Here is a 111,101-nt window from a genome sequence, read left to right as displayed (position 1 = left end):
AATAAAGAATGAAAAATAGAACTGGGGATGTAGCTCAGAGGTAGAATGCCCCTGAGTTCAATCCCCAGTTCCATAACAAAATTAAAAAATTTAATTCTATATAAGAAAACCCCTAGGAGACTTACAAATACCATTTAGGTCAAATGCTGGTCTCAGATATATCTTTAATTTCTGATAGATATTGTTTCTATTAATTTTTTAAATTGAGATAAAGTTTACATACAGTGAGGTGCATAGATCTTAAATGTGAGATTCAATGGGTTTAGCAAACATAAACCTGTGTAAATAATATCCTAATTGAAAGTAGACCAACTTAGTTAATTCCAGAAAGATCCTAAGTTAATCCCAACTCATATAGGTAACTTCTATTCAAATTTCTATCTCTGTAGCCAGGCGTGGTGGCGCACACCTGTAATCCCTGTACTTGGGAGGCGAAGACAGGAGGATCGCACAGGTTCGAAGTCAGCTTCGCTGGCTTAAGAGACCCTGTTTCCAAATAAAAATAATATAAAATAGGTCTAGGACTTTAGCCCGGAGGTAGAAGGGTTTCCAGGAACCCCAGTATCAACAAAAAGAAAAAAAAATTCTTACTCTGTAGATAATATATATATATATATATATATATATATATATATATATATATATATATATATATTTTTTTTTTTTTTTTGCGGTACTAAGGATAGAATCCAGTGGCATTCTATTTCCACGCTCTACCTCAAGCCCTAGTTTTTGCTCTTTATATTAGAAAAGGGTCTGACTAAGTTTCAGGGAGCCTCACTTAGTACTGGCCATGGCTGGCCACCACCTTAAGATCCTCCAGTCTCAGCCTACCAAGTACTGGTACTACAAACCTGTGTCACCAGGCTGGCTTCACCAGAACTTATTTTTTTCTTTTGACACTATGTTGCCCAGGCTGGCCTTGAACCTACTATCTTTCTGTCTCAACCTCTCTACTAGCTGGGATTGCAGGCATGTGCCACCACAGCTTTTGTGTGAGGAGGGCCTCGCTAACTTGTCAAGGCTGGCTTTGAAACTGCAGTCCTTCTGTTTCTTTCTCCCAAATGCTGGTATTTGGGAGACTGAAACAGGAGGATTGTGTTTCATGGCCAGCCTCTGTTAGTGAGAGGCCCTTTGAAATTCAGTGAGAGAGCCCACACCCAGGAAGGCCTGGTCTCCACTCTTGGAAGGGAGAAAAAATTTATTGCTGCTGAGTGCCTAATCCCACAACCTCTTCAAACCACACATACCGTCTTCTCTAATTTAAAAAAAAAGAAAAAGAAAAGAAAAAAGAATAAATATTGGAGAGGGTTCAAGATGGCCACGGCAGCAGCCAGGATTCTGGAGATGCAGACAAAACATATCCAACTGATCTGGAACTTTCGGAAAAATTCCCACAAAGGGGGACTGCTTCTTCCTTACATGCTTAAGAATTCTGGACATCATCTGTAAGGAGGACATCATCTGTAAGGAGGGAGCTCAGAGGAGAACTAGGAGGAAGGCAGTGGCGGCAGTGGCAGCTGTGGTGGCGGTGGAGGCTAGTATTTGGGAGAGGCAGAGATCTAATCCAACCCACCCTGATCTTCTGAAGAAATTGTCCCAAAGGTGGAATGCTACCGTCGCACATGCTCAGGAATAGTGGACAACATGCAGTGTGGGAAAAGAGTTTGGGAAAGAAATGAGATGGTGGAGGCAGCGGCAATGGCAGCGGCCAGTATTCAGGAGAGGCAGAGATCTGATGCAACACACCTGGATCTTTTGAAGAAATAACCCCAGAGGTAGAATGCTACCACCACACACGCTCAGGGACTTGGAACAACATGCTGTGTGAAGAGGGTGCTTGGAAGAGAAAGCAGCATTGGCGGTTAGCATTTGGTAGAGGCAGAGATTCAATCCAATCCACATTATAATTTTAAAGAAATATCCTCAAAGGTATACGGCTAATGCCGCACATGCTCTGTAATTCTGGAAAACAAACTGTGTGGGAAGGGTGTTCAGAAGAGAACCAAGATGGCAGTAGCATCAGCAGCGGTGGTGGTGACCAGAGTTTGGAGGGGCAGTCAGATCCAGTCCAGTCCACCATGAACTTCTGAGGAAATCTCCCCAAAAGTAGACTGCTCCTCCCACACATGAACAGGATTTCTGGACAACATGCTAAGTGGTAAAAGGGTTTGGGGGTTTCAGAGGGAGCCCCGCATGGTCGGAGTGGGCTGCCACACTGCGGGTTCTGGGAGTCATCAGCCCTCATGGCTACCACGCTCCTTGCGCAGAGTGGGAGGCCAGGGTATGTATGGAGCAGCAGAGCCTGCTCTCCAGAGTGAAGCTGTGGACCTCTGCCTTTGGAGGGAGGACAAAATTTTATTGTCAATGGGTATCTGGGGTCCCAGCTTCCACAAAAAACATGTACTGCTCCCTCATATTTAAAAAATAAATAAAAAAACGCCGGACGTGGTGGCACATGCTTGTAATCTCTGTGCTTGGGAAGCGGAGACAAGAGGATTGTGCAGGCTCGAGGCCAGCCTTGCTGTCTTGAGAGACCCTGTTTCCAAATATATATATATATATATATATATATATATATATATATTTTTTTTTTTTTTTTTTTTTTAAAGTGGGTCCCCGAGAGTAAAGCCCGGGTTTCCAGGAACCCCAGTACCACCCAAAAATCAGGGGGGTAGAACAACTGTAGACAACCCGCTCATAGTGGCAGAGCCCAATGCACAGCCAGACAGCAATGCTGGAGGTGGGGCCTCCGAGGCCAGAATTGGTATCTGCCAAGGGGTAAGGCCGGTGCCGGGGCCAGCAGGGCCAGGATCAGAGCCTGCCTTGAGGCAAGGCCAGTGCTGGGGCCTCCGAGGCTGGGATTGGAACCTGCCGAGGGGTGAGGCCGGTGCTGGGGCCAGCGAGGCCAGGATCAGGGCCTGCCATGAGGTAAGGCCGATGCTGAGGCCTCCAAGGCCGGAATCAGAGCCTGCCAAGGGGTGAGGCCGGGGCTGGGGCCAGCGAGGCTGGGATCAGGGCCTACCATGAGGCAAGGCCAGTGCTGCGCCTCCAAGGCCTGGATCGGAGCCTGCCAAGGGGTGAGGCCAGTGTTGGGGCCAGTGAGGCCGGGAACAGAGCCTGCCACGAGACAGGACCATTGCTGGGCCCTCGGAGGCAGAGATCGGAGCCTGCAGAGAGGTGAGGCTGGTGTTGGGGCCAGCAAGGCCGGGATCAGAGCCTGCCATGAGGCAGGACCATTGCTGGGGCCTCACAGGCAGAGATCGGAGCCTGCCAAGGGGTGAGGTTGGTGCTGGGGCCAGTAGCCGGGATCGGAAACTGCTGTGAGGCAAGGCCAGTGCCGGGGCCTTGGAGGCTGGGATCAGAGCCTGCCGAAAAGGGAGGCCGGTGCTGGGGTCAGCAAGGCCGGAATCGGTGCCTGCCATTTGGTGAGGCTGTAGCTGGAGCCAGCGAGGCCAAGATAGGACCTAGCCTAAAGACAAGGCCGGTGCTGGGGCCCCCAAGGCTGGGATCGGAGACTGCCACGAGACAAGGCTGGTACTGGAGCCAGTGAGGCCGTGAGCAGAGTCTACCGGGTGGCAGGCCGGTGCTGGGGCCTTCAAGAATGGGATTGGAACTTGCAAAGTGTTATAGACAAAGAAATATCACGTAAAATAAATAAAAAATTGGATGCTCTCCCTAATATGTAAAACTAGGAAGAAATGGGTAATAGGAAATCTAATGGAAGAAGGGGCCCTATGAAGGAACAATTAAGATGACCAATCAGAGGGGATGGGATGGGGGAAGATGGAATCTCCTTAAAGCACATGATGTACGTAAATAAATATACCAATTTTAAACCCTAAATCAAGCATGGGATTGAGGGAGGGGGAGAGGGTGGGAGTGGGATGGGGATTAGATAAAGGTTGATTGGACGATGTGTACTTGGATATCCTAACAAGTCTTATATTCCATTGTGATGTTTGACTACAATGCACCAAAAGGTCTGGAGGTAGAAAGCTTCTGGGTTCCACCCCAAGTACCACCCAAAAAAAAAAAAAAAAAAGCTCACCAGTCTAGATTTAAAAATTTAACAGATCAGTCAAAGCCTTCTAATACCAATTTCTCTTTTATTCTGCCTCAAGCCACTCTACTAGATACTGGTACCTATAGGTGCATTAAAATTCAAAAGCAGTACCCTAATGATATAACATATAAAGAATCATCTGAATTCTTTATTCAAATTACCCCAAAGACTATTTCAGGTCTCCACAGTACTAATTTCTGAATTGACATGGTGAAAACTATACTAAATACATCCCACTTTTGTATGTTTAAGCCTAAGTCAGCAAAACAGGTTTTAACTTCTCATTTAATTGGTTTAGGCCTAACATTTAGGATATCAAAAGACAAACAAACCTTAATCTAATGTCCTTTTTAAGTTTTAATGGTTATAATTCTCACAAAAATCTCAAACAGTTGGAGACCCCATTCCAACCTCAATAATTGTCCTGAGAGACTGTTTGCACGTGGGACCCATGCTGTGTAATCTTGAATGCAATTATACTACAGACAGTCTAGTTCCAGTGTCGGACTTACATCTCCCCCTAGGCTGGTCAGTTTTCTGTTTTAATTTTTCTTATTCCATCATCACTGAAGGCTTCCAAGAGGTAGGGCATTCATTTGAACCCCCCCCCATGCCATTCTGGCATGAGGCTGTAACTATCTTCTGTATTTCTATCTTTTTAATAAACTTCTTTAAATTTTCAGCAAGAGTCCAGGCTAATATGTATTTACCCTTAGCTCAGGACAAAAATCCATGCTTTTTTCTCTTTTTCTGTTTTTCTGGTTTTTTTTTTTTTTTTTTCAGGTTTGGGGATGGAACCCAGAGGCATTTGACCTCCGAGCTACACCCCCTGCCCAATTTTTTATGCTTTATTTTTGAAACAGGGTCTCACTGAGTTGAAGAAGGCAACTAGCTTTAGGGAAGGGGCTACTAGCTTTAAGTAATGCAGGAAACTTCATCCAGACAGAGAAGGGCCACGCAGCTCAATCGGACAGGGGAATATGGAGCAAGGGGAAAGGGTGGCAAAGCCCCTTCCCATTAATACCCTCCTGGTGGGCAGCAAACTGGTGGGAAATGAGGCCACCCTCAAGGCCCACACAGACACAGGGTGCAGGGACAGGAGGATGATCTTCTGAGCACAAAATACCTCCATCTTAAGATGAGATTCCAGCAATATCCTAAATGCTAGGGTAATTGGTTTTAGATTGGGAAACTCTGGGAAGGGGGGGGGGGTGACCTTGCCCAGACAGGCCACTAAAACCCCTCTCTCTCTCTCTCTCTCTCTCAGATGGGATCCCAGCAATCCAAAGTGAAAGCTGGATCTCCACTCGCATGTGTTCTCCAAAACTGGGAAAAGTTTGATCCCAAAATGCTAAAGAAAGCTCTCATTTTAGTCTGCACCCAACTATGGCCACAGTATGCGCTGAGGTATGGAGACACATGGCCCTCTCAGGGAGGTTTAAATTATAACACTATCTGGCAACTAGATCTATTTTGTAAAAAGGAGGGAAGATAGATGGAAGAAGCTTATCTTCAGCTGTTCTTTAACCTTCGAGACCACCCAGATTTCTTTAACGATTACAGGGTTGAGACAATTGTGGCAGCCTTGGTATGGGGAGGGAGAGTTTAGAATTCAATCTGTCCATATGCAGTTCTTTCTTAAGGGCTGAGTGTAAGGCTACATCACCAACTCAAACAATAGGTGCTGGCAGTCTTAGTCAATTTTTTATCCAGTAGAAGGGGAGACCATCCTCAAACAAAGTCTTCTACTGCAGGCTGCCAATTTGGTTTAACAGGAACTTGAAAAGGGAAAGAAAGAGGGGCAAAAGCCATGAAAGAATTCTGGCTGAGCACAGAAGCCTAAGCTCAAGTCTATTTTAGGGGTGGAGAGCAAGGGCATCTCAGGCATAAATGCCCTCAACCATGAAGCCAAAAAGGGCCTTCTGAGGCCTGGCTCACAGGGCAAGGGGGACCATTAAACGGCTGAGCGCCCCCAGTTCTGGAGGGAACTGGTGTCTCCAGACCTAGGTTCCCAGTGATTCCTCCCAACTCCCACCACCTGAGTTAAGACTAAAGAGCCTTGGGCGATCACAGTGAGATCTCGGAGGCCAGATCTAAGGTATTACCCTCCTTTCCCAGCCCAAAGTCCAAAAGCTTAGCTAGGGTGAAAGGCAGATCAGGCTAGCCCCCAAACTATTTTTTTTACCCAATACTCTGCCTGCAGCATCCAGGATGACCTCCAATTCTCCCATTCTCAGTTAAACTAGAGATTTCAGCTCCTCTTAGGAAACCAATTTTGTCTTTTTGCTGGCATCACTAAAGTTATTGTTCAAAGTTTTAATTTCAACCAGTCTTAGCTAAACTGTAAGCTCCTAAAAAGAAATGTGATTAAATACAATATACATTGCTTTTAAAGTTCTTTTTCTTTTGACAAAAAATTAATGTTTTAGACACTAGTGATGTTTATCTGATGTCCTGATTTTCTGTAGTAATTTATAATACAGTTTTTAAGGTATATAATCAAATGTGATATGCATCTTTTAAAATTTTATGCCTTTTGCAAAATTAAGGCTTTAGGTGCTACTGATATTTACCTAATGTCTTAACTTTCCATGGTAATCTATAATTCACTAAAATGCTCTTAGCTTCATAAGGTTTAAAGTAACACTTAAGTCTTTTAAATGGGTTTTTTAATTGCTGGTATCTAAACAACATTATTAAATGGTATGGTTTTTTGGTTTGCGTGTATGTAACAACAAAAGACAGATGTAGAGAGTCTATAGATGTATTTCTTTATATTTTGGTAAATACAGAGAAAGGAAATTTTTTGAGATTAAGAAATTTTTTGAGATTAAGAAAGCATATTACCCTAAGATTGTCCCAAATGGGAAAGAAAGGACCGGGATTAAAAAAAAATCAAGGTTAAAGCAAATTGTAAAGTGTTTTTGGTACGTTTGTTTGCATATGGGAAGATGGTTTTAATAGTTAAGAGGAAATAGGCTTCTAGTAAGTCTACCTCTCTTTAGACCTCTGGAGGCCATTTTATTTAAATTTATGTTTGGCCCATAGTTTCCAAATTATGTGGTTAAGTTTGTTTTCATTGAAGTTAAAACCATTAAGTTCCAGGATTATACAGGCACACAAATTTGTGCCTTTTCACTTTTCCTAATTATACTCATTTTTCTGGATTAATTGAACAATGAGGCAGTTCATTTTTGGTCTTTTTCCAATTGTTACATGTTCAATTGCTAAAGGATGCTATCTTACAGCCTCTAGCTACAGCAGTGACACAGTGGCAATAGAAAATTCCTTAATATTACAGTGCTGGGCAAATCATAGTTCTCCCATAGGACTGGTAATATAGGTAAAAGATACAAAAACAATATTTTTCATATAGATCAACAGTCAAGATTAAAAAAAATTAACGGATCAGTCAAAGCCTTCTAAGACCAATTTTTCTATTATTCAGCCTCAAGCCACTCTATTACATCCTGGCATCTACAGGTGTATTAAACTTCAAAAACAGTACCCTAGTGATATAACATATAAGAAATCATCTAAAACCTTTATTCAAATTACCTCAAAGCCTATTTCAGGTCTCCACAGTACTAATTTCTGGATTCACATGGCACAAAATAAACTAAATACATCCCACTTTTGTGTGTTTCAGCCTAAGTCAGCAAAACAGGTTTTAACTTCTCATTTAAGTGTTATGTTTAGGTTTTCATGGTTAACCTGTATTGTGAGTGTCGTCTCATAGGGTTGAAGCTTTCAGACATCAGATGGTGGTATGCACACCCAAGAAGAACATCTATTGAAGCCCTTTGAATGTTCATAGACGCACATGGCACAGACCCATCTGATTCCCTCATGCCAACCAGACGCATGAATGTTACCCTATGCTCGGGACCCCAGCTTCATCCCTGTTCATCTAGAAGCAGTTTATGATCGACTTGATGTCCTTATTCCTTTGCTAAGGGGTACATTCATCTGATAGAAATGAGGGAAAAATTAATGGAAATTGAGCTCATGTTAAATGTTTGTAAAATTGTAAAAAATTAAATAAATAAAATAAAATAAAGGCTTCCAAGGCTGCTGTTATGTCAGCAAACTCAGGATGATTTTACCTACTCCATTATTATCCCCCTATTTACGAGTCACTCATTCCCTTCTTTCTTTACCTTCTGATTGTAATAATTTACATCTTTGGTCCTCAGGCTTTGTTGCAGGGTTATCTCACTTTAGTAGCCATCCCTGGATTAATGTTAGGTGCCTATATGCAAATTAATCAACTCGCCTGTTTATTCACTAAGACAGTTAAGGACACAGCCTTAGCTTTGGCAGCTATCAATACTGAACTTGACGAAGTATGCCAAGCCACTATTGAAAATAGAGCAACAATTGATTATTTGTTCTTGCTCTATCATCTAAGGTTCTAAGAAAAGTAAAGAGAACCTAAGAAAACCAAATAATAGGAAGGTATCTGATTTAAATTTCTAGCATATTTTGCCAAGGGCCTTGGAAATTACATGTGTTTAAAGTACCAGGCTTGTATTCTTCTTTTTCAGATTCTATGACCCAATAGTATATAAACCAAAAAAGGCCCAAAGAAGAAGCTAGAAAATTTAATTTATATAGAAGTATGTAACCCAGGTTTCTACCATACTTCAGTAAGTGGTGTGTGTGTGTGTGTGTGTGTGTGTGTGTGTGTGTGTGTGTTACTGAGGCTGGCAGAGAACCTGTGATCCTCCTATCTCATGCCATATTTTTGTAACTGCCTTCAGAATTGCATTTGTAACTGGTTTGATTTGTGACTCCCAATATTCTTTAGAAATAAATAGAAGCAGTTAAAAGAAAATCTAAAAGAGAAGCTAGGAAATTTAAGTTATATGAAAGTGCTTAGCCTGGGTTTGTACTATATTTTTGTAAAGGGCCTTGAAAATTGTGTTTGTCAGATCAAAGTCAATCACCAAGCTAAACATGAGAAGGAGAGAGGGAGAGGGAATGGGATGGGAACTGGGGAAGGGCTAAATGAGCAATATATGCATGTATGCCTCTACCATCTTGTACCCCATTAAGGCCAGGCGTGGTGGTGCACGCTTGTAATCCCCGCACTTGGGAGGCAGAGACAGGAGGATCGCGCAGGTTCAAAGCCAGCCATGCTGGCTTAAGAGACCCTGTTTCCAAATTTAAAAAAATATAAAAATAGGTCTGGGAGTGTAGCCTGGAGGTAGAAGGGTTTCATCCCCAGTACCACCAAAATAAATAAATAAATAAATAATAAAATAATAAAATTATGCTATGTTTAATGTGCCAGGCTTGCATTCTTTATTTGTAGTTTCTGAATGCAAATATTTGATATACTATCCTATATGTGCAACTCTATAAAAATGGACAATAACATCAAAAGATGGGAATGATGAATACAACTTCTGTACTCAAAACAAAGACATTTTTCAATGTCTGTTTGCAAAATTTATTACAAACATGGGTTTGAAACCTTCTTATAAAATAAGTTTTACATCTGATATTTTAGATCTTTTTGTAATTTTGTATATTGGGTGATATAGAACTATTAGCATGAGCTGGGTGTGGTGGTGCATACTTGTAATTCCAGTACTTGGGAGGCTGAGACAAGAGGATCACAGGTTTGAAGACAGTCTCAGCAGGTAGTGAGATTCTCATCAACCTAGTGAGACCCTGTTTCTAAATAAAATTTTAAAAAACAAATAAAATAGGAATGGGGGTGTAGCTTACAGGTAGAATCCCTGGGTTCAATCCCGAGCACCACTAAATTAATTAATTAACTGTTACCATGAGAAGCTTAAAATGATGAATTCAAGCCTTGGACTTCAAACCAAAACATTTTTAATGTCCACTTGCAGAATTTATTCCAAATCTAAGTTAGATAACTTCTTATAATGTAGGTTGCTTGCAGCATTGATGTTTTAGGTTTTCTTGCAATTTTCTATGTAGGACATAGAATATTTTGCACTAGAAGACAAATTTTAATCTAAGCTTAGTACTTAAACAAATGTAATTCTTCATGTTCCTTAATCATATTCAATAAAATGTAGGGTTAACCCCTTCTCATAATTTGGGTTTAAAGCTCCTGTTTTAAGTTTTCCTAAATTTGTACATATAGAACAATCAACACCTAAAGCTTGAATTGATGAATGCAGGCTTTATACTTCAGACTAATGTATTTGTAATGTCTACATACGTAAATCATTTCAAATCTGGTCTAGAAAATTTCCTATAATGTAGATTTAATAGCTGCTGTTTAACATTTCCTTACAATCGCACATATTTGGCAAACACATACACACACACACACACACACACACACAGCACCAGAAACTTGAAATGATGAACTCCAGTCTTGCACTTCTAATGAACTCATTCCCTAAAGTTCATTTATAATTTTCTTGTAATTGCATACATTGGCAATAGAGAACAGTTGAAAGTGATGAATCCAAGCCTTACACTTAAAGACATATCCCAATTTCCATTTGCTGAATTCATTAAAACCTGAGTTAGGAATTTTCTCTAATTTCAGTTTCATAGCTATTTGTTTGTTTTTGTTGTTGTGTATGTGTGTTTACAATTGTGCATATTTGGCCATATAGACTGCTAGGCCCCAGAAATAGAAATAGAATAATTGAAGCCTGCAACTTTAAGAAAAGACTACTCCCAAAGTGCTTCCACAGAATTTAGTGTAGATTTATTTTAATTTATTTTAAGATACTTCCTATTTTTTTTTTGTGTGTGTGTGTGTGTGGTACTGGGGTTCTTGGAAACCCATCTACCTCCGGGCTACACTCCCAGACCTATTTTATAAATATATTTTTATTTGGAAACAGGGTCTCCTAAGCCAGCGCGGGAGGCTGGCTTCGAACCTGCGCAATCGTCATGTCTCTGCCTCCCAAGTGCGGGGATTACAAGCGTGCGCCACCACTCCCGGCATCCTATAACTTAGTTTAAATAGCTTCTATTCCAGATTTTCTTATAATTACACATAAAGGGCAATGTAGAAAAATTAGCACCAGAAGATAGAAATGATGAAGAAAGCCAAGTACTTAAAACTAAGACAGTTACTAATGTCAATTTTCAGAATTTGCTACAAATCTGGGTTAGAAACAGTTCTCCCGCTTATGTCTCTTAGCTAGTATTTTAGGCTTTCTCACAATTACATCCACTGAGCATGTGGAACATTTGGTATCAGTACAGAGAAATTAGGAATTCAAGCCTGGTATGTTAAAGTTTGGTACCAATATATAAAATTTGGTACCAGTATATAGAAATATTATGAATTCAAGCCTGGTATATTAAAGTAACACAAATTTCAGTGTACATTTACAGAATTTATTACAAACTAGGGTTAGAAGCTTTCCTGTTAACTAAGTGTTATAGCTGGTATTTTAGTGTTGCCTTGAATTGTACATGTTTGGTCATATGAAATAATGGGCTCCAGGAGATGAAAAAGAAGGATCCTAGCCTTGAACTTTAAACAAATGCAATTCGCAAAGCCCTTTCACAAATTCGGTAAAAATACAGAATCTTAACGTTACTATTATTTAGCATTTGTGGCTGTTGTTTCAGGTTTTCTGACAATTGTGCACATTGGCTAGAGAGAAATGATAAACCCCAAGCCTACTGCTTCAAATGAACACATCTCCCAATATTCATGTAGAGAATTCATCACAAACCTGGATTGGAAACCTAACTCTAACTTAGCTTTCACACCTGCTGTTTTAGGTTTTTGGATGCATATTAGGCAATATAGAACAGTTGGCACCAGAAGCTAAAATAATAAATCCAAGATTACTTGTATTTAAAGTAACACATTTCCCAATATCCATTTACAGAATTCATTACAAATTCAGGTTAGAAACCTTCCTATAAACCAGATTTCATAGCTGATGTTTTAGGTTTTCTTGTAGTTTTCCATGTTGGGTAATATAGAAAACTTTGCCTTGGGAAATGGACGCGATGAATCTGAGCCTGGAACTAAAAATAACTAAAAGTCTCTGTGTAGCTTTGCCAAATTCAATACAAAATGTGCTTAAAACCCTTTCTATAACTTAGGTTTTACATCTGATATTTTAGGGCTTCTTAAAAGTGCACATATTTGGTAATATAGAACAATTTGTACCAGAAGCTAGAAATGATAAACCCAGGTTTTGTGGTCAAAAACATATCTCGACGCCCATTTGTAGAATTCTTCTATGAACCCAGGTTAGAAACTGACCTGTAGCCAGGCGTGGTGGCGCACGCTTGTAATCCCCGTGCTTGGGAGGCGGAGACAGGAGGATCGCGCAGGTTCGAAGCCAGCCGTGCTGGCGTAAGAGACCCTGTTTCAAAAATGTAAAATAGGTCTGGGAGTGTAGCCCGGAGGAAGAAGGGCTTCCAGGAACCCCAGTACCACCAAAAAAAAAAAAAAAAAAAAAGAAAAGAAACTGACCTGTAATTGAAGTTTCACAGCTGGTGGTTTGTTGGTTTGTTTGTTGTGGTATTGGGTATTGAACCCAGGGCTTTTCTACCTCTGAACAGCCCTATTTTATTTTTTATTTTGAAACAGGATCTCGCTTAGTTGTGGAGGGCCTTGCTAAGTTGCTGAGGCTGTCCATGAACCTGCAATCCTTCTGTCTCAGCCTCCCAAGTACTAGGATTATAGGCATGCACCTTCACACCTGGTGTTTTAGGTTCTCTTACAATTGTGAATGTTTGGTTATATAGCTCACTGGACCCCAGAAACTGAAACAGAAGAATCCCTGCCTGCGCCTTTAAGCAAATGCCATTACCAAATACTTTCAACAGACACTGGAAATAATGAATCCAGACTTATACTTCCATGCAACACGTTTTCCAATGTCCATTTGTAGAATTCATTACAAATTGGGTTAGAAAAATTCCTACAATGTAGGGATCATAGATGATATTTTAAGTTTTTTGGCAATTTCCCATATTGAACAATATATAACACTTTGCACTAGAAGGTGGAAATGGTGAATCTCAGTTGGCATTTTAAAGAAACACAATTCTCTAGCTGGGCATAGTGGCACACACTTGTCATCCCAGCATTCGGGAGGCAGAGACCGGGAGATAGCGGTTCACAGACAGCCTCAGCTACTTAGCGAGGCCCTTTGCAACTCAGTGAGACCCTGTCTTAAAAAATAAAAGGATGAAAAAATAAAATAGGGTTGGGGTGTAACTTGGAAGTACAATGCCCCTGGATTCCATCCCTGGTACTGCAAAAAAAAAAGAAAGAAAGAAAGAAAGAAAGAAAGAAAGAAAGAAAGAAAGAAAGAAAGAAAGGAAGGAAGAAAGAAAGAAAGAAGGAAAGAAAGAAGGAAGGAAGGAGAAAAGAAAGGAGAGAAACACAATTCTCCATTTACTTTACCAAATTCTATACAAAGAGGTTCTAAGAACATTCTTATAACTTAGATTTTTCGAAGCTGCTATTTTAAGTTTTCTCACATTTTGTGCATATTTGGTAATGCAGAACAGTGGAATCAGATAGAAAGAATGAATACAAAACTTATACTTCTAACTCACACGTTTTCCTATGATTATTTACAGAATTCATTACAAATCCTGTCTAGAAATCTTCCTATTTTCAAATTCTTCTTTTTTTACATGCTTTTAAAAATAATAGTGCCTATTGTTTCATTAAGAGCACTGTATATCAAATGGCTATAAAAATAAAATGAATACCTGGGTATGGTGGCACACATTTTTATCCCGATACTTGGAAGACCGAGACAGGAGGATCACAGGTTCGAAGACAGCCTCAGCAATGTAGTGAGACCCTCCACAGTTTAGTGAGACCTTGTTTCCAAATAAAAACTAAAATAGAGCTGGGGGTGTAGCTTAGATAGAATGTCCCTGGTTCAATCCCCAGTACCACAATAAAGAAAAAAAAAGAATGAGATTATTTATATGATTCCCGTTTTAAATGTTCTCTTTATTAATGCAAGCAGGATTGATGCTGGGAGTTCTGTATGTGTGTGTATGTGGGGTTCTGAGAGTTCTTTATGAAGTGTGAATGAAAGAAATCTCAGCATTTCAATGGATAGGTTCACAATTTCCAGTGTTCTGCCTATAATGTAATTTAGGGAAATGCTAGGAGTCTCACAGAAGCCTTTTATAAGCTTTCATACAATAGCAGATATTGTCACCTTTTGATTATTTGATACAGAAAGAGGCTATTTTCATGAATCTGACATGACAGTTGAAAATGTCACCATTTTCACTGATCTTGTATGAATTCATGTGGAGAAATTCCAGGAGTCCTGGGTAGACCTTCAGTTCAGAACTAATAAAAATTATTTCACTGTCAGATGTTGTCATCTAATGATCTTACCTAAGTCTGCTGAGGTATAAATCTGAGCATGGAAGTAGAAGGAATCACCATTGTCAATGGTTTTTCTATGAATCCAATCTGGAGTATCTCTACCAGTCACAACTTTGTGATTTGACCCAGGGCACTATATTCCTTAGCTACTGGCTCAACCCTTTCAAACTGATAATGATCATTGCTATTTTCGCTTATTTAATTTTGAGGAGGGTACTTCTGGACTAAACCCATAACCATTCAACCTCTGAACTTCCAAATTACCTTTTAGAACATCATCATCATCATCATCATCATCATCATCATCATCATCACTGCTGTTAGTTTTAAAATCTTTCTCTTTTGGGAATAATGGGGGACAAAACCAGGGGACTCTGTCCCTGAGCTCTATTCTAAGCCTCGTTTTGGTCCCATTCCTTCTTTCTATGGTCCCTTCTACCTTTTGTGATACAAATGCATACCCTGTGCAATTGTACGTTTTATCCATATAACTTGCTTTTGATTTTTATTTTGATTTCCCTTTACAAGGGCTCATAGTCAGTAGTTTACCTTGAGTCTCATGAGGAGACTTTGGGATTTTGGGACTTTTGAGTGATGCCGGAACTGATAAGACAATGGAAATTCTTGGAGATGGATTAAATGTATTTTGCATTCTGAAATGGGCTCGAGGTCATGTCCCCTGAACTCATTTATTAGAGTTAATGTAATTGAGTCCTGAGAGCTGTAATTCCATCAATGCATGAAGCCTTTGTGATGGATTTGCCATGGCCTGAGTGGTAGATAACCTAGGCAGTGGGCTGTGGCTATTGAAGGTGGGTTCCCTAGGGTTCTGTGCCTATGTCTTTGAATCTGCTTGCTTGCTGCCTTTCTTGCTTCTGGCCTCCATGATGTGAGAAAAGAGATTCTCTCTCTCTCTCTCTCTCTCTCTCTCTCTCTCTCTCTCTCTCTCTCTCTTTCTCTCTGCTTCCCACCAACATGCTGGCCTCAGATGGACAGAACCTCAAATCTCCAAGAAACTGTGATAAAATTAATCTTCCTTTCTCTGTGTGGTCAGTTGTCTTGGGTTGTAGTGGTGAGAATGTTAGCCAAGACAGTTACAATGCACAGAAGAAGAAAAAAGAAGGAGGAGGAGGAAGCAAAGGAAAAGGAGGAAGAGGAAGAGGAGGAGAAAGAAGAAGAACAGGAGGAAGAGAGGAGAAAGGAAAGCTAAGATCATACTGAATGGATGAAACTTAAATTATTCCTTTGGAAATCAGAAACAAGATAAAGATGGCCATTATCACCATTCTTATTTGATATAGTATTTGAAATTCTAGGCATAGAAATAAGACAGAAAAATTTAAAAGATGAAAATAGGGAAAAAATACAATTATGTTTATTTGTAGATAGCATGATACTGTAATTAGGAGATTAAAAAAACCTCAACCAGCTTTCTATAGCTGATAAACCAAGCAAAGTAGCTGGAAACAAAATCAATGTTTAAAAAAATCAATAGCTTTTCTATACACCAACATCCACTGAAAAAGAAATCCAGAAAACAATTCTAGTCACAAAAATAAAATAAAATGCTTAGGGATAAATTTAATCAAGGAGTTAAAAGATCTGCACAATGAAAATTATGAAGACTAAAGAAAGAAATTGAAGATTTTAGAAAATGGAAATACCTCCCATATTCTTGGATAGGCAGAATAAATACTGACAAAATGTCTATACTACCAAAAGCAACCTATAGGTTTAATGCAATCTCTTTCAAAATACCAATGTCATTATTCACAGTTATATAAAAATAGTCCTAAACCGGGCATGGTGGCGCACACTTGTAATCCCCGAGACAGGAGGATTGCGCAGGTTCAAAGCCAGCTGCACTGGCTTAAGAAACCCTGTTTCCAAATAAAAAATGTATAAAAATAGGTCTGGGAGTGTAACCTGGAGGTAGAGGGTTTCCAGGAACCCCAGTACCACAAAAAAGTCCTAAAATACATATGGAAAAACAAAAGATCCAGAATATTCAGAGCAATTATAGCAGTAAGAACCATATTGGAGGCATCACAATTCCTGATTCCAAATTATACTATAGAGTTAGAGTAACCAAAACAAAATGGCATCGGCACACAGACACATAGACCAAGAGAATAGACGGAGATACAGAAATACTCAAACTTACAACCAGTTTAGTTCTGACCAAAAAAAATTCACTGAATAAAAGACAGCCTTTTAATCAAATGGTGCTCAGAAAACTGGATATCCATATGTAGAAGAATAAAAGTAGACCCCAATCTCTCACTCTACACAAATGCCAAGTCAAGATGCAGCAAAGATCCAGACATCAATGCAGAAACTTCTAGAAGAAAACATTGTACCAACTTTCCAACATATATGCACTAGTAGAATTCTTCAATAAGATCCCCAAAGATCAGGAAATAAAACTGAGAATCAACAAATGGGATGGCATCAAATTAAAAAGTTCCTGTGCAGCAAAGGAAATAATCAAGAGTGAAAAGAAAGCCTAAAAAATGTGAAAAAACTTGCTAGCTATTTCTCTGATAGAGGTTTAATATATAGGCTGCATAAAGCATTTTTAAAATAACACCGTGCTGGGTATGGTGGTACATGCCTGTAATCCCAGTATTTGGGAGGCTGAGACAGGAGGATCACAGGTGCAAGAACATCTTCAGCAAGTAGTGAGATTCTCATCAACCTAGCAAAACCCTGTTTCAAAATAAGAAATAAATCTGGTTGGGTGTATAACTCGAAGATAGAATGCCTCTGGGTTCAATCCCCAGTACCACCAAAATTAATAAATAAATAAATAAATAAATCATCAAAACCCCCACAAATAACTCAATTAAAAATGGGCAAATGACTGAATCAACCATTTTCAAAAATAGAAATAAAAGTGACCAATAAATACATTTTAAAATGCTAGGCCGGTCATGGTGGCACATGCTTGTAATCCCAGTACTTGGGAGGCTGAGACAGAAGGATCCAGGTTCTTGGACAGCCTCAGCTACTTAGTGAAGCCCTACACAACTTAGTGAGACCCTGTTAAAAATAAAGAATCAAAAATCGGGCTGGGGGTGTAGCTCAGAGGTAGAATACCCCTGGGTTTAATACCCAACACCACAAAATAAAAATTAAAAATAAAATAAAATGCTGAACATCATTAGCAATCATAGAAATGCAAATCAAACTACACTGAGGGGCCAGGTCACAGTGCTACTGAGTGCTTGATCCCACTACCTCCTCAAATCACACATACTGTCTTCTCTTATTGAGAAAAAAGAAAGAAAGAAAAGAAAAGAAAAAGAAAAATGAAAAATATCAGAGAGGTTTTAAGAAGGCTGTGGCGGATGCCAGGATACTGGAGATGCAGACAAAACTTATCCAAATGAACTGGAACTTATGGAAAAATTCCCCGTGAAGAAGGACTACTGTTTCTCTATATTGTTAAGAATCTTGGACATCACCTGTAAGGAGAGAGTTTAACAGAGACCAAGGAGAAAGGCGGTATTGAAAGCGGTCTCCGTGATGGCGGTGGAGACTTGTATTCAGGAGAAGTAGAAATCGTATCCTACCAACCTTATTTTTTTTGGAGAAATTACACCAAATGTTGAATGCTACCATCACGCATGCTTAGGAACACTGGACAACATTCAGAGTGGAAAAAGAGCTTTGGAAAGATTTGAAATGGTGGAGACAGTGGCAATGGCAGTGGCCAGTACTCAGGGGAGGCAGAGATCTGATGCATTACACCTGGAACCTTTGAAATAATAACCCCAGAGGCAGAATGCTACCACCACGCACCCTCAAGAACGTGGGACAATGCCACTACTGGGGCCTCTGAGGCCGAGATCGGAGCCTGCCGAGGAGTTAGGCCGGTGCCAGGGCCAGCGTGGCCGGGATTGGAGCCTGCTGTGAGGCAAGGCCGCTACTGAGGCCTCTGAGGCCGGGATTGGAGCCTGCCAAGGGGTTAGGCCAGTGCTGGGGCCAGTGAGGCCCGCATCGGAGTCTGCCGTGAGGCAAGGCCGATGCTGGAGCCTCCGAGGCCAGGATAAGAGCCTGCCAAGGGGTTAGGCCGGTGCCAGGGCCAATGGCCAGCATCGGAGCCTGCCGTGAGGCAAGGCTGCTACTGAGGCCTCTGAGGCCTGGATTGGAGCCTGCCGAGGGGTTAAGCCGGTGCTGGTGCCAGCGAGGCCGGCATCGGAGTCTGCCATGAGGCAAGGCCGGTGCTGGAGCCTCCGAGGCCAGGATAAGAGCCTGCTGAGGGGTTAGGCCGGTGACGGGGCCAATGGCCAGCATCAGAGCCTGCCATGAGGCAAGGCCGCTACTGGGGCCTCCGAGGCTGGGATTGGAGCCTGCCAAGAGGTTAGGCTGATGCCGGGGCCAGCGGCCAGCATCAGAGCCTACCGTGAGGCAAGGCCAGTGCTGGGGCCTCCGAGGCTTGGATAAGAGCCTGCTGAGGGGTTAGGCCGGTGCCGGGGCCAATGGCTGGCATCGGAGCCTTCTGTGAGGCAAGGCCGCTACTGAGACCTCCGAGGCCAGGATCGGATCCTGCCAAGGGGTTAGACCAGTGCTGGGGCCAGCAAGGCTGGCATTGGAGCCTGCTGCTAGGCAAGGCTGGTGCTGGGGCCTCCGAGGCCAGGATAAGAGCCTGCTGAGGGGTTAGGCCGGTGCCAGGGCTAATGGCCGGCATCAGAGCCTGCCATGAGGCAAGGCCACTACTGGGGCCTCCGAGGCTGGGATCGGAGCCTGCCAAGGGGTTAGGCCGATGCCAGGGCCAGCAGCCAGCAGCGGAGCCCGCCATGAGGCAAGGCCAGAGCTGGGGCCTCCAAGGCCAGGGTAAGAGCCTGCCGAGGGGTTAGGCCGGTGCCGGGGCCAATGGCCAGCATCGGAGCCTTCCGTGAGGCAAGGCCACTACTGAGGCCTCCGAGGCCAGGATCGGAACCTGCCGAGGGGTTAGACCAGTGCTGGGCCCAGCAAGGCACACATCAGTGCCTGCCGTGACGCCTCGAGGCCAGGATCGGAGCCTGCCGAGGGGTTAGGCCGATGCCGGGGCCAAGGGCTGGCATCGGAGCCTGCCATGAGGCAAGGCCGCTACTGGGGCCTCCGAGGCCGGGAATGGAGCCAGCTGAGGGGTTAGGCTGATGTCAGGGCCAGCGAGACCAGAATCGGGGCCTCCCATGAGGCAAGGCCACTGCTTGAGCCAGCAAGGTCTGGGTCAGTCCACCAGGTAGCCAGGCCACTACTGGGGCCGTCAAGAGGTGGATCGGTACTTGAAACGCACCATGCACAGAGAAATATCGCAGAAAATAAAAATCAGATGCTTCCCCCAATCAGCAAAAACTAGGAGGAAAGGGGCAACAGGAAGAGGTCCAGCTATAGAAAGGGCTCTATAGTGAAGCAACTAAGGTGACCAATCAGAGGGTATGGAATAGGGAAGGATGGAGCCTCTTTAAAACACAGGAGGTACATAAACAAATGTATCAAAGTTAATCACCAAAGAAGCATAGGATCGAGGGAGGGGGAGGGAATGGGATGGGGGCTGGAGGAGGGCTATTGGATGATGTGTGCTTGTATATCCTCTCAAGTCTTGTATTCCAATGTGATGTATGATTACAATGCACCAATTAAAAAATAAAAAATTTTTAAAAAATTAAAATTAAAAAAAACTACACTGTGATCCCATATAACTCCAGTTAGAAAGGCAGTCATCGAGATTATAAACAATGATAAATTCTGATGAGGATATGGGGAAATAGGAACATAGCTGGTAGGACTGAAAATTAGTACAACCAGTAAGGAGATTAGTATGGAGCCCTATCATCATCATCATCATCATCATCATCATCATCATCATAACAATGATAAAATAAATAATTTGGTGGAACTTGGGGATTGAACTCTGGGGTACTGTATCCCCTGAGATACTGATCCAACCCTTAAAGTAAGTTATTATTGTTGTTGCTATTAATTGTTGTAAATTTTATAAACAATTTTTTGGAGGAACTGTTTTTTAAAGTAATTATAACCATCATCATCATTTTTATTATTATTGTGTGTGTGTGTGTGTGTGTGTGTGTGTGTGTGTGTGTGTGTTACTAGGGATTGAGTTCAGGGGCAAAAAGTAAAAAATAAATATAGGGCTGGGGGTGTAGCTCAGAGGTAGAATGCCCCTGGGTTCAATACCCAGTGCCACAAAAAATTACTATTATACTATTACTATTATATAATTAAATATAAGTATATAATTACTATTAGTAACATTTACTATTAATTAAATATTATTAATTACATAATAATTAGAATATATATCTACATTATATAATTGAGTATGTATAAATATAATTGTTACTGTTATATATACCTATATATACTATATTTGTATTGTGGGTGTATTTGTTTATGTTACTGGGGATTGAACCTATGGGCATTCTGCCTCCAAGCTGTACCTCCAGCCCTATTCTATTTTTTATTTTGTTACAGGTATTAATTAAGTTTTGAAGGACCTCACTAAGTTGTAGAGCCTGGCTGCAAACCTGCAATTCTTCTGTCTCAGCCTGGAGTTCTATGTGCACTGACTGCACCTTCCCTTTTAAATTAATACGTATTGTTTTTGTTGGTGGTGGATTTTTTGGGGGGAAGGTTGGTACTGAGGATTGATCCCAGGCACATTCTACCTCTGAGCTATGCCCCTACCTGTTTTTTATTTTGAAACAAGGTTTAACTAAATTGTTGAGGCCAACCTCAAACCTGTAATCCTCCTGTCTCAGCCTTCCAAGTACTGGATTACAGGTGGACACCACCATGTCTAGCTGTTCTTTCTATCTTTTATATTTTCTTTTGGCAGTTGTCATAGTTTGATGTAGAATGCCTCCTGAAGGCCTCATTTATTAATGTTCAGAGTTGGTATAACTAATATCTGAGGGTTGTAACCTCATCAATGGATACATTCATTGTAACAGATTAACTGGGTGTCCATCTAGGCAGGTGGAGTCTGACTTGAGCATGTGGCCCCTGGAGTGTGGCCTTAGAGACTGTGTTTGTGTCTTTGAATCTCCTCTTTGTTTCCGGCTTCCCTGATATGAGAGCAGAGCCTTGCTCTCTCTTCCTCTCTCTGCTCCCCACCATCATGCCCTGAGCTCTGTGGACCTGGCCTGACATGGACCTTAAAAGTTTTTTTAAAATTTTTTGGTGGTATCAGGGTAGAACCAAGGGTGCCCAACCTTTAAACTATGGCCTCAGCCCTTTAAAACTTTTCATAATGATAATGAAAATAATAATGGTTGTTTTTAAATTTTAATGTTTTAAATTTAAAATTTTTAGTTTGTATTTTTAAAGCTCCACTCTTTAATTTTAATATTTAATTTAGTATATTTTAATCAAATAAAACATTTCCATTGAACCCAATGTCATGCCACCCTCAAGCTACTGCCCCATCCCTTTTATTACTAATAACTATAATATTGTTGTTTTGTTTTATTTTATTTTAAGACAATACTTGGGATTGAAGCCAAGGGCTTTCTATCCCTGAGTAACAGACTCAACTCTTTCAAATTAGTTATTATTTCATTGTTTTTATTTATCACAATCATTGTTCATTTGTAAATTTTCTTTGGTGGTACTATAGGACCAAATCCTGGTGTTTCTACACCCAAGCTACTGACTCAGTTCTTTTAGACTAATAATAATAGTTATTATAATTACTGTTTTTTAAAATTCTCTTGTGTTTTTAGGGGTAGGGGAAGTATTGAGGATTGGACTCCAAAAGCACTATATCCCTAAGCTTCTTTGAACTAATTATTATAAACTGGACATGAAGATACCTAGTACTTGGGAGTCCGAGACAGGAAGATAGCAGGTTCAAAGCCAGCCTCAGCAACTTAGCAAGGCTCTTAGCAACTTAACAAGATCTTGTTTCTATATACAAAATAAAATTGATCTCTTTGGGGGTATAGCTCAGTGGCAGAAGGCCCCTGAGTTCAATCCCCAGTAACACACACACAATTATTATTATTATTATTATTATTATTATTATTATTATTTTGTTGCCATTGTTTTTGCTATCTTTTAAATTTTTGGTCATAATGGAATATGAAAGCCAAGATATATTACATTTGAGTTACTAGCCCTTTTAAACTAATAACGATTATTACTTTTATTTTTAACTTTTCTAGATTTGAAAATTTTTTAATTTTAAATAATGCTTTTAATTCTATAATTTCATTAATTTTTTTCAATTTTCATAAATTTTTTTTACTGCTTCACTGAATTTTGTGAATGTGTGCTATTTGGAAATCCAATCTAGGGACCTCTACCCTAAGTTACTGCTGAGTCCTTTTAAACCAATTATTATTATCATCATTGTTTTTGTTGTTATTATTACTGTGTTGTTTTTACTTAAAAATTTTTTTGGCCATATGACAGGATCAAAGCAAGAATGCTCAGCCTCCAAACTATGGCCCCAGTTCTATAAGTTAAAGATAATTATAATTATTATTTGTTGGGCATGGTGGCACACGTCTGTAATCCTAGTACGTGGGGGTCCGAGACAGGAGGAGGTTCAGCTATGCAGTCAGCCCCAGAAACTTATCAAGACCCTCTGCAGCTCAGTGAGACCCCATTTCAAAATTAAAAAGTAAAATAGGGCTGGAGGTGTAGCTCAGAGGTAGAATGCCTATGGATTCAATTTCAATGCCACACACACAAATATTACTGTTGTTGTTCTGAATATTTTTAAAGTTTTCATTATTTAGTATTCAAAATAGTTTTTTGATATTTAATTTTAATATAGATATTTTAAATATTGTAATTGGTTTTTATATTTTTAAATAATTTTAATTTAAATAAATTTTCAGTTTTTCAAAATTAGAAAGTTCTCTTTTTAAAAAACATTTTTATGCTGGGGAGGTGGCGCACACTTGTAATCCTAGTACTTGGGAAGGCTGAGACAGGAAGATCGGGGTTCGGACAGCTACTTAGGGAGGCTCTCTGCAGTTTAGTGAGATCCTATTTCAAAATAAAGAATAAAAAATAGGGCTGGGAGTGTGGCTTGGAGATTGAATCACACACACACACACACACACACACACACACACACAGAGACATTTTTGCTAATGCATTGAATTGTCTTTTTTTTTTTAATTTTAGTTAGGTGTGGAACCCAGAGCGCTCTACCTAGGAGCTACCACCCCAGCCCTTTTAAATTAGTAATAATAATTAATAGTAGGATTGATGACTTTTGTTTCCATTTCTTAAAATTTGGGGAGGAATATTGGGGATCAAGCTATTGCCCCAGCACTTTTAAAGTAGCTATAACAATAATTATTATTACAATAATTATTTTATAGTTTTTATATTTTCATAGTTTTTATAGTTGATATTTTTATAATAGTTGTAGTTTTAATAAAATATAGATTTTTCCAGTTTTTATAATTTTTGAAAGTTATGCAGAATTAAACCCAGAAGCACTCTATTCTCGTTACCACCTCCAGCTCTTTCAAACTAATTATTGGTAGTAGTAGCAGTAGTAGTAGAGCTGCTATTGTTTTTATTATATTTACTTAAAAATACTTTTTTTCTGCAGTGATGAATTGAACCCAGGGCACTATATCTCTAAAGCAGGCCTCCGGTCTTTTAAATGAATAATAATTATAATAATTATCATTATTGGTTTTTGTTTTTATTGATTTATTTTTTATTTTTTTATTTTTTTAATTAATTTATTTTTTAAATTGGTGCATTGTAGTCATATATCAATCACATTGGAGTACAAGACTTGAGAGGATATACAAGCACACATCATCCAATTAGCCCTCCTCCAGCCCCCGTCCCATTCCCTCCCCCTCCCTCCATCCCACGCTTCTTTGGTGATTTACTTTGATACATTTGTTTGTGTACTTCCTGCGTTTTAAAGAGGCTCCGTCCTCCAGTATTGCATACCCTCTGATTGGTCACATTAGTTGCTTCACTATAGGGCCCTTTCTATAGCTCAACCTCTTCCTGTTGCCCTTTTCCTCCTAGTTATTGCTGATTAAGAGAAGCGTCTGATTTATATTTTCTGCGATATTTCTCTGTGCATGCTGCGTTGCAAGTACCAATCCCACTCTTGATGGTCCCAGTAGTGGCCTGGCTACTCAGTGGACTGATCCAGACCTCGCTGGCTCAAGCAGCGGCCTTGCCTCATGGGAGGACCCAGTTCTGGTCTCGCTGGCCCCTGAACCGGTCAAACCCCTAAGCTGGCTTTGGTCCCGACCTTGGAGGCCGCAGGAGTGAACTTGCCTCACGCCAGGCTCCGATGCTGGCCATTGGCCCCTGCACTGGTCTAACCCCTTGGCAGGATTCCAATCCCAGCCTCGGAGGCCCCAACACTGGTAATGCCTCACGGCAGGCTCCGATGCCAGCCTCACTGGCCCCAGCACCGGCCTAACCCCTTGACAGGCTCTTATCCTGGCCTCAGAGTCCCCAGTACCGGCCTTGCCTCAAGGCAGGCTCCAATGCCGGCCTCGCTGGCCCCAGCACCGGCCTAACCCCTCGGCAGGCTCCAATCCCGGCCTCGGAGGCCCCAGCACTGGTCATGCCTCAAGGCAGGCTCCGATGCCGGCCTCGCTGGCCCCAGCACCGGCCTAACCCCTCGGCAGGCTCTTATCCTGGCCTCGGAGGCCCCAGTACCGGCCTTGACTCACGGCAGGCTCCAATGCCGACCTCGCTGGCCCCAGCACCGGCCTAACCCCTCGGCATGCTCCGATCCCGGCCTCGGAGGCCCCAGCACTGGTCATGCCTCACGGCAGGCTCCGCTGCCGGCCTCGTTGGCCCCAGCACCGGCCTAACCCCTTGGCAAGCTCTTATCCTGGCCTTGGAGGCCCCAGTACCGGCCTTGCCTCACGGCAGGCTCCGCTGCCGGCCTCGCTGGCCCCAGCACCGGCCTAACCCCTCGGCAGGCTCTTATCCTGGCCTAGAGGCCCCAGTACCGGCCTTGCCTCAAGGCAGGCTCCGATGCCGGCCTTGATTTATTTTTTAAATTTAAATTTTAAGAGGTGTGTGCGTGTGTGTGTTGGTGGTACAGTGGATTGAACCCAACGGAATTCTACTTCCAAACTATACCCCAAGCCCTGTGTGTGTGTGTGTGTGTGTGTGTGTGTGTGTGTGTGTGGCACTGAAGGTGGAACCCAGGGGTATTCTACCTTCGAGCTACACCCCAGCCCTGTTTTGTATTCTTTATTTTGAAACAGGGTCTCACTGAGTTGTAAAAGGCCTCACTAAGGAGCTGAGGCTGTCGGCAAACTGCGATCCTCCTGTCTCAGCCTCCCAAATGCTGAGATTACAAGCCACCATACCCTGCTCACCCCAACCCCTTTTTAAATATTTTTGTTTTGAAACAGGGTCTCCATAGGTGCCTGAAAATATTGCTAAGTTGCTGAAGCTGTTTTCCAACCTGTGATCTTTCTTCTAGCCTACTACTGAGATTATAGACATGCACTGTCATGCCCAGCTTAAAATTTTTTAATTAAAAAAAAATATTTAGCTGGGATTCCTGCTGGCCTAATGGAAGCAAAGATCCTTGGAACGGCAACACCCAGAAAGCCCGTCTTATCTGTCAGTGCAAGAAAAATTAAGGATAATGCAGCTGACTGGCATGATTTAATCCAGAAATGGGAAGCCCTCGGAGATGCAGATTTTACCACTGCAAGCAGCATTGCCAATCTGAAAATCAGCTTGCTGAGTAAAGACAAGATAGAATTAGACAGCAGCAGCCCAGCTTCCAGTGGAGATGAAGAACGGATGCATCTGGAAGATGATAAGGAACTTGAGAATCTGTGTGTGAGGACCTGCAGGCCACCCTGGATGGTCTGACCAAAATACAGCTGGAGATGGAAAAGCCATCCTCCACTACCAAGGAAGTCTGTTAACTAGCAAATTACAGTTACAGGAAGAGAGCCAACGGCCTCTGTTGTTTCATACCTGGCCTACAACCAATTTTTATGAGGTTTCCCGCTGGCTGTCTGGCTTTTCCAGGAGGGACTGTTCCTGAAGCGCACGGTGAGTGCAGAGCTGGCCCACGACCTCGCTCTGACCTACCTGTCCTGGTGGCTGCACCAGCCCTTAAAAGCAAGCTGTACCTGGAGAGATGGCACCGAGCTCTGTGACCACTGGCTCCCTCCTGAGCCCGGGGCAGGCTCCTGGGCAGGACTGGCTGCCACCCCAGGACCAGGACCGTCCCTCCACTCCAGCACAGCCCGTAGCCCCGCTGGGGTCCTCCTGGATCACGCTACCAGTCTGTGTCCACTGCACGCCATTCCCAAGTGCCTCAGAGAAATAAATGAGTTCCCAAACAGAGGGCCTGAGGGATCTGGCTTTTTCAAATTACTTGTGCTTTATAGATTACCTTTGTGTAGAAAATCTCTCTCTCATGTTTTTACTTTATACCTTTCCATGTTCAAATTTTTATGAGGAAAATTTAGTAATAAAAGTAATGTTTAAATATCACGTGGTGGTGCACACTTGTAGTCTCAGCATTTGGGAGGTTGAGACAGGAGGGTCGCAGTTCGCCGACAGCCTCAGCTACTTAGTGAGGCCCTTCGCAACTCAGTGAGGCCCTGTTTCAAAATAAGTAATAAAAAAAAAATAGGGCTGGGGGCATTGCTCGGAGATAGAATGCCCCTGGGTTCCATCCTCAGTACTGAAAAAAAAAAAAAATCACATAGAGTTAACTGACTAAAGTTTGGAGTTATGAAAATGGAAACTGCTTACTAAGAAATTGCCATGGGGGACTTCCGGGAAGATGGCGACCGAGAAAAGCGGGGCTTAAGAGCCCCGCTAACAACCAATCTCCATTACCACAAAATCAGCGCCTTTCATAGCCAGAAAACACCATCACCAGAGAAACAAAAAAAATTACCAGGCTCCAGAGAGAAAGCGGACTGAGAACAGAGCCACAGAGGAGATAACCGACCTCACGCCCGAGGACGCGGCAGACACGGCAGCAGTGCCATACTGCTGGCGGCACCGGCGAATTCACGGGACGGCTACAGCAAGCCGAGGTGAGCCACTGCGGAACAGCCAGGCGGGATTTCTCCGCGCAGAGAGCATCTAAAGCTCCCAGTGGCCGAGCTCAGCACACGCTGCAGGGATTCAGAGTGGAAATCAAAACCAAGAAGAAAAACACCAGCCCCACAGCCGAGGGCGTAGCAGCGGCGCCATATTGCCACCGGCGGCAGCAGCACCGAATTCAGCGAGGCCAGTACAGATACATCTGTGTACTCAAGAACAGTGAGTCAAATTGCGGGCCACAGAGGAGAAATCCCAGTACTGTACTCCCTGGGACTTGACCCAGTGGGGGAGGGGCGGTGGCAGAGATATCACACCATAGGAGAACGTGCAACCTGGCACCCCCCACAGTCTAAAGCAGCCTCTATCGACTCTCTGGGTCGGAGACTCTGTGATACAACCCAGTAAAGGAGTAGTGGGGTCTGAGATACTACTGACTCGAGATAACCAGAACACCTTAAGTGAAGTCATACTGACCCAAGGGAAGAACCCAGAGAAGGCACAAACATCCGAAATCATGGGAAAGAGGAATAATACTGGAGCAATAAATGCCCACAACCCCACAACATCAGAACCCGATAAAACAGAAAATCAGAGATTTCTAGAAGATCAAATAAGGAAAATAACTGTAGAAATAATAGAGGTGCTTCGAAAAGAACTCAGAGAGAGCCAAAAAGAGATAAAGGATGCAATTAGTGAAGTAAAGGCCTCAATTCAAAGCACAAACAACCGATTAGAACACATGGAGAGCAGAATCTCGCTCTTAGAAGATGAGCAATCCAAAAATGAACGCATAGTTTCTAATCTAGAAAAAAATATCCGACAGCAGGAATCTGATATTGAAGAAATATGGGCCCATCTTAAGAGAGCTAACCTAAGAATCATTGGAATAGAGGAGGGAAAAGAAAGTGAAACCAAAGGGATCAACAATCTCTTCAAGGAAGTAATAGCAGAAAATTTTCCAGACATAGAGCAAGAGGTCGATACACAGGTCCAGGAAACTTATAGAACTCCCTTCAGACAGGATCGGAGAAGAGGATCCCCACGCCACATAATTGTCAAAATGACCAATGTGGAAGCCAAGCAGAGAATCTTAAAGGCAACAAAAGCAAAGGGCCAAGTGGCATTCAGAGGCAAACTAATTAGAATCACTCCAGACTTCCCAAACCAAGTCATGAGAGCCAGAAGGGCTTGGAGTAACATATTCCAAACTCTGAAAGAAAACAACTTCCAGCCAAAAATTTCCTACCCAGCAAAACTTTCTATCAAATTAGATGGAGAAATAAGAAGCTTCCATGACAAACAGAAACTGAAGGAATTTATGTCTTCAAAACCAGCACTAGAGAAAATACTCAAAGAGATTAATTACAAAGAAGAAATAGGTAACACACTCCAGAACTAGAGAAACAAGATTTTCCATCCAACAGACAACTAAGATTGGTTATCTGTGGAGATTCATTATTTATGTTAGTCTTTTACCTATCTCTAAAGGGTATTATTTGCCTTTATTGTTGTTAATTTTTAGGATTTCTAGTTGGAATATTAATATACCTTCAGATATAGCATTTGGAAATATTTTATCCCATTCTATTAGTAACTGTTAACTCTGTTTACATTGTCTTTGGATATACAATATGTTTTTTATTTTTTAGGGAGTTTGTATACTCTTCTGTTGCCTGTGCCATTGAAATCATAACCAAGAAATCACTGCCAATTTCAATGTTGTGAGGTTTAATGACCCAGATTTTCTCCTAAAAGTTTATAGTCTTAAGATTTATATTTAGGTCTATTATCTATTTTGAGTTAATATTTGTATATAGGATTAGGTAAGGGTCCAATTTTATTCTTTTCCATGTAATTATTATTTTTCAACAATATTTAGTTAAAAGATTAATATTTCCACCACCAAATGTTCGTGGAAACCTTGTCAAAAATAACTTGACAATATAGGGAAGAATTTAGCTCTAGGCTTGTATTTAACTCCAATGGTTTATATATCTGCCTTTAGAATAGTACTACACTGTTTCAATTATTGTAGCTTTATATAGTTTGAAATCAGAAAATATATATCTTCTAGCTTTGTTCTTTTTCAAGATCGTTGTGGGTACCTAGAGTCCATATTCCATATTAGGATAGATTTTTTTCTGAAAAATAAATATATAAATATATGATAGTTTCACCTAAAAAATAGAAAAAAATATTCTCTGTTAAGAAAGAAAGCAAAAAGAAATATTGAAATGTTATCTTTAAGTCATCAAAAGCTTAGTATCAGACAAATGAAACTGTTATGTGAGATTATCATTTTTAATTTTAGATAAATTGCCATAATACTAGATGTCAACTACTAAGCCAAGCATGGGAGAGAGGGATAGGGAGAGAATGGGGTGGGGATTGGGTAGGGGCTGACTGGGAAAAGTGTGCATGTATGTCTACAAAAATATGTATCCTACTATGATGTATGAATACAGTGCACCAATAAAAATAAATTAATTAATTAAAAATAAAAATAAAAGAAAAAAAAAGAAAATCAAATACAATTGATCAAACTAAAAAAAAAAAAAAAAGAAAGAAATTGCCATGGTTTGCTGGGCCTGGGGAAGCATGCCTGTAATCCCAGTCCTTGGGAGGCTGAGACAGAAAGATCACAGGTTCAAGCTAGCACATTGTAATTTAGTGAGACCCTGTCACAAGACAAAAAATAAAAAAGGCTGAAGCTGTATGGAGTTGTGCACCCCTGTAATCCCAGTACTTGTGAGGCTGAGACAAGAGCATTACAGGTAAGGTCAGCATCACAACTTAGTGAGACCCAGTTCAATATTAAAAATAAAAAGGGCTGAGGGTGTAACTTGGAGGTAGAATGCCCACCCTCCCTTGGTTCAACCCCCAGTACCAAAAAAAAATTCAAAGGGCCAGGGGTATATCTCAGAAGCAGAACACCCCTGGGTTCCCCAGTACTAAAAAAAAAAAAATAGGAAGGAAGAAAGGGAGGGAGGGAGAAAAAGAAATTATTACTGCTTGCATGCCAAGGATATGACAGGTCAGTTAAAAGTTCTCTGATCCCAAACCTTTTTTATTCCACAGGACCAGGTATATTGTGGTCTTAAATAAGTGTATTTTTAATTGTGAAAAAATTTAGAGCCAACATATTTTTATTTTATATTTTTATTGGTACACTAATTATACATCATAGTAGCACAGCAAAGGAAACAAAAGCCTGAAGAGAGAGTCTACAGAACTGAAGTGCTCCATTCTGGAGATAATATGTGGGAAGCCATTAAGGTTTTCCCCTAAAAGAATATTTCTGATTCAGCTGACTGTCCTTTGACCAGAGTCAACAAGGTTTGGGGTCATGGAAAGTTCAAAGTAAAAGGTCTGGGAGAAGATCAGGTGGTGATGGCACAAGGGCACTGGTTAACCTACCTGTAATGTATGTGCTTTGGATTGGTCTTTATTGTATTCTGGTGGTGATAGCACGAGGATATTGATTGACCTGTAACTGTATAAATACCTCTAGAAAAATAAATCCATAGTCGGCCCAATAGAGAATATTGACCCAGGAGCAGTTGTCGACAAGTAGAGATATTGACCCAGGAGCAGGGCTCGGCCAGTAGAGATAGTAGGCTGGCAGCTTCCCCATGTTAGAACTAAAAAATTCTTGGAATCAAATTCTTAATAGTTGAATTCTTCATCCTCACGCCTCTCTTTGGAACTCGTACTTTTGCCGGCTGGCTCTGGCAATAATAGATAGAAAATCTTTGCCAGCTATTCCTAAAAGGACTAATAACTAAAAATATATAAAGAACTTTAAAAAGTTAACACTAAAAATAATCCAATTGAACCAAATAGACACTGCTCTGTGAAAAGTGTTTTAAACTTTAAGAAAATTTTAATGTTTCTAAGTTTTTAAAGATTTCTTAAATCTTTAAAAATTTTTAAATTTATTTTTTATGTCTGAAAGTTTTATTGGTGCATTGAATTAATTTTTTGGCAGTACTGGAGATAGAACCTAAGTCACTCTACCCCAAAGCTTCCTCTCCAGCCCTTTCAAACTAATCATGATGATTATTATTATGTTTATTTTATTATTGCTGCTGTTGGGGGCTTGTGGGGTATGAAGGATCTTACTCAAGACTTAACATTCCCAAGTAACTGTGGTAGCCCCTATAATTCAATAATAAAAATTATTTTATTATTGTTGTCTTTGTTATATTATTGCTTTTTGGTGGTAGTGTGTAATCAAACCCAAGGTGTTCTATCCCCAAGCTATCACGTTGGCCCTTTTAAACTGATAATAATAATTACTATAATTGTTCCTACTTCTTAATTTGGGAGACAGTATTAGGGATTAAACCTAGGGGCCCTCTATCCCTGGGTTACTGCCCCAGACTTTTCAAATTATTTTTATAATTATTATTAATATTATTTCATGTGGGGAACCATTAAGGTTTTCCCCTAAAAGAATATTTCTGACCCAGCTGACTGTCCTTTGCCCAGAGTCAACAAGGTTTGAGGTCATAGAAGGTTCAAAGTAAAAGATCTGAGAGAAGGTCAGGTGGTGATGTTCAGATCAGGTGGTGATGGCACGAGGGTATTGATTGACCTACCTGTAATGTATGTGCTTTGGATTGGTCTTTTATTGTATTATGGTGGTGATAGCACGAGGATATTGATTGACCTGTAATGTATAAATACCTCAAGAGAACTAAACCCATTGTCAGCCAGTAGGAAATATTGACTCAGGAGCAGGGGTCGGCCAGTAGAGATATTGACTCAGGAGTAGGCTGGTGCTTCCCCCATGTTAGAATTAAGAAATTCTTGGAATCAAATTCTTAAGAGTTAAATTCTTTCATCCTCACTCCTCTTTTCGGAATCCGTACTTTTGCTGGCTGGCTCCAGCAATTTCAGCTGTTTGTTTTAATCAGCTTTTTTTTTTTTCTCACTGTAACCAACATTCCTGATAGGAAGAAAGGTTCATTTGAAACTCATGATTTCAGAGGTCAGTCTATGGTCAACTGGCTCCTGGACTGAAACCCTGGCAGCAGGGCTCTCAGCAGGGCTTGGCAGAAGAGGAAGAGCTGCTCTCCTCCCAGTGGCATTAGGAAACAGAGGGGAGGGGAGGAGCAGATAGCGACCCCAAGGCCACAGCCTGGGACCTCCTCATCCGTGCCCGCCTCTGACCTGGCTGCATGGCTTCTCACGGGAGCTTTGGGGAAACATCTTAAATCTAAATCATAACTTTCTTTGCGTTCTTAAAGTTTTTTTGGCAGTACTAGGGGATCAGAATCAGGGGGTCCACCCCCCAGACTATCACCACAGTCCTTTCACACTAATAATAGGTATATTATTGTTGTTAATTTTTTTGGCACTATTGTGGTATTGAACCAAGGATGCAAACCCCCCAAACTACTATCCAGTCCTTTCAAACACTATTATTATTATTATTAATTATTATTATATTGCTATTGCTGTTGTTGCTCTTTTTGGCATTAAAACTTTATTTTTGGCAGTAGCAGAAGATTGAACCTGAGTATTCTACCCCTCAGCTACTATGCATGCCCTTTTAAGTAATAATAATAATAATAAATGTTGTCATTATCTTATTGATTTATGTATTTTGGCAGTATTGGGGATTGGACCCAGGACTCTCTTCCCCCAAGCTACTAGAATTTGTGGAACTTGGGATTTAATAAAAATTTTGAAATTGTAACCATAGTACTTGCAGAAACTGATCACTAGAGGGCACCTGATTGCCTTGATACTGAAAATGCCCATCTACTTTTTGACATTTTGCACACATATATGTGGGATTTTTCAAGATATCAGAAAGATTATGCTAACGATGTCTTTTTTTAAAATTGTACACATAAAATCCGTAGAGATTTCTGATAAATTAAGAGAGATGATAAATTAAAAGGGGCTTGGGGGAAGGAAGTAGAGAGGAGTAGGAGGCTGATAAAGGAAATGGTTTAAATAATGCTACATGCATATATAAAGGCCTCACTATCAGTCTCAATAACATGTATGGGAAGTTGGGGGAGCGGGATCTGGGGGGGGGAACACAAAATGCTGTGCTTTTCTATCACTCTGAGCCTCATCATGATGTATAATTATACTAAAAGCATATTTTAAAAACTACATTTTCAAGTATTTCTTTTGGTACCTGGAATTAAACCTAGGCGCATTCTACCTCTGAGCTATACTCCCAGCCCTCGATTTTTATTCTTTATCTTGAAAGCTGGTCTCCCTAAGTTGTGGGGGGCCTCACTAAGCCGAGGCTGGCTGAGAACCTGTGATCCTCTTTTCTCAGCCTCCCAAAGTACTGGGATTACAAGCGTGCACCACCATGCCTGGTCACTTTCAAGTCTTTATAAACATTGACAACAATTTAATCTTGAAAGAATTGGGGGGAAAGGAGGTGCAAAAGGTGGTCTCCGATTTATAAATGAAAGCTGTGGCTGAAGAATACATTCAAGAATATGTAATGCTACAGAGTGCAACAAACCCTTTCCCACTAAAATGAATATAAGGATAGGCTAGTTCATTAGCCACGGTGAAATCATATGACCAGTTTATTGGAACCAGTTTTAGTTTTAGCCTGATTGAGTAAGTGTGACCAGAATCAAGACTGGTGTTAAGTCTTTAAAATTTTTATTTTAATCAATGCTGGCGATTAAATCTGGAGGTGTCAGAGGATGGGATCGTTGATGCTAGGCTTTTATCGGGGACATCTACAACTAGGAAAGGAGACAGAAAGTGTCAGGCTGGCTCTTGCAACAGAAAAGGCTAGTTTTATTGGCTGCTTGGGGGGGAGAATGTAAGTTGTCTTGATGCGCTGCAACCTCAGGGCACTTTCACTTAATCGTCTTGGCCCTGATGAGTTAAGTGAAACTATACTGGCTATATTCATGCACCTGTTAATTTTTGAGGGTAGATACATAAGGCACATTTGCTTCTATGAGTTAAGCTAATTTCCTTTGACAAATTATCCCAAATGAAGCTACAAGTTCGAAGCCATTGGACGAGCTTTTCAAGTGTCCTGAAACAGGTGATACAATGCATCTTGTCCAGCATTTAGTGATTTTAATGCTAACTTGGAAGTCATCATCATTTTTGTGATTTTTGTGATTGCCACCAGAAGCATATGAGGGTATAGATATGGATATATACCAGAATGGACTTTGTGAAATCTGTTATTTTGAAATCATAATTTTAATAGTTGAAAAATTGAACTCTAGGGGGCACTCCATTGCTTGATGTTGAATGCCTATGTAATTTTTTGCTGGTTTTGATCACATGTATTTAGCATTTCTTAATAGATCAGAAAAACTTTGTGAGTAGCCTGATTTTACAGAAGTTACACAGGCAAACTGAACTTCTGAGTGTTTTATAAAAAATATGAATTAAAAATCAAAGACAATTTAATTTTACAACTTGGGAAAGAGGAAAGGATAAGAATAAAAATGACTTAATTTATACACGAAAGCAATATAGCTGAGTAATAAAAATGTCATGCTACAGAGTACAATAAACTTCTACCTTTGGTTGAAAAGGCATCCTATGAAACATTTAAAATTTGCATTGGGAATTCAGGCTTACCCTTGCTTAATTTTTGTCATCAGTTTCTCTACTAAAATAGACTTAGTGTTGGGCTAGTCAGACTTCACTAGCCTCCTTGAAATCAAGTGATCCTTTTATTGGAAAAAATGAGTTTTAGGTCTTAACTAGCTTTTTACATATGTAAACATGACCAGAACCGTGATCGATTCTATCAGATTTTAAAATATTAAAGTAATTAATTAATTTATTTATTGGTACTGGGGATTGAACGCAGAGACATTTTACCTCTGAGCTACGTCCACAGCCCTATTTTATTTTTTAATTTTGAAACAGGGCCTCACCAAGTAACTAAGGCTGACCTTAAACCCGCAATCTCCCATCTCTATACTGGGATGGCAGACATGTGCCACCATGCCTGGGAAAATTTTTATTTTTAATTAATAAACCAATTAATTAATTTTTCTCATGCTGGAGCTAAAACATGATGATGCCAAACACTGGAAACATTAACTTAATGACAATAGAAATGAAATCAAGTCATGCAAGTAGGAGGATAAAACCTTCCTTGGGACATCCACCTGGGAAGAGAGACACAGGAAGGGTCAGGTTGGCTGGTGATTTTACAGAAGTTACAGTGTGCAAACTGAACTTTTGAGTGTTTTATAAAAACATGAATTAAAAATCAAAGACATCCGGGCGTGGTGGTGCTTGGGAGGCTGAGACAGGAGGGTCGCTCAGGTTCGAAGCCAGCCTCAGCTACTTAGTGAGACTCTAGACCCTGTTTCCAAATAAAATATAAAATGGGTCTGGGAGTATAGCCCAGAAGTAGAACGCCTCTGGGTTCCACCCCCAGTACCACCAAAAAAAAAAAAAAAAAAAAAAAAAAATCAAAGACAATTTAATTTTGAAAAAAAAAAAGAACCTAGTTTTATTGGCTGCTTGTGGGAGTGGATTTAGGAATGTTAGCTTCTGGTGCACTCTGGTGTGAAGGCACTTTAATTTAAGCATACCTGCTTAAGTTAGATGAGTTAAGTGACAGCAGTCTGGTTCTACTGATGCACCTGTAACTCTCTGCGGGTGGATAAATGAGATACATCTGATGCTGTGAGTTAAGATGATGGCATTTGGAAAGGCAACCCAAGGAAGGTGGAGACCTGAACACATAGGGTAAGCTCCTCCGGGGCCCTCAAATAGATGATACTGATACTCATGGTCCAGTGTGGAATGATATTAAAGCTAACTCCAGTGTCTTGGACATTTTTGTGATACAATTTTTCCACAGAGACATATGGATATGAGTATATACCCAAAATGAACTTTGGGGAACTTAGGATTTAATAGCAATTTTGAGATGCTGAACTTGGTATTTGCAGAAACTGAGCGTGTAGGGGCACCCCATTACCTTGATATTGGCAATAATAACAATTTTTAGCTCACATGCTCATAGTTGTGGTCAACAGGTATTATGGGTTAAAGCCATGAGAATGCTGACTTAAACAAGTGTTATTTTCAGAAATCATGAGCTACACTTTCTAGTCTTATAAACACAATGATGATTTAGTTTTGTAACAACTTGGAAATGGGAGATGGGGCGGTAGCTTAATGAAAAGATGGTGTCCAATTTATGAAAAGAGGCTGTAGGTAAAAAAATATTATACGGAAAATGTCATGCTGCAAAGCAAAGTATAATATGCCCTTACCTTTTTTTTTTTTTTTTTTTTTTGTGTGTGTGTGTGGTACTGGGGGTGGAACCCAGGGCTTTTCTACCTCCGGGCTATACTCCCAGACCTATTTTTTTCTATTTTATTTGGAAACAGTGTCTCACTAAGTTGCTGAGAGCCTCACTAAATAGCTGATGCAGGCTTTGAACCTGTGCGATCCTTCTGTCTCAGCCTCCCAAGCGCTGGGATTACAAGCGTGCACCACCACACCTGGCTGCCCTTACCTTTTGTTGAAGAAGCATTTTATGATGTGGACAGAAATTTTTTATTTTGCTCGTATTAAGAATTTAGTCTGACTCTACTTCACTTTTGCCATCAGCTCTTCTACTTAAAGAATCCTTGGGCTAAGATAGTTAGGTCTCACTAGCCACACTAGAAGAATGAATTTGGCCTGGATGTCTATTTGTAACAGCATGGCAAGAATCAGGACTTTGTGGAACTTAGGATTTAGTTCTACTCCATTCTACTTGGATGTCAAGGACATGCCTTTTTTGATCCTATTTTGGCACCAGAAACCTAGACAATAAACATGGACATAGATATATACCCAGAATGGACTTTGTGGAACCTGGGATTTGATAGTAATTTTGAAATTGTAACCTTAGTAGTTGCAGAAACTGAATATTTCTGGGCACCTGTATATAGTGACATTAGAAATGCTGACATAATTTTTGGTTGTTTTGATCATATGCGTTTGGTGACAGAGACAGAGAGAGAGAGAGAGAGAGAGAGAGAGAGAGAGAGAGAGAGACAGACAGACAGACAGACAGACAGACAGACAGACAGACAGACTAGAGACTGACCCCAGGAGCATTCTACCTCTTGAGCTACATCCCTAGACTTATTTCATTTTATTAAATTTTGAAACAGGATCTCACTAAGTTGTGAGATCACTAATTTGTTGCCTCACTGATTTGCTGAGGCTGGCCACAAACCTGGGATCCTCCTGTCTCAGCATCCCAAGTACTGGATTACAGTTGTGCACCACCATGCCTGGTTTCTATAGGTGTTTAAAAATTGTTTTTTGTACTAAGGACTGAACCCAGGGATAGTCTACCTCTGAGTTACAACCCAGCCCTTTTTATTTTTTTTTTTAATTTTGAAATAGAGTCTTGCTAAAGTGCTAACGTCTTGCTAAGTTGCTGAAGTTAGCCTCAAACCTGGGATCCTCCTGTCTCAGCCTCCGAAGTACTGGGATTACAAGCATGTGCCACCATTCTCAGTTTAAATTTTAAATTAATTTTTATAATTTAATTAGTTAATGTATTAATTAAGTGTTCTGTAGTGTTGGGGATCAAGCCTGGTGATTCCAGAAACTGGAAATTACCTCAATGACAACAGAATTGAAATTGCTTCACATAACTATGCATGCCTGTCATCCCACTACTTGAGAATTGAGTCAGGAGGATCACAGGTTCAAGGCCAGCTTTTGCAATATAGTGAGGCCTTCAGCAACTTTGTGAGACCCAAAATAACAAAAAAATAAAATAGGGCTAGGGGTATAGCTCAGATATATATATATATATAACACCCCTGGGTTCAACCTCCAGTATCCCCCAAAATTAAATAATAAAAAAATAAAGCAAACCCTTTCCTGGGCCTTCAGTTGGATTCAGGCTGGGTTGGTGTAACAAAAAAGAGGCTAGTTTTATTAACTGCTTTTGTGGATGGGTTTTAGGAATATTAACTGGTGTGTGTGTGTGTGTGTGTGTGTGTGTGTGTGTGTGTGTTTGTGTGTGCATTTCAACCTACATGGGCACTTGAAGTATCTTCGCCTGATGCAAAGTGAAAGTCCCTGGCTCTGACTCTGATGATACTGCTGGTACTCTCTGAGAGTGGATTGATGATACTGTGAGTTAAACCAATGGCCTTTAAAAAGTGTACCAGGTGAAACTGGAAATTGAAGGTCTAGGATGCCCTTTCCAAATGTTCTGAAGAGGTGATGCATACATATGGTTCGGTGTGTGTGTGTGTGTGTGTGAGACAATTATCATGCCAACTTGTATGTCATGGTCTTCAGTGGTGTTACCTTGCCGCCGGAAATATACAGATTTGGATATGAATAATGATATATACCCCAGATGGACTTTGTGGAATTGGGATTTAGTAACTATTTTGAAATTGTAACCTAAGTACTTGCAGAAGCTGCACGCTAGGTGGCACCAGTTATCTAGACATTAGAAATGCCAATACAAATTTGTGGTTTAAAAAAATCCAAGCCGGCCTTGGTGGCACACGCTTGTAATCCCAGCATTCGGGAGGCTGAGACCCGAGGATCGCAGTTCCCAAGCAGCCTCAGCTACTTAGTGAGGCCCTCCGTAACTTAGTGAGACCCTGTTTCAAAATAAAGAATAAAAAAAAGGGCAGGGGGTGTGGCTTGGAGGTCAAATGGGGTTCCATCCCCAAACTCGCAAAAATAAAATAATAAAATATCCAGTGGTGCATCATAATTGCACAAGTGAGGCTCATAGTGATACGTTTACAGGTGTGCAGAATATTCTTTAGTCTAGTTCCTTTCCCATAACTCCTTTTTACACCCCCTTTGGCCCCATTTTCCCTGCACTACTCCACTGGTCTCTCTCCTATTTTATCATGAGGGCTTTCTTCTTGCTAGCTTCCTTTCATATATGGCATTTGATTTTTATGAGTCTGGGTAATCTTTGTTTTGTAATAAATGTTGAATGCAAAGGTATTCTACCTTGGGCCCCAGCCCCATTTTATTTTATTATTTTAATTTATTTTTTGGTACTGGGAATTGAACCAGGAACATTCTACTTCTTAGCTACATCGCCAGTCCTTTTATTTTTTTGTTGTTGTTGTTTTGAAACAGGGTCTCACTAGGTTGCCGAGGCTGGTCTCAAACCTAGAACCTTATGTCTCATTATCCCAAGTATTGGACTTATATGCATATGCCACCATGCTCAGCTCTATTTTAATTAACTTATTTATTAATGTATTTATTTATTTTGTTACTGTGGGTTGGCCTCAGGACATGATACCTCTAAGATACACCCTAGCTCTGCTTTTATTTTTATTTTGAAACAGGGTATCACTAGATTGATAAGAGTATCACTACTTGCTGAAGCTGTCCTTAAACCTGTGATCCTCCTGCTTTAGCCTCCCAAGTACTAGAATTACAGGCACGAACCACCGCACCTGGCTTATTTTTTATTTTGAAACAGGGTCTTGCTATGTTCCTGAGGGTCTCAGTAAGTTTCTGAGCCTGGTCTCAAACCTGAAATCCTTCTGTCTCAGCCTCCCAAGTCATGAGCCTTCACAGCCAGCTAGATAATCTCATATAGCATGATACTCCCCAGTTCTATTTTCCTACAAATGACATAATTTAATTCTTTTTTTTTTTTTTTTTGCAGTATGGGAATGGAACCCAAGGGCATTGTACCTCCGAGCTACAGCCCCAGCCCTATTTTTTAGTCTTTTTATTTTTGAAACAAGGTCTCACTAAATTCCAAAGGGCCTCGCTAAATAGCTGAGGCTGTCTGCGAACCGGGATCCTCTGGTCTCCGCCTCCCAAATGCCGTAATTTCATTCTTTATGGCCGAGCACAATGTCATGCTGTACATACCATATTGTCTTTATCCATTGGCTACCAACAGTTCTCTGGGTTGGTTTTTGTAACATGTCAATTGTGAATTGTGCTGCTTTAAACATGGATATATATGTATCACTATAGTATTTTAACTTTAACCTCTTTGGAAGGAATAGATGAGTCATATGGTGATTCTATTCCAACCAGTCTCCGAACTGATTTCCATAGTGATTATGCTAATTTATAATCCCACCAACAGTGTGTACATGTTCCTTTCCTCCACATTCCCACCAGTATTTTTTACTTGTATACTTTTTTTCGGTACTGGGGATTGAACCCACGGGCATTCTACCTCTGAGCCCCAGGCCTATTTTATTCTTTATTTTAAAACAAGGTCTCGGAGGGCATGGTGGTGCACGCTTGTAATCCCTGAGTTTGGGAGGCGGAGCCAGGAGGATCGCGTAGGTTCCTCATCAGCCTCGTTGGCTTAAGAGATCCTGTTTCCAAATAAATAAAAAAATATAAAATAGGTAGCCCGGAGGTAGAGGGGTTTCCAGGAACCCCAGTACCACCAATTAATTAATTAATTAATTAATGTAAAACAAGGTCTCATAAATTGCCAAGGGCCTCACTAAGTAGCTGAGACTGGCCACAAACCTGTGACCCTCCTGTCTCAGCCTCCCAAGTATTGAGATTACAAGCATGCTTTTACTGGCTTTTACTTGTATTCTTGATTATTACTGTTCTAACTGGGGGGGGGGGATCTCAGTGTAGTTTTGATTTGCATTTCTCTGATTTCCAAAGTTGTTGAACATTTTTATAGAGATGTCTGCGCATATATGAATATGTAACTTTGAATCTCACTGCAATGTATAATTATACTGCACCAATAAAATTCTAAAAAGTAAAATACATCTTTACATCTGTGAATAATATATAATTTCATCCAAATAACTCATTCAAATTAACCTAGGAATCAAAAGATAGATGTGAAATGACAGCATTTGCATTTAAAAAGTAGCTGGGAGCCCGGCATGGTGACGCATGCTTGTAATCCCCACACTTGGGAGGCAGAGACAGGAAGATCGCACAGGTTCGAAGCCAGCCACACTGGCTTAAGAGACCCTGTTTCCAAATAAAAAAGAATAAAAATAGGTCTGGGAATGTAGCCCAGAAGTAGAAGGGTTTCCAGGAACCCAGTACCACCAAACAAACAAACAAAAAAAGGTAGTTGGGAGAGGTGGCAGACACCTGTTAATCCCAGTACTTGGGAAGCTGAGACAGGATAGGTTAGAGACCAACTTCAACATCTTAGCAAGACCTTCCAAAACTTAGTAAGACCCTCTTTCAAAAGAAAAATAAAATGGAAGTAGAGGGATAGCTTGGCAATAGAATGCCCCTGGGTTCAATTCCCAGCACCACAATAAATAAATAAATAAATAAATAAATAAATAAATAAATAAATAAAACTTTTGGTCAATAAACACATGTCTGGCTATTGTTTGAGTGCATCAAAAGAATTTATAATTGTATGTACTTTATCATTTAAATTTATCAACTCAGCGGGGTGTGGTGGTGCACACTTGTAATCTTAATACTTAGGAGGCTGAGACAGAAGTAGATAGGTTCATGGCTAGCTTCAACTACTTAGTGAGGCCCTCCACAACTTAGTGAGACCTTGTTTCAAAATAAAGACTAAGCCAGGTGTGGTGGCGCACTCTTGTAATCCCCACGCTTGGGAGGCAGAGACAGGAGTATCGCACAGGTTTGAAGCCAGCCGCGCTGGCTTAAGAGACCCTGTTTCCACATAAAAAAAGTATAAAAATAGGTCTGGGAGTATAGCCCGTGGGAGTGTAGCTGGAGGTAGAAGGGCTTCCAGGAACCCCAGTACCACCAAAAAATAAAAATAAAAATAAATAAAGACTAAAAATAGGTTTAAGAGTATAGGTTGAGGAGAATACCCCTGGACTCAATCCCCAGTACTGCAAAAAAAATTATTAAGCTTGTATATTCTTTAAAAAAGAACTGTATTTAGGTCAATCATTCATCCATTCATTGAGTTGTCTGGGGTTTTTTGTTTAGTTTTTATGGTGTTAAGTTTTTAGAATTTTTAATATATTTGGATATTATTCCTTCATCTAAAGAGTAGGGACAAAGATTTTCTCCCATTCTGTAGATTTTCTCCTCATACTGCTGGTTGTTTTTTTTTTTTTTTTTTGCTATGTAGAAGCTTTTTAATTTGATGCAATCACCTGTAAGTATTCTTGGTTTTGTTTTCTGAGCATTAGTGGTATTATTGAGAGTCACTGCTTAATAATGCTTATATATCAGAGAGTTGGTCCTATATATTTTTTTCTAGTAGTTGCAAAATTTCTATCCTAATTTCTAGGTATTTGATTCTTATTTCTAGGTATTTGATTGTGTGTGTGTGTGTGTGTGTGTGTGTGTGTGTGTGTTACTAGGGATGGAACCCTTCTACCTCCGGCCTACACTCCCAGACCTATTTTATATTTTATTTGGAAACAGGGTCTCTTAAGCCAGAGAGGCTGGCTTCAAACCTGCGCGATCCTCCTGTCTCTGCCTCCCAAGGGCGGGTATTACAAGCATGCGCCACCACGTCCGGGTATTTGATTCACTTTGAGTTTGCTTTTGTGCACAGTGAGAGATGGGAATCTAGTTTCATTTTTCTATATTTACATAACCAGTTTCCGCAATACCTTTTACTGAAGGCCATCTTTTCCCAAGGATCAGCTGGCTATAACTATGAATCTGTCTCTGTGTCTTCTATTCTATTCTGCTGGCTTATAGGTCTACTTTTATTACAATACCATGCAGTTTATGTTACCATAGCCCTGCAGTATAATTTGAAATCAGGTATCATGTTCTCTCTAGCTTTACTCTTATTGCTCAGAAATGCTTTGGCAATTGTGGGTATTTCGTTGTTTTATATGAATTTTAGAATTTTTTTTCTAATTCTTGAAAGAATGATATTGGTATTTGATATAGAAAACATTAAGTATGTAAATAGCTTTGGGTGATATGGTCATTTTGATGATATTTATTATTCCTATCAAAAATACCTGGGAGGTCTTTAAATCTTCTAATGTCTTATTTAATTTCTTTCTTTATTGTTCTATAATTTTCATGGTAGAGGTCTTTCACTTCCTTGGTTAGATTAATTCCTAGAGTTTTTGTTTGTTTACTTATGAGACTACTGTGAGTAGAATTATTCCTAATTTCTTTTTCAAAGAGTTCATTATTGTTATATAAAAAGCAACTACATTTTATACAATGATTTTGTAGCCTGATACTTTACTGAATTTGTTTAATTCAGTAAATCTCTAGAAATCTTCTGATGGGTTTTTGATTTGGGGGTCTTCTATGTATAGGAGGAGAAATAATTTTATTTCTTTCTTATACATGCCTTTTTTCTCTTGCTAATAGTTTAGCTAAAATTTCAAGTACTGTATTAAAGTGGAATGGGGAATTGGACATCCTTGTTTTATTCCTGATTTAGAGGAAATATTTCAGTTCTTTTTTTCCCATTCAGTATAATGTTGGCTCTGGGTTTGTTGTATATTGCCTTTATGTTGTTGAGGGAAGTTCTTTTATTCCTAATTTCTTCAGTGTTTTTTTTTAATATGAGTGAGTACTGAATTTTGACAAATATTTTCTGCAGTTATTGAGATGATTATGTAATTTTTGCTCTTAGTTTTATTTATGTGATGAATTACATTTGTTGATTTTGATATGTTGAATCAACCAAGCAACCCTGAAATAAAACCAATTTTTTCATTATGTATAGTCTTCTTAGTGTGATTTCTTAATGTGAATTGCTAATACTTTATTAAGTATTTTTACATTTATGTTTATTAGGGGTATTGGCCTATAGTTTTCTTTTCTTTTCTTTTTTTTTTTTTTTGATGTTGGGTATCACTGTCATTTTGGCTTCACAGAATGAATTTCACCCCTTTCTATCTCATGAATAATTTGAGGACAATGAACATTAGTTCTTTAAAAGTCTGGTAAAATTCAGCTGGGAACTTACTTGGCCCTGGATTATTTTTGTTGTTGTTGTTGTTGAAAAGCTTTTTATTATTACTTCAATCTCTTTTCTTGTGATTTGTTTGTTTAGGTTTTCAATACTCTAAACCAACTCTTTGTGGAAGTGATCCTTTGTATTTTTTGTATTTTATTAATTTTGGCCCTAATCTTAATACTTGCCTTCTACTGGCTTTGGAGTTTGTTCTTTTTATAGGACCTTGAGATACATCATTACATTGTTTATTTGAGATTTCGTTCTTTCTCCCTTTCTTTCTTTCTTTTTTTTTTTCCTTTCATAGTACTGAGGATTGAACCCAGGGAATTCTACCTCTGAGATACTCTCCTAGCCCAATTTTATTTTTATTTTTTAAGCAGGGTCTCACTAAGTTTCTGAGGCTGGCTGCAAATTTGTTTCATCCTCCAAAGTACTGAGATTGCAGGAGTGTACAACCACACCTGGCTTTTATTTCTTTATTTTTAATGTGGGCACTCAGTGCCATAAACTTTCCTCTTAAAATCAATGTAATAGTATTCTAGAGGTCTTGGTATGTTTTATCTCTATTTACAGTTGATTTTAAGAATTAAAAAATTATCCCCTCATTTCTTTTATGATCCAGCCTTCATTCAAAAGTGTATTTTTCAATCACCACATATTTATTCCTATTTATATTTTCTTGTACATAGAGAATATTGGTAGCTCCTGCCCATTAAGCCTACTTGAAGGAAGGTTGCATTTTGAATTGGAGTCATCATAACAGCAGGCTATGTCTAAATTGCAAAAACGAAATGGTTCAAACAATTTGGGGCCCTTATGACCTATTATCCAATATGATGTTGGAAGTATCTGCAACTTGTACTTCCACAAGCTGGAGCTGAGGGCACATACCCATAATTGCTGCCCAGTGGTGAAAATTTAGAGCCAGAACATTTGTGGCAATATGGTGCCATTTGAGAGACAGTTACTGGTTTGTATTATTAGAAAGCAGTCACTGCCCCTATGACTGAGGGTCCTAAAATGGTCTTGAAACCAGAAATATCTGTGACATCTTGAGCATTGGAAAAAGAACACACTAATGAGGAAGTCATTGCCCAGAAGAGCTAACTCTGTTATTAAATGGTTTTTACAAGAACATGCCCTGGAGGAATGTAAGGAGGTTCTCTACAAATTCCTGAACAGGTAGCATCTTCTTTAGGACCAACTTTGGAAGCCTCTGAGGAGCTACCATATTCTATCACTTCCTTGTGTTGACGCCTCTGACCAGTATTTGACTGACCATCAAAGATTCTTGGCTTATGAATAATTCTTCTGAAGTGGCTCCACAACCATTTATTTTTAAGGCTGCATCCTCTGACTTTAAACTTTAATTAAAGAAGCTGAGAACAAATCAGTTCAGTGGCTTGCATGCTTGTTTTCCTTATAGGGATGGAAGAATCGAATCACAGTTAGAGCCCAGAAACCTGGGTGCTTTCCAACTCATGAGCAGTGAACAATGGCTTTGCCACATAGTCAGATCAATGGGAAACACAAACTGAATTGTTAAAGGTATGTCTCTGTTGGGCCTGGCCCTGTGGAAATCACTGTGGTAACTTAAGGAATACATAAATAGGAAAAGCCTCTTGGCTGGATTGGAAGGCAACTGGAGCCCAAGTGGACACCTTGGTGCCTTCATGTGAAGTAGCCAACTGGGTTCATAAAATCAATGTGCATGGCAGAGCTGCAACAAGGGAGAGATGGGATGATTATGACACGTGCCCTCAGAGGCACAGAATGCCAATAAAACTTGTTCCATCTGAAAGCAAGAAAGACATAAGTGCAGATAATTATGGGGCAGATTTTCTAAGGTGGATGGGGAAGGCTCCAGTATATAACTTCCATATGGGCTTTATTGGGTCACTCAGTGCTGGTTGCCTTACAAGACTATAAATTTTCCCAGGCAGTAATAGCCACTCACCATGGACTGCACTTTGAACATCTAGAGGTAGACACAAATGTTCAAAACATGAGAAAACAAATAGCACTTTGGACCACTGAGTTATATATCTTCAAACCAAGGGAAACATTTGACAGCCCATGAGGTTCAATTGTGTACAAAGAGATATCACCTCATATGGATACACCATATTGCTTATAATCCTCAGACAAGAGAGTTGAAGAGAAGTGGCTGGGACACCAGGAACATTGTCTAAAGTATGGGGAGATGAGTCAGGCATGGTGGTCCATGCCTGTAATACCAGTACTTGGGAGGCGGAGATAGGAGGATTGCAGGCTCATGACCTGTCTCAGTAGTTTAGCAAGGCCCTCCACAACTTAGTGAGACCCTGTTTCAAAATAAAATATATCTGGGGGTGTAGCTTGGAGGCAGAATTCCCCTGGGTTCAATTCCAAATATCACACAAAAAATAATAAAATAAAATACAAAAAGATGAAGGCACAAGGGGCTTCACACACCTTTACAATTGTGTGCTCACATTCAACGTGCCTGGGGGGCCCAGCAAGGGTTTCCACTCACTAGATTCTTTTGATTATCTGGGGTATTTTATGGAAAGAGTGTGGAGAGAGTATACTGTAACTATACAATTATTCCCACATCACTTCAGTTTGTTTTTCTTAACAAATGTAATGGTCCTGGTACCAGGACTACAACTCTGGGTACCAGAAGTAGGCCAGAAACTGTAACTACATCTTTAAATCTCTCTCCCACAATTCCTGAAGGTCTAATGGGTTGGATGATACCTTCACTTTGGAAAAATCAGGATTGACACTGATATGGCTGTGTTTTGTGGAAGTTGAGACAACCCACCCATTTATATATTTGTAAACTTAATATATATATATATATATATATATATATATATATATGAATGGGAGTGAACTGAGAGGAGGGGAAACTTACTAGAATGGAATTTCTGCCTGTAATAAGGATGAGCAGAGAGGCTGGACCTAACATCTCTTTCATCAGTGGAAAAGTCTGGATAAAAATCAATGAAAGAAATAGTAGCTAATGATAAATAAATGAAAAAATAGATTACACAACAGGTGAAATCCAATGTGTCATTTGTACCTCTAAATTGGTGCCAGACAACAGTAGCATATCATCTCTTAGCACAATTATGCCAGATTCCTGAAAAGGTAAAGCCAAGACTACTTGTTCTCTTGGAATCTGTCAAGATCAAATGAAAGCCTGCAAATCTGAATGACATTGCTTTTAGAGATGTATTGGCTATCAAATAAAACGATCAAGTGAACCAATTGTTAATTCTGAACAAAACTCTAGTAATGCTCTCATATTGTTTACTCTTATTTTTCAGGTTGTATCTCCTATAAAAGATACCATTAATATGGAAATTTCCAGGAACTAATCCTTACTTGGCCATTGGAAATATTCTTCATGGATTTCCAATCTTAATGGTAGTTCTCTAGAAACATTAAATGAAGTTTCCCCTTGCTGCAAGAATACATCAGAGTGAGCCATATAGTCCTTTCTGTATAATATATTCAGGAAGGACTATGTACAGCTAGCCTACCTTCATAACTACTGGGAGACAATATCTTGGTCCTTAGAATATTCTTCCTTTATCAAGCTGAGGTTTGGGGTCATGTTGTAATCATTCAATCAGGTAAGCTGTGATAACAATGTGGTCATGGCAAATAACTATTTTTGCTTTGAGAGGAGCTGATATATTGAATATCCAAGGCCTATCATGGGTGCGACAGAACTGGTGCCCAGTAGAATCCCCAGACACAAAGGCCTGGGTGCTTGCCTGGTTGGCAATGCTTCCCACACATTGTTATATATTGTTTATGGTAGAATTGAAAACATCCCCGTGCAACACAATAAGAGGAAACACTGGGAAGTTTGTGGCTAGTGTTTCCTGGACTTTATCCCAAGTGCTTCTTCACCTTGCTATTTTTCAACTCTATCTTTCAATGTACTAAAGACTGATAAACTACAATCATGAGTAAAACAGATTTTTTTTCATCCTGTAAGTCTTTTAGTAAATCATTGAATGTGAAGGTGGTCTTGAAAACCCCACACACAGTCACATAACTAAAAGCATTTCTACCCTTAAGACAAACTGATATATGAGAAATGGGGTGGGAAGAGTCCCTGCTCTTGTGTCCCTGGAATCCCCTGAACATATTTGTCACTGCACAACAGTATCCTTAGTAGTTTCCTTCCCACCCAATGGGAGCACATCATTCCCTTTAAGAATGTGACTGTCTAGGTTGTTTTTGTTATTGTTGTTGTTTGGTTGGTTGGTTTGTTGGTTGGTTGGTTGGCTGAGGTTTTTTGTGGTACTAGGGATTTAACCCAGCAGCATTCTACCTCTGTGCTACACTCCCAGCCATTTGCTTATTTTTTAATTTGAAGCGGGTTTCACCAAGATGCTGAGGGCCTCACCAAGTTGCTAAAGCTAGCTTCAAATCTGTGATCCTCTTGTCTTAACTGCCCAAGAAATGGGATCACAAATGTGCACCACCACACCTGGCTGTCTCTCTGTTCTTTGTTTTTGTTTTTTGTAGTATCAAGCATTTTTGTAGTATCAACCCTGGGTTCACCAGGGTCACTCTACAACTGAGCTACATCTCCAACCCTATTTTATTTTTTATTTTGAAACAGAGTCTCATTATATTACCATGTACTGGCCTCAAACTTGTGATCTTCCTTTCTCAACCTCCCAAGTACTGGGATGACAGGCATGTGCCACTGTGCCTGGCTCTTGTCTGTGCATATAGTGTCTAGGGCAGTGATTGGCACATAGTAGATATTCTAAAAATGTTTGCAGAATTGATGCCTTACAAAAATAATTCTTTGTTCTAATATAAAGTAGTTTATTCTTTTTATGTATTTAAAATAAATGTTAATTGGGTGTGATGGCACACACCTGAAACCAGGGACTCAGTAGATTAGGTCAGGAGGACTGCCAGGCTGGAGGCAGCCTCAGTAACTGAGGGAGAGCTTGTCTCAAAATTTAAAAGAATGGCCGGGCGTGGTGGTGCATGCTTGGAATCAAGGCGGAGACAGGAGGATCTGCCAGGTTCAAGGCCAGCCGCACTGGCTTAAGAGGCCCTGTTTCCAAATAAAAAGTATAAAATAGGTGTCTGGGAGTGTATCCTGGAGGTAGAAGGGTTTCCAGGAACCCCAGTGCCATCAAAAAAAAAAAAAATTAAAAATTTTAAAAAAGGGCTGTGGATGTAGCTCAGTGGTAAAGTGGCCCTGGATTCAATCCCTAGTGCCACAAAAAAATAAAATAAAAGGTCAATCACAAAGATGTGGCTAAAACACAAATTTTCATACAAGTATTACAAACTAAGGTATATCTTACTGGCTTAAATTTTTTTTATGTGTGTGGTACTGGAGATGAAACCCAGGGACATTCTACCTCTGAGCTACACCTCCAGCCCTATTTTTTTATTCTTATTTTGAAACAGGGTCTCACTAAGTTGCAAAGGGCCTCACTAAGTAGCTGAGGCTGCTACTGCGAACCACAATCCTCCTGTCTCAGCCTCCCAAATGCTGGGATTATAAGCATGTACCACCATGTCCAGCCCTACTGGCTTTTTTAAAAATAAATCAAAGACATTGACATATAGCCAGACATGGTGGCACATGCTTGTAATCCCTGTACTTGGGAGGCTGAGACAGGAGAATCGCAGGTTTGAGGACAGCCTCAGCTAATTAGTAAGGTCTTCCGCAACTTAGTGAGACCCTGTTTCAAAATAAAAGAATAAAAAATTCTTTTATTTTGTAGCTCAGATGTAGAATGTCCCTGTATTCAATCCCCAGCATCACACACAAAAAAAGATATTAACATATAAATTCATAGGAATAAGGAAGGGAATATATGGGGAGAGAAGGGAAAGAAATATTTAATAAAGGAAACACTTCAAATGATGCTTTATACTTATAAAAAATCATCAATGCCAATCTCAATACTATGTACAGGGAAGGGGAAGGGGCATCTGAAGAGAGTTCACCAAGAGCTGTGTTCATGCATGCCACTATCACTCTGAACTTCGTTATGATGTATGATTATACTTCACCAATAAAAGCACATTAAAATTAAATTAAAAAGATAATAATTTTCCTAAAGAATGGTACCTGTCACAAGCCTGAAGTGAACTAAATGCAAGAAGGTGCATGGTGATAGAGGTTTCTTATCAACAGCCTGAAGATAGCTGTGTTCTATAATGCACAGTGACAAAAGTCACTCAAGTCAGTGATAATTAAAGGCATCTTTATTTAGTACTTTGAAGGCAACTTCAAAATAAAAATCCTAGTTTTAACTGGGAAAGTAGCCAAGAAAATGCACACTTCAAATTCACAAATCAGCATCCAATTAAACTTCCTATTGTCTTTTAGAGTCTTGAGCACAAAACATTCCTGTAAGTTCTAGGTCATGTTTGTGTGCAGTTTGATTTTCTGAGAGTCATAGTTGAATGTGAGAAGCCATGATGTTTCATGTAAATCAGAGAAGATTCCTTTCATAAAGTGCTCAGTGTCCTGAATTCAGTTCCAATTCCCAAAGCTCTCTCGTAGGCCAGGAGTTTGAAAGGTTCATCTTAAGTTAGGCTTTGGACTTATTTCAGACTCCAGTCAACCTTCATTCCCTAAGCTGTTGCCCACACTGCAAAGTTTTACTACCTAGTAAGGAGAAAAAAAAAAACCAAGCCATGAGGTAAAAAATGAAACACTGATGGTGCCCCAGGGAATCCTGGAGTAGTCATCTTACTCAAAAGACCTGTGAGTTTTCAAAGTCACTTAGCCATATGTCTAAGAGTAATAAAACACAACTAAATATCACAAATGCCAATTATGAGAGACACTAAGTCTTTCCAACAATAAATAATGAAGTCTTTGGTTTTAAATTATTTATTGTTACTTTCATCTATCTGGATCTACAGGCAGATAAATTGAGAAAATGTTCAGATTTGAAAATAAATGACATTTACATTTATTTTTAAAATAGATTTATCTCACTCTTTGATATATCTTGGTTCCCAATAACATCTTTTTTTTTTTTGGTCAAATACACTCACTGGGTATATTTTCTTTCAAGTGCCTTTCTCCACTAGCCTTCAAATAAATTATTTATCCCTCAAGATGTTTTAAACATGAATCCAGCCAAAGATGATGTAAGTAAACCCAGAGGAATATACAACACAAAAACAAAAGCAAGCTTTTTCCTTAAACAGAAAAATAATGAGGAAAATAATCAATAAAAAATAATTTTCATTTTCATTTTCCAGAAAGAGAAATGAGTGTAAAACAAACTGGGACATGGCCATACCCTCTTTTTCTATCTGGAAAAAAATAATTAGCATTTTCATTGCCTATTAAATGAACAAGCGGCTAACTTGAGAAAGTTTTGTTATGTAGAAGAATGTAATGGTACTTTGTAAAAAAAAAATTCAACAGGGTACAGTAAGTGTTTCATGTGGTTGAATAAAATGTATAGGATTTAGTTGAAGAACTTTAGAAAGCAAACATTATCCTCAAGTATACACTTCACATGATCTTTATTTTGTCTCTTTATCAAATTGTATTGTGATTTTCTCATGTTCACAAATGAAGAACAGAAATTTGTATACTTTAAATAAATGTAAAATGGATACAGCTCTGGACAAAAGGAGAATTATAAGTTTGGAAAAACTCCTGCTTGGATTTACAAAAATGCTTGCAGAGCATAAATAAACTTGTTAGACTGTCTCATTGTAATCATACGCAAAGGCGCAAAACAGTAGGAAATAGCAGAGACAAGAAAAACATGGCAGAACTTCATACAAGTGAGTGTGAGTGAATTAATGATCTGCAATCTATTCCTCCAAGAAATATTTATATTTTTATTGAATCAGAGAACCCAGCTGAAAAAAAATGTGTCTATAAAAATCAAGATTCTTGTTAATGCTTTCACTTGCAATAATGGGCCCCGGGTCCCTAGAAGGTGAAAAGGGGCTTTTAGGATTCATAAATTCTCTACCTAATTATTTTATCATTGTGAAATCTGAGGCCCAGGAAATTTTTTCTAAACTTTTAGTTTCCCCTATGTTGTCAGATTTTCGTTGCAATAACCAAAGTACCTGGCAAGAAAAAGTTAAAGAAAGGTGTATTTTGATTCAGTTTCAGAGGCTCAGTCCACAGTCAGCCAGCTTCAAGGCAAAAACATCATAGTGATAAGACATGGTGGAGAAAAGCTGATCAGATCATGGCAGCCTAGAAGCAGAGGGAGAGAGAGGGAGAGAGGGAGAGAGAGAGAGAGAGAGAGAGAGAGAGAGAGAGAGAGAGAGAGAGAATCCAAGAACAGATATAGTTCTCAAAATCATACCTCCTAGTGACCTGACTCCTCCAGCAATGTCCCACCTTTGAGTCTCACCGCAGTGGGGACCTTGCTTCATGGAAATTCACTTTATGGAATATGCTCCAGATTTAAACCATAACACTCCACTCCTGACCACTCAAAGCTCATCTCACAAATACAAAATTCAGTCCATCTCTAAGAGTCTTAAAGTTACAGCATTGCTCAAAAGTCCAAATCCAAAGTCTCCTCTGAGACTCAAGGCAAACTTTTAGCTGTGAGTTTCTATAATATCAAGTGGTACACTTCCAATATACAGTAGAACAGAGTGAACATTTCCATTGCAATAGGAGCATAGAAAGAAGAGATAGGACCAAAGCAAGACCAAACCCAGTTGTACAATATTAAGTCCTATAGGTCCACATCCAGCAGCTGGGGCAGATGATGGTGGATATGATTTACAAAGGGCTTGGGCAGCTCCTCCTCTGTGACTTTGCTGGTTGCACTATAGATAGTTTCTCTTTTTGGCTGGCTCTTTCCACAAACTATAGCTTTCTTCAGATATTCCATTTTCCTGGCATTTATTCATTCATTGCAGTTTTAGATTTACTCTCATAGCACCACTCATGGCTCACTCAGGGGCTGTCTTCAGGGATTTTGACCCTGGTACACATTGTCTGGCCTCTAGTGCCTTCTGTTGAGTTTTTTGTGGAAGCATCCATGACCTCTTAACTCCAACACCCTACATTCCTAGAGAACCAGCACCATGGTCTGCCACCAACTCAAGGAGTAACTAAGCCCCTTTAGACCAAGGCTGCAGATGCTTCTGTGTGCCTAGGCATCTAAGTACAGAGAAATGAATCCTGGAGAAATAACTTCATAGGCACCCCTGTGTGAACAGAGCACCCCTAAGGACTCTTCTCAAGCAACTTCTTTCAAACAATTTTCCATGGTTACATCTTTGAGTCAATGATAGATGGGGTCTTGCTGATTCCTGAGATATCCTTAAGACATCTTTCCTATTATCTCTGTGAACAGTGTTTAAATTCTTTTTAGTGATGGTAATTTCTTTAACATCACACCTTCCTTGGCCCCAATTTTACATGCACTTTTCTGGTCAAACTATAAATTTTTAGAATCATTCCTCTCTGCTTTATGTTAAAAGCAGCCAGAAATATCCATGCCACTGCCTGGATGCTGTTTCTTAGAAATTTTCTCTGCTATATTAATTTGTCCATCACCTTTAAGTTCAACCTCACAGGAAGTCCCAGGACATGAGGTGCTGCAAGCCGCTCAGTCGAGATTGGGGTGATCCCACTCGCGATCGAATCAATCTCAGAAAAGATGGGTGAGGATAGGGTGCCGTACTGTAGCCACTTATCTGCAGTGATTCTTTCCCTTCTAGGAAATAAATTTCTTTAAGTTCCTATTTACGGCGCTTCTGGAAAGAATCTGACATGAACAAGAGCTTCTTGAGCTAATGACACTTTATTACAAGAACCCAGAAAAATTTATACCCTTCACCAGTAAAGTTAATAATAAGAGAAAAAGAGGGGAATGCAATCACTGTAAAACAATAGTGAATAACATGTAAACAAAGGTAAAAAAACTAGTCCGGCTTTCGGCTTTCAAGGGATTAGCGCCGGATCTTCTCCCGGATCTTGCAGACAGGCAGTTCCAAAGGGCAACTTCCAGAAGAGACGGGCACGCCCAGGGCTTGGAGGCCTCTCAGGGAATCTTCTTTAACTTTTTTGGAACTTTCCATCTTTAGGGCTCAGTCCATATGGCAGGCATGGGGAGATGTGGCGATTCAGGTGGATGTGATAAAATTCTCCCAGGTCTCGCTCGCCTTGCCTTCTAAAATCTGAAAGCTTAAGCAAACTCACAACACAGTTTGGCAGACAAACACCAAAAATATCATGAAGTTTTTAGATTTAGTTATCAGATGTATTTCTTTAGCTGCTGAACACTTTTCCTCAAACGATAGGCTTATTAGAAACCTATTCACCTTATAAATAATCCATATTCCTGTCCCAGACCCTTTGCAATATCCTTTCCTTATCCACGTGGTGCCTCCCCCATCTTGGGCAGGGCTCATACTGGGTGTAAAGGTCAAGAATCTTCCTAGCCTTCAGCTCCATTGTATTGGGCAGTATTAGTTGCTCATAAACTAAGTTGCTTTGATGTCATACCCAACGTTTGTCTTCCTGTATCTGGGCAGGATCACAAGGAGAGGGGTAAATAGAGGCACCAGTTGCCTCCCCCTCTAGGGCTTTTGTTGTAAATTAGTGATTAGGTTGCAGGTCAGAGATTGAGGGGAAATCTGCATTTGTAAGTACTGACTGGAATGCTGCCACTGCATCTAAATTCTAACTAGATTTTATTACCATTTGAACAAAGCCGAGGACGTTTAGAGGCTTGGACAAATTACCAGAAACTTTATTTTCCACGGACTCAGTTTCTCTCACAGTCCTGATCTTACACCACCGGAGCAATTCGTGTGGAGAGTTAAAAGAATCATTACCAAAAGAATAATAGTTATGAAAGAATATCTAAAAGTGGAGGAGTTTTTGGCCAGAGACGACGCCCTCTCTCGGGGCTAATCGCCAATTTGACTACGTGGGGGATTGTCACACACACAGATGCCGAGAGGAAGTAGGCGGTCTCTAAGGCTTTCTTAGCTTGCCTCTCCAAACCTTTCCAAACTCCTCCCACAACCCAGTTCCAAAGACTTCTGAATCTCATGGTCAGGTTTGGTCACAGCAGTGGCCCCATTCCCAGTACCAAGTTCTGTGTCATCAGCTTTTTATCACTGTGATCAAAATACCTACCAAGAAAAACTTAAAGGAAGAGTTTATTTTGGCTCATGGTTTCAGAGGTTCAATCTATGACCAGCCAGCTCCAATGTAGAAACATCACAGTAACATGGCATGACTGAGAAAAGCTGCTCAACTCATGGTAGCTGGGAAAAAAAGAGAGGAAGGGACCATGAATAGATAAAGTCCTCAAGGCCACACAACAGTGACCACCTCCTCCAGCAATACTCCACTTCTGAAACTTGCCGTAGTGGGGACCAAACTTTAACACATACGCTTTTGAGGAGCATTCCAGATAAAAAGCATAACACTCAATGCCAAGTCCAGTCACTAGCTCAGTACCCTTTTCTGGCTATACTGCACTAAAGCCCTCCTAACTTTAATGTTTTCGGTCATCAGAATCCTTAAACAAAATTAAAGTATTTCTAAAAAGCTATCTGTTTTCTTTTACACATACACGTACTGTTATAGTTTAGATTTAGAATGTCCCCTGAAGGAGTTCATGTATTGATGATGATCAGAGTTGATATAATTAAATAATAAGAGTTATGATCTCATCAATGGATAAATTCATAGAAATGGACTTACTGGGTGGTAAGCTAGGCAGAAAAGGTGTAGCTGGAGAAGGTGGGTCATTAGAGTATGGCCTTAGGGACTCTGCATGTGTCCTTGACACCACACACACACACACACACACACACACACACACACACGAGAGTTTCACAGAACTCAAAACATCTACTGATTTTCAAATAACACCAAAATGTGTAATACCCCTCTTTATTCTTTAATTCTGTTCACCAACTTTAATTCTGTCCATAACACAAAGCATGCAAATTATTATGATGTTTAATTTGCAGAAAAGTAGTTTGTAATTAGTTCCAGGAGGTCAAGGTCAATAGCAATGTTATGTCTCACGGCATCACTTAATATTAATGAAGCTAGGGTCGATTCTTGATCATGAGAATCTTTAATGTACATAATCCCCAGAGGAGTGTTTCCTACAAATGCCTGTGATTACCTTGTGGTTTTGTCGCGTTTTCATCAGCCAATTGGCAAGCTGCAGGCAAGGATGCAGGGGCAAGGACATGTGGCTAGGCTGTCCATCCATTATTTGTTCTGCATTCCACCAGTTTATAAACATTTCTTCTTTGAGACACAGTGTTCTCTCTATATTCTTAATTTTCTATCTCAAAAGTAAGCCTTCAAACTTGCTATTATATTTCTTAAGAGAATCCCTCAAATTCAGTCTTACAATTTTTTTGTTTTGTTCTGGTTGTTTTATTTTGTCTAAAATACTTTGGACTCATAGTGACATCTTGTAGCCACATGATGTAATTACAATTTGAATCTTTACTCAAAAATTTAATGCCAGTAGCTCCTGGTCTTAGTCAAGTGGGAACAACTTTTCTAAATTATGTGAAGTCAAAATTCTAAAACTTTCCCTGGTCCTCCTTTTAGGAACACCAGCTGGCCTTAGGGATTGTGTATATACTATTTCTAAGAAATACAGAAGTAAATTGTATACATTTTATCAAAGTGTGTTTATGTTGCTAAGGTTGATTTTTTCATAGTGATCTGGCAAAATTATTCTTTTCATAATAATAGATATTTAAAATAAATATATAAGCTGGACGTGGTGGTGCATGCTTATAATCCCAGCATTCAGGAGGCTGAGACTGGAGGATTGGCAGTTCATGGACAGCCTCAGCTACTTTGGCCCTCTGCAACTTAGATCCTATTTCAAAATAAAGAATAAAAAAATAGGGCAGGGGGTATAGCTCAGAGGTAGAATGCCCATGGGTTCCATCCCCAGACCTGCAAAAAATAAAAATAAATAAATAAATATACGAAACAGTAAGAATAGAAAGTTTATTTCAACTGGTTGGCTAAAGTTAGTAGATTGTCTGCAAACACTAAGATTTTTTCCCTGCAAGATTATCTTTCTAAAACTGTCACTATGAGGGGGCTTGAGGAGGTCATTCCAGAGGCAGTGACCTCTATTCATACTTTCAAGGCTCCTGACTCATCACAAAAAAAATTAAGAATGTGACAGATTTTATCAAAGAGAAATAGTTTTATTAGAAAGTAAAAGGTGAAGATAAACATTCTCAGAGAAGATATGCTTTGGGGATCTCAACTTTCTCTTCTAAAAAAGACTTAGCTCATCTTGGTGGCTTATTCCTGTAACCCAAGTATTTGAGAAGCTGACAGGATTGTAGGTTCAAGGACAGACTCAGGAACTTAGCAAGACCCTGTTTCAAAATAAAAAGGGATGGGGTATATTTCTGAGATAGAATGCCCCAAGTTTAATCCTCAGTAAAAAATTAATTAATTAATAAGACATTATAAGAAGAGGGCATGAGAAGATATGTGGGAGTGACTTCAGTATGGAAGTCATATAATATTTATGGTGGTCTGGTCTATTTCTAGGACCTTTATGTTGATATTGTCTCCCACATCTGATTAATATGGGTACATTCCAAATGTACCCATATTATAGATTTTCTAGAATACATCTCTCATTGTGTTATCTAATTTAAAAATATATTATATAAGGTAACAGTACTCATAAGCATTGAAACAAGGCAATGTTCATAAGTTAGAGAATTTACAGTAACTTTAAGATTTCTAGGTTTTTCATAAATTTGGGAGTAACCCACCTGGAGGATAAAACAGGTCTTGAGAGTAAGTCTGATCATAGGGCTCTTAGATTTATAGCTCTAGGCTCTTTTTTCTTCCCTTTTGCCTATTTTATACCTATCATTTATTTCTCTATCCTAACTCAAAATGACTAAAATTTGCCATAAATTAAAACAGAAAAAAAGAGTTTTAGAAAGCTCTAAAGGGGCTTTCCTAAGTACTAATCCTCTTCCTTCCTGTAAACTGATTTATCCAACTTTCCCCTCTCCAGAATCATAATAGCAAAAGAGGACTACATAGCCAGACATGGTGGTGCACGCTTGTAATCCCAGCATTTGGGAGGCTGAAACTGCAGGATTGCGGTTCACAGACAACCTCAGCTATTTAGTGAGGCCCTCTGCAACCTAGTGAGACCCTATTTCAGAATAAAGAACAAAAAATAGTGCAGGGGGTGTAGCTCAGAGGCTGAATGCCCCTGAGTTCTATCCCCAGACCCGCAAAAAAAAGGGAGAGAAAGAGAACTATATAAAGTATTTATTTAAAAAGGTTGACCTCTCAGGTCAAGCAGGCTCAGATGTATGCTTTTTTTTTTTTTTTTGCCCTATTCATTAAGGGGCTGTGCTCTAAAGTTAGCAATTTAAGAAATAAGCTAAGGTTTTCTTTCTTTTGAGGTAGAGTTTTATTATGTTGCCAAGGGCTTAAACCCCTGAGTGCAAGTGCCTCCTGCCTCAGCTTTCTGAGTAGCTGAGACTATAGGTATATACCATCATGCCCAGTAACAAGCAACAACATAGTCTATAAACTAAATCAGTCTTGGTGGAAAGGCTGATTCCTCAATTCAGGATGGACAGGTCTTTGGCTTACATGAAAGAAAAGAATTTCAACACATACCAGTCAGAGATTTATTAGGAAAGTAGGAAATACACATTCAAGGGAGAATGTGGGCCACTCCCAAAGTAAGAAAGGCCATTCGGGACTGCAGGACTCTTCTCTTATAGCAGACTTTCATGAAGGGTGGGAGGAAGGAGGTAGGTATGGATGACCTCAGGTCATTAGTCACATTATTTAGGGTGTTTTAGTCATCTTTCAGGTTCTGACCTTAAGTGTCTTAATCTTGACTTTCACTGTTTTAACAGGTATACATTTTTTAAGCTGTTCAGAGACGCCAATAATGCCTGCAGAGGTTGCTCTCTTGCATAGTGTCCAAGAAGATTTCTATTTATGTCATATCTGTTGTCTGATCAACAGACACCTCCCTGAAGACAGTAAATAGAAACTTTTGTGTATAAGAAGCCTTTTCACAGGCTTCCAAAGTTAAGTATTTTTTGTTCTCCCTTTATGTCTCCTTTCTACCTATTTATTTTATTTTTTCTGTCTTACCTCATAACCTTTTTGATGTATTAAAATTTTTAATGGTGTATTATAATTATGCATGATACTAAGATGCATTTTGATATATTCATATATACACATAACATTATTTGGTCTGTTTTCTTCTATTTGGTCTGTTTTCTTCCCATACCTTTGTTCTCCCTTTTTCCCTTTCTCCACTGATGCCCCTCTTCCAGATTTTCATGATGTCCTTTTCATTGTCTAGTTTGCACATTGCCTCATTAAATTTCTAAAAGGATTTCAGAAATAACTGTTAAGAATGAGTAAATTAGACAAGTGTAAATAGGATAAAGATTTATAAAAGAATACTTCATAGTTTCAAATATTTTTTTCAGTAACTTGAAATTTTAGAGTCATTTTATATTATTTTAGGTAAGAGATATTATTTCTGGGTCCTTTTGTATCAGGGACTTCACGACTACTTTTCTAAAGGGCCTTCAGACGTCCAAAGCAGGGTAAAAGCTTGGCATCTCTGTCTTCATTTTATATCTGTCTCCTTTGCTACTATAAACCTTGAGAAAAACTGGTAATCCTCTCCCTTCAAAGCTGAAGGTGCCAAGACAAGAGTAACTATAGTATTTTTAAGTTTTGCGGGGCCATAATCAACAAATTACCAATTCCTAGTTTTTACAATGTTCTGTTTAGACCCCTAAAGCAGTCCCTAGAAGCCGCCAGTCATTGCCCTACACCTGAAGGAACTGCTGCCATTTTACCTAACTTTTCCTTTCTCTAAGTCCTTCTCTCTCTTCAGTCATAGACTCCAAGAACAAGAGCTCTGATGGATAAACATCTAGTGACAAAAATCTACCCTGCTGTCAGTAGTGACTTTCTTCTCAGCAGCAAGAGCCACTTGACCATCCTGAAATAATGATTAGCCAGACTATGCTTCTTGCCCCTCTCTGTTTTAGTTCCTTCCCCAATTTAAATCCAAGTTTCATGTCAGAACCCTCAAGATAGGGCTGAGGATGCTGGTCCCTTCTTGGTGTAGCTACACTGGATATTAAATTCCTTTTCTACTTCTCTATTGCTTTTTCCATTTGATATCTGGGGAGAGTGGGTAGGCCAGTTTTTGGGGACTCCCCAAAGGCAGGCATTCCTCTGGCCTAGGATTCTGGCAGCAATTTCTAAATAGATAGAATGCTAAAATCAATCATTAAGCATAAGCTTAAAGCTTACATACTTTATCATTTTCTTTTGCACATTGTTGTATTTTTGCTTTTTTCTTTTGCAGTACTGGGGATTGAACCTAGGGGCATTTTATCTCCAAGTTATATCCCCAGCCTTATTTTTTATTCTTCATATTTTTGAAACAGAGTCTCACTGAGTTGCAAAGGGCCTCACTAAGTAGTTGAGGTTTGTCCTTGAACCACAGTCCTCCTGTCTCAGCCTCCCAAATGCTGGGATTACAAGCGTGTGCCACCGTACTTGGCATAGTTTTGCTTTTATAGTTAAACACTTTGGGGTTTTTTGTGGCAGTTCTAGGGATTGAATCCAGGAATGCTTTACTACTGAGCTACATTCCCACCCTTTTAATTAATTTTTAAATTTTTTGGCAGTACTAGGGATGGAGCCCAAGGGCATTGTACCTCCGAGCTACACCCCTTCCCCTAATTTTTAGTGGGTTTTTTTTTTTTTTTGAAACAGGGTCTCACTGAGTTGCAAATGGCCTAAGTAGCTGAGGCTGTCCACATTCCTCCAGTCTCCGCTTCCCAAATTCTGGCATTACAAGCGTGGGCCACCACGCCTGGTGTTATTTTATGTTTATTTATTTTTTATTTTCGTTTTTGTGGTGCTGGGGATTGAACCCCGGGGCATTCTAGCTCCGAGCTATATCCCCAGCCCAATTTTTTATTTTTTTTTATTTTGAAACAGGGTCTTTCTAAATTGCAGAGGGCCTAAGTAGCTGAGGCTGGCTACAAACCACAATCCTTCTGTCTTGGCCTTCCAAGAACTGGTGTTACAAGCCTGTGCCACCATGCCCGGCTTCTTTTCATTTTTTTTTATTTGGAGACAGAGCCTCAGTAAATTCCTGAGGCTGGCTTAAAACGTGATTCATGAGGCATGATGATGCATACTTGTAATCCCAGTACCTGGAAGGCTGAGACAGTAAGATCACAGGTTTGAGACCAGCCTCAGCAACTTAGTGAGGCTCTCAGCAACTTATCAAGACCCTGCTTCCAGATGAAAAGGCTCGGGTTGTAGCTCAGAAGTAGAACACCTCTGCTTTCAATTCCAAGTACCACAATAAACACACAAAAATTTGTGATTCTTCAGAAAAGAATTCCAGAGAAGCTAGAATTATAGGCATGCACCACCATGTTTTAAAAGCAAAATGTATTTAAATCTATTAGTAAATAAGTTCTTTTTTCATATTTTAAAATTGTGTTATAAAAACACATATTTCTAAAAATTATAAAATGAATATTGTTCTACAGGAAACAGTTCACAATTGCTAAAGCTTAGCATAAGATAAATAAAACCAAAAGAAGGTAAACAAATCTTTGAGTAGAGAGAACTGTGTTTTATGAATGAAGTTATGAAATATGAGGATTTTTTTGTTCAAGTAAAAAAGAAAGTAATTTTTGCCCTAAAATAAAATAATTGGTTGTTTCAAGATAAGGAAGAGCAATATCAAACAGAACTCTGGTTTTAGGGTGTCATGAAAAATTTGAAATAGTTCCAAAAGGAGCATGCATTGTGGAAGGTTTTCTATGAGTTCAGTTGGAAAAAAATTATGTAAAGGTTTTTCCAGAGGTTGAACATTGATATTGAAGATACATACACTGGCATGAAATCAAGGAGTCATAATTGTAATGTTAAAATTGTTTTATGCTCCAGAAATAACCAAATTTTTCTTTCAATTATGACCATCCTCCAATCTTTAGCATGTCCATTTTATTTTTTTAATTTTTTTATTGGTGCATTATATTCATACAACTTATTGGGGTAAACAACTTGTGTGTACAAACATGTACTCGTCGCTGATTTAACCCCTATCCAAGCATGTCCATTTTAAGTCATACCCATAACTGTTTTATTTGGATGCCTTTCTGGCAGCTTTTGGCAAATAGCTACAATCATGTATCAAGTCTTTTTTTAATTTTTTATGTGGATCATATTGCTGGTACTGGGGTTCCTGGAAACCCTTCTACCTCCAGGTTACACTCCCAGACCTATTTTTTTTATACTTTTTTATTTGGAAACAGGGTCTCCTAAGCCAGCGTGGCTGGCTTTGAACCAGCACGATCCTCCTGTCTCCGCCTCCCAGGCTCGGGGATTAGAAGTGTGCGCCACCACGCCCAGCTTTTATGTGGGTTATATTGAGAATGGCATACATTCAGACTGTGCTTGGTGCCCTCTCCTCCCTCTACTTCCCCTTCCCCCCTCCCAACAATGAGTGTCCAGGTTAACCATGCTATATTCATACTTTTGAACTTACTTGAATGTAGCTCCTCCACTAATCAACCTCAGCCTTCTTCCTCTCCTACCCTTCTTTTCTAGCTCTGCTGAGGTTTCCCCTCCATTATCTGGAATCCCTCTGGTATTCCTAATACTCCCTAGTTTGGGCATATTAGAGAAAACATAAGTCCCTTCTCTTTCTGTGCTTGGCTGATCTCACTTAACAGAATGTTCCCCAGGTCTTTCCATCTTCTTGCAAATGACGTGATTTTCTTCTTTATAGCTGAGTAGAATTCCATTGTGTATATTTCCCATAATTTTGCAATCCATTCATCTGCTGATGGAGACCTAGGTTGGTTCCATATTTGAGCTATTACAAATTGTGCTGCTATGAACATGGGTATGCATATGTTACTGTAGTTCTCTGATTTCAACCCCTTTGGAAAGATACCCAGGAGTGGTATAGCCTTAGAAAGTATCATGTCTTTAAGTAGGTTCATGGAGAGAACAGAAAGAGCTCAGTGTAGTAGAGGTTTCATATAATTCTGGAGTGGGCTAGATTTTCCAAAATTCTAATGAAGAAATCTGGTTCATAAAACCTCTAACCCAAATTAGGCAAAAAAAAATTAATTACATAGGGCTGAATAGACTGATGAGAAAACACTATGGATTTTTCTGTCTTTTTTTGTTTCATCCTAAACCCATTGACTCTGAAATGTCTGTAAATCTAATCTGTAGGACTCTGACAAAGCAAAGAAGCTGTCTTTTACTTTCAAATTCCTTGGGGAAAACATTCATTTTATTTATTTATTTATTTATTTATTTATTTATTTATTTATTTATTTGAGGGTCTGGGGATAGAACCCAGGGTTGTTCGACCTCCGAGCTACACCCCAGCCCTATTTTTCTATTCTTTTATTTTGAAACAGGATCTCACTGGGCTAAGTAGTTCAGAGGGCTAAGTAGCTGAGGCTGTCTACAAACCGCCATCCTCCTGTCTCAGCTTCCCAAATGCTGAAATTACAAGCATGTGCCACCATACCCGGCAGAAACATTTATTTAAATTGGACCTGATGTATACCTCATTTTAATTGGTACCAGTGCCAACCTCTCTGCCTTAAATCCTACACAGATCCAGCATCCCATCTCTCAGAGTACTAAGTAATTAAAATCATAGGGATTAAAATTCTTCTCAGACATGATTTCTTTCCAAACCTTTCCATAATTTTTTGCCTTGGGACCATCGACCAAAACTTACTGCTTTCTGATCAGTATTTCCATTGCCTTGCCAATATTAGGACAAGATTTTTTTTTATAACATAAAGCCTTAATAAGTTTATCTTCTAAAGGAAAATATATTTAACATTGAGTTATACCTTCTCAAGTGAAATCAATATGAACATGATGAAGAAAACAATACCCTTATTCTTTCTCTTGAAATTAATTCAAAAGTATTTAGCTGATGAGCCCTCTTACTCAGAGTTTGAAGACATTCCCAAAACTTTATGGGCCTCTTCCAGCACTGATACTGAAAGAATTCATTGTGCCATCTCTTTTGGTAAACATAGGCTTTCCTCCTTTGAAATCATAACAGAAAGACCTATAAATATTTCCCATGGACCTGTAGAATTAATAATAGGAAGATTCTTAATATAGTCGAGAGCTCATTAAGACTGTTAATTAAAATGACTCCTTGAGCCGGGCGTGGTCATGCACACTTGTAATCTCAGCACTTGGGAGGCTGAGACAGGAGGATCGCACAAGTTTGAAGCCAGCCTCACTACTTAGTGAGGCTCTCAGCAACTTAGACCCTGTTTCCAAATAAATATAAAATAGGTCTGGGAGTATAGTTCCACAAAAAAAATTACTCCTTAATAAAACAATCTTCTAGTCAGGTATGGTGGTACATGCTTGTAATCCCAGCATTGGGAGGCTGAGACAGGAAAATCATGGTTTGTGGACAGCCTCGGCTACTTAGTGAGTTCCTTTGCAACTCAGTGAGACCCTATTTCAAAATAAAGAATAAAAAATAGGTCTGGGGGCGTAGTTTCAAGATAGAATGCCCCTGGGTTCAATCCCCAGTACTGTAAAAAAACAAAACAAAAACAATCTTTTTATAATGACAAGGAGAGTGACCTTCCATCTCATAAAAGTCTGGTGATTTCACGGAAAAGACATCTCCATAAAAATTTTTTACAGACCTACAGAAAGGTCCTTTCAAGATACTTCTTATGGACCCCCATACAGACAAATTTGAGGAACTGATTCCTGGATCCACATTTCCCATCTGAAAATAAAAAAACTAATCCATTTGAGTAGTCCAGCTCCCCCTTAACCACCTTAAAGCTTCATCTGTCTAAAAAGAGAGATTGCTGACAGCTCAAAGTTTATTACTTCCACCCAACAGCACAGACCAGGCCTGTATAAACTTCAAATTTGAATCTTACTATGCATAGTTCTTATGCTTATTTTATAATGGCTATAGTAATTTTGTTCATAGAAATACTGTTACTTTTGCTCATGCAAGACAATTTCCTTGTATTTTCGATGGTTTATTTTAGGATATATATGTTTGCCTAAGGCCCAGCAAGGATGGGCTCACAATGTTGAGACAGCAGACGAATAAGATAATTCCTTTTAAGACCTGCTATTATGTTTCTCTCTTTACAAAAAAAAAAAACTTAGACTCTACCAAATGGGAAAATAAGGGGGCTATGCTGGCAGGTTATGAAGATAAACTAGGTGAAAATATAATTAGATTTCTTTTCCCTAATTTTGGAGTTTACACAAACAGTGATATTATCAGAATACTTTCTGCTACCAATGGCCAAACAGCAGAAGACAATGCCAAAAGCAACACCACCCAAGAATTCACTAGACTTTCTCTCAACTTGTACCAGATAACAGAATTGTATTATATATTAACTTAAGAAAAAAAGAATGTGCACAGAAGCTAACAGTACTTGCTGCACTTGGATAAATATCCCAAGAGATATAGACATGTGCAGAAAGAGTTAGCCCAATTACCCATTGGCTGTGAGATGTAAGAAAACCCGCCCTCTATATTACTTGTTTAGCTGCTGTATTAGTCAGCTTTCCCCTGCTGTGGCAAAATATCTGAGAAACAAATTAGAGGAAGAAAGATTTACTTTGGCTCACAAGATCAATCCTTGTTAAGCTATCTCCATTGTTTTGGGGCTTAGTCTAGAAAGAACATCATGGCAGAGGGCATTACAAAGAAAAACCGCTCATCCCATGTCAGCTGGGAAGCAAAGAGAGGAAGGGGCCTGGGATAATAGTTAGTCACCAAAACATGCCCTCAAGAACCACTCCCTCCAACTGGGTCCTGAGGTTTCTATCACCTCCCAATAGTTCATTTGGCTATGAATCCTCCAATGGATTAATCCACTGATGAGATCAGATTCCTCACGACCCAGTCACTTCCCCAAATCCACACCTCTGAATATTGCTTCACTGGGCTCAAGCTCCAACACATGAGTTTTGTTTTTTTTTTTTAGGAATACTTCATATCGGAGACATAAAAGCTTATTCCTAACCAAAACAGAATTACTGTGCAAAAAATATATATAAGCTGGTTTAATGATTCAACTCTACTTCATATGAGTGTGTGTGTGTGTGTGTGTGTGTGTGTGTGTGTGTGTGTGTGTTTTGCTGGGGATTGAACCCAAAAGCATCCTACCTCCAAGCTACATCCCTACCCCTATTTTATTTTTCTTTTATTTTTATGCAACACTGGGGATGAAAACCAGGGGCATTCTACCCCCGAGCTACACTGCCAGCCCTAATTTTTATTCTTTATTTTGAAACAGAGTCTCACTGAGTTGCAAAGGGCCTCACTAAGTAGCTGAGGCTGGCAGAAAACTGCCATCCTCCTGTCTCTGCCTCCCAAATATTGGGATTACAAGAGTGCGCCACCCTGTCCAGCTGTCCAGCTCCTATTTTATTTGGATACAGGTCTCACTAAGTTGCTGAGAGCCTCTCTAGGTTGCTGAAGCTGCCCTGGAACTTGTATTTCTCCTGTCTCGGCCTCCCAAGTACTGGGTTTACAGGCATGTACCACCATGCTCCTGGGAGGCGGAGACAGGAGGATCGCGCTGGTTCAAAGCCAGCCTCACTGGCTTAAGAGACCCTGTTTCCAAATTCAAAAAATACATAAAATAGGTCTGGGTGTGTATCCCGGAGGTAGAAGTGTTTCCAGGAACCCCAGTACCATCACCACCAAAAAAAAAAAAAAAAAAAAAAAAAAAAAATGCTATTAACTAGATGTGATGGCCTATAGTCACAGTACTTGGGAGTCTGAAACAGGAGGATCACAGGTTCCAGGCCAGCCTCAGCAACATAGTAAGACTCTCAGCAACACAGTGAAATACTGTTTCAAAAGGAAAAAATAAAATAGGACCAGGGGTGTAGCTCAGAGATAGAATGACCTTGTATATTCAATTCCCAGTACCATACCACACACACACACACACACACACACACACACACACACAATCTTATCTGTTCTAGCAGACATTTTCAATTGCTACTTATCCCTGTTGCTGTTAGTTGTGGAAATTTGTCCGAGGACCTAATTCTTTTTTTCTGTCTATCATCTCTAATATGCCTTTTTCTTTCAATGATTTCTCAGTCTCAAGAGTTTGGCTTAAAAGCTTATATTTTTAAGAGCCCAGATAAATCAGATAACTAACTGAGAAATATAGGGGGAAAGGCATGACACCTCTCTTCTCTCAACATGAGGGTCAAGGCTGACACTCCAATAACAAAAGCAAGGTTGAGAAGAGAAAAGCAAAATGAACTTATTTTATCAATCTTTTACATGAAAACCTACAGACCTAGAAAGCTCTCTCTTTATGCTTGGGTTCAGCAGAGAAAAGAAAGCTGTCGACACGTGATTGGACAAAGGACTATGACTTAACAGTAGTAGACTAGGGGAAACCAGGGCACCTCTCTGTTCAGATTCATTGTGGCCTCCCTCTGAAAACCTGCTTCCCTGTTGTTGGACAGCACCCTCTGGAATAAGGGTATTAAAGGTATAAGAGAGGAAGGGGAGAGGGAACTTTTTACATTTTATGACTGGCTTTGTGTGGGGAGGAGTTTAGTTGAATCCATTTTTGTTATTGGAGATTGAAGGCATTCTACCTATGCCCCCAGCCCTATTTTTCTTTTTCTTTCTTTCTTTCTTTCTTTCTTTCTTTCTTTCTTTCTTTCTTTCTTTCTTTCTTTCGTGTGTGTGTGTGTGTTTTACTGGAGACTAAATCCAGAGTCAAGCTATATTGTTTTTTTTTGGGTTTTGTTTTGAAACAGGGACTTAACTAGGTTGCTGAGAATCTTTTTAAGTTGCTGAGGCTGGTGTTGAACCTGCAGTCCTCCTGTATCAGCCTCTAAGTGCTGGGATTATAGGTGTGCACCACCATGCCTGGCCCCAGTCATATTTTAATTTTATTTTTATTTTGAAACACTGTCTCTCTAAGTTGCTAAAGAACCTTGCTAAATTTATGAGACTAACCTCAAACCTGCCTTCCTCCTGTTTCATCTTCCCAAGTACAGGGATTACATGCATGCACCACCACCTCTGGCTATGACCAACCTTGAGGAAGAGAAATTCTGGTTTCTATGACTCACTTTAGGGGAAAAGGAAGGATGAGAGACAAAGGATGGGAGGTCAGACAAGCCTTGCTACTAAGGCTTTCCAATGCCTTTAAATTCACCGTCCTCTGAATACCAAGCTGCCATCTTTAGAGTTACTGCATTCTGAACTCTGAGAGAAGCTATTTATTACCTGAGTGATTGTCAGAGGACCCCTTCCAAAAATTAAAATTTATTTTATTTTGTCTCTAGATATCTATAATTTGGCTTTGTTTTGACTATAAATGATAATTCAGTGAGTTAATTACATTGTTATCTATAACTGATTTTGTCTTTATCAGTAGAAGAAATTTTTGGCCTTTTCTCTATCTTCATCTCTCATAAGTCCTGATTGTCTTGTCATTTTAGATTCTGCACCAAAAGGAGACCGCAGCTTATTAAAAATCAGCCTACCATCTTTAGATGAATACAAAAGCTCATTTTCTAAAATAAGAGAGCCAAAAGTAACTTACAAACCTGCTAAATTATTCCTTGGAACTGCAAATTTAAATGAAGATGCTGCTCAGAATTTCAGAATTGAAGAAGACAATTATGACTATCCCACGTTTCTATTAATAGAAAAGGAGTCTGGGGACTAGACTCTAGCCTTGTGCTAAGTAGTAAGGGCAGTTATAGTCACAGATCCTGGCTTTCAATTTGGACTTGCATCTTACCAACTGTGTGGTAAGCAGTCGAATCAACCCCTGCATAAAATGCAAATAGAAGAACTGCTTCTACGCTCTCTTTATGGGTTATTGCAAGAAGTAAGACCAAGTGAATTCGTAACTGTAGAACATTTACAAACAGGTGACCTGTCATCTTCCTAATGTGTGTCAAATGACAAAATAGCAACAAATTTAGTTTTCATTCTAATCAACTTTTATTTTCAGTATTAAAGTCAGACATTACAACTGATCATGGTGGTGCAAGCTTGCAATCCCAGTACTTGGGAGGCTAAAACAGCAGTATCGCAGGTTTTTGGACAGCTTCAGAAATTGAGATCCTGTTTCAAAGTAAAAAATAAAATAGTTCCAGGGGTATAGCTCAGAGGAAGAATGCCTGTGAGTTCAACCCCTAGAAACGCCTAGAAACACACAAACAAACACACACACCAGACATTACCTTTGACACCAGAGTTCTAGGCCAAAAGCCTAATTCCAGGAGTTCAAACAAATCAGAATCTGGCTACTTACCCCAAAAACTAAACAGAAAAAAGTAATAAAAAATAGAGAAAGGGGTATTGATTGCAATGGCTTTGTAGGCCACTTTTGGTAGTATGGCTATTTTGACAATATTTATTCCACCTATCCAAGAACACAGAAGGTTTTTTCATCCTCTAAGGTCTTCTTTAATTTTTTTCTTCAGTGTTTCATTATTTTCTTTGTAGAAGTCTTTTAAGTCCTTAGTTACATTTATTCCTAAGTATTTTTTAGGCTATTGTGAATGAAATTGTTTTCTGGATTTCTTTTTTCATAGTTGGTGTATAGAAAAGTTGTTGGCTCTTGTAAGTTGATTTTATATTCAACTGCTCTACTAAATTTATATTCTGTAGAATTCTTCTGGCTGGGTTTTTCAGATCTTCTAAGTATAGGATCATGTCATCTACAAACATATATAATTTCACTTTTTTATTTTTATTTTTTGGTACTGGGAATCGAACCCCGAGGCATTCGACCTCCAAGTTACATCCCAGCTCTTTTTTTGTTTATTTTTGAAACAGGGTTTTGCTAGGCTGTTGAGAGTCTCATTACATTGCGGAGGCTGTTCTCTAGCCTGCGATCCTCTTGTCTCAGATTCCCAAGGATTACAGGTACAATCATGCTGGGCTCAGTTTGTATCCTTTGATTTATTCGATTCCGTAATTGCTCTGGTGAGATTTTCAAGTACAATACTGAATAGGAGTGGTTATAGTGGACATCCTTGTCTTGTTCTTGATTTTAGAGGAATAGCTTTTCCCCATTCAGTATGATAGTCAAGGTCATCAGTATGTCTGACTTTCACCTCCATAGCTTGTCCCAGTAGAAGGTTTTCAGAGGTAAAAAAACACACATGGTACTATCTTCTCTTATGATGTTTTCTGGTATACTCTCTGAGGTAGGCCCTGAGTTTTACAGTTAACATTTTTAAAATATTATAGTTGTTTGCTATCATTGAAATGCTGCAAACTATACATAATTACATATATTATACTTTTATACGTGAATAATGCATTGTGCTATTATGGTATGACAGCTATGATGTCACTTGGTAATAGGATTTTTTTTTAGCTCCATGATAAACTTTGCGTGTGGTTGTATGTGTATGTGCATGTGTGTGGGGAGGGAGAGTACTGGGGACTAAATCCAGGGCCTCACACAAGCTAGGCACGTACTCTACCGCTGAGCTATATCCCCAGTACTTTCTATTTTATTTTTATTTTGGTGGTACTGGGGTTCTTGGAAACCCTTCTACCTCCAGGCTACACTTCCAGACCTATTTTTTATATTTTTATTTGGAAACAGGGTCTCTTAAGCCAGCGAGGCTGGCTTCGAACCTGTGCGATCCTCCTGTCTTTACCTCCCAAGCGCAGGGATTACAAGTGTGGACCATCACACCCGGCTCTATTTTATTTTTGAGACAGGGTCTCACTAAGTTACCCAGGCTGGCCTGAAACATGCTATCCTCCCAAGTAGCTGGGATTATAGGAATGTTCCCACTATGGTCAGCTCCATTATAATCTATTTCAAATTCTTACTTGTTATGTGACATCATTACATATGCTATCTTCTATTGACTGAAACATCATTATGTAGTGCATGACAGTATCTTAGAAAAAATACACTCTGGAGCTACCCATTTTTTAAAATCACCTTTCACTAAAACATCCCTTTCTAGGCTGTTAATCAAACACCTGGAATCATTCTCTGAATAGCTGTAAATGTATCTGCCATTCTCAGATGATACGCATGGCTATGAAGATGACAATGAAATCAATTGCAAAGTGAAAATGCAAGTCTCATAAGATGTAGTTCATAATGCCATGGGTGTGACATTGGGAAACTGTTTGAGTAACCCACAGAGCATGCCAGGCAGGAAGAAATAGTTAACAACATAGCAAGAGAGAAACTCAATAGGATTCTACTCAGCCATAAAGAAAGACAAAATTATGTCATCTGCAGGAAAATAGATGGAACTGGAGAATATTATTCTAAGTGAGATTAGTCAGTCCCAGAAAGTCAAGTTATATGATTTTTTCATATTGTGAAAGCTAGAGAAAAAATAGAAAACATAAGGAACTTTAATTCAGAGAGAGAAAGAGAGAGAGAAAGAGAGCGCGCCTTACCACTGCACCCCTTACACCACTAGTCCAGAGGCAAACACATTTGGTAGGTCTTTTCTTCCTCCTCCAATATTCTCCTTACATTTTTATGCGTAATTTTCTTAGCCCTGTATCTATTCATACACAATTGGGATTAAACACGCCTAACCCCCTTCAACTACTGTAGTGCATGACAGTATCTTAGAAAAAATATTCAATTGTAGAGTAGTTGAAGGGGGTTAGGTGAGAGAGTTAAAAAGGGGAAGAAGACTGAAGAAGGAAAGAGTATAATCATTTCCTGTCTTTCCTGAATTTTTCCATCTTGTCCAGAATAATTCTTTCTAAAAAAAAATAAATAAATCTGGTTATACACTCTCTAAACTTTAAGTAGACTCCTAAGTAACACAGGTTTATAAAACTTTCATTTTGTGCAAATTCCCAGCTGGTACACAACCCACATATGAAACTAATAGAATATAATTTCATTAATAAGGAAGCTGATTCAATGCAGATATATGGAAAGAATCATGAGAAATACTTAATGGACTATCTGGCACTTAAAAAAATAGTGGTGCCAGCAGTTCTGTAAAATGCATTCTCATGTACAGCATGAATGGGAAAGGTAGGTCAGAGATTAGAGATTTTTCAGAGGTGGTTTTGTGTGGTCACTAATATTTCAACAATTGTTTGTATATTACTCAATGTGTACTATTTGATCAATATTCATTCAAAGTATGCTTTTTTGATTTAAAATCTTACATGCCAAGTTAAAGAATTAGAAACTACTGCTCAAGAAAGCAGAAAATCCTCTTCTTTATATAGAATAGCTCCTGAGCCAGTTCTAAGTCATTTGTACTTCCACCACCCTGAATAGGAGCAAATGAGAGTGTCCAAACAAGGTTGATTTTCTATCTAGAAGTCACCTGACATCAGCTGCTCTCAGACCTGGCTCCATTCGCAAAGAAGTGGGCAATCTCTTCCAGGTTTTAATTAGTTCTACTCAAGTGCCCTATGGTGTGACACTTTAAGTTGAAAGAGATTCAAGTAGAAAACTAAAGCAACTCCAAGACCCTTGAATAAGAAAAGGCCCTTCTCTCTCTCTAGGAACTAGTGGCATCCTTAACTTGTTCCTAATCTTGAAATAAAAAAGGTATAATACTTCCAAACTCATTTGATGAAGCCAGTATTACCTTACTACTAAAACCAAATAAAGATACCTCTAGAAAATTACAGAACAATATCCTTGATTAAAAAAGATGCAAAACTTCTTAATAAAATAATAACAATTCACATTCAAAACCACATAAAAATAATACACCATGACTAAGTTGTTTCATTCCTGGGATGCGAAGCTGGTTCAACATATACAAGTCAATAAATGTAATTTATCATATAAATAGAACTAAGTACAAGAATCACGATTAGTTCTTTTACTGTGTCTATTGACACATTTGTCAAAATCCAACACCCTTTCATGATAAAATGAAAAACACTGAAGAAATTGGAAAAAAGAGAAACCTACCTCAATATCATAAAGGCAATACATGACACACCCAAAGCCAACATTAGACTTAATAGGGAAAAACTAAAACAAATGCCATATTCTTGCTAATTTGATTTTACTAAACACCAATAACAACTAAAGTGCTTAGTCCTCTGGCAAGCAAGACTTAGGCCTGATTTTTCTCCAGATCTTCCCTCTTGGATAATGCCTCTCCACACATTTGTTTTTAGATGTAGATGTTTGAAGGAAATATATCACTCAGTCCCATAAAGTGCCATTTTCCTTGGCAATTTACAGTGAGTTCAGGGTCCTGACATTGATCTTGGTAGATCAGAAACAGTTTTGTGAGGGGCCTGGATTTTATTGAAGGTTGACTAGGGAGTCTTGGTCTGCTTGGGCTATAATAACAGTGTCAATTACTGTCTTAAAAATGACGGAAATTGATTTATCACAGTTCTGGCATCTGGGAAGTGTAAGATTGATGTGTCTGTTACGTTCAGTGTCTGTTGAGGGCCTATCATAGATGATATCTTCTCCCTGTGTCCTCACATGATAGAAGGGACAAGGAAGATCTCTGGGGTATGTTTTATGAATGTACTAATCCCATTCATGATGGCACCATATCTAGAATCTAAGGAAATCTAATTAGTCCCAAAGACCCACCTCCAAATAGTATCACACTGAGGATTAAGGGATTTTTTTTGTTGTTTGTTTGTTTGTTTGTTTGTTTTGGTGGTCCTGGGGTTCCTGGAAGCCCTTCTACCTCCAGACTACACTCCCAGACCTATTTTTTATACTTTTTTTTATTTGGAAACAGGGTCTCTTAAGCCAGCGCGGCTGGCTTCAGACCTGCGCGATCCTCCTGTCTCCGCCTCCCAAGCGTGGGGATTAGAAGTGTGCGCCACCATGCCCGGTGTTGTTTATATTCTTGATGTTTGCCATTCTAACTGGGGTTTGATGAAATCTCCACGGAGTTTTTATTTGTATTTCCTGGATTGATAGTGATGTTGAACATTTTTTATATATTTATTGGTCATTTGTATTTCTTCCTTTGAGAAGTATCTATTCAGTTCAGTTGCCCGTTTTTAATTGGGTAATTTGTTTTGTTTTGGTTTGGTTTTGATGTTAAGCTTTTTGAATTCAATCTAAATATTAGTTCTTTATCACAGGAATAGCTGTCAAAGACTTTCTCCCATTTTGTAGACTCTTCATATTCCTGGTTGTAGCTTTTGCTGCACAGAAGCTTTTTAATTTGATGCTGTTTATTTATTTAGCTGGGGATTGAACCCAGGGTCATCCTGTCTCTGAGCTATACCCCCAGCCATATTTTATTTTTTATTTAGAAACAGGGTCTTACCAAATTGCTAAGGGCATCACTAAGTTTCTGAGACTGGCTTTAAACCTGTGATCCTTCTGTCTAAGCCTCCAAAATACTGAGATTACAGGCATGAACTACCATGCCCAGCTCCATCCCATTTATTATTTCTTGGTTTTCTTTTGGTAATCACAATATTTCTGGCTTAATTTTCAGGGTTTGGGTCCATCTTAAGTTGAGATGGGCTCTAATTTCATTCTTCTACATATGGATATCCAGTTTTCTCAACACCATTTATTGAAAAGGGTGTCTTTTCTCCATCGTATCTTTTTGGCACTTTTGCAAAATATCAACTGGCTATAAGTGTGAGGATTTGTCTCTGAATCTTCCATCCTATTCTACTGGTCTGTGTGTATTTTTGTGCCAATATCATAATATTTTTGTCACTAAACCTCTGTAGTATAATTTGTAATCAGATATTGTTATGCCTTTTTTTTTTTTTTTGCGGGTCTGGGGATGGAACCCAGGGGCATTTGACCTCTGAGTCACATCCTCTGCCCTATTTTTATTTTTTATTTTTGAAACAGGGTCTCACTATGTTGCAGAAGGTCTAAGTAGCTGAGGCTGTCCACAAACCACAATCCTCCGGTCTCAGCCTCCCAAATGCTGGGATTACAAGCGTGTGTCACCATGCCCAGCTTTGTTATGCCTTTTGCATGGTTCTTATTGCACAGAATTGCTTTAGCTATTTCAGATCTTTTGTTATCCCATATGAATGTGTGTTGCTGAGGATTAAGCCCAGAGGCATTTTACCTCTGAGCTACACTCCCAGTCCTATTTTGTTTTATTATTTATTGGGAAATAGGGTCTCACTAAGTTGCTGACAGCCTCATTAAGTTTCAGAGGGCTAGCTTTGAACCTCTCATCCTCCTGTCTCAACTTCCTAAGTACGGGGATTACAGATGTGCACCATCAAGACTGGCACCATATGAATTGTAAGACTATTTTTTCTAGCTCTATGAAGAATGACATTAATGTTTTAATAGGAATTGCATTGAATCTGTAGCTTATTTTTGGGAATGTGGCCATTTTGACAATTTTTATTATGTCTGTCCAAGAACATGGGAGATCTTCCCATTTTCTAAATTCTTCCATTTCTTTCTTCAGTGTTAACACAATTTTTATTGTAAATGCCTTTACCTCCTTGCTTAGATTTTTCCCTAAATTTTATTTTTAGGCTATTATGAATGAAATTGTTTCCTGGATTTCTGTTTCAGTGAATTCATGGTTGGTGTATCAAAACACTATTGATTTTTCTAACTTGATTTTGTATCCAGATACTGTGTTGAATTTGTTTAAAAGATCCACAAGGCTTCTTGCTGTGTTTTGGATCTTCTAAGTAAAGGAGAATTAATGCTGTATCAGACATAAAATATAACTCAAAATGACAAGAAATAAATATCATCTCTATATAGCAACAGTGAATATAAGTAGTATCAACTCCCCCAATTAAAAGACATAGACTTCAAAAGTGATCTACAGATTCAATGCAATGCCCATTAAATTACCAAGATGATTCTTCACAGACACAGAAAAATCAGTCCTTAAATTCATTTTGGAAGAACAAAAAACCCAGAATAGCCAAAGTAGTTCTCAGCAACAAAAATCATGCAGGAGGAATCACAATACCTGACTTTAAACTATGCTACAAAGCCGTAGTAATAAAAAAAACAACATGGTACTGGCACAAAAACAGATACATAGACCAATGGAGCAGAATAGAAGACTCAGAAACAAATCCCCACACTTATAGCCAATTGATTCTTGACAAAGGGGCCAAAAACATACACTGGAAAAAAGATGGCCTGTTAAGCTGAGCATGGTGGTGCACTCTTGTAATCCCCGCACTTGGGAGGCTGAGACAGGAGGATCACACAGGTTCAAAGCTAGCCTCAGCTACTTAGTGAGGCTCTCAGCAACTTAGTGAGACCCTGTTTCCAAATAAAATATAAAATAGGTCTGGGAGTATAATCCACACTCAGTACTACCAAAAAAAAAAAAAAGATAGCTAGTTCACCAAATGATGTTGGCAAAACTGATTAACCATATGCAGAAAAATGGAAATAAATTCCACTTCCTCACCCTGCACAAGAGTCAATTCAAGATGGATCAAAGACTTGGAAATTAGACCAGTGACCTTGAGGCTCCTTGAAGAGGGCATAGGTCCAACACTACAACACATAGGCACAGATATAAGCTTTCTCAACAAGATCCCAAAGGTACAACAAACTAAAAGGTGAATAAATACATGGGATTGCATGGGATTGCATGAAACTGAAGAGCTTCTATACAGCAAAGGAAAGTGTCAAGAACCTCAATTGAGAGCCAACAGAATGGGAGAAGATTTTTGCCACCTACTCCTTCAATAGAGTACTAATATCTAGAATATACAAAGAACTCAAGAAACTCAGCACTAAGAAAACAAATTACCCAATCAAAAAAATGGGTAAGTGAGTTAAATAGATACTTCACGAAAAAAGAAATTCAAATGGCCAATAAATGCTCAACATCACTGGCAATCAGAGAAATGCAAATCAAAAGTACCCTGAGATTTCACCTAACTCCAACTAGAATGACAATCATTCAGAATACAAACAACAACAAATACTAGCGAGGATGTGGAGAAGTGAGAACGCTAAAACATTGTTGGTGAGATTGCAACTTAGCGCAACCACTTTAGAAAACAGTATGGAGGATCCTCAGAAGAATGGGAATGAACTTACCATTTGATCCAGCAATACCACTGCTGTGTATCTACCCAAAAGAAAGGAAACCAAACTACTAAACTAATGCATGAATGTCTATGTTCATGGCTGCACAATTCACCATAGCCAAACTATGGAAACAGCCAAGATGTCCATCAACAGATGAATGGATTACAAAACTGTGGGATATGTACACAATGGAATTTTACTCAATCATAAAGAAAGACACAATTACATCATTTTCAGGGAAATGGATGGAACTGGAGGACATTATGCTAAGTGAGATTAGTCCGTCACAAAAAATAAGAAATCAAATTCTTTCCCTAATATGCAAAAGCTAGGAAGAAATGGGTAGCAGGAGGAACTCTAGATGAATAAGGAGATCCTATATAGGAGCAAATAAAGTGACCTAACTGAGGAGATAGGAAGGGGGAAGAGGGAAACTCTCTAAAGCACATGATGTACTTAAACAAATCAAAGTCAATCACTAAGCCAAGAACAGGAAAGAGGGATGGGGAGGGGATGGAGATTGAGTAAGGGCTAATTGGGTGATGTGTGCATGTATGTCTACACAAGTCTGTATCCCATTAAGATGTATGACTACAATGCACCAATAAAAAAATTTTTTTAAAGACATAGACTGGCAAAGTGGATTAAACATCAAAATACAACTATATGCTGCTTACAAGAAACTCATCTTATAGGCAAAGATATTCATAGGTTAAAGGTGAAAGGATGGAAAAATATATTAAATGCAAATGAAGACCAAAAACAAGAAAGTGTATCTACTCTCATGTCTGACAAAGCTGACTTCAGGCTGAAATTTATCAGAAGAGACAGAGGATCACATTCTCATTTATTAATTTTCAGTGAGAAATAGAACTGTTTAGTGGGTCAGATAGCAGTCCATTCTTTCCCCAAAATAGGAAAGCCAGTTTGGCTGGCAGTTCTCTAGTCAGCATGCTACAGAACAAGAGGCAGAAGTTCTATGTGTGGAGAGCTTGATCCCAGCAGATTCTGATGGCCTGTAGGCCTGTCTTAGCAATAACCATCCCTGTCTCACACCCTGGCTGGACACTCCTTTTGTGGATGGGATTTAAATGGTACCAGTAGCATTTGCTTCAGGAACTTTCTTTTCTAGTGTTCATGTGTGATCTACTTCCTCTTAGTGATTCTTTCTTTTCCTCACCACAGCTGGACTCTGTGCTTTCTCAGAATGGTTCTAGAGTTAAATATTATAAGATTGTATCCCTCCTTGCTGGGAGCCCCATTAGTAAGATAAGGGAGGTCCTCTGTGGACAAAGGCTTCTCAGGAAAACAACATTGGGAATAGTTTCTGTCCTCCAATATGTGAAGGAAACCTAGAAGCAAGTGAGTAAACCCAAGACAGGGTTTCTCTTCCAGCTAATGCTCATATTTAGTTGAAAACTCATATTTGTTCATTTATGGCCTTCAGCCTGGGATCCTCTGTTCATCACTGTAAGATTTTCTCATTCAAAAAACAAAGAAGATAGAATCTTCAAACATATTTTATTGTCTTAATTATGGGCTCTAGTTTGTAGTTTCCCAAGCCTGTGAGTAGGACATTCTGTTATTTCTTTGTTCTTTTTCCTTTTTGTCGTGCTGGGATTGAATCCAGGGCCTTTTATATGCTAGGCAAGCACACTATCACTGAGCTATGCCCCTGCCCACATTCCATGATCACTTGAAGGGAAAAAATAAAAAGTATAAAGAGAAAAATAACAGTAACTTACCACTCAGATTAAATCACAGCATCTGTTTTGTGTTATCATTTTGAAAGTCTCTATTTTATGTGTTTAGATTTCCGGAGTTTGTGCATTATGGCTTCGCTCTTCTGTGCCATTTGTCTGTATTCAAATCTGGGGAAAATGTTTCATTTATCTTCTTGTCTAAATTGCATTTCCAAATGTAGCAATTGTGTCTTCCACATGTGTCTTAGTTATTTCAGGTTTCTATAACTAAGCACCATATACTGGTGGCTCAGAAGCAACATAAATTAATTTCTTACAGTTCTGGAGGGTAGAAGTCCAAGATCAGAGTGCCAACATGGATAGATTCTGCTGTGGTCTGTCATCTTATTGTGCCCTCACATGATAAGAAGAGGATGAAAGCTCTCTGGGAACCTTTATATAAGAGCACTTTATTAGTACATTTTTTAATTTTTGTAGCAAAATACCTGAGGCAGGCTAACTTTATGAAGCAAATAGTTTTCTTTTGGATCATGGTTCTAAAGGTCCAAGGTCTAGAGGCTGCATCTGGTTCTGAATTTCTGGCTGGCAGAATCCGAAGGCAGTGTGGAGGAATACATGACAAGAAACAAGGAGTGTGTGTGTGTGTGTGTGTGTGTGTGTGTGTGTCTGTGTGTGTGTGTGTATGTGTTCTGCTCTTCTTTCCTTAGCTTATAAAGCTACCAAGATCCAATTATGCTAATCCTAATGACCTTGACTAAACCTAATCAGTTTTTAAGGCTTCACCCATAAGCATCATAGCAGAATTAAGTTTCCACACTCTTGATATCTAGCACATGAAGCTTTGGGGGACACTTAAACCATATCCAAACTATAGTAATAACTAATTCCATTCATAAGGGCTCTGCCCATATGTCCTAAACACTTTCCATAGGCCCTGCCTTATTGGGAGTTAAAATTTTTTATTATTTTTTTAAAGTTTCATGTGGATCATATTGAAAAAGACATACATTCAGACTGTGCTTGGTGCCCTCTCCAACCCTCCCAACAATGAGTGTCCAGGTTAACCATTCTACATTCATACTTTTACACATATTTTTTTTATTGGTGCACTGTATTCATACATCATAGTGGGATACAAACTTTTGTAGACATACAAGCACACATCGCCCAGTCAGCCTCCACCCAATCCCCACCCCATTCTCTCCCCATCCCTCCCTCCCATGCTTGGCTTAGTGGTTGACATCTAGTATTATAGCAATTTATCCAAAATTAAAAATGATAATCTCACATAAAAGTTTCATTTGTCTGATACCAAGCTTTTGATGACTTAAAGATAACATTTCAATATTTCTTTTTACTTTCTTTCTTACCAAAGAATAATTTTTTCTATTTTTTTAGGCGAAACATCATATATTTATATATTTATTTTTCAGGAAAAAAAATCTATCCTAATATGGAATATGGACTCTAGATACACAAAACGATCTTGAAAAAGAACAAAGCTAGAAGATATATATTTTCTGATTTCAAACCATATCAAGCTACAATAATTGAAACAGTGTAGTACTATTCTAAAGGCAGATATATAAACCATTGGAGTTAAATAAAAGCCTAGAGCTAAATTCTTCCCTATATTGTCAAGTTATTTTTGACAAGGTTTCCACGAACATTTGGTGGTGGAAATAATAATCGTTTAACTAAATATTGTTGAAAAATAATAATTACATGGAAAAGAATAAAATTGGACCCTTACCTAATCCCATATACAAATATTAACTCAAAATAGATAAAAGACCTAAATATAAATCATAAGACTATAAACTTTTAGAAGAAAATCTGGGTCATAAAACCTCACAACATTGAAATTGGCAGTGATTTCTTGGATATGATTTCAATGGCACAGGCAACAAAAGGGTATACAAACTCCCTAAAAAATAAAAAAAATATTGTATATCCAAAGAAAATGTAAACAGAGTTAACAGTTACTAATAGAATGGGATAAAATATTTCCAAATGCTATATCTGAAGGTATATTAATATTAGAAATCCTAAAAATTAACAACAATAAAGGCAAACAATACCATTTAGAGATAGGTAAAAGACTAACATAAATAATGAATCTCCACAGAAAACCAATCTTAGTTGACTGTTGGATGGAAAATCTTGTTTCTCTGGTTCTGGTGTGTGTTACCTATTTCTTCTTTGTAGTTAATCCCTTTGAGTATTTTCTCTAGCGCTGGTTTTGAAGACATAAATTCCTTCAGTTTCTGTTTGTCGTGGAAGCTTCTTATTTCTCCATCTAATTTGATAGAAAGTTTTGCTGGGTAGGAAATTTTTGGCTGGAAGTTGTTTTCTTTCAGAGTTTGGAATATGTTACTCCAAGCCCTTCTGGCTCTCATGACTTGGTTTGGGAAGTCTGGAGTGATTCTAATTGGTTTGCCTCTGAATGTCACTTGGCCCTTTGTTTTTGTTGCCTTTAAGATTCTCTGCTTGGCTTCCACAGTGGTCATTTTGACAATTATGTGGCATGGGGATCCTCTTCTCTTATCCTCTCTAAAGGGAGTTCTGTAAGTTTCCTGGACCTGTGTATCGACCTCTTGCTCTATGTTTGGAAAATTTTCTGCTATTACTTCCTTGAAGAGATTGTTGATCCCTTTGGTTTCACTTTCTTTTCCCTCCTCTATTCCAATGATTCTTAGGTTAGCTCTCTTAAAATGGGCCCATATTTCTTCAATATCAGATTCCTGCTGTCGGATATTTTTTTCTAGATTAGAAACTATGCGTTCATTTTTGGAATGATCATCTTCTAAGAGCGAGATTCTGTTCTCCATGTGGTCTAATCAGTTGTTCGTGCTTTGAATTGAGGGCTTTACTTCATTAATTGCATCCTTTATCTCTCTTTGGCTCTCTCTGAGTTCTTTTCGAAGCACCTCTATTATTTCTACAGTTATTTTCCTGATTTGATCTTCTAGAAATCTCTGATTTTCTGTTTTATCGGGTTCTGATGTTGTGGGGTTGTGGGCGGTATTCATTGCTCCAGTATTATTCCTCTTTCCCATGATTTCGGAAGTTTGTGCCTTCTCTGGGTTCTTCCCTTGGGTCACTATGACTTCACTTAAGGTGTTCTGGAGCTCGAGTCAGTAGTATCTCAGACCCCACTACTCCTTTACTGGGTTGTATCACCAAGTCTCCGACCCAGAGAGTCGATAGAGGCTGCTTTAGACTCTGGGGGGTGCCAGGTTGCATGTTCTCCTATGGTGTGATATCTCTGCCACTGCCACTCCCCCACTGGGTCAAGTCCCAGGGAGTACAGTACTGGGATTTTTCCTCTGTGGCCCGCAATTTGACTCACTGTTGTTGAGTACGCAGATGTAGCTGTACTGGACTCGGTGAATTCACTGCTGCTGCTGCCGGTGGCAATATGGTGCTGCTGCTACGCCCTCAGCTATGAGGCTGGCATATTTCTTCTTGGTTTTGAGTTCTACTCTGAATCCCTGCAGCGTGTGCTGAGCTCAGCCACTGGGAGCTTTAGATGCTCCCTGCGCCGAGAAATCCAGCCTGGCTGTTGCACAGCGGCTCACCTCAGCTTGCTGTAGCCGTCCGGTGAACTCACCGCTGCTGCCGGCAGTAAAGCGCTGCTGCCGCGTCCTTCGGCGTGAGGCCGGTGTATCTCCTCTGTGGCTCTGAGCTCTGTTCTCAGTCCGCTTTCTCTTTGGAGCCTGGTGATTTTTTTGTTTCTCTGGTGATGGTGTTTTCTGGCTATGAAAGGCGCTGATTTTGTGGTAATGGAGAATGGTTGTTAGCGGGGCTCTTAAGCCCCGCTTTTCTCTGTCGCCATCTTCCCGGAAGTCTCACTTTTACACATATTTGAATGTAGCCTCCTCCATTAATCAACCTCAGCCTTCTTCCTCTGCTACCCTTCCATTTCAGCTTTGCTGAGGTTTCCCCTCCATTATCTGGAGTCCTTCTGGTATTCCTAATAGTCCCTAGTTCAGGCATATTACAGAGAACATATGTCCCTTCTCTTTCTGTGCTTGGCTGATCTCACTTAACATAAGTTAGGATTTTCATAGTGGGTTTTGAGGAGGAACACAGAGAGTATATTACAATATGTAAACCATCCCTGCCCTTGTTGCTTCCCGTTTCCAACCTGCCTCCTGCCGTGTCTTGGGTCCAGTGTGCTCCTGACTTTGGAGGATCTGAATTAGACATGGTTTAAAGCTTCCTATTGAGCTTGAAGTAATACCTCCAAACATTTTTGTTCTTAATTTTCAGTTTTCTTAATTTTCACTTTTGTGTGTGTGGCAATAGGGATTGAACTCAGGAGCATTCTACTTCTGAGCTACACCACCAGTCCTATTATTTTTTATTTTATTTATATGTGGGACATATTGAAAATGGTATGCATTTAGACTGTGCTTGATGCCCTCTACCCCCACCCCGGTTCCCCTTTCTCCTCCCAACAATGCCTATTTTTTTTTTAAATAGGGTTCTCACTAAGTTGCAGAGGGCCTCAATAAGTTGCTGAGGCTGTCTGCAAACCCACAATCCTCCTGTCTCAGCTTCCCAAGTACTGGGATTTCAGGCATGTATCACCATATCTGGCTCTTCTTTTTACTTTTAAAAAAGATCTTTTAATATGTCTGGGTTTTTACGTACAGAAGAACTATCCTTATGTGTCCAGCATTGAGAGATGAGTGAGCCATAGGGATCATTGGTCAAATCCCACTGGTCTAGGAAGGGAAGTTATTTCAAATTTTCTATGGTTATGCTTTTCCAGATTAAAGGTTTGGCTGCAAGTAGGAAGTCAATAGACCTGACAGCTGGAGGGAGATTTGCAGTGGTTTCTTTTATGAGTTTTTTGTGTAGCTCAACGTACACAGAGCATCTTATCTCCCCTTGGCCATAATCACTCTCATAAGGAACTGGCTTTCTATTGGATGTGCTGTCCTCTCCCACAAGGCACGTATCTGCTCCCATCCCCCCTACTCACCCCGACTTCCTCACACCACTTACCCCTCCACCAAGATAAACAGTCCTAGGGGAATCCTGCTTGAGTGCTTTTCCTCTAATTTCTTATTTTTATATTTGTACTTATGGCATCACTTTGAAACTGTGGATATAGATCGGTTAAATTATCTATTCCTTGCCTTTCAGGATAAAAGAATATTACAAAATCTTTGTTTTTTACAAATAGAAGGAACATGGAATCTTTCCAAAGAAATCAAAGTCATAGTTTATAGTGGTATATGCTTATCCATGTTTATAGCAACACAACCCACAATAGACAAATTATGGCTATTAATAGATGAATGGATCACTAAACTATAGTATATACTCAGTGGACTTTTACTCAGCCATTAGGAGGAAAAAAAATTGTGTCATTTGCAGAAAAATAGATGGAACTTGAGAATATTATGCTAAGTGAGATTAAACAGTCTCAGCTAATACTTGTATGTTTCCTCTCATATGTGGAAGCTACAGAGAAATCGGGAAACAGAGACCTCAGATAAAGGAGTAGAAATTCCAATGGAGCAATGAAGGAGTATTAGGGGAGTGTCTTAACCAGTGTTATCACTGATATAATCTAAAAGACTGACCATGTAACTTAAAGGAAAAATATTTGTTTGCTCATGGTTTTCCTTGGAAATATGGGGGTTCAGTCCATGTGAGGCTGGGGACTGCAGATCTCAGGGCCTGGTGATGGGAAGTAGAGAGATGGAGGGCACAAGACTTCGCTCTCACATCATGGAAGCCAGAAGCAAGATCAGGAACAAGGGGAGGGGCTGAACGTGGGGCCGCACGATTGTAAACCCAGCGTTCGGGAGGCTGAGACAGGAGGATCGCGGTTCGAGGATAACCTCAGCTACTTAGGCCCTCTGCAACTCAGTGAGACCCTGTTTCAAAATAAAGAATAATAAAATAGGGCTGTGGGTGTAGCTTGAAGGTAGAATGCCCCTGGTTCCATCCCCAGTACCACAAAAGGGGGGGCGGGGAGGAACCATATATAATCCCCAGAGCTGCACTCTAAGGGATTCACCTTCTCCAGCCACAGCCTATAACCACCCAGTTACCCACTGTTTAGATTACAACCAAGCCCTGTTTCCAACGTTGCTACCTTGTTTCTGTGAGGGCTAGGGAACAGTCTGTTTCTAAACCATTACACCCCAGCCCTGGCCCCTAGACCTCACGGTCACCTCACAGAACAAATTGCACTTAGTTCATCTCCAAGAGTTTCCAAAGTCTTAACAGTTCCAGGACTACTCAAAAGTCCCAAAGTTCAAAGTCTCCTCTGAGGCTCAAAGTAAAATTTTTGCTGTGAGCCCATGTAAAATAAAAATTAAAATAAAAAAAAGTTATATGCATCCAATGTACAATGGCAAAGAGTAAACATTTGCATTCCAAAGGTAATGAATAGGACCATAGGAATAAGAAAGGGATCAAAACAGTGCAGAAATCCAGCAAGGCAAGCATTTAATCCTGGGCTTCATTTCTGACTTCCAAGGCACGAGGCAGTGAGAAGCAGTCTCCAGGGGCCTGGGCAGCCCCGCCCCTGTGGCCTGGTTGATTGCAATGGGCAGCGTACTTGTTCTTCCATCCTGGCTCCATGGTTCACAGCTTGTATCCTTTCCTCCAGGATTTTCTATTTCTGACATTTCTGTATCTCAAGGTTTTTTTTTTTTTGAAACCTTGACTTCGCTCTCACAACTTTACAAAGTGCCCCACTGTGGCCTGTTTGCAAGGATTTCTACATTGCCTCTGCTTCCCAGGCCTTCCTTTAAAATCTGGGAGGAAGCTTCCAAGACAACTTCATTTTTAGCAAAGCCAACATTACCTGAGCACCAAGATTGACGATACAGAAAAGGTAATCATGGCCTCTTTAATCACTGCTGCTGGGCCCTTTTTTGTTTGTTTTTGTTGTTTTAATTTTTATGTAATTTTTTATTTTTATGTGGATCATATTGAAAATGGCATACATTCAGACTGTGGTTGGTGCCCTCTCCCCTTCCACTTCCCCTTTCCCCCCTCCCAACAATGACTGTCCAGGTTGGCCATGCTACATTCATACTTTTACACATATTCAAATGTAGCTCCTCCATTAATCAACCTCAGCCTTCTTCCTCTCCTGTCCTTCCATTCTAGCTTTGCTGTGGTTTCCCCTCCATCATCTGGAGTCCCTCTGGTATTCCTAATAGTCCCTAGTTTGGGCATATTAAAGAAAATATATGTTCCTTCTCTTTCTGTGCTTGGCTGATCTCACTTAACATAATAGAATTCTACTCTGCTATAAAGAAGAACAAAATCATATCATTCACAAGAAGATGGAAAGAACTAGAGAACATCATGTTTTTTGTTGGTTGGTTGGTTGGTTGGTGGTACTGGGGTTCCTGGAAGCCCTTCTACCTCCGGACTACACTCCCAGACCTATTTTATACTTTTTTATATTTGGAAACAGGGTCTCTTAAGCCAGCACGGCTGGCTTTGAACCTGTGTGATCCTCCTGTCTCTGCCTCCCAAGCACAGGGATTACAAGCGTGCACCACCATGCCTGGCAAACATTATGTTTTAATTTTTTATAGTCATACATCTCAATGGGGTACAAGATGGTAGAGGCATACATGCACACATCACTCATTTAGCCCTTATATCATTCCCTCACCATTTCCTCCCTCTCCCTCCTTCTCATGTTTGGCTTAGTGATTGACTTTGATATGTTTGAGAATGTACATCATGTATATTAGGGAATTTCCCTCTTACCCCCACTCTTATCCCCTCAGTCGCCTTATTTGCTCATCTATAGTATCTCCTTCTTCATTTAGAGTTCCTCCTATGACCCATTTTCTCCCTAGCTTCCACATATTAGAGAGAGCATCTGATTTCTTACTTTTTGTGACTGACTAATCTCACTTAGCATAATGTTCTCCAGTTCCACTCATTTCCCAGAAAATAACATAATTTTGTTCTTCTTTGTGGCTGAATAAAATTCCATTGTGTATATATCCCATAGTTTTGAAATCCATTCATCTGTTGATGGACATCTTGGCTGGTTCCATACTTTGGCAGTAGTGAATTGTGCAGCTATGGACATAGATTTGCATGCATTAGTTTGGTAGTTTGGTTTCCATTCTTTTGATTATTTTCTGGGCCATTTTGGTCACAGCCACAGGGCCCACTCCATCCAGGCCACAACTTGGTCTACATCTATCCACACTACTGCTGCTGGCTCCAACTCCACCTACCGCCTCCATCAAGGCCACCTCTGACCTCGGCCCTATCAATGGCCACTGTTTCCACCTTCCTTTCACCCATCTTCCTTTCTTCCACATCATCTCTCTGGACCCTAGTTTTACATGTGCCTTTCTGGCCAAACTATAAATCTATAAAGTCTCTCTGCTTTACTTTCCATGCCCAAAATTCATTGTACAATTTCCTGAATGAGGGTATCCATATTCATAATGCAGTTTGGATACTAGTTTAATCAGTCCATTGTGTTTAAATGTGGCCTCACACAGTTTCAGGACATGGTCAAAATGCTTTTAAGTCCTTAGCCAGAGTGTAACATGTGTGGCCTCTACTCCATTTTCCTATAGAATCCTTTTTGCCCTCCAAAATCTCCTGAGCACAGTTTCTATCACTCACTTTTCTAATCACATTTTGTACCTTCCAATTTCCTCTCATTAAACAATCCAAAGATTCACAATCCATGTGGTCAGACTTAGATATAACTGTGACCCCACTCCTCTGGCACCAATATCTGTTTTAGAATTCTCACTGGTATAATCTAAAAGACTGATCACATAACTTAGGGAGGGAAGGTTTATTTGCTCATAGTTTTCCTTGGAGATATAGGGACTCAGTCCATGGGAGACTAGAGGCCATGGATCTTAGGGAATGGTAGTGAAAAGCAGAGCAAGGAAAAGCACAGGTTTTGCTCTCACATCATGGAAGCTGGAAGCAAGAGTGATCATAAGGGGAGGCAGGACCATATATAACCCCAAAGCCACACCCCCAGGGACCCACCTTCCCCAGCCACACCCTACAAACCCAGGCAACCACCCAGATAAACCCATTATGATAGATTTATCCACTGGTGAGTTTACACCCAAGCCCTGCTTCTGACATTGCTACCTTGTTTTCATGAGGGTGGGAGACATTCTATTACTAAACCACTACAGGGAGGGAGGAGGGGTATAGAGATGTAATGAAGGTAACAGTTGAAATAATGCTATGTACTATGTTAAATTATCAATACCAATATCAATGACATGTTCAGGGAAGGGGAAGGAGTGGCATGGAATCTGGAGGGAACCACACTGAGTGTGTGCATATATATTCCTATCACCCCATATATCATTATGATATATAATTATAATGTACCAATAAAAGTATATATTTTTAAAAGCCAGGCAAAGGCTGGCACTGACAATGACACTAAAATATTGGTTCTTATTCTAATTTTCAGGTCAAATAATTGTGAATGAGGATTTAAGAAAAGAGAAAAAGTTTTATTGATTTGATAGAAAATATGGAAATATAGTGAATGGGATATTGATTTTCCAGTTCTCAAAGGGGAAGAATAGGATCTATAAAAGTTAGAACTCAAAGGATTAAGTTCCAGTCATGTTGATCCAGAAGCATAAATCATGTCTGGATTGTGTTCTTCAGATAACATTCCTCAGACCAGTTCTTCATTCTTGCAGTCAGTGTACTGACAATACATTGTCAATACATTATCAATCTTCTTACATGCTTATAGAAGGGATAAAGGAGAGGTGAGAAAAAGAAAAAAGAAACACGTGTCCATTGTATTTTATTTTATTTTTAATTTATTTTTATTGGTGCAATGTATTCATACATCATAATGGTATAAAGAAAATACTTTTGTAGACATACATGCACACATCGTCCAGTTAGCCCCTACCCGATCCCAACCCCGTCCCCTCCCCATCCCTCCTTCCCATGCTTGGCTTAGTGGTTGACATCTAGTTTTATGGCAATTTATCCAGTATTAACAATGATAATCTCACATAACAGTTTCATTTGTCTGATACCAAGCTTTTGATGACTTAAAGATAACATTTCAATATTTCTTTTTGCTTTCTTTCTTACCAGAGAATATTTTTTTCTTTTTTTTTAGGTGAAACTATCATACATTTATTTATTTATTTTTCAGAAAAAAATCTATCCTAATATGGAATATGGACTCTAGATACCCAAAACAATCTTGAAGAACAAAGCTAGAAGATGTATATTTTCTGATTTCAAACCATGTAAAGCTACAATAATTGAAACAGTGTAGTACTGTTCTAAAAGCAGATATATAAACCATTGGAGTTAAAAAAAAAAAGCCTAGAGATAAATTCTTCCCTATATTGTCAAGTTATTTTTGACAAGGTTTCCACGAACATTTGGTGGAGGAAATACTAATCTTTTAACTAAATATTGTTGAAAAATAATAATTACATGAAAGAGAATAGAATTGAACCCTTACCTAACACATATACAAATATTAACTCAAAATAGATAAAAGACCTAAGTATAAATCTTAATACTATAAACTTTTAGAAGAAAATCTGGGTCATAAAACCTCACAACACTGAAATTGGCAGTGATTTCCTGGATATGATTTCAATGGCACAGGCAAGAAAAGCGTAAACAAACTCCCTAAAGAATAAAAAAATATTTTATATCCAAAGACAATGTAAACAGAGTTAGAAGTTACTGATAGAATGGGATAAAATATTTCCAAATGCTATATCTGAAGGTATATTAATATTCCAACCAGAAATCCTAAAAATTAGCAACAATAAAAGCAAACAATACAATTTAGAGATAGGCAAAACACTAACATAAATAATGAATCTCCACAGATAACCAATCTTAGTTGTCTGTTGAATGGAAAATCTTGTTTCTCTGGTTCTGGTGTGTGTTACCTATTTCTTCTTTGTAGTTAATCTCTTTGAGTATTTTCTCTAGCGCTGGTTTTGAAGACATAAATTCCTTCAGTTTCTGTTTGTCATGGAAGCTTCTTATTTCCCCAACTAATGTGATAGAAAGTTTTGCTGGGTAGGAAATTTTTGGCTGGAAGTTGTTTTCTTTCAGAGTTTGGAATATGTTACTCCAAGCCCTTCTGGCTCTCATGACTTGGTTTGGGAAGTCTGGAGTGATTCTAATTGGTTTGCCTCTGAATGTCACTTGGCCCTTTGTTTTTGTTGCCTTTAAGATTCTCTGCTTGGCTTCCACAGTGGTCATTTTGACAATTATGTGGCATGGGGATCCTCTTCTCTGATCCTCTCTAAAGGGAGTTCTGTAAGTTTCCTGGACCTGTGTATCAACCTCTTGCTCTATGTTTGGAAAATTTTCTGCTATTATTTCCTTGAAAAGATTGTTAATCCCTTTGGTTTCACCTTCTTTTCTCTCCTCTATTCCAATTATTCTTAGGTTAGCTCTCTTAAAATGGGCCCATATTTCTTCAATGTCAGATTCCTGCTGTTGGATTTTTTTTTCTAAATTAGAAACTATGCGTTCATTTTTTGAATGATCATCTTCTAGGAGCGAGATTCTATTCTCCATGTGGTCTAATCGGTTTGTGCTTTGAATTGAGGCCTTTACTTCATTAATTGCATCCTTTATCTCTCTTTGGCTCTCTCTGGATTCTTTTCGAAACACCTTTATTATTTCTATAGTTATTTTCCTGATTTGATCTTCTAGAAATCTCCGAATTTCTGTTTCATCAGGTTCTGATGTTGTGGGGTTGTGGGCATTCATTGCTCCATTGTTATTCCTCTTTCCCATGATTTCGGAAGTTTGTGCCTTCTCTGGGTTCTTCCCTTGGGTCACTACGACTTCACTTCAGGTGCTGTGGATCTCGAGTCAGTAGTATTTCAGACCCCACGACTCCTTTACTGGGTTGTATCACAGAGTCTCCGACCCAGAGAGTCGATAGAGGCTGCTTTAGACTGTGGGGGGTGCCAGGTTGCATGTTCTCCTATGGTGTGATATCTCTGCCACTGCCACTCCCCCACTGGGTCAAGTCCCAGGGAGTACAGTACTGGGATTTCTCCTCTAGGGGCCCCAATTTGACTCACTGTTGAGTGCGCAGATGCAGCTGTCGTGGACTCGGTGAATTCGCTGCTGCCGCTGCCGGTAGCAATATGGCGCCGCTGCTGCGCCCTCGGCCGTGAGGCTGGCGTATTTCTTTTCTGTTTTTGAACTCCACTATGAGTCCCTGCAGGGTGTGCTGAGCCCAACCCCTGGGAGCTTTAGATGCTCCTGCGCCGAGAAATCTGCCGAATCCCACCCAGCTGTTCCGCAGCAGCTCACCTCGGCTCGCTGTCCGCCGCTCCTCTCTGGAGCTTGGTGGGCTGTTGAGTGAGTTGGTCTGGTGCCTCCAGTGAACTCGCCGCTGCTGCCAGCAGTAAGGCACTGCTGCCCCGTTATCAGGCGTGAGGCTGGCGTATCTCCTCTCTGGTTTCTGAGCTCCATTATAAGTTCCCTTCCTCTCTGGAGCCTGGTGCTGCAAGGCAAAATGACGCCCGCCGCTTCACACCGCGGCTCCTGCTGCAGCACTGCGGTCTGGTTTCTGGTGTCTCGTTTTTCCAGCCCTCTTTTTCTCTGTCCCTTAAAATTACATTTTTTGTTTCTCTGCTGATGGTGTTTTCTGGCTATGAAAGGCGCTGATTTTGTGGTGATAGAGATTGGTTGTTAGCGGGGCTCGTAAGCCCTGTTTTGCTCCATCGCCATCTTCCCGGAAGTCTCTCTATTTTATTTTATTTTATTTTTTGGTGGTATTGGGAACCCTTCTATCTCCAGGCTATACTCCTAGATCTATTTTATATATATTTTTATTTGGAAACAGGGTCTCTTAAGCCAGCGAGGCTGGCTTTGAACCAGTGTGATCCTCCTGTCTCTGCCTCCCAAGCATGGGGATTACAAGCATGTGCCACCATGCCTGGCTACGTGTGTCCATTTTAAAATAAGCCAACTTCTGGCTGAGCAGCAAAGGTCAGACTCAAAATGGACCTCCATTACAAAGAGATCAGGACAAGCCTTAGGGACACCCAGGTCAGGAGTGTGGTCTTTATTTAGGGAGCTCAAAGAAGTCAATGGAAGTGTTGCACTGCCGTCTCTGTCTCACTTTGCATTGTAAAGCCATATCCACAGGTGCAGAGTAGAGACAGGGTGGAGAATAAAAAGAGGAAACTAGAAGTCCAGGTGGTAGGTGGTGGGAGCAAGCAAGAGAGGCTGGGGAACCAAGACAGGAGCCGTGAGGATAAGAGAATGAAAGGGCTTACAGAAATACCTAGGGAGCAGAGCAGAAAGGCCTTGGTGAATTACTAGACACTGGGTTAGAATGGTCATCATTCTCTGTGTCTAAGTTAGTACCCATAAAGTTCAATGTCTTTAAGAAACAAGAGCCAAGAAGAACAAAGTACTTCCCTTCTTCACTTTGTGACTGAGGATCTGGAAACTAACAGCTAGCGAATGATGTTGCCTGGGTCACAGCCTGAGAATGTGGCTCCCATTTGGCACCTTGTGCTTGTCTCTGTTTGGGTGTTCTCCTGGCTTTCATTCTCCTCCAGTAAACCTCTGGTGAAATGGGATAACAGGTTTATCATACAGATAATTTATCGTTGGACTAAGCAGCTTTTGAAGGCAACCTTACATGATGTGTGTGCTGGGTGGAGAAGGAAGAGAATCACATTTGTGGAAGTTCTGTTCTCATGTCAGGTTCTGTGATAAATACTATGAATTAACTTATTTAACCAAGTATTACTATTCTGGCATTCTTATGAGAAAAGTAAAATTCAATAAAGCTAAGTGATGAGCCAGACGTGGTGGAACATGCTTGTAATCCCAGCATTTGGGAGGCTGAGACGGTAGGATCATGGTTCGCGGACAGCCTCAGCTACTTAGTGAGGCCCTCCACAACTTAGTGAGACCCTTTTTAAAAATAAAGAATAAGACTTCCGGGAAGATGGCGACCGAGAAAAGCGGGGCTTAAGAGCCCTGCTAACAACCAATCTCCATTACCACAAAACCAGCGCCTTTCATAGCCAGAAAACACCATCACCAGAAAAACAAAAAAACCACCAGGCTCCAGAGAGAAAGCGGACTGAGAACAGAGCTCAGGGCCACAGAGGAGACACACGCGCCCGAGGACGCGGCGGCAGCGCCATACTGCCGGCGGCAGCGGCGAACTCATCGGACTGCTACAGCAAGCCAAGGTGAACCACTGCGGAACAGCCAGGCAGGATCTTTCGGCGCAGAGAGGATTTAAAGCTCCCAGTGGCTGAGCTCAGCACACGCTGCAGGGATTCAGAGTGGAACTCAAAACCAGAGAAGAAAAAATACGCCAGCCTCATGGCCGAGGGCATGGCTGCGGCGCCATATTGCCACCGGCGGCGGCAGCAGCAGTGAATTCGCCGAATCCAGTACAGCTACATCTGCGTACTCAAGAACAGTGAATCAAATTGCGGGCCACAGAGGAGAAATCCCAGTACTGTACCTCACTGTACCCAGTAAGGGAGTGGTGGTGGCAGAGATATCACACCATAGGAGAACGTGCAACCTGGCACCCCCCCATAGTTTAAAGCAGCCTCTATCGACTCCCTGGGTCGGAGACTCTGTGATAAAACCCAGTAAAGGAGTAGTGGGGTCTGAGATACTACTGACTCGAGCTCCAGAACACCTTAAGTGAAGTCATAGTGACCCAAGGGAAGAACCCAGAGAAGGCACAAACCTCCGAAATCATGGGAAAGAGGAATAATACTGGAGCAATGAATGCCCACAACCCCACAACATCAGAACCCGATAAAACAGAAAATCAGAGATTTCTAGAAGATCAAATCAGGAAAATAACTGTAGAAATAATAGAGGTGCTTCGAAAAGAACTCAGAGAGAGCCAAAGAGAGATAAAGGATGCAATTAATGAAGTAAAGCCCTCAATTCAAAGCACGAACAACTGATTAGACCACATGGAGAACAGAATCTCGCTCTTAGAAGATGATCATTCCAAAAATGAACGCATAGTTTCTAATCTAGAAAAAAATATCCGACAGCAGGAATCTGATATTGAAGAAATATGGGCCCATTTTAAGAGAGCTAACCTAAGAATCATTGGAATAGAGGAGGGAAAAGAAAGTGAAACCAAAGGGATCAACAATCTCTTCAAGGAAGTAATAGCAGAAAATTTTCCAAACATAGAGCAAGAGGTTGATACACAGGTCCAGGAAACTTATAGAACTCCCTTTAGGCAGGATCGGAGAAGAGGATCCCCACGCCACATAATTGTCAAAATGACCAATGTGGAAGCCAAGCAGAGAATCTTAAAGGCAACAAAAACAAAGGGCCAAGTGACATTCAGAGGCAAACCAATTAGAATCACTCCAGACTTCCCAAACCAAGTCATGAGAGCCAGAAGGGCTTGGAGTAACATATTCCAAACTCTGAAAGAAAACAACTTCCAGCCAAAAATTTCCTATCCAGCAAAACTTTCTATCAAATTAGATGGAGAAATAAGAAGCTTCCATGACAAACAGAAACTGAAGGAATTTATGTCTTCAAAACCAGCGCTAGAGAAAATACTCAAAGAGATTAACTACAAAGAAGAAATAGGTAACACTCACCAGAACCAGAGAAACAAGATTTTCCATCCAACAGACAACTAAGATTGGTTATCTGTGGAGATTCATTATTTATGTTAGTCTTTTACCTATCTCTAAATTGTATTGTTTGCCTTTATTGTTGTTAATTTTTAGGATTTCTAGTTGGGATATTAATATACCTTCAGATATAGCATTTGGAAATATTTTATCCAATTCTATTAGTAACTTTTAACTCTGTTTACATTGTCTTTGGATATACAAATTTTTTTTTTATTTTTTAGGGAGTTTGTATATTCTTCTGTTGCCTGTGCCATTGAAATCATATCCAAGAAATCACTGCCAATTTCAATGTTGTGAGGTTTTATGACCCGGATTTTCTCCTAAAAGTTTATAGTCTTAAGATTTATATTTAGGTCTTTTATCTATTTTGAGTTAATACTTGTATGTGGGATTAGGTAAGGGTCCAATTTTATTCTTTTCCATGTAATTATTATTTTTCAACAATATTTAGTTAAAAGAATATTATTTCCACCACCAAATGTTCGTGGAAACCTTGTCAAAAATAACTTGACAATATAGGGAAGAATTTAGCTCTAGGCTTATATTTAACTCCAATGGTTTATATATCTGCCTTTAGAACAGTACTACACTGTTTCAATTATTGTAGCTTTATATGGTTTGAAATCAGAAAATATATATCTGCTAGCTTTGTTCTTCTTCAAGATCGTTTTGGGTATCTAGAATTCATATTCCATATTAGGATAGATTTTTTTCTGAAAAATAAATATATGATAGTTTCACCAAAAAAACAGAAAAAAATATGCTCTGGTAAGAAAGAAAGCAAAAATCATCAAAAGCTTTTAAATCATCAAAAGCTTGGCATCAGTCAAATGAAACTGTTATGTGAGATTATCATTTTTAATTTTGGATATTGCTATAATACTAGATGTGAACCACTAAGCCAAGCATGGGAGGGAGGGATGGGGAGAGAATGGGGTGGGGATCGGGTGGGGACTGATTGGGCAATGTGTGCATGTATGTCTACAAAAGTTTGTATTCCACTATGATGTATGAATACAGTGCACCAATAAAATAAAATTAAAAAAAAATAAAATAAAGTATGCTTGCAGAGATTACATTAGTTAAAATAAAAAAAAATAATAAAGAATAAAAAAACTAGAGCAGGGGGTGTAGCTCGGAGGTCAAATGCTCCTGGGTTCCATCCCCAGACCCGCAAAAAAAAAAAAAAAAAAAAAAAAAAAAAGAAAAGAAAGAAAGAAAAAAGAAAGAGAAAAGCTAAGTGATGTGTCTAAAGCCACATGGTTATTAGTTTGTAAAGGCCAAGTTCAGATCTGCCTTACTCTACCCCTTAGAGTCCTAGGGGTGGTGTGAATTACAAAACTATTTTCTTTTTTTGGCTTAAAACTACAAAATTTCCCATAACCGTTTTGTTCAACCAAATCCCCATCTTAAGCCTGTGTTTTGTGATCTCCCCGTATAGACAGGCTCATTAATGAGCACATCTGCTGAAATTTAGTATGTCAGTCCAGCCCTGGCTCCCACTGTAGAGCTGACCTTTCACTTAGAGAAAGTATAAAGAATTTTTCCACTATCAGAGAAAAATGAAATCCAGCTACCTAGGACTTCAGCCCCAGGCCAGATGTTTTAAATGTTAAGTTTCCTGTCCAGTGTATCTTTTCCCTAGCCATTTTATTTATTTTTTTAATAGCAGGCTGCAACCCGTAAATGACCTTGAAAATCACATTAGTGAATCACAAGAGTCTTTTTAAATATTGGATAGAAAAGACCAGTCTAGGATAGAACTGAACGGAAAACATCAGCATATATTTTGAGAAACATATTCCTTGTGCATTCTCACACGTGTGTGTGTGGGGGGGGTACTGGGATTGAACCCAGAACCTCACACATACTAGACAAGTGAAAGCAACATACAACATACTTTTCAGTTGTGATGGTACATGATGATAAACAAAATATATTTTAACACTGTGTTTAGAGCTGAAAAGTTGGAAGCTACTGCTTTATGCTTCCTTAAAAAGCAATTCCCTCAGCCCATGGGCAAAAGTTAACGTGCAAAGAAACCGAAAGAGAAGGCGGAGTAGATGGTGAAGTCTTCAGACAGAAAATTAATGACTCAATAAAGGGAGATGTTCAAGTCATCCAAGGCCAGTGTCCTCTGACTCTACCATGTACAGTAAATTATTTTTGTTTTATCAGCTTTACTGTTTCCCCACATCTGAAGATTACTTTGTAGACTGTATAGTGGACACTCAGCAGCTGCTCCTTGATGGCTCCATTACCTGGATTTCTGAATGCTGCAGCATGCAACAGAGAAGTGTGTGTTGACTTTTCACTTTTTTCTTATGGAGATTTTTTAAATCTATACAAAATTAGTCAGGATGCTTTGATAGTCCATTTACCATCACAGAGCTCCAATAATGACTAGGTTAGGGTTAATCTGGTTTGATATATATATACTCCCCCACTTCCCAGAGAACATATCATTTCATCCTCCCCCTAAATTTCACTGTGTACTCAGAGAGGTGGTGTTTGAACATTTACCTCTAGTAAGAGCTTCCAATCCTAATCCTCACATGCTACAGCTACACAGAAGTGCATTCGATAAGACATAAAGCTTTGGGGCTCTAAAGCCAAAACATAGGAACAGTCAGTCAGACCATTAGTAGGTCAGATGGCTTACTAAGAAAGACTCCAAAGAATGTCACATATCCTAAGAAAAGGGTTGGCACAACTTAAGAACTCACAGTCACTGCGGCTGACCACAGAGACTGCTTTGGCCCAACACTATCATTTTTATAGGTGAAGTAACTGAGACCAGAAAGATAAAGCAACTTGGGACTAAGGGTCATGACAGCTCTGTGAATCCTCAGTCCGTGGAATTTAAACAGCACATGAATAGACTGCATACCCAATGTTAAGAAGGAGAGGTACTGAAGGGCTGACCTGCCAGTTAGGAAGGAGAAAAGGTTCACCTTGGTGCCAACTGCTGTCAAGTAGTGTCTTCTAAATTGGCATTCTGGATCTTCATTTTTCCTGAATCAGATTCCTGTGCCTTTCACTGCCTTTAGGTCAATTCCATTTTTAAACAAAACAACATCTCTAAAACCTTCCTTAGATTATCTCCTTTTCTAAACAACTAGTGTCTCCCTTTCACATATATGGCTCAGCCTGCCTCAGGGTCAACTCCAAACTCTCCAGTCAGACCTTCCATGTCCTCTTGTCCCATGGTCACACCCCATACAATTCCCACAAAAGGTTCATTTTGCCAGATTAGGTTTCTCCATCACCTGATGTGCCAGGCTCTTTCCTCCTCTGGTCACTGCAAGGATGCTCCCCCTTGTAGAGAACACCTTCTTCCATTCTCTCATGCCATCCCGTTTCCAGTCCTCTTGGCCTCCCTCAACTTTCTAAGCTTTGGGAAAACTTGTCTTCCCACTCACTCATTCCTCTATCTCTCCCCATATCTGGATGCCTGTAGTCTTTTCAGTCTGTTTTATTTACAATGCTGCTTTTTAGCATTGCCTCTGAACTATCTTGTCTTGTTTTACCTAGTCACCTCTTCTGGCCTATACTCCCTTGAATCAATTCCCAAGTGTTCCTTTGTGTAGTAGTTCCTATTGTAAATCAAAGAGAAGTCATTCGTCAATCAGAGCAGCCAGGCACAGTGGAACCAGCTCTGTGATGAGAGTTCCCTGGCTGGGGATCCCTGCTCCTCAGCTCTTTATTCATGTGACTGTGGCAGGTTGGTCTTCCTGAACCTAATTCGTCTGTAACAAGAGAATAATATCTACCTTGGTGGGTGCTATGATTTGGATATAGAATGTCCCCTGGAAAAGTGCAGGTATTAGCAATACAAAAATATACAGAGATAAAATAATTTCATCATGAGTGTTCTGATCTCATCAATGGATAAATCTATTGATGGATTAATAACTTGAATGAATTTATTGGGTGGAACACAGGCAGAGTGTGGCTGGAAAAGACAGGTCACAGGGGGTGTATCTTTGGGGACTATATATGTCCCCCAGTCCCTCCCCTTGCACTCTTTGCTTTTGGCCTCCATGATGTGAGAGCACCCTCCATCCATCCATCCTGCCACCACTTTAGAGCCGACCCTAGAGACCGAAAACTCTGAAACTGTAAGCCCCAGTAAATCTTTCTTCCCCTAAGTTTTGTGTGTCAGGTGTTTAGAGCACAGTGGTATGAATGCCAACTAAAAGAGGGGTAAATAATAAAAGTGTCTGCTTGCCTAGATGGTATTTAGAAACTATAAGCTTACATGATGAAGAGTAGTATGGAAGTTCTTTAAAAGACTGGGAATGGAACCATCAATTGTGAATGGAGCACAATTCACAATAGCCTAATTATTGAACCAACCTAGGTGTCCATCGAAAAATGAACAAATAAAGAGTAGCAGGGCGTGGTGGCGCACGCTTGTAATCCCAGTACTTGGGAGGCTGAGACAGGAGGATCGCATGTTTGTGGCCAGCCTCAGCAACTTGTAAGCCCTCCACAACTTAGTGAGACCCTGCTTCAAAATAAAGAATTAAAAAATAGGGCTGAGGGTGTAGCTCAAGCCCTGGGTTCAATCCCCATTTCTGAAAGAAAAAAAAAGAATATGTGGTATATACACACAATAGGGTTTTACTGAGCCATAAAGAACAAAATTATGTCATTTACAGGAAAATGGATGGAAATAGAAAATGCTATGCTGAAATAAGTCTCAGAAATTTAAGGGTGGTATTTTTTTCTCTTGTATGTGAAAGCTAGAACAAAAATAGGAAACAAATGGGACTTTAATTAAATGAGAAAGCGCAGTAGGATAGTAGAAGAGGATGAAGGAAGGGTGAGGAAGGAGTAAAACAAGTCTTGATGAAGAAACAGTTCAAATAAGATTGCATCCAAATATGCAGGTGACACTAGTAACCTCATTAATATGTACAGGGAAGGAGAAGAAGGGAGCAGGGTGGGTACAGAGGGAAACACGCCGAGTGCTGTGTGCATGGATGTTTGTATCACTTTGAATCTCACTATGATGTATAATTACAATGCACCAATAAAAGTATTTTTAGAAATACTCTACAAGTTTATCTCAGGAAGCAATTGGTAAATTTGAGTCTCATCACTAAGGAAGCAGAAGCCCAGATTTAATTCTATCATCATTATTTCTCAAAAGCAACTATGGAATAAAATTGCACCATAAGCCAACCCCATGTATGTTTAAGATAAATACTGTTAATACTAAAAAGATATGATAGATATTGCAATCAGGAGGCACTACTGCAGTTTTAGCAAGCAAAGTAGAATACATCAGGAAGACACACTGTCCAAAGTAACACTAGTTGCCTCAACAGACAAACCTGTCTTGGTGATTTAGCCCACTAAAAATTTTCTGTCGCTGTTGGACATGAGTTGGAGACCGCCATCTAAATTGTAACTATAAACTAGGAAAATGTGACTCCACGACCATCACAGCAGAAGAGAGGAATTAAGACTGGAAGTGTGGCCAGGCATGGTGGGGCATACCTATAATCTCAATAATCAGGAGGCTTCAACAGAAAGATTGCAGGCTCAAGGCCAGCCTCAGCAACTCTGTGAGACTATTTCAAACTTAAAATGAATAAATAAATAGGTAGTGTAGTTCAGAGGTAGAATGTCCCTGAGTACAATCTCCAGGACCAAACAAATAAAAATACTGGAAGTGGCACATCCCCTCTGCTAACAGTTGATTGCAAGGAGGGTTGGTATAAGTAGGGAGCACAGGGACATCCGGAGCGCTAACCATCACCACCAAAGGCACAATACTCTTTGTATCAGATATCACCTGAGATGATAACTCTGATTTCACTTCGAGATGCAGGAAAGCCCATGCTAGAGAGCTCAGCCTGTTGCTACACCCACAGAACCAGACTCCCTCAATACAGGGGCCACACAGAGGAGGTGAGAGGGACATGGCCCCATGGGAACCTAGGGTCCAGGCTCTCTCTGCCAGGTCCCTCAGCTTCTAAGAACTTCCTCTAAGCTGCCTATCTGCATAGCTCTTCCCACCCTTTGACCTTCTCTCCTGTGTCTGTTTGTTTGGAAATTGGACAACACAACTATTAGAGCTAAGAAGCTGGCTGGCTTCCCCAGGTCTTAGCAGGACCCAGAGTCTTCAGCTGCCCTGTGAGACTTACAGCGCTTGGATGGGAGATTGTTTTATTCCTTTGACCCCTGTAGGCATTGAACACAATTGTGCAAGTATGGCAATAGGGACTCCTCTAGTGGGATCTGGAGCCAGACATGTCTTTATCTGGATTTAGGCTCTGCCATTCCCTGGTTGTCGGACCTTAGCATCTTAGTATAAACTTAGTATTTCTGAGTACCAGTTCATAGTACTGACAGGTTAGTATCTATAATACCTGTTGTCAAACATACTTCTATTGAATATCATCTTTTATTATTACTTTATTTTTGGTGCTGGGGATGGAACCCAGGGGCATTCTACCTCTGAAATTTACTCCCGGACCTATTTTTTATTCTTTATTTTGAAACAGGGTCTCGCTAAGTTGCAGAGGGCCTCACAAGCTGGCCTTGAACCCAGTCCTCCTGTCTCAGCCTCCCAAGTACTGGGATTACAAGCATCTGCCACCACACCCAGCTCATCTTTCATTATTAAAGATAGCATAATGTATATAAAGTTTCTAGAAAGTCTTTGAAAACCAGTAGTAATTATTGAACCATTTCTTGAAAAAAATTCCTACCTAATTCATCCTTTTTTCCTAAAATTGCTTTGTACCTAACAAGGATTTCAGTAATTAACTTCTTGAATTTTTCTCCCAACATGTGTTTATTAGATGCTTCTTCCTCTGTGACACAGGAACTGAGGATGGAATGTGACAGGCAAAGTCCTTGCTTTCATGGAATTACTATCTAATAGGGAAAGAATAATGGTGAATAAATTACTAAACAAAATTCAATGTATTGGTAAGTGATAAAACCATGGTGAGCCAGATGCAGAGGTACACACCTGTAATCCCAGCTACTCCGATACTCATGAATTTGAGGTCAGCCTTGGCAACACAGCAAGACCCAGAAACGTTTATGTATCGTTGGTAGGACTGTAAATTAGTACAACCACTAAGAAGATCTGTATGGAGGTTCATTAAAAGGCTAGAAATGGAACTACTATATGACCCAGTTATACCACTCTTTGGTATCCTTCCAAAAAAATTAGTCTTAACACTATAGTAACTCATGCACACTCATGCTTATAGGAGCACAAGTCCCAACAGCCAAATTGTGGAACCAACTAGGTGTCCATCAACAGATAAATGGAAAAAGAAATTGTGGTGTGTATACACACAGTGTGGTTTTACTGAGCTATAAATACAGTGGAGAGAACTGGAGACCATCATGCTACGTGAGATCAGCCAGATTCAAGAAGTGAAAGGATATGTCTTTCCTCTCATGTGTGGAAGCTAGAGAGAGAATAGGAAACAAAAGAGACTTCAAGAAAGTGAGAAGAGAGACCAGTGGAATAATAGAAGATGACTGGTGAGGATGGGGGGGAAAGAGGCTAGAGGAAGGAAACAGACCAAATAATGATATGTTTATATGTGAAAGTATCACTACAAATAGCACTAGCCTGTACAGGAAGGGAGGAGTGAGAGGGGTGTGGTACAGAAAGAACCACACCAAGAGATGTGTGAATATATGAATGTATCACTTTGAATCTCACTAAAATGTATGCTTACAGTGCACCAATAAAAACAACAACAACAGAGTGATATTGGGGCTAGAAAAAGGAGGTTGCTATTTTAGATGGTATGATTTGGGAAGACGTCGTGGAGGAGGCAACAGAAGAACAAATAGATACCTGGAAAGGAGCCATAGGAACTCTGTGCTATGCTAGAAATGCTACGGTTACAGTCAATGCTTGACAACACCAGGAAGTTGTGATGCTTTGATCTGAATTACATTAACATTTTTAGCATTAAACAGCCTCTTCATTAAACAGGGTGCTGTCCTGCTCTCATCATGTCTCCCTTCTTACCTCTAACCACTAAAGACATCTGCCTTCTGCTCCTTTCTCCAGGCTCTTCATTCACATTTTATAGCCTTTCCTTCTTCTGTTCTATCCCACTTGATCTTTTGTCCTCTTCCTCTCTAAGTGATCCCTGGCCCTTTTCTGCAGAAGATGCATATTTTCAGCAAAGCTCTCATTCTCCGTGCCCTTTGAGACTATCACAGAACAGCTAAAAGTGCTGAGTGCATTGGGGATGCAAGAGCTGCAGACAGCAGGAAGGTCAGGGACAGCTGAGCTAACACAATGCCTGGGAAGGAGTCCCAGGACAGCCGTGGTGGCTCACAGGCAGCACAGCTCTGAAAAGGACTAGGAAACTGAGAGGCCATCAGCTGAGTGCCAGGAGCTGGTGGGGATGGGCTGAGAAGAGTATTACCAACTAACTTCAGGTTAGAGCATTAGCTATGAGACTGTCTTTCCCTCCTGCATTCTCATCCTAGCTCCACGGAGGACAGGGGTACCATGGTGTGCATGGACCACCGATAAAACAAGGGGAGTATACCCACACAGTGTGGCTTGATCAGCTTTTCTTGTCTGTGACAACCCCAAGTTGGGCTCACAGACAGAGCTGGAGGAATATTCAGTGGAACATATGTACGTGTCACCTGCCTTTCTTCATTGCAGTCTTTGTCCTATTGCACAACATGTGTACAACTTCTCGCCTAATAGTGAATCTTTAAACTGATTTGCCAGGAAACCAAGTTCAAAAAGAAACTAATAATAAACAAAAATAAATAAATAAATGCAAAAAACGCTAAATGATGGTTTACTTAAATACTGTTGCCTGCAAAATACCTCCTATACTGTCTGCTACAATGAAATAAAACATAAGCCAAAATAGAAGGAGGGAAGACTAGTAAGGATGAGAGAGTTGTTAAAATCAGACACTAGATGAAAACCTTGGTGCAAAATAAGAGTTCAATAATTGTCACTATTGTGTGAGCATTGAGTATTTCCTTAGGGGAGTTTCTAGCAGGCTGCTAGAAACAGCCTGGGTTGGGTTGGGTGCTCTCTTTGTGGGGCCAGAGCCCATGTGAAAACACAGAATTCAGTAGCAGCAGAAACAGGAGAGTCACCAAAACTTATTGCTGGGTTTCTTTATGCACTAATGTGTTATGTTAACGCAATATTTCATAATACTCAAGCAGCATCAGGAACATTTCTACCTATTCAATTTTCTTTCAATCCTGGTAAAATTAAAATCAAAGCAAAAGTGCTTCTATAGTTTTAACAAATCTGAAATCACAGTGTCTGACTTAAGCCTCTAAGGCATGTCCTGCTATTTGGATAGGGGTTCTTTTTTTTGGGGGGGGGTGATACTGGGAACTAAACACAGAAGTATTTTACCTCTGAGCTACACTCTCAGTCCTACTTTGTTTTTTATTTGGAAACAGGATCTCACCAAGTTGCTGAAGGCCTTCGAAATTACTGAGGCTATCCTGGAACCTGTGATCCTCCTGTCTCAGCCTTCCAAGTAATGGGACTATAGGCAAGCATCACCATGCCCAGTTTGTATAGTATTTTAGAAACAGAGGCTCCGAGTCAAAGTTAGGCCATGATTCCACCTCAGAACCATCCCACTCTGAAGACCTGTGCATTGTCCTTACCCTCCACTGCCTCTCCAGGTATCAGAGATAAGCTCTCTGAGTTCTTTATAAAACCATACATTTTGCTCAGAGGAGTGGCTTTCAAACTCTTGCTTTAAACCTTTGCTTCAGTTGTCTGTTGCTGTGGCACAAAAACTACCTCCAAACAAAGTGGATTAAAACAGAAACCATTTAATATTGACACCATTCTCTGGTCCATGACAGAGAAAACAGGATGGGCTTGTCTCTGCCCCGTGAAATATCTGCTGTAGGCAGAAGACATCCAACAAGCTATGGTCACTGGTGTGGCTGTGATGACTGGGGATAAAGCATCCTGGCTGAGGCATGTTTCCACACCTGGGGTCTCCTGGTCAGCTGGTTCCCTAACTCTCTGCCATGTGGTCTCTTCAGCAGAATAACTTCTTATAAGGCAACTGAGGTTCCAAGACCCTGTCTGTCAAGGAGGAAGTGGAATCACTCCTGCCACATTCTTTGGTGAAAGCAGTCATAGAACCAGCCCAGATTCAAGAGCAGGAAAAATAAACTTTACCTCTTGATGAGGGGGATGAAGGAATTTCTGGCCATCTTTAGCATACCATAACCACTGAAACACTGAGAGGTTAAATCTTACACAGGGTTTGGATGTGCAGAACAGATGGAGACACAGGCCTATTGGTTGGAAGTGGGGACGTGGGGCATGGGTGCAACGCCTTGTCCCATCCACCATTCCCTTGGGCTTTGGATGAAACCAATGTCTCTATGAAAGACATTTTTTCAGACTGACCTGGATGACCACCCAGTTCATCCTTCCTTTTAGAAATCTAAAACTAAGAGCTGAGCCCCTTTCTATGACCTGTGAGGCCTTCCACGATGCATCTCTGCCTGCTTCTCTGATGTTGTCTAGTTTCATCATCCTACTCCCACCTCCCTGCCCACTCCTATGTCTGTTCTCCAAGCTCTGCTTCTCTGTTATTAAAACAATTCTACCACAGCCTTTGCATGTGCTGATCCTGATACCTAGAATTCTCATCCATCAGGTCTTCACATCACTGGATTTTTCCTGCCAGTCAGATCAGGGAGACCTTCCCTCCTTAAGCCACAAAGCACATTCTATTGCATTGACTTGTCTTCTTTTCTTTATAACATTTATTATCTAAAATATACAGATCCGTCTATTGTTTCTTTATGTCTCCTTCCAGAGAAAGCAAATTACTTGAGGGCAGGGACCTCATCTGTCTTGGTCACTTCTGTCATTCCTGGCACCCAGGACAGTGCCTGCCTATTACGAGGCACTCAATAATAAATGTTTGCTGACCAACAGTGTGATTGATTAAATGAATGAATACCATTCAAAGAAAGGTGAGTTCGCCCTATTTTCTGGCCCTGTTCCCAGGTATTCTAGAAGAGGAGGGACTCTGGGATTGTGTAACGGTCCCTAAATGAGAAACAAAATTAATACTACTAATAAAAATTGCCATGACAAGGGCCCAACTACTGCCTGTCCCAGGTCTCCCAGACCTCGTCAAATGTCTTTCCAAATCAAGCTGCCAGGTCTAAAGACAGATCGGGCTGATTGAATTCACACAGGTCCTGAGAAAAACATTTCCCAATATTGCTATGAGAATCCAGCCAACCAGTGCTCTGGGATTTTCCCTTTGTGTAATGTTATGCCCCCAGGTCCACAGTGCTCAGTGGTGCACAAGATGTGACTGTTCTCCTCCTTCTCCATGAAAAGAACCCAGCCTAGTATCCCATCTGCTCCCTGGTTATTTCAGCTCATTGTGCACAATAGAGATGTATTTCTTCAAGTGTTCCCTGTAGATGTTCTCTCAGAGAACCCAGCTTGGGGAAGCCAAATCTTAAAGGGATTCTATCATCCTGAGGCCCAGAGCTGTGAAGTGAGGGCTTTGTGACTGAGACACCAGTGAAAAGCAAGAGAAAGAATTCATTAATACACAGCACCATCCCTTTGGGCATCTTTATCTGTGGACTAGAAGAAGGAAACCACCATAGGACCCAGCTACCTCATTCCTTCGTATCTTTCCAAAAGAATTAAAATCAGAATATTATAATGACACATGCATACTCATGTTTATAGCAGCGCAAGTCACAATAGCCACGTAATGGAACCAACCTAGGTATCCATTACGAGATGAATGGATAAAGAAAATGTGGTCGATGCACATGATGGAATTTGTTTCAGCCATAAAGATGAGCAAAATGATGTCATTTGCAGGAAAAGTGGATAGAATTTGACAGTATTACATGCCATAGAAATTCAAGGCTTTTCTCTCATATGCAGAGAAGCAAGGGAGAAAACAGTGACTTGGTTATGGGTAGAGGACCCTGCCATGTCCTGTTATAAACAGGCTGCCCTGCAAGCAGGCCGATTCCATAGCAACAAAGATAAGCTAGATGGAGACACTGTGACTTAAAGGGTTACAGACAGACTTAGAAAGGGGTTGAGAAACACCATATATCCCCTCACCCCTATTGATAAAAGACAGACCCTGTTATAATGGCCCAGCAAGCTCTAGCTGCCAGCTCTTATGAGATAAAGAAATAGGACTTACGCCGGGCGTGGTGGCGCACACTTGTAATCCCTGCGCTTGGGAGTCGGAGACAGGAGGATCACACAGGTTTGAAGCCAGCTTCTCTGGCTTAAGAGACCCTGTTTCCAAATAAAAATATAAAATAGGTCTGGGAGTGGAGCCCAGAAGTAGAAGGGTTTCCAGGAACCCCAGTGTGGCAGTGCCTCTCTCGGGACCCTCCACTACTCTTTAGAATGTGGTGCTTTCTCTGTCACTATGCAATAAACTCCTTAGCTTTGCAACTGAGTTCTGACTTTTTATTTCTATACTGAGTTAGGAAAAGAACCCATGGGTGGACTCTCCCACCATAACAGTAGGAAACCAATGGACTTAGATAAATGAGGAGCAAGACCAGTCAAATAGTGGGAAAGGATTGGGGAAGGGAGATGGGGAGGGGGAAAAAGAGGATTGGGAAATAAAGTAGTTCAAGTACTGCTATGTCCATATATAAAGGTATCACTACCAATCTCACTATCCTGTATAGGGAGGGCGTGGAAGAGGATAGGATCCAAAGAAAAACACAGTGAGTGCTGTGTGCATGTATTTTTGTATCACCTTAAACTTTACTATGACGGATAACTACAATGCACTAGTAAAAGTATTTTTTAAATTTTTAAATATATAGAGTTACAAGAGCATAAACTCGGTCCTATGGTTCTAAAGAAGGCCTGTTTACACTATGATTCTCATAGCAAAACTTTCATGATATCACAGAGAGTAGTTAGGCAGTTCAATTCTTAAAAGATTGGGAACAATTCACTTGTGACTGTCACTTCAGCATAAAGATTTCTCTGTTCCAACCCAAGGGAAGATTATCTGTTCTTACAGATTGCAAAAGATATTACCATCAGTATTAAGGAATGCCAAAAAGAAGAAATAGCTTTGCTTTGAATTTATTCATGAATTCATGAAGGTGACCTCTGTTTTCTGGGTTATACCAGTCATGGGGGGAAATCACAGACGTGGCTTCTAAGGACAGCAGGGACTCTGCTTCCCTATCACTCCCAGGACTGCTGCCAAGTTCCATTCCCAAGCTCCCTATGACACCCATCACCAGCTCCGGCCACCATGCTGTCACACAAGAGAAAGCCAGAGAATGAGTGGCCGCCCATGTGTCCTGTATTTCTCAGCCAAACTCTGGCCTTTGGGTCTTGTTCATTCACCTCTACAATTCACAGTCTGCAGGACAGGCAGGGCATGGGGTGGACAATAGTCGAGAGACTCCTCCAATGCTGAGTCTAGAAGCAGGGCTGTGTCTTAAATGTTTTTCTTGCTTCACCCAGGTTCTGAACTCTCCCAGCAGCCTATTTACCCTTGCTCAGGGTTAGAGGCAACATATTTCTTTTTTTTCTTTGTCTCAGTCTTGACTAAATCCTAATGTCCACTTGCCTGCTTATCTCAAAGAGTCTTCAAGTAACTAGGTCTTAATTCAGTGATGGCCTGATCTATAGTCCCCTAAAAACATACAGATTTGTTCTGCCTTCGACCATTTTAACCAGAAAAAATTCAGTGCAAACTTGGTCACACTGAAAAACAGCTATGGCAAAAGAAAGACTTTTTTTTTTCCCTATACTGTCTATAAGATTTGAAACTTTTCCAGTTAATAAGCATGCTATACTTCAGGGATTAATAACAAGCATTAGGTCTAGGACCCAGAGTTATAGTATTTTTAAAATTTATTTATGTATTTATTTTAAAATTATTTTAAAGCCGGGCGTGGTGGCGCATGCTTGTAATCCCCGTGCTTGGGAGGCGGAGACAGGAGGATCGCACAGGTTTGAAGCCAGCCACACTGGCTTAAGAGACCCTGTTTCCAAATAAAAAATAATAATAATTTTAAAAGTAGGTCTGGAGTGTAGCCCGGAGGTAGAAGGGCTTCCAGGAACCCCAGTGCCACCAAAAAATTCTTTTATCAATGCATTGCAATTGTATACCCTAGTCAGGTTCAATGTGTTAAAAACATACATGCACACAGCTCTCTGTGTATTTATTTTATTTATTTGTGTGTATGTGGTGTGGGGGGGCTGGGAAAGAAACCCAGGGGGCATTCTACCTCTGAGCTACACCCCCAGTGCAATTCTTTTTTCTTTATTTTGAAATAGGGTCTCACTAAGTTGCACAGGGCCTCACTAAGTAGCTGAGGCTGGCCTTGAAACAGATCCTCCTGTCTCAGCCTCCCAAGTACTGGTATTACAAGCGTGCACCACCACGCCTGGCTCTTTCTGTATTGCCTTCCACATCCACCCTCCCCAGATGCCCTCTCCTCCCAGCAGCACAATTTATAAAAGCCAAATTTCAGAAACAACCCGGCTGTCCATCAACAGATGAGTGGATAAAGAAAATGTGATATATACACACAATGGATTTCTAATCAGCGAGAAAGAAGAACAAAATTATGTCCCTTGCGGGAAAATGGGTGGAACTAGGGACTATGATGCTAAGTGAGAGAAGTCAGCCTCAGAAAGTCAAAGATGATACGTTTCTCTCAATTGCAGAAACTAGGGAGAAAATAGGAAATATAAGAAACTTTAAATAATGCAAAGTTTTTAGCACTTTCTAATATATCCTCCAACTCCTCTCCCAAACTCGGCAACTCTCTGCTCAAATGCTCTAGAAAAGATCCCAAGGTTATTGGCTTCGTGACATAGCTTAGGATGAACTGGGAAGTATTTTTCCCAAAGACATTAAGTCTTGATGTATTATATGCTACCTTGCTCCGAGCCTAAGCAGTTGTCCTTTAAGACAGTAGTTCTATAAATGTGAGCCAAGGATCTTTTGGCTTAGAGCATCCATCTCCACAGCATGTACTTTAGGAGCATGAATTAATAATTAAGTCATGATCAATTTACTTGTGATAGCCCTTCTTGGTCTCTCATCGGGAACACCGCCATTCTTTCAGGAGGGCCTCTTTATGCTCACAAATAGGAGATTTGTGGGGGAGATGAGGGAAGAAAAGGGAGAAAAAACAATCCATGTTAGAGAAATTTGTGATGCAGAAAGGTACCTGAAATGTTCAACTCTCATTTAGAGAATGATTTAGGGTCATCCCTTGGGTTGGGTCTTAGATGATCATTTTCCCAGTGTCGTGTGTGTGTGTGTGTGTGTGTGTGTGTGTGTGTTCCTGTGGATTAAGCCCAGCTACACCCCTAGCCCTATTTTTATTTTTTTTATTTTGAAATATAGTCTCACTAAGTTCTGAAGGCCCTCACTCAGTTGCTGAGGCTGACCTCAAATCAGTGACTCTCTTGTCTCAGCCTCCCAAGTACTGGGATTATAAGTGTGCACCACTGTGCCTGTCTTTCCCAGTAACATTTAAAACCTAGGAAATAGCCGGGTGTGGTGGTGCACACTTGTAATCCCAGCATTTGGAAGGCTGAGACCAGAGGATCGCAGTTCAAGAACAGCCTCGGCTACTTAGTGAGGCCCTTTGCAACTCAGTGAGACTCAGTTTCAAAATAAAAAATAGGTCTGGGGGTATAGCTCAGAGGTAGAATGCCCCTGGGTTCCATCCCTAGTACTGCAAAATAAATAAATATAACCTAGGAAACAGAAAGTGACCATTTGGAATAATAATCATTTTAGTTCAGAATGACCAAAGAACACTAAAATCAGTGGTTAGAATTATAATGAGAGCCAGCACCATTAACATCATCAGTAATGGAACAAACGGACATCATATGCCCTCTGATATGGTGTACCATAAAAGGTTTCCTTGGCAAATATAAAGCCTACCTGTAATCATGAGGGAACAAAACCAACTTGAGGGATGTTCTACAAAACAACTGGCCAGTACCCTTCAAAAGTTTTAAGGTGGCTGAGCATGGTGGGGCTGAGACAGGAGGATTACAAGTTTGAGGCCAGCCTACTCAGCAATTTAGTGAGGAATTGTTTCAAAATTAAAAATTTTAAAAAGGGCTGGGATATAGTAGCATGATTAACCTGTACATTCATTGTTGGGGGGGAGCAGGGGGCAGGGACACCAAGCACAGTGTGAATGTATGCCATTTTCAGTATGTTCCACATCAAAATAAAGTTGATCAGCAAGTTATTTGAAATGACAAAAATATTTATTCACTCGATAACCAGGGTCTCCTCTATGCCAA

The 111,101-nt window shown here is 39.9% G+C and overlaps 1 pseudogene across 1 annotated transcript; it reads left to right on the top strand.

The window, feature by feature from the left end:
* The first annotated feature begins 25,943 nt into the window (after positions 1-25,943).
* LOC308263592 (cyclin-dependent kinase 2-interacting protein-like) lies at positions 25,944-69,111 on the top strand (annotated as a pseudogene). The gene is made up of 2 exons: positions 25,944-26,673; positions 68,882-69,111. The product of its transcript is annotated as a cyclin-dependent kinase 2-interacting protein-like (transcript).
* The last annotated feature ends 41,990 nt before the right edge of the window (positions 69,112-111,101 follow it).

Source organism: Muscardinus avellanarius (genome assembly GCF_963383645.1).
Source record: "Muscardinus avellanarius genome assembly, chromosome: 5".
In the NCBI taxonomy this organism is placed as follows: Eukaryota; Metazoa; Chordata; class Mammalia; order Rodentia; family Gliridae; genus Muscardinus; species Muscardinus avellanarius.
The sequence above is the reverse complement of the archived record's forward strand: the minus strand, read 5'-3'. Positions and strand labels throughout refer to the sequence as shown.